The sequence below is a fragment of the Triticum urartu genome, chromosome 1A, assembly GCF_056163025.1.
Source record: "Triticum urartu cultivar PI428250 chromosome 1A, HENAU_Tu73, whole genome shotgun sequence".
In the NCBI taxonomy this organism is placed as follows: Eukaryota; Viridiplantae; Streptophyta; class Magnoliopsida; order Poales; family Poaceae; genus Triticum; species Triticum urartu.
The window spans coordinates 7,356,631-7,500,809 of record NC_141873.1 but is presented as its reverse complement, the minus strand read 5'-3'; the positions used below and the strand labels follow the sequence as shown (position 1 = coordinate 7,500,809).

At 45.6% G+C, this 144,179-nt stretch overlaps 3 protein-coding genes, 1 non-coding gene and 1 pseudogene across 4 annotated transcripts; 4 read left to right on the top strand and 1 right to left on the bottom strand.

The window, feature by feature from the left end:
* Positions 1–37,502: 37,502 nt before the first annotated feature.
* Positions 37,503–39,680, top strand: LOC147988228 (tyrosine-sulfated glycopeptide receptor 1-like). The gene has a single exon (XM_087534299.1). It carries the CDS (start codon positions 37,506–37,508, stop codon positions 39,678–39,680), a length of 2,175 nt encoding a protein of 724 aa, XP_087390425.1. The 5' UTR covers positions 37,503–37,505.
* Positions 39,681–40,619: 939 nt separating this feature from the next.
* On the bottom strand, positions 40,620–104,249 carry LOC125541371 (uncharacterized). Its single transcript, XR_015616041.1, has 4 exons — positions 104,108–104,249; positions 103,495–103,661; positions 103,163–103,240; positions 40,620–40,982 (listed from the first exon to the last, which is right to left on the bottom strand). It is a non-coding gene; the product is annotated as an uncharacterized LOC125541371 (transcript).
* Positions 99,765–102,655, top strand: LOC125541336 (MDIS1-interacting receptor like kinase 2-like; annotated as a pseudogene).
* Positions 104,250–108,194: 3,945 nt separating the features above from the next.
* On the top strand, positions 108,195–114,578 carry LOC147988226 (uncharacterized). Its single transcript, XM_087534296.1, has 7 exons — positions 108,195–109,972; positions 112,492–112,711; positions 112,798–113,193; positions 113,287–113,433; positions 113,528–113,830; positions 113,917–113,997; positions 114,438–114,578. Exons 1-7 carry the CDS (start codon positions 108,195–108,197, stop codon positions 114,576–114,578), a joined length of 3,066 nt encoding a protein of 1,021 aa, XP_087390422.1.
* Positions 110,365–112,208, top strand: LOC147988227 (uncharacterized). The gene is made up of 5 exons (XM_087542610.1): positions 110,365–110,381; positions 110,457–110,771; positions 110,851–110,989; positions 111,069–111,597; positions 112,156–112,208. The coding sequence occupies exons 1-5, from the start codon at positions 110,365–110,367 to the stop codon at positions 112,206–112,208; spliced, it is 1,053 nt and encodes a 350-aa protein (XP_087398736.1).
* Positions 114,579–144,179: the final 29,601 nt, after the last annotated feature.

The window sequence follows — 144,179 nt, the reverse complement described above, 5'->3', positions numbered from 1 at the left end:
TAGCATGTATGGTGGCTAACATACGCAAATGAGAGCGAGAAGAGAAGGCAAAGCACGGTCGATAAAATTATGATCAAGAAGTGATCCTGGACTACCTACGTCAAGCATAACTCCAACAACCGTGTTCACTTCCCGGACTCCGCCGGAAAGAGACCATCACGGTTACACACGCGGTTGATTCATTTTAATTAAGGTCAAGTTTAGGTTTTCTACAACCGGACATTAACAAATTCCCATCTGCCCATAACCGCGGGCACGGCTTTCGAAAGTTCAAATCCCTGCAGGGGTGTCCCAACTTAGCCCATCAAAAGCTCTCACGGGCAACGAAGGAATAGACTTCCACCCGAGACATTCCGATCAGACTCGGTATCCCGGTACAACAAGACATTTCGACAGGGTAAAACTAAACCAGCAACACCGCCCGAATGTGCCGACAAATCCCGATAGGAGCTGCACATATCTCTTTCTCAGGGCACACCGGATTGTCTAAACTTCCGGTAGGCCAGCCCAGAGTTGCCCCTGGTGGCCACCGGCGGCTGACAAGTTGGACCAACACTTAGAGGAGCACTGGCCCGGGGGGGGGGGTAAAATAATGATGACCCTTGGGCGCGCGACCCCCAAGGGAAAAGAAAAGGCTAGGTGGCAAATGGTAAAACCAATGTTGGGCATTGCTGGAAAAGCTTTACTTAAGGCGAACTGTCAAGGGGTTCCCATAATAGCCCAACCGCGTAAGGAACGCAAAATCCGGGAACATAACACCGATATGACGGAAACTAGGGCGGCAAGAGTGGAACAAAACAATAGGCATAAGGCCGAGCCTTCCACCCTTTACCAAGTGTATAGATGCATTAATTAAATAAGATATATTGTGATATCCCAACAAGTAAACAAATGTTACAACAAGGAACGGACTCCATGTTCCAACGAGGAACAAAACTTCAGCCCAGGTTGGAGGAGCGGTGGGCCGGCTCGGCGCTGGATGCAGCCCACGCGCTGGAGCTGGGCTGGGCCTCGCAGGATGCAGGAGGAGGCCCAGGGCGCTGGGCGTCGTCCTCCTCCTCGATCCCGCCTGGATCGAGGGAGGCAGAGGCAGCGGCGGCTCCGTTCACCGGCGGGCAGCGGCAAGGAAGGCGGAGGAGGCCGGCGAGGGCAGGGAACGCGCCGGGAGATGTAGGGACGGCCGGATCCGGTCGCTCCGGACCCATTCCGGCCAGATCCGGGGCCGGGCGACCATGGGGTGGCGCCGGCGCAGCGAGGTGGAGGCAGGGCACTCCGGCGAGGGTGGACGGCGGCGACGCGCTTCGGGAGGCGGCGCGAGGCGACGGGCGAAGAGGCGGACATGGGCGGCGGCTGTGCGGGAAACGGCGGTCCGGCTCGGGCCCGGGGAGGGCCGGATCTGGGCTCCTCCGGGCCCCGACGAAGTGGGGCGCGGGGAGGACATGTGGCGCGCGCGGGTTGGATGCGAGAGGCGGCGGCGATGACGTGGCGGCCTCTCATTGGACGGGCGACGTGGCTGGACGGGGTGGACATGCCCGGCCGGTGGTGGGATGTCTTGTCCGGCGGCGCGAGGAGCGGGGCTAGGGTTCATCCGCGAAATGATCCGGAATTTCGGGGAGGGGTGCTCTTTTATAGGTAGATGGAGCTAGGAGAGTCCAAATGAGGTGCGGTTTTCGGCCACGCGATCGTGATCGAACGCTCTAGATGATGGAGCAGAGTTAGGTGGGTTTTGGGCCAAAATGGAAGGGTGTTGGGCTGCAACACACACGAGGCCTTCTCCGTCCCTCGGTTAACCGTTGGAGTATCAAACGAAGTCCAAATGATACGAAACTTGACAGGCGGTCTACCGGTGGTAAACCAAGGCCGCTTGGCAAGTCTCGGTCCAATCCGGAAATGTTTAATCCCCACACACAAAAGAAAGGTAGAAATGACCACCGGAGGAGAATGGAACGCCGGATTGCAAAACCGACAACGGGGAAAATGCTCGGATGCATGAGACTAACATGTATGCAAATGAAATGCACATGATTACATGATATGCAATGCATGACACGCAAGCAATGACAAGGCAACACCAGCGAATAACTGAACGACACCTGGCACATCGGTCTCGGGGCGTTACATCATCAATCAGAATTTCCTTCTTCCTTGACTTGACCACAATATCATCCACATAGGCATGAACATTATGGCCGATTTGTGTATGAAGACAATTCTGCACACACCGTTGATAAGTTGCCTGGGCACTCTTGAGCCCAAAGGGCATGGACACATAGCAGAAGGCACCAAAGGGGGTTATGAATGGCATCTTCTCCTGGTCCTTAACTGCCATTTTGATCTGATGATAACCAGAATATGCATCCAAAAAACTCAAATGCTCACAACCCGCTGTAGCATCAATAATTTGATCAATACGGGGGAGGGCAAAAGGATCTGCTGGACAAGCTTTGTTGAGATCCGTGTAATCCACACACATACACCATGTGCCGTTCTTCTTAAGGACCAGCACCGGATTAGCTAACCATTCAGGATGGAAAACTTCAATGATAAATCCAGCCGCTAAGAGCCTGGCCACTTCTTCTCCAATAGCTTTTCGTCTTTCTTCATTGAACCGGCGGAGAAACTGCTTCACCGGTTTGTACTTAGGATCAACATTAAGAGTGTGCCCAGCGAGTCCTCTCAGTACACCTGGCATGTCAGAAGGCTTCCACGCAAAGATGTCCCGATTCTCACGGATGAAATGGATGAGCGCGCTTTCCTATTTCGGATCCAAGTTTGTGCGGATGCTGAACTGCTTGGACGAATTGCCAGGTACGAAGTCAACAAGCTTAGTCTCCGCAGCCAATTTAAACTTCAGGGCCGGATCATGCTCTGTAGTTGGCTTCTTCAATGAAGTCATATCTGCCGGATCAACATTATCTTTGTAAAATTTTAACTCTTCTATGGCACAAACCGACTCAGCATAGGCCGCATCACCTTCTTCACACTCCAAAGCGATCTTGCGGCTTCCATGGACGGTTATGGTTCCTTTGTGACCCGGCATCTTGAGCTGCAGATAAACATAACCGGGTCGTGCCATAAATTTAGTATAAGCCGGCCGTCCAAACAGGGCATCATACGGACTTCTGATTTTCACTACTTCAAAGGTCAACGTTTCTGATCTGGAATCGTGATCATCTCCAAAAGCCACCTCCAGAGCTATTTTACCAACTGGATACGCCGATTTACCAGGCACTACACCATGGAACACCGTATTGGACGGTTTAAGATTTTTATCGGTTAACCCCATGCGACAGAAGGTTTCATAGTAAAGGATATTGATATTGCTCCTCCATTCATGAGTACCTTGGTGAACTTATAACCTCCCACCTGAGGTGCCACCACGAATGCCAGATGACCCGGATTGTCAACCCTGGGTGGATGATCCTCTCTACTCCATACAATTGGCTGCTCGGACCAGCGCAAGTAACGGGGCACTGCCGGTTCAACGGAGTTCACGACCCTCTTATGAAGCTTTCGGTCACGCTTGTCTAAACTAGTGGTGAAGACATGATACTGCCCACTATTTAACTTCTTTGGGTTGCTCTAATAACCCGATTGCTGCTGCTGCTGATTGTAGCCACCCTGGCCACCCTGATTACCTTGATTGTTGTGTCCGCCCTGATTACCATTGAAGCCTGAACTGGAATTTCCTCCACCATAACCCGGCCCATGAGATCCGGAGCCTGAACCGCCACCTGGTCCGTGATCATACTGGAAAGCATTAGAATTTTTGAACTCTTGCATGATGTAGTAGTCCTTCCAGAGGTGTGTGGCCGGCATCTCCTTCGTCCCATGTTTTGGGCAGGGCTGGTTCAACAGGTAAGATAAGCGGTCCGGGTTAGGATTAGGTGCTCCGCTGCGATTGGGCGGTTTACCCTTTCGTCGCTGGCCCTTGTCCTGTGTGCTGGTATTAGCCACAAAGTCCACGCTATTATCCGCTTTACGTTTACCGCCGTTTCCATGACCCGCCGGGTTGTAGTGCTGCGCTTTGGCGTTGCCGCTCTTTTTTCCCTTCCCTGCCCTTATCCTCATCAGACTGGGGATCCTTGGTACTATCAGAGTCGGCATACTTCACTAATGCGGCCATGAGGGTCCCCATATCGTTGCAATGGCGCTTTAGCCATCCCAACTTCAACTTTAGAGGTTCAAACCGGCAGTTGCCTTCCAAGGTTAGAACTGCAGTATCGGCATTGATGCGGTCTGACGAATGCAAAATTTTCGAGACCCGGCGCACCCAACGGGTTATCGACTCTCCTTCCTCCTGGACACAGGAAGCTAAGTCTACTATCGACATAGGCTGCTTGCATGTATCCTTAAAATTCTGGATAAACCGGGCCCTCAACTCGGCCCATGAACTGATAGAATTAGCCGGTAGACTTTTTAACCAAGTACGGGCCGTTCCTTCTAGCATCATGGTGAAGTACTTCGCACACGCCGCATCATCCACATCTAGCATCTCCATGGCCATCTCATAGCTTTGAAACCATATTTCTGGAGATAAATCGGCAGTGTAATTCGGCACCTTACGCGGGCCCTTGAAATCCTTGGGCAAGCGCACATTGCGTAACGCTGGGACAAGACACGGCACTCCCAAAGAACTAGAGGTAACTCCTGGCTCTACTGGTGTGGTTGGACGAACCGGAGTAAGCTGACGAGCTTCATACTGCACCGCTAACTCGGCCTCCCGGCGCGCTCGGGCCCGATCCACCACCTCCTGAGCATCGCCAGCGCCACCCGCCGGGTTGTTGCCACGGGGCGCTTCACGGTTCCGTGCGTTGCTTGACACGGCCGGTTCATCCATACGCTTGCTGTAACTCCGGCTTGGACGATGGGTGGAATGAATTCTATCACGGCTGTATGAATACGCTTCCTGTTGAACCAAGGCTGTCCGAAGAAGGTCCTTAACCTGGCGGGTCTCAACCGCCGCCGAAGAATTACCTTCAATTGGGATGGCCTCCAGTCGTGAAGCGGCAGCAACGAGATTGTCCATTGGAGTAGAATAATGACCCGGAGGCTTCGGGATTGGCTGAGAGACAATGTTGTTATGCCGAGGCGGATCCATCAAACGTGGCTGAACCGGCGCTCCCGCTCCAGGTGCCTCAGCCCAGTTTGCTACCGGCGGGTTACTAGTCCCCGCCCCTGGGGTGTTAAGGAGGTTCCTAGCATAGTAAACCAGAGGTAGGCGAGACCGGTGCCTCCTCTTCGGGACTTCATGCGATGCGTTTTGATCCAGCATAAGACGATAAGCCTGTGCGTCCAAAGTAGCCCGCTCCGCGGTCATCCTGACTTCCTCAGCCGCCAAATCGTCCTTGGCCTGGGTGATCTGATCCTTTATCTTTGCAATTTCCACGTTGTGGGCATCCTGATCCGCCGGGTTAGCCTCTGCCATGAGCGTAGCCAACGCATCAAATAGATCAGATAAAACTTGAGCCGGCGGCCGCACAGGGCCTGCTGCCCCGGCTGCCGTCACCGCTGCTGATCCGGAGATCATCGCTGATGCAGTCGAAGAGTGGATCGCCGCCTGTGTACCGGCCATGAATATTCCAACCCGGTTTGGTGGATCAGAGGGCTCCCAAATACTGTCGCCATCAGAACAACCCCCAATCTGGCCATCTTGTAATTGATATAACGACTCGGTCTCTCCGGTCGATGACTCGTCGTCGGAATAAACGACGATCTCACCACCAGATTCCGATCTATCCTCATATTCCCCTCCATGGATGACTCCCACGAAGGCACGCTTCATGGCCGGCTTGACCCGGGCAGATCGTGCACACTGAGCCGTTTCGACGAGGTCAGTGCAGATGTTCGGCTTAGGGCCCGGTTCACCGATCTTGCCGATGAAGATGTGTATGCCACCAAAGGGGACCCGGTACCCGTACTCAATTGAGCAGGCCTCGGGGCCCCATCCTGCATCGTCGATGTAGAGCTTGCCGCGACGACTCTTGGTCATCCGGCCCACGGCGTAACCCTTGAGTCCTTCGAAGTTGCCCTCCAAGAACTTGAAACCATCATGCGAGTGCCCCACGGTGGGCGCCAACTGTCGTGGTTTTGTCACGGCAGATGTCCTCTTGGAAGGACTTAGTCGTGGAGCCATCTCTATGGGTTAACTTGAAGGGGTTAAAGTGGACAAGGGACGCAAGAGAGTTTATACTAGTTTGGCCCCTTCGATGAAGGTAAAAGCCTACGTCTAGTTGTGATGGAATTGATGGGGTTTCGATGACCAGGGAGCGAATATGCTTCGCCTAAGTCTCGAGTTGTTGTCTGTTGTCCTGAACCGCCGTCGGGTCGTCCCCTTATATACATGGGTGACACCCGTCGGTTTACAGAGTTCCGAGACCGGCTCATAAACGTGTCCGGTTCGGTCTCCACTCTTTCTATCTTACAATACAAGTTACATACTAATGCCGGTTCACGGCTACATGCCTTAAACCGGTTCTGGGCCTTGGGCCCTTATATAACATCCTCATCTGCTTTCATGGGCTTCAAGCATACTCAACTACTGATGAAGTTAACCCGGCCTGTCCTGGCCGGTTTACGCCCAGTAGTAATATGCCCAACAGTCAGTGTAGTCCAAATGTTGGTTGGTTTTATCCCGCACTTGTATTCCACAAGTTGAACTTGTCTTCAGCCAGCCACTTGAATTCAACAAGTTGCAGGACATTCCAACAATACTTGGGGTCCAGGATTTGTATTGACCAAAATTCAACACATGGACCTTTATTACTACCATCGGTAGAATTTTCCCACGGTTGTTTGCATTGCCCCACCACTTGAGCTAATCTATACCAGCTGAAAAGCAAGGAGGGAAACATTTAAGAGAATAGCTTAAGACCTAATTGAAGCACTTACAGTTTACATCATCAGACAAACAAGCAATACTATCAAACCAATCAGGGGAGATATGTCAGGACCCCTATTCCAAGTCACATCGATCCAGCCGGTAACACCTCATATCACTTTGTGGCCTCACGCACGGTAATCCCACGGGTGTCGCCTTACCATGGCTCGGGACCGTTTGTGCCTTTTGGCTCACGTATATGATAGTGTCGCTAGCATCCATATGACAGAGAACCCGGGCCGACATGGCTAGTCGTGAACCCAAAGCGGCACTAACCCATGAGGACAGGCATACATGAATCACATCGAGCATGTCGGTCATCAACGTGTGAATCCGGGCTGTAGCACTGGGCTAACAGGACTCCGGTAACCTGGGCTGTAGCAGGCTAGGCAGGACTCCGGATGTCACCGCGTAACATTTCCCCGAAGGGACAGACATAGGAACGAAGTGAAACACATGCCGGCCAGTCAAGTGTTCCAAGCAGTAGTGCTGGGCTAGCAGGACTCCGGTGAACCGGGCTGTAGCGGACTACTATTGCTCAGAAAGCACTAGAGTACATTTCCCCATATGATAGGCTGCCAAGGATAAACAACTAGATTGTCGGATCCCACTCATACCAAGCATTTCAATCATACACACAATATGCCCGATATGAGTAAATACAACATGGCATCACAACAAAACTCTACAACTCAAGTACTTTATTTAGAAGGCTCCAAGGAGCCATACATATCATATCCATACAGGTAGGGGTCACATGACCCGACACTCAAGTCATACAAACATACAAGCACATGCGGAAGCAAACTAGTCTGAGTACAGACACTAGAAAGAAAGAAGGCTTGACGAAGCCTGTCTATCTACATCGACCCTTCAGAAGTCTTGGATCACCACCTGGGTGGCTAGTCACTCGTCAACGTCGAGGTCTACATAGAACCCATTGGAGGGGGCGGTATTGTCGTCTGAAAACATTAATTAAAGCAACATGAGTACGGAGGTACTCAGCAAGTCTTACAACAGAATCCTACTATACATGCACATTCTCAAGAAGGTAGTGGAGTTATTGCAGCAAGCCAGCTTTGACTCATGGCTAAGCTATCCTACGACGGACACAACTTGTAAATCATTTGTCGCACACGAGTCCACTAACACCAAAACAATACTCCACCGTGGATCCTCTCTCGTCAACCTATGAGAGGGCCATCCGCGGTACTCACACTTATCTTGAGGCTTTTAGTAGTATCCATTTACTTGTCTATGAACTGCATAGGCGACCAAGTAGTCCTTTATCGCGGACAAGGCTATTCGAATAGTTTTATACCCTGCAGGGGTGTACTTCGTCACACATGTTTCCACCACTTAGTGTCTGCACACGTCATGTGCTCGGCAGACTTCAAGCGAAAGCCGACGTGGGTGTAGACCATGACCTAACTAACCACACAAGTCTCTAGTCCAGGTTTATCGCCTATTCGTGTTCCATCCGCAAGGAGATCCGGCCGGGTGTCCTCAACGGCCCCAAACGATGTGTGCAGGGTTCCCGAGACACCAAACGGGCGAATCGGTACACCGTGCCACGTGCCTACCGCAACACAGCCCACCCCTATGGTCAGCGCTGCGTGCGGCCCCCAACATACTACAAACACCAGAAACTACTTGCAACTCCTGGACAGAGAACGAGAGGGGTCAATAAGTCGAGCGAGGTCATATTTCAGGGCCCAATGTGTGGTAGTAGCTGATCTTAAATCACACATACAGATCTCAGTTCGTAGGGACGGCCTCAATGAAACAACCCACCATGTACTCCTACATGGCCTCTCATCGATTCGTTTACCAAATCATATTCAACACTTCACTCCCGTTACCGACACAACCTTTCACTCCAGTTCATCATCCCGATGAGCCAGACCTGACACAACTCTAAGCATAGCAAGCATAGCATGGTAGGAAACACAGATATGGCTCAATCAACTCCTAGACATGCTAGTGGGTTTCATCTAGTTACTGTGGCAATGACAGGTCATGCAAAGGAAGTGGGTTCAACTACCGCAACACACAGCAGTTTGAATCGCGTTGTCTTAATGCAGTAAACAAGAGCAGAAGCGAGAACATGGGTTTGTATCGGAATGTTCAATGGGTTGCTTGCCTGATGTAGTGGTAGTAGGGTACTGCCCTTCAGACGGATATTCGGGGTTATCCTCGGAGGCAGAACCTACCACGAAAGACATACCGAACATAATCAACACATGACGATATGCAACAATATGATGCATGCTATGACATGGCAATATCAATGTGTCTTGGCCTAATTCAAGCTAAAACAGAAAGGAATGAGCTTATTTGAACCAAAGATTCAAATGTTAGTTCATTTAACATAGCCATATTAGTGCATTATCTTATCTTGCTGAAACAGCAAGGTTAACTTGTTCTGTCATGCATGAAACAATTACCAATGGAAAGATTGAATTTTTCTGATCAAAATTCATATATAAAACTTTGCATTTGGAGTTACAGATTAATTTCTATGAATTTTTGAAGTTTGAACTATTTTCTGGAATTTCCTGTATAAGAATAATTCCAGTAATTCAATTACTGCGTCAGCATTGCGTCAGGGTGATGTCAGTGGTCAACGGGGACGTCCAGGTCAACCTGGCCAGTGGGTCCCGCGTGTCAGCAGTTAATTAAACTAACTAAATTAGTTAAAACTAATCTGGGTTAGTTAGCAGGGGGGCCCACTTGTCATAGACTCAGGGGAGTCAACTTGGGCCCACCCAGTCAACGTCAACGGGTCAAACCCGCCGGCGTTTAGCCGCCGGCGAGGCCAGACGCGGCGGTGGAAGTGCATTAGTGCGTTCCGGCGACCAAATGGACGGCGGAGACCATCTACAGGTAGCTGGGTGCATGCCGTGGCGTTTGGTGGTGGTGGTTGAGCTCGGGGTGGCCGGGAACGTCACCGACGACGAGCTAGGCGGTCGCCGGAGTCGGGTGAAGACGAACCCGAGGCTGTGGGGCACGGCGAGGTGCGTGGAGTGGGGCGTTGTGCTCCTGGGGTTGTGGTGAGGTTAGTGGGCAACGTGGCGTGGCCGGTGGTTGGCCGGAGACACGTCGGCGACGAGCTCCGCGGCGGCGCGTGCGGGTGAGCTCCGTGTAGTTGCTACGGTGCACGAGAGGGCAAACGGAGAGGATGGGGAGGTAGCTGAGCTCACGGCGGTCACGCAGAGACAGACGGCGCGGTCGGGGACGAGCAGATATGACGGCAACGTCGAAGGGGATCTCCGGCGGTGGTTGACGAAGACGGGGTCGGTGGAGGTGTTGCAGAGCGTGCGAGCGCTCGGGGCTCGGCCTGCTCGATGTAGTCGACGACGGCGGAGCGAACGGACACGGTGGTGCGGCGCATTGACGACGGTGGGCACGACTACGGTGGCGGAATGGCGACGGCTGTGTCGGCCATGGCGGAGGGGAGCGAGGGAGTGAGGCAGGGGGGCGAATGAGGTGTCCACGGGGTCGGGGCGGCGACGTGGAGCCTGACCAGCGTCCAGGCGCGCGAAGCGGCAAGCTGCTGGCGCCGTGGCGAGCTCGCGCTTGCCGGCTTCAGCTCTCTGCCTGCCTGGCGGGGACGAAGCAGCTGGCTGGCATGGGCCAGCACAGCGCTGGGCCGCCAGGTGGGCCGGCTGATGGGCTGCGGCCAGGTAAGTTCTCTCCCTTTCTTTTAATTTCTGTTTTCTATTTTTCTGTAGTTTTGTGGCATTATTTAAGATAGTCAGGCACTTACAAAAATCCTGGAATTAATCATAGGCTTAGTTTAGAATATTTCCAACAGCCTACACTTATTTTCAGAAATTTGAGCATCTAAATTATTTACTAGCATTTAAATGCCCAAATGTAAAGTGAATAAGATTTAATTCAATGACCTTCTGTTGACCTAGAAAATTGTGCACCAATTTTGCCAGAGGTTCTAACCCAAGACAAAGAGGGTGAACATTTTAGAAGGGCATTTCAGGTTCATTGAAAATATTTTTAGTAAACCCTAGTTCATTTCAGAGGGGTTCTGGGGGTTCTGTCTTCCCCAATTCAAGTTTCTGATGAAAATAGACATGATGCAACACTCTAATGCGTGGACTAGCTAGGATGTGACAAGATACCATCGAATAAAAACTCTGCTGCAATGTTAACTCAAAACTCCATTCAGTGCAAGTTGTAGATGGAGAAGAATTCAGAAAGATATGAGTAGGCGTAAGCCGTTGGTACCCCTTCTATCCTTGCTTTTGTTTGCTTTCAAGGTGTAATTATTGTGTCATCTTTCCACAAGCATGACAGAAGAAAATAGAGTAAGAGATGGTGATGCTGAAAAAGAAAACATGCAATCCAGCAGTAGCTGCCAAAGGTAGGGAAAATGGGGCATAGATGGTGACAGATACTGAAGAATATCATCCAGCAGCAGCTTCCACTCACCAGTTGCGTGTTGACTGACTGAGGACCTCGTAACAATGGATGGCACACTCTTTAAATACTCATCAGTGGTGTCCATGGAATCACATCCTCCAAACAATACACCACATGCAAACACTAGGCAGCAAAATGCCATCTTCCTCAACACTATTGTTGCACCTCTACCTACTGTTGGTGATGTGCCTTCTCTTCCAAGAAGCACACGCAGCACGGCATGGAGGGATCTCACTGAGGTCCCAACACATAGCCCTCCTCCACTGGAAAGCTACACTCGCAAGCCCACCTCTACAGATGAGCTCCTGGCAGGAAAACATCAACCCATGCAACTGGACGGGCATCATGTGCGCGCCTGTTCACCATGGACGCCATATGCCGTGGGTGGTGACCAACATCTCCCTGCCAGACGCTGGCATCCGTGGCCAGCTTGGTGAGCTCAATTTCTTGGCCAGCTTGGCATCCGGGTGGTGAGCAAAATATCCAGAGTGTTCACTGATTCTTCTCCCTCCCTTTTCTGCTCCAATAATATATACTTCAGGATGAGTTCATGACTCATTGTAAGTCTATGTGTCTGTCCGGTTGTTTGAAATGTGTGTAATCTTTATGCTTACACTAGATAACACCCCGCACGTTGCTGCGGAATATGAGCATGCCACACTCTACAAATTCATAAGGTGTATTATTAGAGGACAACTAAGAGATGATAAGGAAATGAATTCTATGACTTTAGTAGGATGTTTGTGGGCTACTGCAGCTGCACAATGTATAAGTAACCGTCATGCTTAAATGATAGTTCTATGTTGTTTCAGTTAATCTTGCAAATTCTAGTAAGCTCATTAAACAAATGAAACAATTGTAGTAATGCATTCATTCTTCAAAGTTTCAAAAGAATATCCCAACAATATTTAGATATATGGCTTATGTATAATAATTAACTTCGTGGACCAGAGCTGCTTGGCCATGCAAGTACAATTACAACACGACATGCGGGCAATCTGGCTAACTTTAACTAAATATATAAACAATGAAATCAGATTAAGGATACTTGATATATTTCACAAAGATATATACAGACCCAAATGAAAAAAATACTTCTCTCGCAATGATCAGAAGATGATTGTACAACCAATGGCAAAATTTAAATAAACTGAATGGGACAACAAAATTCCATAATTACAAACCAATTTAACATGCATAATGTACACTTCAACCTTTGTTTGGATCTCACACATTATGTTAATGTGAAGGAGATATAGGGTATGTGTATAGGTTATACAAAAGAGAGATGGCCTTAGTACATGAACGTATGAAGAAGATAACCATAGATTAGCTGGAATAAGACTTAAAAGATTGTTGCCCTCCTTTCATTTTCATCAAACAACTTGTTGATAGACAATGGAAAAAAGTCTGCACAAACGACATGTAAATCAATAATAAAAGTATAGATCAAAGATTCTCACAACAATATCAAATAATGTATGGATCGCGAATTGTGGCGGTACTGAATGTTCAGTCTAAATCTCGGATGGATACTGGTTCACGATCAATCAGAAATTTCATCAATAATCAAATGACCTTCTGACTCAGTAATGTAAAAGGAATAGGGGATTAGGGATCTAAGAGAAACATAGTGGCGAAGGAGAGATGACTGCAGAGCAATGCTATTGTATGCTAGATTTTAAGCAATTATAATGCAGAATAAAGATTCCGAGTAGCAATGGGAGTGGTGGCTACGCGGATTAGGCAAGAGCAATCGTTTTCTTATATTAGAACGTGGAGTACAGTGTGGTGTAGAACTTTGTTTCACCACATGGTGGATTTGGTACCAAGGCCCACCCTTCTTTCTACATAATATATGATACGCACACTATGCGTATTCGAGAAAAAGAGTAGCAATAGGTCATACCTATCAAGAAGAGACACCAGATATTATTACTACGATGCTAGATACATAACTTATAACCCATAAGATAAATAGGGATCATACACTTATTGAACTTATTATGTTCCAAATTGCAAATTATGAATTGCTATATGAACTAATGAACATTTTTTCGAGGGATATGAAATAATGAACTTGTTATCTATTCACACAAAAAAATGAACTTGTTATCACTCACTGCAGCAAAGGTTCAGCATATTCAGTAAGCAATGGAGCATAAAGATTACCCGGAATTATTTTCAAACTACAATCTTCTTCCGTTTTCGTCAGACCGTGCCAACATATATTAAAAAGTCTGCATAAACAAACATCTAAGGAACTACTTTTCCAAAAAACATCTAATGAACTTGTATCATTGACGGCAACAAAGTTTCAAAAAAACATATTGTGTAAACAGTGGAGAATAAAGATCACCAAGATTTATTTTCAAACTGCATTTTGCTTTCCATTTCCATCAGACCTTACCGACATAGACAAAAAACGGTGCATATTCAAACATCAGAAGGAGACGGTATTACCAGCCGCGGCAATATGAGTGGTGTGGCATAGCATACACCCACCCACGCTGGAGGATGATGGGAGCGCAATGAGGTGAGGCTGAGCGGAGACTTTAAAAGGTCGTCCAGCAGTTTCTTGCGGAGAAAATGGTGGCAGGAAGTGGAATGCCATCGCGGAGATTTGGAGATTGACGTCAAACAAACGTCAATTATTCAGGTCGTTCGGTGGCTGTACACGGCAATGGGGAAGATAAACAGTATTAGACGGTTGGAGCAGCTTGATGCATAAGGGCTAAAGAGGTGTGGGCTGCGTATGGTTGTAGTGGTATTTCTTTTATAAGGAACACTCACAAAAAAGTACTGAAGATAATAGAATACATGACCTTCAAATTGCATAACTCGTTGATGTAGTCTGAAGTTGGACGTCCTTGCCCGCACGCCATGATTAACAGAATGATGAACCGAATGACCATGCCAGCTTCTCCCCATTTGCAGAAGGTCAGCTTGCAGCAAAAGGCTACCATCTCCATAACAGAAGGTCACAGTTGGAGTGAGACAAATTCGTTGTTGAATATTCAACGGCTCCGCTACCGATCGAGCACTCCTGAGCAGTGGCTGTCAACCTCCATGCCATGGCTAAGGTTCTTACTGGCTTGGCCACCAGCCAGTTCTTTCCAGACTGAAAAGAAAGATCGCCACCCCGGTGACGACGGAGCTAGCTTCGGCCAGGTGACGACGAAAGGAAAATCAACATCGTTGGTGAGGCGGATCAGAGGCCGTACCTCAATGTGAGAGCAGCGGGAGGCGAGGACACTGGCGGTAGTGACGAAGGAACCCACCGGCAAGGGGATCGAAGCTCCAGAGAATCATGAAACGGCGAAGAGCAGGAGAGCCGTCGGAGGCGCGTAGCCGGATGAGCAGTTAGAGCGGTGGTCGTGCTTGATCCGAAGAGCCGTCGGAGGCGAGCACGCCAGCGGTAGGAGCCGAGGAACACCCTCACGGGGAGATCGCCATCCAGCCGCCGCAAGCTGACTATGGGGAAAAGATATTGATTTCTATTGATGAGGGGGAGAGGAGTCGATCGGTTTAGAGAGAGGTCTCGAGCGTTTTCATTTTTCTGTTTTTATTTTCAGGGAGAGCCGGACTGCAAACAGAGACATGACGTGGCTGCATGAGTGCACAAGGAATAAGACTGATTGGCTGCTTTTGGAAACCGAATAATGATGTGGCATATCGCTGATGTGGATAGTGTGCATGGTGAGAGAATAGGAAGAAGTGGGGAGCAACTTCTTAAGAATGGTAGATTTGTTTAGATGTAATACCCACTTGTGACACTTTCTTTATGCTATTGTCTGCAAGGGTACTTGAATTGGTGTAACTAACAATTCTATATTTATCTACTATTGCTACCATGAACCTGAGGACGAAAGAATCAGAATCCAAAACTGATGTGATATCAGCGGTCACGCTTTATTATGTTAACAGGAACAAATGAATGATAATCAGGTGAAGCAAGGAGCACTAAAAATATTTTTTTATCACGATACTATGTAAAAGGACTTACATATCGTTGTAGGACAACCAAAGGGAATCAAGAAAATTAAAGTATGTGCCATTTGAGATGCTCAACAAAGGCTTCAAAGTTCAAGATCAAAACCATCATATAACAAAGGGAAAAGTAGAGTTTTCATCCCTCACCTCTATTGAAAGTATAGGAATGGTCCCTCAACTTTAAAACCAGCAAACGTTAGTCCCTCAACTTTTAAAACAGGGTAAGCTTAGTCCCTCGTACCGCTTTGGTTGTTTTTTTTCTGACATGGAGTGGTTTTTGATTGGAACTGTGTGGACCAGCCTATTAGTGGACGGAAATAGAATGATATAGGAAATCCAAAACAATAAGCTATGCATCAAGGACAGTCGCTCACGCATGCCACGTCGCCCGACGTACTTTTTCTGCAGTAGTTAGCGATTGGGGAGAAGGAAAAGCGGGACTGGGTTGGTTAGGTCAAGTCGTCTCACTCAATCCAGATGGGCCATGACCTAGCTCGGGTGTTGTAGGGTGGAACCCTAAGTGGAGATCTTTCATGAATTGGAGGGGGAATCCCCAAGAACAAGATGAACACAAGAGAGAAAACAAAAGGAACACTCAAGAACAAGTCCAATCACACATCCACTAGACCAAGAAACACACAAGATCCACAAGGTACATGAACAATCAAAAGGAAAGATACAAGGTAGAGTTCATCTCAAATCCAAAGGAGATGAGGTCTTGGTGATCTAGGTAGATCCTTCTCTCGAGGGGGTCTTGAATCCCTAGGGATCTTCTCCAAAGGAGGTCTTGTACTCCAATGGAGTCTTATCTCTCAAGAGGAATCCCACAAGGGGAGATACATGAGCTAAGCTCTAATGTTTAGATCTATTCTTAGCTAAGTCTAAATGAAGGAGGAAGGGGAGTATATATATATATATATATATATATATATATATATATATATATATATATATATAGGTCCAAGGGATGAAGGTGTAAGTAGGGACGAGATGGGGATACAAGGGCCATGCCCAATAGCCATGCATAGGGGGCCCCATGGGCACGGGGTAAGTGGAGCCCGTGCTCATGGGGTATCCAGAGACCTGACGCATGAGCCCATGCGCACGGGGTCCGTGAGGCCCGTGGGCACGGGGGTCCCGTGTGCACGGTACACGCCCGTGCGCACGGGGTCTTCAGGACCGCCAGCCTGGGAGGCCCGTGGGCACGGGGTCCGAGGGGCCCGTGCGCACGGGGTCGCCTAGGAGCTGCTGCCTTCTTCTTGGCGCTTCCTTCTCCGCTTCCCTCTTGGATTGTGTAGATGTTCTCTTCTTCTTGGACTCCTCCTTGATGAATGTGTAGCTCCGCTCACACCTATGCATGCACACGAGAGAGGGGTCAAGTAGTATACCATCCTCGAAAGGTACAAGTGGACATGTGTAAAGGAGATGATTCACCATTGTATGTATGCAGTAGATGTCGCACACGTGTCACTTGCCAAATGGACTCTTGACATGGTGATATACATAGGATGATCCGCATCACCGGGTCTCTCCCACGACTCCCTTCCCTCTTGTCATCGCCGCCTCCTCTCATCTTCCCTGATGCCCCCGATGACACTGCCACCCTCATCCTTCCTCCTCCCCTCTTCCCACCCTCTCCTTTGTTGTCCCATCTCCATCGCCGACCCCCTTCTCTCTGCCACGACACTGATGAGGCATCCTCGATCCGCCCAACCCTAACGACTCGGCTTCTTCCTGCCACCACCAGGTAATCCTCTATGCTTGGTGCCACTGCCATACTCGCCTCTGCTTATTTATTTATTTTTGATCTGCATTTAAGAGATTGCAGTTGATGATTCCAATCACGTGCATCACCACCATCACCGTGATGAGTTCCAGCGGCTGCTATCAGAGGAACTGGCTGAGGAGACAGACCTCGAGCTTTACAGCATCGTCCACGACCACTATCACCACCGTGATTTCCAGCCAGAGACAACACCCTTGGGTCAGGATTTGTACCTGTTCTTTCAAGAGATTCTGCGTGTCAATGACAGTATGGTCATCCCTTTGCTGCAAATGAGTATTATTCTGTCATCTGCAAGGATGCAATCATATTTGAATCTGACAGATGTAGCAAGTCGTTAGTCCAACACACACTGAAAACATGGACTATGACCCCGTGTGACTTTGTGTATTTAGGCAGGTTGAGAGCATCCTTAATATCCAGATAGGTTTTTTATGGTCACTCAATAACAAATCATATGATTGTAATTCAGTTATATGAAGCTATCAGTTCATTAGTTCTTGATCATACCATTTTTACTCATTGTACGTGCAATGTTTTTTATTGTCCGCTTTTTACTCATTCCAACACCTGTATCTAAAGAACATCAAAGGAGATGATGACACTATCACACAGTATGAGGACATGTTCGCATAGTCAAAGACTTACTGCCCTGGCAATATTAGTTGCCGGTGGAATTGTCTTGTAGATTTTGGTAAGCTTGGAGATTTAACATCTTAGAGTCAACTTTTTTATCCTTTTTAAATGTTGCCTAAATCTCGGTAACTCTGTCTTCTTTAGGTATGCGATCTATATAATGTTAACTGGTTAGAGGCACTTTGTGCAGAATGTGTGATTTCTAGGCGTGCTACGCCCCAACACAACTGCTAATTTTGGGGGATTTGGCAGGCGTGTCTGAGAGCGATGGGGTGCTCGCTGCTTGTTCGTTAGCATGGCATCACTCACTAGTAGAAAAAAGGCATATTGTCCCGGTTCGTAAGGCCCATTTTGTCCCGGTTTTTGAACCGGGACTAAAAGGTCATTACTAATGCCCTAGGCCTTTAGTCCCAGTTCTTATACAAACCGGGATAGATGGGCCTCCACGTGTCCGGTGCAGTGAGCCCGGGCAGGAGGGCCTTTAGTCCCGGTTCGTGGCACCAACCGGGACAAATAGGCATCCACGCGTCAGCAGCTGGCAGGAGCTGAGGTTTTTGTTTTTTTTCTGAAAGGGGGTGGTTTAGGGGGTAATTTAGGGTGTGTAAGCTAGCTAACAAAGAGAAGTGTCATCTCTTATTTCCTTGCTTGGTTTACCAACGCTACTGCTATGCCTAAACATGGCTTAGATTAAAGTGAAGGCAACATGTGGTGCATGTCGAAAGTAATATTAATCCTAACTTGATCAAGTTTGGATTAGTGTACTACTTTCGACATGCACCACATGCTTGTTGCCTTCACTTCAATCCAATCCATGTTCATTTCACCCACTGATATATAATAACTCTTCATGCCCGCATCATGCATCATCGTAATAATAAGTCCTACTAATCATCATCATACAACTTCTACTCGTTATTAATAACAAGTCATATGATCATCATCCTCATAGTCATCGAACCAACCCTACTTAATTGTTCTAGGCACATGATCATCAGTATTAGGTAGGACCTAAATACCCTCTTTAAGGTAAAATTGCATGAAACAATATAGACCCTTACTCTCCATTATGGAGAATGGAGATCATACTGTCTCCAATTCTTGCGCTGCGCTTCCTTTTGCTTCTAAGAACCTCCTTACGACTATCCATACATTTTTTCCATTCTTTGATTTTCATGTCTCCACTTCTCTTAGAAATCCGGTATGGACAGTTGAGATTCGTAGGATGACCTGGCTGTATGTTCAAAACATCAAGGCGACCATGCTCATACATCAGATGAGGCACACAATCATTCGGGATTATCTGTTGAAAAACATAGTAATAACTTCGTAGTTAGCAATGATGTACTAGTTTTAGAAGTATGCAAGAGATGCAAGGATGTCGTAATAGTAAAAAAATCTTACCAGGGTATCTCCATGGAAGTTACTGTTGTTCAACACGTGCACTAGTGGCACGTATTGACCATAATGTAGAGGAGTTTGATTGTAGATATTGTAATTCTCAATATTAGTACAAAATGCGATCAGATGATTTTTGTCCTGATAAGTTAATTCACAGTCATCAGTGAAGTGGGTTTTGTCTACCATCTTCTGCACATTCTTTCAAGAATGAAAATAATCTGGCAATGGAAATAAACCGTCAACTATTTTGAAATAAACAATATAAATTAGTTAATAACTATGTTTGAGAAACTCACATAGCGGTAGAATTGGAGGCGTATCAACAAGGACCCAAATGTCCAGATTGTTTTGCTCGATTTCAGGCTCACCAAGATCCATGGTGACAAGCATATCCTCATGAAAACCATACATCTTGCAAAGTGCTTCCCATTTTTTGCAACCAAAATGGGTTACGCTCTCAAAATTGTACAATTTTACTTCGAAATCCATACCATGATGGGTCCTTAGGTGAATTTTCTTTGTTTCCATACTTTCATGGTCTTCTAAACCCATCCTCTCCAAGACATAGTGTCTTGCATAGCATGGGATAAGCTAGTCGAATTGTAAAAGATGAAAAGTACACGTTGAAATATATAGGTGAAGTCGTGCTTAATTACGAAAAAACACTTGACGTCGTTGCGTACCATTTCAACATCAAAGGTCTCCTCGAGCTTAATGCTGAAGCGTCGATCTTCATCTAGTTCAATGAACCTGTCGCATAGACCTCGCTCATCATGGCACTAGTCGCACTCCCCGGGGAGACTTTCGTCGTCCGAGTACGACATTTCCTATGTTCATAATTCAAATATTAAACTTGTACAATTAAATATATGTACTAAAAAACCTAAATTAGATCATTATTATTCAACATGGGTTGACTATCGGTCTGTCGAGTCTTTTCTTGAAAACACTCATCTCACATGGTGTACATATTCGACCGTCGGTGATGGTAGCTCCTCCTTTCATCCCCGAGTGCATTACACCAAGTTGTCTAGCACACGGAAATGAAGGAGAAGCTACCCCCACGACAACAGTCGGGATTCTTCTTCCTCTCACATATATATACGGTGGAGACTCTCCCTCACTGGTTCCTCTCTGACATTGCGCCCGTCGGTGATGGTAGCTCCTCCTTTTGTTCCCGAGTGCATTACACCAAATTGTCTAGCACATGGGAACGAAGGAGAAGCTACCCCCACGACAACACTCGGGATTCTTCGTACTCTCATATATGGTGGAGACTCGACAGACTTAAAGTCAACCCAAAATATCTTTTAACTATCTTTCTAAAAAAGGACATATCGTCCTCTCATATATATAGGACTCATATTGACATTGAGATTTGGCTGGTCTCACCTCGAGGTCGGAGGGGGGTCGGTGACGGGGACGATGGCGGGGATGATGGAGGGGCTCCTAGATTTCTACAAAAACATAAACCCTATAAGCTATCAACTAATCAAATGCATACGCCTTGCATAGTGCTCTGCAATTTTAGCATTCAAAGTAGGAGTACTTTTCCAATATGAGCATTCAATAAGCAAAATCAAATCGTAAAATAAAGTAGTATTCAAATTAGAATGCATTCAATTATAAGAAAAAGTACATCATCTCGTACATCGTTGAATATTATCACTAATACACCCCGAATACTATCATACATATAGCATCGCTAATACAGCTAGAACTGTAGCGCCCGACGGGTATCGGCACGGGCCGTGGACACCCAAAGAGAAGGAACCATCACAGGATCATAACTCCAGTGAGATCCTTTAAGAACCGGCCAGGTATTGTCGGACCTGCCCTCCAGCGCAACAATGTAGCGACGGACGTGCTCGTCCTCCTCGCTGACACGGTGACGTACCACCTCCACGGTGTCCGGAAGCCTCGGCACCGTCACTGGCCCACGCGACCGCCACCAAACAAGGATCGGGTCAACGACGGGCTGGCTCCTCACCAACCTACGCCCCCCGGAAGGTAGCACCTCCCAATACCAGCCTAGCGGAGCCCAGTCCCGGACATGGCCCCTCTGATCAAGCCGGCCTCTTCACCGAGTCGACGACGAGGATGCGGGATTGGCATTGTCGACGTTGGTGCGGGAATAATTGCTTGAACTAAAAAAGTAAACTAGTTCTATTAATTTTCTTGCTAAAAATAAACTACTTCTGTATATAGTAAAATAAATTAGTTTTCTTAAATAAACTAGTTTAACTACTACTAAGCACTTAATTACTATAAATAAAATAAAGTAGTACTTACTAAAAATAAACTACTTCTATATATAGTAAAATAAAGTAGTTTTATTAAATCAACTAGTTCAACTACTAAGCACTTACTATAAATAAAATAAAGTAGTACTTACTAAAAATAAACTACTTCTATATATAGTAAGATAAATTAGTTTTCTTAAATAAACTAGTTCAACTACTACTAAGCACTTAATTACTATAAATAAAATAAAGTAGTACTTACTAAAAATAAACTACTTCTATATATAGTAAAATAAAGTAGTTTTATTAAATCAACTAGTTCAACTACTAAGCACTTACTATAAATAAAATAAAGTAGTACTTACTAAAAATAAACTACTTCTATATATAGTAAAATAAATTAGTTTTCTTAAATAAACTAGTTCAACTACTACTAAGCACTTAATTACTATAAAAAAAATAAAGTAGTACTTACTAAAAATAAACTACTTCTATATATAGTAAAATAAAGTAGTTTTATTAAATCAACCAGTTCAACTACTAAGCACTTACTATAAATAAAATAAAGTAGTACTTACTAAAAATAAACTACTTCTATATATAGTAAAATAAAGTAGTTTTATTAAATCAACTAGTTCAACTACTAATTAAGCACTTACTATAAATAAAGTAGTTTTATTAAATCAACTAGTTCAACTACTAATTAAGCACTTACTATAAATAAAATAGTGTAACTAGTTCAACTACTAATTAACCACCTCCGCAGTGTCCGGAAGAAGAAAAAAAGAGGAGAAGAAGAAAGGATTAATAGAGGAGAAGATTGAAGAAAAAAAGAAGAAGAAAAAAGAGGAGAAGAAGAAAGGAATAGAGGAGAAGAGAAAATAGAATATTTTCTATTTTTTCTTTTTCTCCTCTATTTCTTTCTTCTTCACCTCTTTTTTCTTCTTCTTTTTTCCACGTCTTATTTATTTATCCTCTTTTTTTCCTCTTCTTCTCCTTCTTCCTCTCCTTCTTTTTCTTCTTCTTCTTCCTTCTTTCCTTCTTCATCTTTTCTTCCTTTTCCTTATTTTACTTTTTCCTCTACACTAACCTAAAATGCACTAACCTAAAATCGATATCTACTACAACCTAAATAAAACATTAATACATATATGAAAAAAACATATATAAACAAAAAATTGCTATGAACATTATATTCATACTACATAGCCACATCCATTAATCATATAGCTACCACATACATATATAAATTTTATATATATATATGAAAAAATGCAATGAACAAAAAAATAATACAAATTATATGAAAAAAATGAATAGCGTCGTGGCGGCGGCGGCTCACATCGGGGGCGGCCGGCGAGGGAGACGGCGGGGGCGGTGGAGGGCGACGGCGGCGGGGGGCGGAGGGCGACGGCGACGGGCGACGGCGTGGGCTCAGGGGCACGGGCGACGACGACGGCGGCGGGGCAGCCTGGCGGTGTCGATGAGCTTGCGGCGTCGTCAGGCAGGGGGCAACTGGCGATGAAAACTGAAAATTTTTCACAAGTGTTTTTTATATAGTCGAAGCATTGGTCCCGGTTCGTGGCACCAACCGGGTCCAATGCTACCCTTTAGTCTCGGTTGGTGCCACCAACCAGGACCAAAGGTCTCTTTTCATCAGCCCAAAGGGCGGGAAGCAGAGCCTTTGGTCCCGGTTGGTGGCACCAACCGGTACTAAAGGGGGTGCATTGGTACCGGTTGGTACCATGAACCGGTACCAATGGGCCCCTTTAGTCTCGGTTGGTGCCACCAACCGGGACCAAAGGCCTTGCACAGCGGCGTGTTACTGGGAGTTTAGTCCCACCTCGCTAGTTGAGAGGGGCGCGCAGTGATTTATAAGCCCCACTGCCGCACCCCTCTCGAACTCGTCTCCATTGCAGGCTTACGTGCCTAATTGTGACTGCTATTCCTGATGGGCCTACTGGGCCTTCTGCGGGCCTGAATCCTAGCCCATGGATGAGTTTCTAGTCGCATTCAAGCTGTCGTGGCCCAGTAGGTAGCAATTTTTTATTTTTCCCCAGTTTTTTTCTTTTCTTTTTTCCTTTATTTATTTTGTTTTGTTTCTACTTACAACAAAATACTTATTTGTTTCATTTTATTTTGTTTCTAATTACTTATTTATTTTATTGCATGATAATTCTTTTTGCTTTATTTATTTTATTTTGTTTCTAATTACTTTGATAATTTTAGTTTCATAAATTTTATTTATGTTATTAAAGTTTATTTTATTTTATTTTGTTTCTACTTATATATTTTATTAAAGTTTATATTATTTTTTTTCTAATTACTTATTTATTTTATTATAATTCTTTTTGATATTTTATGATAATTCATACGGAAACTCGTCTGTTACAAAGGGATTTCATTTTTTGAACTTATTTTAACTCCATAGTTTTTCTGTGTTCAAAATGCACCATTCAAAGCCACATCATCAATTTTCAACCCTTTCTGACTTCATTTGTTATTTTTCATTCATTTATTGATTATTTTGAGCTATAAGACCATGAAATTGAAAAGCATTTCAAATGAACTCTTAAAAGGTTGAAAGTTGGCATGGTATCATCATTTCATCCACATAGCATGTGCAAGAAAGTAGAGAGGGTTACGGCAAAAATTGGATGCACTTCATGTACAAAACGGACAATCTCTTTTGAAGTATCAGGGTTTCATACGGAAACTCGTCTGTTACAAAGGGATTTCATTTTTTCTGAACTTATTTGAAATCCATAGTTTTTCTATGTTCAAAATGCACCATTCAAAGCCACATCATCAATTTTCAACCCTTTCTGACTTCATTTATTATTTTTCATGCATTTATTGATTATTTTGAGCTATACGACCCTGAAATTGAAAAGCATTTCAAATGTATTCTGAAAAGGTTAAAAGTTGGCATGGTATCATCATTTCATGCACATAGCATGTGCAAGAAAGAAGTGAGGGTTACGGCAAAAATTGGATGCACTTCGTGTATAAAACGGACAATCTGTTTCGAAATATCAGGGTTTCATACGTAAACTCGTCTATTACAACAGGCATTTCAAATGAACTACAAAAAGGTTGAAAGTTGGCATTACAACCGGGTCAAATGAACTACAACAGGCATTTCACTTTTTCTTCGCTTGTGTCATTTTCTTATTGTGCCATAACCATGGATAATCTTCATCGTTTATCAGGTTGCTTGGGTCAGCCTTGACTTTGAAGGGACGAATTTCAAGAAACTTTTCATAATCTTCAGACATGTCTGTCTTGCCCTCCACTCCCACGATGTCCCTTTTTCCTGAAAGAACTATGTGGCGCTTTGGCTCATCGTATGCTGTAATTGCTTCCTTATCTTTTCTTTTTCTCGGTTTGGTAGACATGTCCTTCACATAGATAACCTGTGCCACAACATTGGCTAGGAAGAAATGTTCGTCAGTGTACCCAAGATTGTTCAGATCCACTATTGTCATTCCGTACTGTGGGTCTACCTGTACCCCACCTCCTGACAGATTGACCCATTTGCACTTTAACAAAGAGACCTTAAAATCATGTCCGTAGTCAAGTTCCCATATGTCCACCATGTAACCATAATATATATGTGTCCTTTCCCCTCTCGGTTGCTGCATCAAAGCGGACACCACTGTTTTGGATGGTGCTCTTTTGACCTTGGGCGATCGTGTAAAATGTATTCCCATTTATCTCGTATCCTTTGTAAGCCAGTACAGTCGAAGATGGTCCCCAGGACAACGAGTACAGCTCATCACAAACAGTGTTGTCACCTCTGAGACGTGTTTCCAACCAACTGCTGAAAGTCATGATGTGTTCACATGTAATCCAGTCGTCGCACTGCTCCGGGTGTTTGGAGCGCAGACTGTTCTTGTGTTCATCGACATACGGGGTCACCAAGGTAGAGTTCTATAGAACTGTGTAGTGTGCTTGAGACCAAAAATATCCGTCCCTGCATATTATTGAGCCCCCTCCAAGCATGCCTTTTCCAGTCAGTCTCCCCTCATATCGCGATTTAGGGAGACCTATCTTCTTAAGGCCAGGAATGAAGTCTACACAAAACCCAATGACATCCTCTTTTTGATGGCCCATGGAGATGCTTCCTTCTGGCCTAGAGCAGTTACGGACATATTTCTTTAAGACTCCCATGAACCTCTCAAAGGGGTACATATTGTATAGAAATACGGGGCCCAGAATGACAATCTCGTCAACTAGATGAACTAGGACGTGCGTCATGACATTGAAGAAGGATGGTGGGAACACCAGCTCGAAACTGACAAGACATTACGCCACATCACTCCTTAGCCTTGGTATGATTTCTGGATCGATCACCTTCTGAGAGATTGCATTGAGGAATGCAGAGAGCTTCACAATGGCTAATCGGACGTTTTCCGGTAGAAGCCCCCTCAATGCAACCGGAAGTAGTTGCGTCATAATCACGTGGCAGTCATGAGACTTTAGGTTCTGGAACTTTTTCTCTGGCTTATTTATTATTCCCTTTATATTCAATGAGAAGCCAGACAGGACCTTCATACTAAGCAGGCATTCAAAGAAGATTTCCTTCTCTTCTTTGGTAAGAGCGTAGCTGGTAGGACCTTCATACTGCTTTGGAGGCATGTCGTCTTTTTCGTGCAAACGTTGCAGGTCCTCCCGTGCCTCAGCTATATCTTTTGTCTTCCCATACACGCCCAAGAAGCCTAGCAGGTTCACGCAAAGGCTCTTCGTCACGTGCATCACGTCGATCGAAGAGCGGACCTCTAGGTCTTTCGAGTAGGGTAGGTCCTAAAATATAGATTTCTTCTTCCACATGGGTGCGCGTCCCTCAGCGTCATTCGGAACAGCTAGTCCGCCGGGACCCTTTCCAAAGATTACGTGTAAATCATTGACCATAGCATCACCGGTACGCATGACGGGCTTCTTCCGGTGATCTGCCTCGCCTTTGAAATGCTTGCCTTTCTTTCGACATTGATGGTTGGTCGGAAGAAATCGACGATGGCCTAGGTACACATTCTTCCTACATTTGTCTCGGTATATACTTTCGGTGTCAGCTAAACGGTGCGTGTTTGCGTGGTATCCCTTGTTTGTCTGTCCTGAAAGGTTACTGAGAGCGGGACAACCGTTGATGGTTACAAACAGCAACGCGTGCAGGTTAAATTCGTCCTGTCTGTGCTCATCCCACGCACGTACACCGTTTCCATTCCACAGCTGTAAAAGTTCTTCAACTAATGGCCTTAATTAGGTACACATAAATGTCGTTGCCAGGTTTCTTAGGGCCTTGGATGAGAACTGGCATCATAATGAACTTCCACTTCATGCACATCCAAGGAGGAAGGTTATACATACATAGAGTCACGGGCTAGGTGATGTGATTGCTGCTCTGCTCCCCGAAAGGATTAATGCCATCCGCGCTTAAAGCAAACCATACGTTCCTTGGGTCACCTGCAAACGTAGCCCAGTACTTTCTCTCGATTTTTCTCCACTGCGACCCATCAGCAGTTGCTCTCAACTTCATGTCTTTCTTACGGTCCTCACTATGCCATGGCATCAACTTGGCATGCTCTTTGTTTCTGAACAGTCGTTTCAACCGTGGTATTATAGGAGCATACCACATCACCTTCGCAGGAACCCTCTTCCTGCGGGGCTCGCCGTCAACATCACCAGGGTTATCTTGTCTGATCTTATACCGCAATGCACCGCTGATGTCTACTATGCAACCTTCTCCTTGCAGACCTTGTTGGGCCTCCTAGTGCAGAGGTTTGTAGGACAGGAGCAAACTCCCCTCAAGTGGATGACCGAAGGTTTATCAATCCGTGGGAGGTGTAGGATGAAGATGGTCTCTCTCAAATAACCCTGCAACCAAATAACAAAGAGTCTCTTGTGTCCCCAACACACCCAATACAATGGTAAATTTTATAGGTGCACTAGTTCGGCGAAGAGATGGTGATACAAGTGCAATGTGGATGGTAGATATAGGTTTTTGTAATCTGAAAATATAAAAACAGCAAGGTAACAAGCGATAAAAGTGAGCGAAAATGGTATTGCAATGCTAGAAAACAAGGCCTAAGGTTCATACTTTCACTAGTGCAAGTTCTCTCAACAATAATAACATAATCAGATCATATAACTATCCCTCAACATGCAACAAAGAGTCACTCCAAAGTCACTAAGAGCGGAGAACAAACGAAGAGATTATGGTAGGGTACGAAACCACCTCAAAGTTATTCTTTCTAATCGATCTATTCAAGAGTCCGTAGTAAAATAACACGAAGCTATTCTTTCCGTTCGATCTATCATAGAGTTCGTACTAGAATAACACCTTAAGACACAAATCAACCAAAACCCTAATGTCACCTAGATACTCCAATGTCACCTCAAGTATCCGTGGGTATGATTATACGATATGCATCACACAAACTCAGATTCATCTATTCAACCAACACAAAGTACTTCAAAGAGTGCCCCAAAGTTTCTACCGGAGAGTCAAGACAAAAACGTGTGCCAACCCCTATGCATAGGTTCATGGGCGGAACCCGCAAGTTGATCACCAAAACATACATCAAGTGGATCATGTGATATCCCATTGTCACCACAGATAAGCACGGCAAGACATACATCAAGTGTTCTCAAATCTTTAAAGACTCAATCCAATAAGATAACTTCAAAGGGAAAACTCAATCCATTACAAGAGAGTAGAGGGGGAGAAACATCATAAGATCCAACTATAATAGCAAAGCTTGCGATACATCAAGATCGTACCACCGCAAGAACACGAGAGAGAGAGAGATCAAACACATAGCTACTGGTACATACCCTCAGCCCTGAGGGTGAGCTACTCCCTCCTCGTCATGGAGAGCGCCGGGATGATGAAGATGGCCACCGTTGAGGGATCCCCCCTCCGGCAGGGTGCCGGAACAGGGTCCCGATTGGTTTTTCGTGGCTCTGGAGTCTTGCGGCGGCGGAACTCCCGATCTATTCTGCTCCCTGATGTTTTTAGGGTATATGGACATATATAGGCGAAAGAAGTCGGTCAGGGGAGCCATGAGGGGCCTACGAGGGTGGGGGCGCGCCCAACAAGGTAGGGCGCGCCTCCCTGCCTCGTGGCTTCCTCGTTGCTTCCCTGACGTATACTCCAAATCTCCCGGATTGCTTCCGTTCCAAAAATAACTCTCCCGAAGGTTTCATTCCGTTTGGACTCCGTTTGATATTTCTTTTCTTCGAAACACTGAAATAGGCAAGAAAACAACAATTTGGCTGGGCCTCCGGTTAATAGGTTAGTCCCAAAAATAATATAAAAGTGTTTAGTAAAGCCCATAAATATCCAAAACAGATAATATAATAGCATGGAACAATCAAAAATTATAGATACGTTGGAGACGTATCAACCACATGCCGGGCATGCGTTCAAATCCTTGTACGCACCGCGGTACAGGATGCAGTCATTAGGGCATGCATGTATCTTCTGCACCTCCAATCCTAGAGGGCATACGACCTTCTTTGTTGCGTACGTACTGTCGGGCAATTCGTTATCCTTTGGAGGCTTCTTCTTCAATATTTTCAGTAGCTTCTCAAATCCTTTATCAGGCACAGCATTCTCTACCATCCACTGCAGCAATTCCAGTATTGTACCGAGCTTTATATTGCCATCTTCGCAATTGGGGTACAACCCTTTTTGTTATCCTCTAACATGCGATCGAACTTCAGCTTCTCCTTTTGACTTTCGCATTGCATCCTTGCATCGACAATGACCCAGCGCAGATCATCATCATCGGGCACATCGTCTGGTTCCTATTGATCTTCAGCAGCTTCCCCCATTGCAGCATCATCGGGCACATCGTCTGGTTCCTCTTGATCTTTAGCAGCTTCCCCCGTTGCAGCATCACCGTATTCAGGGGGCACATAGTTGTCATCGTCCTCTTCTTCTTTGCCATCTTCCATCATAACCCCTATTTCTCTGTGCCTCGTCCAAACATTATAGTCTGGCATGAAACCCTTGTAAAGCAGGTGGGTGTGAAAGATTTTCCGGTCAGAGTAAGACTTCGTATTCCCACATTTAGGGCATGGACAACACATAAAACCATTCTGCTTGTTTGCCTCAGCCACTTCGAGAAAATCATGCACGCCCTTAATGTACTCGGAGGTGTGTCTGTCACCTTACATCCATTGCCGGTTCATCTGCGTGCATTATATATATTATGTGTGTCAAAAGTAAGAAATCAGACAAGTATCTATGTAAAGTAAGAATTTCTTTCTTTCAGAAAGAAGATAAGAACAAGAGGCTCACCACAGTGGTGCCAGCGACGAGATCGGCGCGGGCGATCGACGGCGGTGAAGACGGGGACGGGGCGTGACGGACCGCTAATATAAACCTAGACAAATCTCGGAAAAAATGGAGCTCGGAGGTCGAGCTTCGAGAGGAGAAAGCTTAACTAGTGTGGCTCGGGCATTTCATCGAACACCTCATGTGCATAGGAGGTGAGCCAGAGCACCCAATGCCCCCCCCCTCGCCGGCCAGCAAAAAACAGAGCACTGTGGAGTGCTCTGCTGCGGCGATGGGGTATATATAGGCAACTCATTTGTCCCGGTTCGTAACTAGAACCGGGACTAAAGCTCCCCCTTCTGTCCCGGTTCGAGCCACGAACCGGGACCAATGGCTGTGGGCCAGGAGCGAGGCCCATTGGTCCCGTTTCGTGCCTAGAACCTGGACAAATGGGTCGAAATGAACCGGGGCCAATGCCCACGAGGCCCCGGCCGGCCCCCTGGGCTCATGAACCAGGACTAATGCACCCCATGGGTCCTGGTTCATGCAGAACCGGGACTAATGGTCTGTCCAGGCCTGAACGCCGCCGCCTAGGGAGCACCCCCCGGCGCCCTCCGCCCCGCGCCGGAGAGCAACCGAGAGGGGAATGGCCGGGGGGCGCTGCCACCAGCGTCGCCCGGGCCAGGCACGGCGGCAAACACCGGTGACGGCAGCGAGGAAGGGCGAGTGAGGGAGAGTTGGCGGAGGAGGAACCGGGGCACGGCCGGTCGCCCGTGGGGGCAACGCGGTCGCAAGAGCCCGAGTCGTTTTAGCTTCCTATTGCTTTTAACTGATTAACTGACTGTTTTCTCGACATGGACTTACAATCTCAAAAATAAGATCTGGTACAAGTGCAGAGTTATGGTCCATCCAATCGCGAAACCACCAGACCCACAGATAAAACCCAGAGCTGCGGGTTTTAACTCCGGAGCAATTCAAGAGCTAGGGGACAAAACCCGGAGTTCCGGACCTTAGCTTCGCCTTGTCCAGAGAGGCTGGCACAGGGAAACTTAAGGTGAATGTTTTTGTGTAGGTTTAAGGTTTGACCTTTGTGGTGGACATGGCATATACTTTAGTGATCTAAACGATACTATATTTCTTTACAGAGGGAGTATATTTTAATGTTGTGATCCACCAACTTGAACGCCACCTCAACCCCTCTTTCTAGTGTGGCTTTTCCTATACTGAAAGAATCCAAAACCTCTGGAAAATTACGATGCAAACCCACCTTTTGCCTTTTTATTTTGGTGGGTGGGGGGGGGGGGGGGGGTCTCTAACCTACATACATTTCCTTTCTTGGGACTATGCATATAGATCACTCGATAATCCCAACTAATAATGTATCATCAACACCAAACTACCATTAGGGCTTAGATGTCCTTTCAGACGGCTGACGGCCTCCCTATCCACATGAGTTTGTGACAAGTTGACCGGTGTAGGGACGACACCAATGTCGAAGTAGTCGGCGACACAACCTGATATATGGTCGGCAAACCAAAATAATTGCTTGTGGAGCGATTGGCGAAGAGAAAAACCGACCATGGGAATAAAGAGACTCGAAGACAGCCAATGAAATTGATCAGCAGATGGACCCTAGCTACGGGTTGCGCTGCCCCAGGTGGAGATAATATAGATCATTCTTTTGGGGCGACATGGCGGGGAAGCTTTGGTGGAGCTAGGTTTAGGATCTTGTAGCTGATATCATGTAAGAATGAATATGGCAGAAGTCGATGTGTATTTTAAGCCCTTGGGCAGTTTATATAGTGTACAAGGCTTGGAGGGAAAGAAGCCTCTTCTAGAGATAAGGTAGTAGATAGATTACAAATCCTATACTACCAAGTGCAAACCAGTCCGAGAGAGAAGGGAGACTCGAAGCTTGCCAAGTCCTCCGAACGTGATCCTAGAACGATAGGTTCAGCGAGAACTCACGCTCCTCGGTCATTCGCATAAGCGAGTTGAACTGTCCATAGGATGCCTCCGCCATGGCCACATGGTCTGAAACCACCACGGCATCAACGACGAAGCTGTGGATCACATTCTCCTGCTTCTGTTCCGGTAGAAAGCGTGCTAGTGGAAGAATGCCGTATTCGCATCCCCTTCCTACAGCGGCGCGATCTTGAATCGCGGACAAGCCATGGTACATTCCACTCCAGCGAGGCGAGCCTCATTGTGTCGTTATGTTTATTTCTCTGGCCAGGGTTAATCAAGTTGAAACTGTTCTATGTATCCCACGGCTTGCACGCTCTATTGGAATGTACATATTTGTTTATTTATGTGAACTCGTGCTCTTTTATGGTGGTATATATAATTCGTCACAACGATACACAGAAATGCTTGTTCGATAAAGAAAACAATAGAGAAATCTTTGTAACAAATTTAGTATTCTGTCCTCATTTTTAGCTTGAGGTCCACCCTGGAGGCCTCTAAATAGTTATGTGTGACATTTTCATTTTCAGGGAGGCGGCCAAGGCAGTGAAGAAAGAACATTTGGCTGGACAAAGGACCAACTCATCTGATTAGAAGCTCGCATGGGCTTGAGGGAGTTCCTGCTGGGTTGCCTTCCGGCTTCTCTTGTCTATTTTCAACGTAATATTTGTTGAGTGGTGTGGAGAGCCTAGAGCTAGTGCCTTTTTTTTTAATTGTGCAACTCACTGGGCAGTGCCTTGCCTTAGAACTGTAACGTGCCGTGACCCATCGTGATCATCACTGCTTGTGCGTGTCCAGAAGATTTATTTCCTTTGTCTAGGATGATGATATTATGGTTGCTTTTGTGTACATGCAGCCGGGGAATGTTGATTGCTAGACCGGGAATTGAAATTTGAAACCCAGCTGTGACTTCCACGAATGTCATTTCAAAGTGAAAATTTGCATGCTCATAAAAAATTTGTTAAAGTTTATCACACAAAAATGTCAGATTTTTTTTGAATTCACTGTTCACCCGAGCTCATTTGAGCTCGGAAGCAGAACGACACTTTGCAGATTTAACATGCTTTCTTTACCATGCCTACAAAATACTGCCTACGTCTCATAATGCAAGACTTTTTTACAAGGTACATTATGGACGGAGGAAAGGGAGTATGAAAAATGTAATTTTTAAATCCTCAGGTTTCTATTTTATTTATTCTATGTGTATATATCAGCGTACATGAAATTTGTACACATCCGAGAGGGCAAATCTTTCGTTCCTGTCGTGTGTGTGACATGATGTCCCTCGTTCGCCAACACGCCTTTTAACTCTTGATCTGGTGTGAAAAGGCGTGCGGCCGGTTGGGCCAGTCTTGGTGTGGTACGATTTGGTGCTCGTGTGAAAAGGCAGGACTTTGGTCGTCTAGGAATAGGATTGTAGACTAAACCCAAGTCTATCTCTCTCTCTCGCGTATTTTCTTCTTTCGAAAATGATCAGATTTATTATAAAAGTTCAATAGAAGTACAGAGCATCTCAAACATAAAAAAAATTACATCGAGATTCTGAAACCATCAAACGACCACTACTGCCGCCAGAACTAGCTGCTGACGTGCTGTTGTCGCCGCTCCCCTGCCGAGCCGGCTTGACCTTATCGATGACAGCCAGAAAATCTTCGTGCACATGCCCTAAGGACCAGCGCCCTGGAGCTGCAGTTGTTGCCGTTGAACTCTTGCATAGATCTGAAACACCTGACATCAAATATCGCTACATGACGAGAAATTACCGTAACCTCACTGTCCCAAAGAGATGGCAGGAATCTATGCTAAAGCCCCGTCAACTACGTCTAGAAGGACGAATTCGAGTAGGATCAAAGCCCGGAAAACAAGCTCGAAGAAGAAACGTCGCCATCTGCCCGTGATTGCAGCGAAAGAGGATCTACAGACTTCTGTTTGAAATATGTTAATTGGTACTACTTACGTTGGACTATTTGGCTCAAGAGAGTTTACGTTGGCATGTACATGCTTCCATTTGCTTTGTCATCCAAGAAAAAAAATAGTATTTCTCAATATTCCGTGTTTGTATTTTTTTTCCTATCACAAAGGTCAGTTACAATCACAAAATTTCATTGATCACTACATGAAATTTTATTAGTATTTTCCGACAAATAGTAGATTTTATTAACTCAAAATGATGCATCAAGTCGATATAAACATAGAGACTACACAATTGATCTCTGCATAGCTAGGATGCAAATAACCAATGCCAACGCGCGCATACATACACCCAAAATAAGCTGGCAAGTAGCAAAGTGATAAAGACCAAAGCTATGCTTAAGGGAGGAAAAAGAAAAAAAATCCCAAAGAGATCAAATACGAGATCCATGGACTACAACTATGGCCATATCCACACCAACCATCTCATGAACTCATAAGGGCAATGGGGTTGTTCAACAGAAACGCCTTCAGAATGGGAGCGGCGTTCAAGCATCTCTGTCACCGGATCCAACCACCAAAGGTCTGTTTCTAGGTTTCCACCTTGCAGAAACCTTCCAAGCATATCCGGGCGATGCCTTCAACAAGGTAACAAAGCAAAAAACATCACCATTGACATGTATAACCAAATTGGGTCAGACCTAGATTTTCACCTTGGAGCTCGTCGAAGCCAATCATATGTTCTCACCACCACTTTTCCGCGATCCCAGCGGCTACATATGTTGGACTAGAAAACCAACCGCCGACACTGCACAACCATGCCATTTGTGTCAATCCGTAGTCCGTAGATTGCCTCCCACTACTCAAGGAACCCACCAAATCTAGAGAGAAGATCCATCATGAAGATATTTCGATGGCGACCAAAATCAGCAGTGAGGCCGTCGTGGCAGGTTGCCGTCATAGCCGCCGGAGATGGAGAAGCCGGATCCATAAAAATCCGGCCCCAACCGGCATCAGTGAGGACGCGGCTACCCCAGCATGGAGCCCCTCAGCTCCAACACACCGTTGTACCGCAGCGGTGGCCGAACCCCCCCCCCCTCCCCACAACGGCCACTACCACGTCATTCCTGATCTGGCGAGGCAAAACCCAACCACGCCGGCGGTTGCGACCACGTCCACACAGCTGGACGTTGATGCCAGACTTCGCCTATCAGGCTGGTCATAGTGGAGAGTAACTTATACTAGTGTCATGCATATGACACTAGTCTAAGTTACTACCTCCATAGTGTAAAGTAACATTGTAGTAGTGTTATAGATTGCTTCAATTATTAGCTCATAAACTCATTTTGCCTCGGGAAACGCTATGTTACAGTAACATATTATGTTACCACAAGCACCTTTTTCCTCATTAAATACTTGCCACATAAGCAAAATTGTCTTGAGATGTGTTAAGTTACTACCTAAGTGACCCCCACTATGGCTAGCCTCATGGGGAAGAGCTGCCAGAAGGAGGCCCAGCCAGGGCAGCGATAGCGTGAGCCAAACACGGGTGGCAAGTTCCAGTCGAGAGAGGAAGGTGGTTGTAGAGCATACGAATGTGCGGGAGAGCTCCCGCCATTGTTGACGACCGTGAGAGGCTTTGGCCTGGCGGCCTAGGCCAACGACGTCGAGGAGGAGAGGAGGCGGAAGGGCTAGAACGACGGCAGCAGTTCTACCACCCGAGTCGCCCAAGGGACGATGTGGGGGCCCCTTCGCCTCGAATTTATTACGAGCGATATTGTATGAATTTGTCATGAAACCGCAAACTGTTATGAAAACCCAATAAAACTTGGACTATGGTCAAATAAAATCTACAATAGAGCGTACCACCTTAGCATGTCATCAGAACTCCGTGTTATGGAACAACTAAGTTAACTTAGAAGCCCAGTACACTAGTAGAAAAAGGGCCATTTGTCCCGGTTCTAAAGGGCCTTTAGTCCCGGTTCTAGAACCAGGACTAAAGGGTCGGTACTAAAGCCCCCCCCCCCCCTTTAGTCCTGGTTCTTATACGAATCGGGACAAAAGGCCCTCCACGTGGCTGCTGTCTGGAGCTCCACCTTTAGTCCCGCTTGGTAACACTAAAGGAAATTTTACGAATTTTTTTTTCTGATTTTCTTTTTGATTTTTTTTCGATTTTCAAATTTCTGAATTATTTTACCTCTTAATCTCTAATCACCCCTCATCACTGCTCAATTTAAGCTCTAATCTCTAATCACTCCTCATCATTCCAAATCATCTAACTTCCGGGCCGGTCACCCATCCTCTCACTACCCCAGCCTGAGCACGCTTAACTTCCGGGTTCTATTCCCCCTCGTTTCCAAGTCTGCACTTGTTGTTTTCCTGACAATAGTAAGATGTCAACCCTATTAACCCTCAGGAGTTTAGCTTCAGCATGAAGTCACATGTTTCACTATTTGAGTTTGAAACTATTATTCTAAAAAACAATAATTATTTAGTAACACTAATATTTCTTGAGTAAGTAGTTTGACCATAGTTTGACCAAAATTCAAAAAAATTGAAATAATTATTTACTAACACTAATATTCTTGAATAATTATGTAGTAACACTAATACTTCTTGAATAAGTAGTTTGACCGGATTTAACCAAAATAAAAAAAAACTGAAATTTGAGCATATCTTTTTTTCCTTTTAGAATTTGAGGATTCTAAAAATTTGCAAACAGGCCGTACGCGGTCAAAATCGGATGCGGATTTTCGTGTTGAACATTTTGATATATTATACTTTTTTTCCGACATCGTATGCAAAAGTTATAGCCGTTTTACTTTTGTATGACACTTTTCTGCAAAACATGTCCAAATTTAAGTTTTTTAATTTTCCTAAATAGTAGAAGCAATATAACTACATCTCGAAGTATTTTATTTTTTGAAGTTTTTATCATTTTCTTTTGTTTTTTTCAAAACTGAAATGGCGATAAGGGGGGTGGGGGGTAGAGTTTGAGAAATGGGCCCTTTAGTCCCGGTTCGTGTCTCAAACCGGGACTAAAGGGCCCATTTGAACCGACTAATGCCTTTAGCCGCTCGAACCGGGACTAATGCTAACATTAGTCCCGATTAGTAATACAACCGGGACTAATGTGAATATTGCGATGTGACCACAGCCCTGTTTTCTACTAGTGGTAAATTATGAGTTTAGATGGTAGGACTAAAAAGGAAAAATGCAGTGTGTGCTGTGATAGGCCCGTTTAGATGCTATTTCCGCGCTATGAATTTGAAAATGGTATTTGTATGACCTTACAAAGCCAATCATCGTGTATTTTGTATCGTGTTTATATCTGTCTCCGACCAGAAGATTTTTACTCACCCAAGAGGGCAGAAAAATCTTTTCATTCCAGTCTAGTGTAGTGTTTTGTGGTTGCTTTGCTAGTGTAGACTCAAGAAATTGGATTGCAGTTAGGTACATGGCATCATGCGTCTACTCTCTTTGTGTGTGGGAAGGACCAAGACTTGAGCGAGGTCTATGGTCTGGTCTTGGCACCAGCAACTTGGACTCAATTGCTTTGTGTTGACTGACTTAAGAGCTCGTAACAGTGCAAGACATAATGGCTAAATTTAGAGTTGCCGTGCGCACAGAGAGAGTATACGAAATAATGGCTAAATATAGGGTTGCCGTGCGCACAGAATTAATCACATCCCCATCAACATTTTAACACACGAATACTTTGCTTGCGGTCTTTTAATATCTTCTACAGGACATCAAAACTAATGTGTAGTGCCTTATTTCATTCTTAAGTTTTATGTGTAGAAATAGAACATATATCGATAAAGAATATTTTCCATATATATATCGAGCTGATGCCGTAGCAGACTACTCGAGTCTTGACTACTGCTACTAGTAGTGGGAGCACTCGATCCGGGCACTATATATATATTCTTGCACAGAAAGCATCAGATCAGAGGCAGCAGCAGGTTGGTGGCCATGGCATTGTCTGGCCTCAATTTCGCCGTACTGCTGCTCTCGCTCTCCATGTTCTCTCACGCCAGCAAACCGTGCGTCGAGCAGGAGAAAGGCTCCCTCCTCCAGTTTCTCGCCGTCCTGACGAGGGACAGCGGCCTTGCCGTGTCATGGCGCAACAACGGCACGGCAGACTGCTGTTCATGGGACGGCGTCACCTGCGACATGGACGGGACGGTCGTCGAGGTCTCGCTGGCCAACAGAGGCCTCGAAGGCCATATCTCGCCGGCTCTTGGTGACCTCACCGGACTGCGGCGCCTCAACCTCTCCCACAACTCGCTGTCCGGTGGCCTGCCACTCGAGCCGCTCGTGTCGGCTGGCAGGGTCGTCGTCGTCGACGTCAGCTTCAACCGCCTCAGCGGAGAGCTAGGCGAGCTGCCAGCAGCAGCATCTTCGGCCACTCACGGCCGGCTGCTGCCGCTGCAGGCGCTGAACGTCTCCAGCAACATGTTCACCGGAGATTTTCCATCGAGCTCATGGAAGCTGACGCCAAATCTGGTGGTGCTCAACGCGAGCAACAACAGCTTTAGCGGGCAGGTGCCGTCTTCTTTCTGCCTTGCATCACCATCCTCCTTTGCTGTGCTTGACATCCAGTACAACAAGTTGAGTGGTGCCATCCCGCCTGCGCTTGGCAATTGCTCCATGCTCAGGGTGCTCAGGGTTGGTCATAACAACCTATCCGGGACTATCCCGGATGAACTCTTCAAATCTACCTCCCTGCTAGAGCGCCTCTCCTTTCGCAACGCTGGGTTACGAGGAAGACTTGATGGTGCACACGTGGCCAAGCTCACTCGCTTGGCTGCTCTAGACCTTGGAGAGAACAATTTCACTGGCAAGGTTCCAGAATCCATAGGCCAGCTCAGGAGATTGGAGGAGCTCCTTTTGGACTACAACCAGATGTCTGGGGAGCTGCCACCGAGTCTGTGCAACTGTACAAGCCTCACAGACATTAACCTCAAGAACAACAAGTTTGGTGGAGAGCTCGGCAGTGTCAACTTTGCCACGCTGCAAAATCTAAAACGATTAGATGTTGCAGCAAACAACTTCACTGGTGTGATTCCGGAAAGCATCTACTTCTGCACAAATTTGATGGCACTGCGAGTGTCTAGAAACAATTTCCATGGTGAGCTCTCTCCTAGGATCCTCAACCTCAAGTCCCTCACCTTCCTATCACTTTATTACAACTCCTTCACAAACATCACAAAGGCATTTCAGATCCTAAAGAGGTCCAATAGTATCAGGGCCTTGTTCGTGGGCAAGAACTTCATGCGTGAAGCCATGCCACAGGACGAAACCATGGATGGTTTTGACAATCTGCAAGCTCTTGGAATAGATCACTGCTCGTTAACTGGTAAGATGCCAACATGGGTGTCAAAACTCAAAAACCTGGAGGTATTACTTCTGAACCACAATCGATTGGAAGGACAACTACCAAGCTGGATCAAGGACCTAAACTGTCTCTTATATCTGAACCTATCAAACAACACCCTTTCTGGGAAGATTCCAACGGAACTATTGGATATGACAATGCTTAAATCAATCAAGCCTGCAGCTCATTTGGATCCAAGTTATTTTGCCCTGCCTATTTATATGACTTTTTGGCATCAATACCGCCAGGCTAGTGCCTTCCCTGAAGTGCTGGACTTGAGCAATAATAACTTCACTGGGAGGATCCCTGGAGACATTGGTCAGTTAGAAGCACTCAATACACTCAATCTAAGCTTCAACAGATTGGATGGAGAAATCCCACATTCTCTCTGTAACCTCACGAACCTGCAGGTTCTTGATTTATCCAGCAATCTTCTTACGGGTGAGATCCCGGCGGCTCTGAAAAATTTGCACTTCCTTTCCAAGTTCAATGTCTCTAACAATGACCTGGAAGGGCCTGTTCCAACAGAAGGGCAATTAAGTACATTTCCAAATTCTAGTTTTGATGGCAACCCAAAGCTCTGTGGCTCTATGCTTTCTCATCAGTGTAATCCTAATTATCCTACAGAAGCAGCTCCGACATCCATTATGATCACAAGGGACTGCAGCGAGAAGATCATTTTCGCCGTCGCCTTTGCTGTGTCCTTTGGACTAGGAGTGCTATACGAGCAGTTAGTTCTCTCCACATTTCACTGCTGCTTTCAGTCGTAATTCGTGCTACCTCGTGTATTTGGAACAGGTTGAGCTGAACCCAGCAAAGTTAAGAAACAGCTAGACAGTGGTTCATACCCATGTCCACCTTGTCAAATAATGTCTTCTCACCTTATATATCAATAGCTTGTTCTCAATGCAAGAGGCCCTACTACTTATGTACTGTATTTATCTTGTTCTCAAGAGGTACTTAGATTACACTAATACCTCGAACTATAACACTATTGTACATGTATTTTGTGTGTTCCATGTCCTACTTTCCCAAATGATCCATTCTTGTGTATGTATTTTGTGTTTCCTTTGACGTTCTTTATTTAACCGTGCGTCAACTGGCCATTTTGTATTTCTCCCTTTTCAATTTTCATAACCATTAATCATCGCTTATGCTAATTTAGAGCTCGAAGAACTTGTATCCAGATCATGGTTTTCACTTTCAGTGAGATTTCGGTGAAATTCACTTAATTTCAGTAAATTCAGTAGACACTGAAATATTACGTTTCAGCTAAAATATTTCAATAATTTCAGTACAACACAGGAATTCAAATATTTTTCAAAATATTTTTTCAAATTTCCAAAAAAAATTGAATTCAAGTGAATATTTCGGTCATTTGGCTGAAATGGAAACTGAAATCACTGAAATTCACTAAACCATGATCCAGATGCAGTCCTTCGCAAAGAAACAAAATGTGTACTTAGGGTTTGTTTGGCACGGCTCCTCATTAGATGCTTCTTTGGAAGAGTCACTTTTTGCAGCTCCGGTTCTTAGCCAAAAACGGCTTTAGCCCCTCTCTATCACGAGAAAACTGATCCTCCTAAAGTGTCCTGTACGCTTCCTCCCTAGAATCCACTGCCAGACCGGAGCCATGCTAAACAAGTCTTTTTTTTTTGGCGTGAAGTCCTCATAACACACAGGGACTAAAATTTTCCTGAGCTGGGGCAACATTGTTCCTATCAAGGACAATAATGTTGGCTAAAATCTCTATCCTCCATTAGGCCAACCTATCTTTGCTTTTGACAGAATAGTCGTTTTAGTCTCTTAACTATTGCTTGAGGCTCATAGTAGTCCCTGAACTTTCAAAATGGCCATTTTAGTTCTCAAACTCTACATTTAAGCTCAATTTCATCATAGAACCATGCTGATTGCGTGTAGAAGCGTGGTGGTACTCAAAGTAGGCGAGGTATAAGATGATGGTGTGATGAAGACCATGTCCAAACGGTGGCGATGCCATGTCTAGGGAGGCCGCGGTAGCCAAGGGAGACCTCGGTTTGCAAGAGTGGCGAAGACGACCGGGTGCGGTGTCACTGTATGATGGTAATCAAGATAAACAAGGGATAAGCAAGATAAACAACAGAGGTAAACAATCACAAACTACAAAGCTTTGGTATAACCGAGGAAATAAGGTAAACCACAAGGTAAATAAGGTAACCAATCACGAGTGATACACCCTATATGACGATAAGCAAGATAAACAATCACAAGTGACAAAAGTATGGTATGAAATAATTGAGGCACACATACACGAAGATGTATCCTGATGTTCACTTTCTTGGGTGGAAGCTAGTGACCATTGGAGAGGTGTCGGCAACACCAAGTACACTCGACGCCACAAAGTCTCACCTTCTCCTTGAACCTCACACAAAAAGTAGGAGTTCAATCACTGGTGGTTGTCCTTGAGTTGATCACCAAACCTTCACAAACACTTCCCGGAGCTTTCCACACCTTAAAAGCTTCCAGAATGGACTCCTACCGCCTAGGAGTCCCCACAACTCCGAGAGAAGAATTTGGCGAAGCACAAGTAGGGGATCACGATTTTGGCTTGGTAGAAAAGTAGATCTAGGGTTGCTTTTTGATTTCACAACGTTTTAGCAAGATTGGTTGGAGGCAAAGGGGGGAAGCAAGCCTTGTCAAGGTCAATAATGGGAGGCAACTCTGATCCCAAGTTGGGGTTGTAGGTAGAAGGGGTGGCTTTTATAGCCGCTCCGCCCCACCCACCAAATTCCAAAAATTATCGACATGGACTTACCAAAAAAGGGTTTTCCCCCGCTTTGTATTCCAAAGCACCAACACCGATCACAGAGCATACGCTGGGGCGAGCAGCACAACAAGCCAAAGAAAAAGAAGAAGAAACAATGCCAACACCGGCAGCTCGACAAAGCGCGGATGGCCCACTACCGCTGCGCCCTCTAAAATCTACCCACCACGATCCTAGGCTCCGATCCTCCGCATACCAAACAACACCTCCAGGAAGGAATGCGACGCCGATGACGCTGCTCGCTGGACGTGTCCTAGGGTTTCCCCCGGCACGCGGAGGGTAGAGGGGAATGAAGACCACCGACACCCTCCAGAGAGGAATGGTGGCACCCGCAGGCGTCACCGCATCGGAGCCGGAAGAACCGGGAAGGATTTCTCCCAACTCCAAACCCCACCGCCCAACCGAATCGGAGCGAACCAGCCAGTTCGCCGCCCACCAGCATGCGCCACCGCGGTCGCAACGCCACCCATGCCGTCTCACTGAGATCACCACCACGAGGCCAAGAGAACGATGAGAGGAGGAGTTGGTCGATGGGAGCAGCGGCGCCGTAGCCGCGCGGGAGGGAACCACCTCCTCCGCCGTCGTGCAGGAGGCTCGTGCCTCCGGCACTGTCGCAGTCGCCGTCTGGACGCATTAGCAGGGCATACCAGGACACCCCTGGCCCGGCCAGGCCCGAATCGGGCCCGCTAAGCCCCACCGGCCATGCTGCAGCAGGGCGGCGCCAGCACCGCCAGCCACCCAACGCCCATCGCCGCTCCCCCGCCTCCTGTAAGACACGCCACCGACCCGCCCCGCCGTCGGCCTGCCCAGACCCAGATGGGGCCCGAAGGGCCCAGATCTGGGCCGAGCAGGCGCCGCCTGGCCTCGCCGCCGCGCCACCAACGGCGACGCCACCGTCCAGCCGATATCCGCATCGCGCCAGAAAGCCCCGCCGCCATGCCGGACCGCCGCCGCCTAGGGAGCACCCCCCGGCGTCCTCCGCCCCGCGCCGGAGAGCAACCGAGAGGGCAATGGCCGGGGGCCACCGCCACCAGCGTCGCCCGGGCCAGGCACGGCGGCAAACGCCGGTGACGGTGGCGAGGAGGGGCGAGTGAGGGAGAGTTGGCGGAGGAGGAACCGGGGCGCGGCCGGTCGCTCGTGGGGGCGACGCGGTCGCGAGAGCCCGAGTCGTTTTAGCTGCCTATTGCTTTTAACTGACTGACTGACTGTTTTCTCGACATGGACTTACAATCTCAAAGATAAGATCTGGTACAAGTGCAGAGTTATGGTCCATCCAATCGCGAAACCACCAGAGCCAAAGATAAAACCCAGAGCTGCGGGGTTTAACTCCGGAGCAATTCAAGAGCTATGGGACAAAACCCGGAGTTCCGGACCTTAGCTTCGCCTTGTCCAGAGAGGCTGGCACAGGGAAACTTAAAGTGAATGTTGTCGTGTAGGTTTATGTTTTGACCTTTGTGGTGGACATGGCATATACTTTAGTGATCTAAACGATACTATATTTCTTTACAGAGGGAGTATATTTTAATGTTGTGATCCACCAACTTGAACGCCACCTCAACCCCTCTTTCTAGTGTGGCTTTTCCTATACTCAAAGAATCCAAAACCTCTGGAAAATTACGATGCAAACCCACCTTTTGCCTTTTTATTTTGGTGGGTGGGGGGGGGGGGGTCTCTAACCTACATACATTTCCTTTCTTGGGACTATGCATATAGATCACTCGATAATCCCAACTAATAATGTATCATCAACACCAAACTACCATTAGGGCTTAGGTGTCCTTTCATACGGCTGACGGCCTCCCTATCCACATGAGTTTGTGACAAGTTGACCGGTGTAGGGACGACAGCAATGTCGAAGTAGTCGGCGGCACAATCTGATATATGGTCGGCAAACCAAAATAATTGCTTGTGGAGCGATTGGCGAAGAGAAAAACCGACCATGGTAATAAAGAGACTCAAAGACAGCCAATGAAATTGATCAGCAGATGGACCCTAGCTACGGGTTGTGCTGCCCTAGGTGGAGATCATACAGATCATTCTTTTGGGGCGACATGGCGGGGAAGCTTTGGTGGAGCTAGGTTTAGGATCTTGTAGCTGATATCATGTAAGAATGAATATGGCAGAAGTCGATGTGTATTTTAAGCCCTTGGGCAGTTTATATAGTGTACAAGGCTTGGAGGGAAAGAAGCCTCTCCTAGAGATAAGGTAGTAGATAAATTACAAATCCTATACTACCAAATGCAAACCAGTGCCAATATACTCTTAACACTCACCACCTCGCGCACCTCCTCAGAGAAGGGAGACTCGAGACATGCCAAGTCCTCCGAGCATGATCCTAGAATGATAGGTTCGGCGAGAACTCACGCTCCTCGGTCATTCGCATAAGCGAGTTGAACTGTCCATAGGATGCATCTGCCATGGGCACATGCTCTGAAACAACCATGGTATCAACGACGAAGCTGTGGATCACATTCTCCAACTTCCGGTCCAGTAGAAAGCATGCTAGTGGAAGAATGTCGTATTCGCATCCCCTTCCTACAGAAGTGCGATCTTGGATCGCCGTGGTACACTCCACTCCAGCAAGGCCAGCCTCATTGTGACATTATGTATATCACTCTGGCCAGAGTTAATCAAGTTGAAACTGTTTTATGTATGCAACTGGCCACTGCTTGCACGCTGTATTTTTACATACATATAGTTTACGGCGGTATAATGCATTGCAACATTATGTTTACAAAGACATGCTTGTTCGATCGATAACAAAAAAGCAATAGAGAAATCTTTAATATGCCGTCCTCACACTACTAGGGAAAAGCCTATACACAGAACTTTAGCAGTAGCGCATGTTAAAAAAGGGCGCTACTGCTAGACAGCAGTATAGCACGCAAGAAATAACCGCGCTGCGGATACACATATAGCAGTAGCGCGTCCCTTTGTAAAAGCGCTACTAGAAAAATTCCCACCACTAAGCCGATCAGCTACACATAGTAGTAGCACTCTTTTAGAAACAGCGCTGCCGCTAATTTTGTTGTAGCAGAGCGTTTATGTGTAAGGCGCTACTTGATAGAGGCAAAGGTGTCCCGATGTTTCAATGAAATGGTGGCTATCGTTTTCTGTGGGAGTCAACCTTGACGATCCGACTACGAACGTGCGAGACGTCGCGCCTTAGCAATCGCTAAACCAACTTCCGAGGGTTATTGACCACGCCGGAGCACGATCAACTTGACCACGAAGGTCTGTTTCCTGCGAGCAAATGAAGAACAAGCAAGAAACTGAGATTGCAATCTGGATATTGCGAATATAAGATAAAAGCTTTATTGATCAAGGTGGGGTTCTGTGACGTCTTGGTCTGGTCGTTGGACACAAATGAAGTACGCGAAGTTGCAGTGGCGAACTTTTAATCTAAACAAAACCCAAAGCCTAAACGATGCCCTAAGGGCTGTATATATGGAGGAGAGAGGGGGAATTTCGTGGCCCTTGGTGGAGGGGTCCGAAACCAACCCTAACTCTTGTTTCCCCACACATACGGACTCTAAAAACAGCCTATACTTAAGTACTTCGAAAATACATGGGCCTGGCCCAATAATAAGGTGACGCAGCACCTAAAATAGCCTCTGGACGAAATTTATGAAGTGGCATCTTGTATATTTCGTCCCATGCTTCATGCACTCATTATGGTGGCTTCAGAGTCCTGGAATCATCACTTGTAACTCCGTTCTTGTTCCCCTTGCGCATGCCATCATCTCCATGCTTGAACTTGCTCCGAGGTTCATCTTTCTTGTCCAAGCTAGGCCCTTCATTTGTAAGCAAAACAAATGTATCGAATTTAGGCAGCATCATATTCTCATGAACATTAGAATCGTTACCAGGAAGCGGAAGTACCTGATAATTCAATTGGCGTGCGCGAGCTCTAGTAATCGGTCCAGTGTGTATAGCAGCAGGGGCTGTGGGTGTAACAATGGTATTGATGTCCTCATCATCCTCCCCTTCTAGAAATGAAGTCGTCCTCGATGAAAGTTCATCGTCCTCACCCAAATAAGGCTTCAAATCTGCAATGTTAAAAGTGGGACTAACCCCAAAATCTGCAGGCAGCTCAAGTTTATATGCATTATCATTTATTTTCTCTAACACCTTAAAAGGACCATCAGCACGTGGCATTAGCTTTGATTTGAGCAAATTAAGAAATCTATCCTTACGCAAATGTAACCAAACAAGATCTCTAGGTGCAAACACAACATGTTTTCTACCCTTATCTCCAGCAAGTTTATATTTAGCATTCATATGCTCAATGTTTTCCTTAGTTAACTCATGCATTTTTAAAATAAATTCAGCACGTTCTTTAGCATCAAAATTAACCTTCTCCGAAGATGGAAGAGGCAACAAATCAATAGGTGCACGAGGTAGGAAACCATACACAATTTCAAAAGGGCACATCTTAGTAGTAGAATGCAATGAACGATTATAAGCAAATTCAATATGAGGCAAACATTATTCCCACATTTTCTTGTTATTCTTCAAAACAGCCCTAAGCATAGTAGACAATGTTCTATTAACTACTTCAGTTTGTCCACCAGTTTGGGGGTGACAAGTAGTACTAAAAGCAGCTTAGTCCCCAACTTAGCCCATAAACATCTCCAGAAGTGGCTAAGAAATTTAGTATCATGATCTGAAACAATAGTATTTGGCACACCATGCAAGCGAATAATTTCACGAAAGAACAAATCAGCAACATTAACAGCATCATCGCTTTTATGACATGGTATAAAGTGTGCCATTTTCGAGAACCTATCCACGACAACAAATATGCTATCCCTCCCCTTCTTTGTTCGAGGTAAACCTAAAACGAAGTCCATAGATATATCCTCCCAAGGAAAACTAGGTACAGGCAAAGGCATATATAAACCATGAGGATTGAGTCGTGACTTAGCTCTTTGACATGTAGTGCAGCGAGCAACAAAACGCTCAACATCCCGTCTCATCTTTGGCCAAAAGAAATGTGTAGTAAGTATATCCTCCGTCTTCTTGACGCCAAAGTGTCCCATTAATCCTCCTCCATGCGCCTCCTGCAACAACAAAAGACGAACGGAGCTAGCTGGAATGCATAGCTTATTAGCACGAAACACAAATCCATCGTTAAGAACGAACTTGTTCCGAGTTCTCCCTTCCTTACAATTCTGCAATACATCTTTAAATTCAGCATCATGAACATATTGATATTTGATGGTCTCCAAACCAAATATTTTAAAGTCAAGTTATGAAAGCATAGTATAACGACGAGACAAGGCATCAGCAATAACATTTTCTTTACCCTTCTTGTGTTTAATGACATAAGGGAAAGTCTCAATGAATTCAACCCATTTAGCATGTCTATGGTTCAGTTTTGCTTGACTTTTAATGTGTTTCAAAGATTCATGATCAGAATGTATAACAAATTCCTTGGGCCATAAAAAATGTTGCCATGTTTCTAAGGTCCGAACAAGAGCATATAAATCTTTATCATAAGTAGAATAGTTCAGACTAGGCCCACTCACTTTTTCAGAAAAGTATGCAACAGGTTTTTCATCTTGTAATAACACACCTCCTAATCCAATTCCACTAGCATCACATTCAAGCTCAAAAGTCTTATTGAAATTAGGAAGTTGGAGTAAAGGAGCATGTGTCAACTTATATTTCAATACCGTGAAGGCTTCTTCCTGTGCGGTACCCCAAACAAAAGGCACATCCTTCTTTGTAAGCTCGTTGAGAGGTGCAGCAATGGTGCTAAAATCTCTCACAAAACGCCGATAGAAACCAGCGAGGCCAAGTAAACTCCTCACTTGTGTGACCGTTTTGGGCTGCGGCAAACTCTCAATAGCTTCAATCTTGGCTTTATCAACTTCAATTCCATGTGGAGTAACAACATAGCCAAGAAAAGATACTCGGTCGGTGCAAAAGGTGCACTTTCCAAGGTTACCAAACAAACGTGCATCACGTAGAGCAATAAAAACAGCACATAAATGTTCCAAATGTTTCTCCAAAGATTTGTTATAAATCAATATGTCATCAAAGTAAACTACCACAAATCGTCCAATGAAAGCACGTAAAACTTCGTTCATTAACCTCATGAAAGTACTAGGTGCATTAGTTAACCCAAAAGGCATGACTAATCACTCATATAATCCAAACTTAGTTTTAAATGCTGTTTTCCATTCATCTCCCAATTTTATACGAATTTGATGGTATCCACTACGCAAATCAACTTTGGAGAATATTGTAGAGCCACTCAATTCATCAAGCATATCATCTAGCCTAGGAATAGGATGACGATAACGAATAGTAATATTCTTAATGCCTCTACAATCAACGCACATACGCGACGTACCATCCTTTTTCGGCACTAAAATGATAGGAACAACACAAGGACTAAGGGATTCGCGTATATAACCTTTGTCGAGCAGTTCTTGTACTTGACGCATAATCTCCTTCGTCTCCTCTGGATTGGTACGGTATGGTGCACGGTTGGGTAATGATGCACCAGGAATTAAGTCAATTTGATGCTCAATCCCTCGAATAGGTGGTAATCCCGGTGGCACGTCTTGTGGAAAGACGTCAGCGAACTCCTGCAAAATGTTAGTGACAGCAGGAGGCAAAGAGGAAGGCACGTCCTCGAATGAAAATAATGCCTCTTTGCACACAAAAGCATAGCAAACAGATTTGCTAAAATCTAGATTATCAATATCAGATTTGGTGGCAAGTAAACATGCACTTTTCAATTTAATTTCAGAAGCAACACTAGATTGTTTATTATTAGTAGGCTGCATTTGTTGCTCAAATTCTTTTGCCACAATCTAATTTTCACTCTTATTTTTCTCCTGTTTTGCTTTATTAGCTCTATTAATATCATCTTTCAAAATGGAATCAGGAGTCATAGAAAGCAGAGTAATATTTTTATCCTTATGAACAAGAGTATACTGATTGTTTCTACCATGGTGTACAGAATTTTTATCAAATTGCCATGGTCTACCAAGTAATAAGGAACATGCTTGCATAGGTACCACATCACAATCAACATAATCAGCATATGTAGAGATACTAAAATGCACACGAACAGTACATGTTACCTTAACCTTGCCGCTGCTGTTGAACCATTGGATGTAGTAAGGATGTGGATGTGGTCTTGTGGTGAGAGATAGCTTCTCCACCATCTCCATGCTAGCCAAGTTATTGCAACTCCCTCCATCTATGATGACGCGAATAGAACGTTCCTTCACAACTCCCTTTATATGGAACAAATTATGCCTCTGATTTTGCTCAGCTTGTGTAACCTGCACACTCAAAACACGTTGAGCAACTAAACATTCATACCTGTCAGCATCTTCAGCAGCCATGTATTGCGTCTCATGATCAGAATCATCTCCACCGTGTTCTTCACGTGTAATAAGAGCCAAAGTCTCCTCATCATAGTCACTAGCGGACTCATACCCACCATCCTCAGTAGCAATCATCTGTCAGGACCCCGATTCCAAGTCACATCGATCTAGCCGGTAACACCTCATATCACTTTGCGGCCTCACGCACGGTATCCCACGGGTGTCGCCGTACCAAGGCCCGGGACCGTTTGCGCCTTTTGGCTCACGTATATGATAGTGTCGCTAGCATCCATATGACAGAGAACCTGGGCCGACATGGCTAGTCGTGAACCCAAAGCGGCACTAACCTATGGGGACAGGCATACATGATTCACATCGAGCGTGTCGGTCAGCAGCGTGTGAATCCAGGCTGTAGCACTGGGCTAACAGGACTCCTGGAACCCGGGCTGTAGCAGGCTAAGCAGGACTCCGGATGTCACCGCGTGACATTTCCCCGAAGGGATAGACATAGGAACGAAGTGAAACACATGCCGGCCAGTCAAGTGTCCTGAGCAGTAGTGCTGGGCTAACAGGACTCCGGTGAACCGGGCTGTAGGGGACTACTATGGCTCATGGAAGCACTAGACTACATTTCCCCATAAGAGAGACTGCCAAGGATAAACAACTAGATTGTCGGACCCCACACATACCAAGCATTTCAATCATACACACAATATGCTCGATATGTGTAAATACAACATGGCATCACAACATAACTCTACAACTCAAGTATTTATTCATTAGGCTCCGAGGAGCGATATATTACAAACATGGGTCTCATGACCCAACAATCATAGCATACAAGTCAAAGCACATGCGGAAGCTTAACATATCTGAGAACAGACATCTACAAATGAAAAAGGCTAAGAAGCCTGACTATCTACCAGATCCTGCCGAGGGCACAAGATCGTAGCTGAGGTATCAAGCTAAACGTCGAAGTCCACGCGGAACTACTAGCGAGACTGAAGTCTCTCTGCAAAACATAAATTAAGCAAACGTGAGTACAAAGGTACTCAGCAAGACTTACATCAGAACTAGCTACATATGCATCGGTATCAACAAAAGGGCGGTGGTGGAGTTTAACTGCAGCAAGCCAGCTTTGACTCGGTGGCTATCTGAACTACGACTGCAAGCAACTCTTTTGAGGTGGCGCACAGGAGTCCACATATTCACCATTCAATACACCACTATGGATCCGCTCTCGTCTCCCTACGAGAAGGCCATCCATAGCACTCACACTTATCTTGCGAGTTTTAGAGTATCCACTTTCACTTGTCTATGAACTGTATAGGCAACCAAGTAGTCCTTTACCGCGGACGCGGCTATTCGAATAGTTTTATACCCTGCAGGGGTGTACTTCGTCATACACGCTTTCACCACTTACCGCCGTTTACACGACATGTACTCGGCAACCTTCAAGCGGAAGCCCAGCGAGGGTGTCGGCCACGGCCTACCTAAACACTTAAGTCTCTAATCCAGGTTTATCGCCTATCCAGGTTCCATCCGCAGGGAGTCCGGCCGAGGTTTCCACATACGGCCCCGAACGATGTGAACAGGGTCCCGAGACGCCAAACGGGCGCCCGGCATACCCGGCCATGGTGTATCTACCCCAACATAGCCCACCCCTAGGGTCAGCGCTATGCACGGCCGCCAACACATAACCTACAAACACCAGAAACTATTTGCAACTCCTGGACAGAGTACTAGGGTGATTAAGAAGCCGAGAGGGTCAATTAAGGATCCCAATGCATGGTAGTAGCTGAATCTTAAATCACACATACAAATCTCAGTTCTTAGGGACGGTCTCAATGAAACAACCCACCATGTAATCCTACATGGCCTCTCATCGATACCTTTACCAAAACATGTTCAACACATTCCTCATATTACCGACATAATCATATCACTCTAGCCCATCACCCAGATGAACCAGACCTGACACAACTCTAAGCATAGCAGGCATAGCAAGGTAGGAATCACATACATGGCTCAATCAACTCCTACACATGCTAGTGGGTTTCATCTAGTTACTGTGGCAATGACAGGTCATGCAGAGGATAAGGGTTCAACTACCGTAGCACACAGCAGTTTGAATCGCGTTGTCTTAATGCAGTAAACAAGAGCAGAGGCGAGAACATGGGTTGTATCGGAATGATCAATGGGTTGCTTGCCTGGCACTTCTAAAGATAATATAACTCTTCATCGGTGTCATCGATCCCATCGTCGGAGCAGCGTCTACCGAGAGGGGACAACCACTGGCAAACACAGAAAGAACACAATCAATGCAATGCTCAATATGATGCATGATCATGACATGTCAATATGCTGTGTTTTCAGCTAATGCAACTAGCAACACATTTAAATGAAGTTGGTTTGAATACAAGATTCAAATTCCAACTCCATATATGATTATTTAAATGCCCTTTATTGGATTTGTCCTAAACAGTGGCCTTAAGTTGTTCTAACATGCATGAAAATGGTACAGATGGATTCCTTGAATTTTTCTGATAATTTTTCATATATAATTTATCTTATTTGGAGTTACGGTTTAATTTCTATGATTTTTAGAAGTTTTGGGTATTTTCTAAAAATAAATAAATCATTTCTGACTTATTTAAAATGCCAGAAGCATATACTGCGTCAGCATGACGTCGGGGTGATGTCAGCAGGTCAAAGGCATCGACCAGGTCAAACCTGGCCAGTGGGACCCACTGGTAAGTGACCCAGTCAACTAACCAAGTTAGTTAGCCCTAACTAACTGGATTGGGCCCACTGGTCAGCGACTAACCTAACTAACCTAAAAAGGATTAGCCCTAACTAACTTAGTTAGCCAGGCAGGGCCCGCATGTCAGTGGCTCATCTAATTAGCTAAGTTAATTAACACTAACTAACCTAACACTAATTAAGTAGGCGCCTGGGCCCACACGTCAAGGGAGGTCAAACCCCGGGCCGATCAGGTCAAACCTGCCGGCGACTCGACGCCGGCGAGGCCAGACACGGCGGCGAGGCTCGGAAATCTTCCTCCGGCAACCAAATCAATGACGAAGCCCATCTACGAGTAGCTGGAGCTCGCGCGCATCGAGTGGTGCAGGCGGTTGGGTGCGGGGAGGCCGGAAACGACGCCGGCGAGCTTGGCAGCGGCGGCCGGAGTTCGGGCGACCACGGGTTCGATGCTGCAGAGAGCTAGCGGGCTAGTTTTTGTGCTCAGAATGCTCTACGGGGCACTATGAACGCGTTGAGCTCGCCGGGGTGACCAAATGGTCACCGGAGCTACGCCGACGACGAGCTCAGGCGGAAATTTGCTACGGCCATCAGTGAAACGACGACTACGGCGAGCGGCAAGCCACAGGGTTAGGGGGGAAACGTGCAGGAGCTCACGGTGGGTCTGCTGGTGCTGCTGGCGAGGCAGGGGAGGCACGGGGCCCGGCGAATCGACGGCGGCATCACTGGCACGCGAGGTCGAGGACGGCGGCGTTGACGGGGAAGGAGGCCATCCGGGCTTGCGTTCTTCTGCTTGGAGGTGCGAAGCGTCGCAGCGGAGTCGATGGGCATGTCGGCAGGGGGTGCGGTGGCCGGTGGCCACGGCTACGGCGATCGGCGGCGACGGCAACGCTCGGGTGTGCTCGGGAGAGGGAGCAGAGGCAAGGGGGAGAGCAGAGAGTGAGGGAGAGGAGCGAGAGGCCACGGGGCGTCTCCGTGCCGTCGCTAGAAGGCCCGGGGAGGAAGCAGGAGGTGGCCAGGCGAGCGCGCGCGCGACAGCGAGCTGCTCCTACTGGCAGGAGGAAGACGACGCGGTGGGGTGGTGGGCTGGGCTCTCTACGGTGCTGGGCCACAGCTGGGCCGACTAGGTGGGCTACACAGTGAGGCCAGGTAAGTCCTTCTCTCTCTCTCTCTCTTTTATTTAGTTTCTGTTTTCTATTTTGTTATTTTGTTCTGGGCTTTATTAAAAATACTTAGGCACACTCAAAAATCTCCAAACTGCTCATGGCCACTGTTTGGAATATATCCAACATGGAACATTTTAGTTTAGGATTATTTGAACATTTAAATTGTTTTATAGTATTTAAATGCCCAAATTCAAATACTATATGATTTAGTTCAAAAATCCAGAATGGCCTAGAAATATGTGCATGACTTTTGGTAGAGGTTTTCACCTTTAACAAAAATCATGAACTTTTCTAAACGGCAATCTGGTCATTGAAAATATATTTTTTATTGAACCTAGTTGAATTCATTTGGTGCTAGGGTTTAGGCAATCCCCATTTCAGGTTTAACTGAAATTTAAACATGATACAACACCAGATGCTAGCACTAGGCATTAATAGAACTAGGGATGTGACAACTCACCCCCACTAAACAAGAATCTCGGCCCGAGATTCAAGACATGAGGTAAGAAGGAAGGGGGGGTCACAAGACTATCGCAGTCTTCTCGATCCAACTGCCCTTCCCGAGGATGTTGATTCATTTCGTCATCTTGATCTTGACGTCTTTGCTTTCGGGATCTTCATCCAGCATGATGATGGCAGAAAGAAATTCTACAGAAATCGATCTCCTCGGAGATCGAGCACTCAAGATCAACTCATGGAGTGAGATATAAAACATCTCTTGAGCTGAGACACGAAACACACAACAGGGGTGATGTAAAGAAGTGGATGATAAAGGTTCAAATTTGGTAGGCAACAATTCCATGCTTAAGTAGGATGATGCATGGTTTCAAAGTAGCGAGGAGATAATTGCCATGATACCATAACGAGACATATTAAGGAAAGTGACTCGCAGAAATATTCCCTTAAGTGGCAAAATGAATTACTTTTGATTCAGAGATCGTTGAAACTCTTCATACCAGCTTAAGGCAATTTACAATTGATCATTTGAGATAGCTTGAAGAGATGGCATACTTGGACTAGGATGGATGATGTGGACTACCTTGTTGAAGACAACGCAATGGATGATTTTTGCTTATCATCGGAAATGGATGGGACCTATGGTAAGTCCACTTTTGAAGATGATCATGAACAACAGCTACTGAGGTGTAAGCTGGGAACAAAATGCAAATGTTAGGAATGATTCTAGTAACTGGGGAGAAGGTTCACCGGCAAAGGTGATTCTACCAATTGGATGGCTATCGAACAATTGAGAGAACGGAGGCACATTCCAGTTAACGACAACATCAGAACCTAGTGCCTGAGCGTGCTCTCAAGAACTTGAGCATTTCCATACTCATCAAGGTCTTACCAACATCCGTGACGAGGATCCTGGGAACACATCTTACTACCATGATGAATATTGATGGATAATGCGGGTGCAAAGGAAGATAACACTTTCTCATATTTCACCTTGGCGAGGCCAAGGGAAAGAAATCTGGATGATTGACCAAGAGATATATAGCACTCCGCTTCTAATGTTCTCCTTGATGTGCTAGTGTATCCCATTTATTGATACGGTTTGGTATCTAGGACATCAAGTAAAGGTCGGACTTCGGAAGCTCATAAATCCATAAGGATTAACTACGGAGGTAAATCCTACGAAATCCTCATGGGAAGGTGGCCAACTTTCTTCAATCGAGATACTACAATAATAGGTCTTCCGGCTGGATGTGGTGGCCACGACATCCACTTTACCGGTTATCCAGAGACCAATATTATAGTTCTTGGAAAATGCTCCAACCATCATATCTGCCTGAGATTCAGATCTGGTTGGTGACAGGATATTCTAGACTCAATGAGTCTAGAAAGGAAAATGAAGGTTTGCAACACAAATCGACGAGACGATGTTGCGAGATTCTCAGGGGAATGAGCTATGGTAGTAAGCTCCAAAACATGAGCCGGTTCTGCTATAAGCATGTGAACACGTTGTCCTAGACAAGCATGATCACCTGGTAGTCTTAAAATGAAACACTACCGAGTTCAGGGGGAACCATCAACGAGGATATCGAAGTCCTTGCGTAGGTCTAACCCTTAAGAAGAAACTTCTTTTCCTTGAACAAATCAATCAGTGGCTTGGTGTGCTAGGGATACGTATAGAATGTAGATGATCAGTCTATCAGACCATAGAATACTTCGCACATGCATGACTGACTTGGGATGATTCCAGAGGAAGCAAAAACAAACTTTCTCGAATTCATGGCGGCAACCTACATCAGATGCACATGAATTAGAGGAAGTCACATCATTCAACCGGACATATGCTTCATGATCGGGACATGAGGGCAATGCCTATAAAGTTTCCAACACTAGCTGGATGTTCAACACAATCATGGAGGAGACAAAATGCCGCTGATGGGCTCAACAGCAACTCATCGGAATTTCCATATCACTGGACTTCCACCACTATGTGAACAATGTGATAGTATTGGTCAGACCAAAGATATAATGGTGTATGCTCGAGGGACAATCGCAAGTAAGACAACAATACGAACATCGTTGGGTCTGATTTGATTTGACGATAGCCCACACTCAAATCAAGGTTTGGCCAAGATAATAGATCCAACAACCGATCACGAGGATCAATTGGTGAAGATATCATCTTTCTTCAACACACGCACAAACACAAAGATATCCCTTAACATGAACTAAGTCAGACAAGCTTCTATCTTCCAACTCTCCAAGTTGTTGTTAAGCTTAACCAACTAGCTCAGGGGTATCCAACACAGATTCTTGGAGAATGGGTGGTTGGAGGAAAACCAACATGATCACGAACTCAACATAGCGGTCAGGTGACAACCAGATAATACTTCCGAGAAGATAATCGGAACATCACGAACCACTGATATGATACTAAGTTCGAGATCAATCTTGCTTTTTAGGGCAAGATGATATGATCGATAGAGCAAGGGTTTGGCAAAATCCTAACTTGTTGATCGAAGAGTGCACCAGGAGATAAGGACTAGGTAGCACAATCTATCTTAGAATGATGATTCAATAACCAACACGCTAAGAAAGAGAATATTGTCCATTAACTACCAAGCAATGGAGTTGCTAGGGGTATTGATTTCACACATCACGACTCACTTGTCGGCATTCCGGTTGCAACAACACGGGACCGAGGAATGAATAATGATAGCGAGAAGTATCACTGCGTCAAAAATTCATAAGAGGTGGTGCAATTCTCATGACATTCTCGACATAAAGATGGTAACACTCCAAGGTAGAACAGAGCAAAAGCTGGATTGGCATTTGATCTGTGGAATACAACTGCTTTGACCCAACCCTAGATATGGATGAGGTACTGGAGTTTGTTTCTCCTAGTCATTCTGAAATAGAACGGCTTGACGAACCACAAGAATACTAGGCATCGATGAACACGAATGCATACATACTCCTCGCTATCAATTGATAGACGAAGATCGTAATATAACGGAAGGGGGACAACTCAAAGGTACATATAACTTCCTGAGTTGTGGATGCATAGATTAGTATGTCGAACGAGTTCAACATATTTCTTCCGGATAACCCATGCAGAAAGGTAGGGTTGGCAGAGACACAATTATGAACGGAGAACTCCTCAGGAGTACTCTAATGGTGATCTTTTGGTTCAAAGAACTTCTGCCTTAATGGTTCATGGTATTTGGAAGAAGGAAATACCATGGATCAAGAGGACTATCGCAAAGGTTACTAATAACCTAAAGGAACTAGCAACACTATCAACATGAGATAAGTAGGGTGAATCTCGGGTTCAAGAACCCATGAATAGAATACATGCCACTACATGGCATCACGGGATGCTTTCGAGAATGGTGGCCAGAATCATCACACCGGAACACAAAACATGGCTATATTACTAGGTGATCCTCTAAGACACCTAGGGTCATAATAATAGCTCCAACATATATGCCGAGGCAATGGAGTACCTCAACTTGACGATTAGTGTGGTTAATCTGGCCCAAAGGAACATCGAGAAAGGAAAGAAGGGATTTGCAAATGCATCAGACTATTTAGAAACTTGGGATGACTCGGACAGCATAACGGCTGTAAATGCTCAAAATGATTTGAGACATCCTGCAAAATGGTGGCATAACCACTCAACAACACAATATCAAGGTTCTGAGATCAACTGTCAACATACGGAAGTAGTAGGAACGGAACTGAAGCTTGAAACTATCAATTCTATAAGTCTATGGATTAGTAGCACGTCATCCTGATAGATAGATGAGAAGGCCTAATTCTTAATCCCCGTAGAAAAGAAGAGGTTGACTCAGATCAGAAGGGCATAGGGTACAGGAGTAAAAGAGCCTTACGTTCCCTTCCACAATCAATTCCCATACATAACTAAAGCATTTCTAGACTCGACTTCGACCAGTTTGGCTTGGTAATCTTACAGGCAGTCAGGCTCTGATACCAACGCTGTCAGGACCCCGATTCCAAGTCACATCGATCTAGCCGGTAACACCTCATATCACTTTGCGGCCTCACGCACGGTATCCCACGGGTGTCGCCTTACCATGGCCCGGGACCGTTTGCGCCTTTTGGCTCACGTATATGATAGTGTCGCTAGCATCCATATGACAGAGAACCCGGGTCGACATGGCTAGTCGTGAACCCAAAGTGGCACTAACCTATGGGGACAGGCATACATGATTCACATCGAGCGTGTCGGTCAGCAGCGTGTGAATCCGGGCTATAGCACTGGGCTAACAGGACTCCGGGAACCCGGGCTGTAGCAGGCTAAGCAGGACTCCGGATGTCACCGCGTGACATTTCCCTGAAGGGACAGACACAGGAACGAAGTGAAACACATGCCGGCCAGTCAAGTGTCCTGAGCAGTAGTGCTGGGCTAACAGGACTCCGGTGAACCGGGCTGTAGCGGACTACTATGGCTCATGGAAGCACTAGACTACATTTCCCCATAAGAGAGACTGCCAAGGATAAACAACTAGATTGTCGGACCCCACACATACCAAGCATTTCAATCATACACACAATATGCTCGATATGTGTAAATACAACATGGCATCACAACATAACTCTACAACTCAAGTATTTATTCATTAGGCTCCGAGGAGCGAGATATTACAAACATGGGTCTCATGACCCAACAATCATAGCATACAAGTCAAAGCACATGCGGAAGCCTAACATGTCTGAGAACAGACATCTACAAATGAAAAAGGCTAAGAAGCCTGACTATCTACCAGATCCTGCCGAGGGCACAAGATCGTAGCTGAGGTATCAAGCTAAACGTCGAAGTCCACGCGGAACTACTAGCGAGACTGAAGTCTCTCTGCAAAACATAAATTAAGCAAACGTGAGTACAAAGGTACTCAGCAAGACTTACATCAGAACTAGCTACAGATGCATCGGTATCAACAAAAGGGGGGTGGTGGAGTTTAACTGCAGCAAGCCAGCTTTGACTCGGTGGCTATCTGAACTACGACTTCAAGCAACTCTTTTGAGGTGGCGCACACGAGTCCACATATTCACCATTCAATACACCACTATGGATCCGCTCTCGTCTCCCTACGAGAAGGCCATCCATAGCACTCACACTTATCTTGCGAGTTTTAGAGTATCCACTTTCACTTGTCTATGAACTGTATAGGCAACCAAGTAGTCCTTTACCGCGGACGCGGCTATTTGAATAGTTTTATACCCTGCAGGGGTGTACTTCGTCATACACGCTTTCACCACTTACCGCCGTTTACACGACATGTACTCGGCAACCTTCAAGCGGAAGCCCGGTGAGGGTGTCGGCCACGGCCTACCTAAACACTTAAGTCTCTAGTCCAGGTTTATCGCCTATCCAGGTTCCATCCGCAGGAGTCCGGTCGAGGTTTCCACATACGCCCCGAACGATGTGAACAGGGTCCCGAGACGCCAAACGGGCGCCCGGCATACCCGGCCACGGTGTATCTACCGCAACATAGCCCACCCCTAGGGTCAGCGCTACGCACGGCCGCCAACACATAACCTACAAACACCAGAAACTATTTGCAACTCCTGGACAGAGTACTAGGGTGATTAAGAAGCCGAGAGGGTCAATTAAGGATCCCAATGCATGGTAGTAGCTGAATCTTAAATCACACATACAGATCTCAGTTCTTAGGGACGGTCTCAATGAAACAACCCACCATGTACTCCTACATGGCCTCTCATCGATACCTTTACCAAAACATGTTCAACACATTCCTCATATTACCGACATAATCATATCACTCTAGCCCATCACCCAGATGAACCAGACCTGACACAACTCTAAGCATAGCAGGCATACCAAGGTAGGAATCACATACATGGCTCAATCAACTCCTACACATGCTAGTGGGCTTCATCTAGTTACTGTGGCAATGACAGGTCATGCAGAGGATAAGGGTTCAACTACCGTAGCACACAGCAGTTTGAATCGTGTTGTCTTAATGCAGTAAACAAGAGAAGAGGCGAGAACATGGGTTGTATCGGAATGATCAATGGGTTGCTTGCCTGGCACTTCTGAAGATAATATAACTCTTCATCGGTGTCATCGATCCCATCGTCGGAGCAGCGTCTACCGAGAGGGGACAACCACCGGCAAACACAGAAAGAACACAATCAATGCAATGCTCAATATGATGCATGATCATGACATGTCAATATGCTGTGTTTTCAGCTAATGCAACTAGCAACACAATTAAATGAAGTTGGTTTGAATACAAGATTCAAATTCCAACTCCATATATGATTATTTAAATGCCCTTTATTGGATTTGTCCTAAACAGTGGCCTTAAGTTGTTCTAACATGCATGAAAATGGTACAGATGGATTCCTTGAATTTTTCTGATAATTTTTCATATACAATTTATCTTATTTGGAGTTACGGTTTAATTTCTATGATTTTTAGAAGTTTTGGGTATTTTCTAAAAATAAATAAATCATTTCTGACTTATTTAAAATCCCAGAAGCATATACTGCGTCAGCATGACGTCGGGGTGATGTCAGCAGGTCAAAGGCGTCGACCAGGTCAAACCTGACCAGTGGGACCCACTGGTCAGTGACCCAGTCAACTAACCAAGTTAGTTAGCCCTAACTAACTGGATTGAGCCCACTGGTCAGTGACTAACCTAACTAACCTAAATAGGATTCACCCTAACTAACTTAGTTAGCCGGGCGGGGCCCGCATGTCAGTGGCTCATCTAATTAGCTAAGTTAATTAATGCAAACTAACCTAACACTAATTAAGCAGGCGCCTGGGACCACATGTTAGGGGAGGTCAAACCCCGGGCCGATTAGGTCAAACCTGCCGGCGACTCGACGCCGGTGAGGCCAGACATGGCGGCGAGGCTCGGAAATCTTCCTCCGGTGAACAAATCAATGACGAAGCCCATCTACGAGTAGCTGGAGCTCGCGCGCATCGAGTGGTGCAGGCGGTTGGGTGTGGGGAGGCCGGAAACGACGCCGGCGAGCTTGGCAGCGGTGGCCGGAGTTCGGGCGACCACGGGTTCGATGTTCCAGAGAGCGAGCGGGCTAGTTTTTGTGCTCGGAATGCTCTACGGGGCACTATGAACGCGTTGAGCTCGCCGGGGTGACCAAATGGTCACCGGAGCTACGCCGACGGCGAGCTCAGGCGGAAATTTGCTACGGCCATCAGTGAAACGACGACTACGGCGAGCGGCAAGCCACAGGGTTAGGGGGGAAACATGCAAGAGCTCACGGTGGGTCTGCTGGTGCTGCTGGCGAGGCAGGGGAGGCACGGGGCCCGGCGAATCGACAGCGGCATCACCGGCACCCGAGGTCGAGGACGGCGGCGTTGACGTGGAAGGAGGCCGTCCGGGCTTGCGTTCTTCTGCCTGGAGGTGCGAAGCATCGCGGCGGAGTCGATGGGCATGTCGGCAGGGGGTGCGGTGGCCGGTGGCCACGGCTACGGCGATCGGCGGTGACGGCAACGCTCGGGTGTGCTCGGGAGAGGGAGCAGAGGCGAGGGGGGAGCAGAGAGTGAGGGAGAGGAGCGAGAGGCCACGGGGCGTCTCCGTGGCGTCGCTAGAAGGCCCGGGGAGGAAGCAGGAGGTGGCCAGGCGAGCGTGCGCGTGACAGCAAGCTGCTCCTACTGGCAGGAGGAAGCCGACGCGGTGGGGTGGTGGGCTGGGCTCTCTACGGTGCTGGGCCACAGCTGGGCCGACTAGGTGGGCTACACAGTGAGGCCAGGTAAGTCCTTCTCTCTCTCTCTTTTATTTAGTTTCTGTTTTCTATTTTGTTATTTTGTTTTGGGCTTTATTAAAAATACTTAGGCCCACTCAAAAATCTCCAAACTGCTCATGGCCACTGTTTGGAATATATCCAACATGGAACATTTTAGTTTAGGATTATTTGAACATTTAAATTGTTTTATAGTATTTAAATGCCCAAATTCAAATACTATATGATTTAGTTCAAAAATCCAGAATGGCCTAGAAATATATGCATGACTTTTGGTAGAGGTTTTCACCTTTAACAAAAATCATGAACTTTTCTAAAGGGCAATCTGATCATTGAAAATATTTTTTTATTGAACCTAGTTGAATTCATTTGGTGCTAGGGTTTAGGCAATCCCCATTTCAGGTTTAACTGAAATTTAAACATGATGCAACACTAGATGCTAGCACTAGGCATTAATAGAGCTAGGGATGTGACATCATCATACGCTGAGATTGGCATTCTCTCACAAAATGTCCTCTTCCCTTACAACGGCGACAAATAATATCACTTGTGTGCCATGTTGATGCCATGGAAGAAGAAGAGCTCTGCGCAGGTCCAGGAGGTGTGCTCTTCGCAGATAGTGGTGGTTGTGCCTGTTTTCTTGTATCACGGCTGGAGGTGGCACCTGATGGAGGTGCTGGTGGAGTGGAAGTAGAGGATGCACATGGTGTCCATGATGAAGATCGACCTGCAGAAAAGTTAGTTCGCGCCAATGCTTGTCGATCCTGCACTTCACGTTCAGCTTTACAAGCAAGATGGAATAAACGAGTGATATTATTATACTCCTTATACTCTAGGATGGTCTGAATCTCTCTATTTAATCCACCCATAAAACGTGCAAGCATAGCTTCATTCTCCTCAACAATACCACATCAAATCATGCCAGTTTGTAATTCCTGATAATATTCTTCTACAGAATTTTTTCCTTGTCTTAAACGCTGCAATTTTTGAAGTAATTCACGTTGATAATATGGTGGAACCCAACGAGTACGCATAGCAGTTTTCAAAGCAGCCCAAGTAGCTGGAATAGGATATAATCTACAATGCTGAGACCACCAAACACATGCAAAACTAGTGAATGCACAAACAGCAGCAGGAACACGTCCCTCCTCGGGATATTGTAAACATGTAAATCGTTGTTCAGTTTCTAACTCCCAAGTAAGATATATATCAGGAACATATCTACCCTCAAATGGTGGAATATTCAATTTTAGTTTAGGGAGATGGTCATGATCTCGTACCTGAGGGTGAGCCCTACCATTGCCATTATTTGCATGTGGATGACCTGGTGGTTGCTGTGCTGGTGGTGGCACATAGTTCTGACTTTGATCAACCTCATCCTCGTAATCGCCGGCAAAATCATCCTCCTCCGCATCAGCAGCAGGAGCCACAGAAGTATCAACAGCAGCACCAACAGTTTGGCCAGGTGCAAGAGGGAGACGGCTCGCTCGGCGGAGGGCTGTTTCACGATGTGTAGGTAGTCGTCGTTGTTGTTGTTGTAGAGGTGCGTTAGGTGCAGCCGGTGGTGGTGGTGGAAGACGCGCGAGCAATTCATTGAACCTGTTATCGAGCTTTGTTTCAAACGTCTTCTCCATGCCATCTATCTTCTCCATGGCATCTTCAAATCTGTTTAGCACATCTTGCACCTGTCCACTCATCATTTGCTGAAATTTATCATGCAACTCCTTATTCGTCATGTTCTCCCAGTCAGTCTCGTCGGCTTGTGATCCTGCCATGGTTAGCAACAATAGAAACACACAAGAATATGATCCTACAGAATACTAACAAGAGGTGGTGGTGGTGTCACAAATCCGTCAAACCAATCTCAAATCCTTACCAGTTCTTACCCAGCAGCAGGCGGTGATCGGCAACCGTCATAGTCAAAACTCTCAAAGCTTGGATAGAGCGATTACCAGGGAGCGTAGATGTATGTGGAACTGGGAAGGCTTATAATATGGTAGCAAACAGGGTCAGCAATAATCAATTCAGAGATGCAAAGTTGAATAAACGCTCAACGACGGTACTGTGCTGGTCCTAGGCTAGACTGTTCTAGAGACGCGAGCCTAGAACACTAACAAAATCACGGTGCTGCACGTAAACAATGGAGGAGCACACTCTAATTTTTTTTTATTTTTTTTCACTTTTTTTGCAAAAAAAATTTTCTCCGCAACAATTTTTTTCGAAAAAGTCTACAAATGGTCTAAAAACTGCCTAGCCAGAATTTTCCAGACTTAGTTTTTTTTAGTTTGGAACTATTTTTTCTTCTGCGGGTAGCACAGAATCTCGGGAGTCCTACTCTGTCACGACTCGGAGTATGGCGTGATCTGGAACTCGAAAACACAGCAACAAATACTGGAGTCGGACTAGGACTGGTGGCGGAGATGAATCTGGTGGAACTCGGACTGTGGTGGTATATCTGGACTTGGATTGGTGGTGGTATATGGCGATGGTATATCTGGACTCGGATTGGTGGTGGTATATGGCGATGGTATATCTGGACTCGGATTGGTGGTGGTATATGGCGATGGTATATGTGGACTCGGATTGGTGGTTGTATATGGCAGCGGCGATGTATATGGTGGGGTGGTGGTATATGGTAATGTTGATGACGATGGTGCGGCGGCGGCGTGACAACCTGTGAACAGAACTCGACACTCTAAAGGACTAGACGCTAAGACCAGCAACTTGACACGACGATGCAACCGCAAATTCAACAAAGCAAATAGAGAAAAGATAATGCAAAGGCTCAGATTGGTTCGGATAGGATGAACTAACCCTAATTTTTTTGGCTTTTTCGTGGACTGTAGGTATGGAGAACAGACTCGATCTAATCTACGAAAAATAGTAAAATCTCACCGAGCAACCTAAAAATCTGATACCACTTGATAGAGGCAAAGGTGTCCCGATGTTTCGATGAGATGGTGGTTATCGTTTTCTGTGGGAGTCGACCTTGACGATCCAACTACGAACGTGCGAGACGTCGCGCCTTAGCAATCGCTAAACCAACTTCCGAGGGTTATTGACCACGCCGGAGCACGATCAACCTGACCACGAGGGTCTGTTTCCTGCGAGCAAACGAAGAACAAGCAAGAAACTGAGATTGCAATCTGCATAGTGCGAATATAAGATGAAAGCTTTATTGATCAAGGTGGGGTTCTGTGACGTCTTGGTCTGGTCGTTGGACACAAACGAAGTACGCGAAGTTGTAGCTATGGCGAACTTTTAATCTAAACAAAACCCAAAGCCTAAACGATGCCCTAAGGGATGTATATATGGAGGAGAGAGGGGGAATTTCGTGGCCCTTGGTGGAGGGGTCCGAAACCAACCCTAACTCTTGTTTCCCCACACATACGGACTCTAAAAACAGCCTATACTTAAGTACTTCGAAAATACATGGGACTGGCCCAATAATAAGGTGACGCAGCACCTAAAATAGCCTCTGGACGAAATTATGAAGTGGCATCTTGTATATTTCATCCCATGCTTCATGCACTCATTATGGTGGCTTCAGAGTCCTGGAATCATCACTTGTAACTCTACTCTTGTTCCCCTTGCGCATGCCATCATCTCCATGCTTGAACTTGCTCCAAGGTTCATCTTTCTTGTCCAAGCTAGGCCCTTCATTTGTAAGCAAAACAAATGTATCCAATTTAGGTTGCATCATATTCTCATGAACATTAGAATCGTTACCAAGAAACGAAAGTACCTGATAATTCAATTGGCATGCGCGAGCTCTAGTAATCGGTCCAATGTGTATACCAGCAGGCGATGTGGGTGTAACAATGGTATTGATGTCCTCATCACTACTGGTAACGAAAATAAAATAAAATGAAAAACAAGTAGAAAAGTAAATGAAAATGAAAGAATAGAAAAAGGAGAAAGTAAAAAATAAAACGTAAATAAAATATAAAGCCATGTATAGCAGTAGTGTGGGACGACAGGTAGCGCCTTATCAGTAGCGCGTCGTCCCGCGCTACTGATAGGCAAAATATCCGCGCTACTGCTAGGGTTTTCCCTAGTAGTGTCATGTCCACCCTGGAGGCCTGTAATTCTTTTTTGAAAAGAAGGCTTACCTCGGGCCTATGCATCAATCGATGCATGCAGCCATATTATTGAAATCAAAACAAGGTCTTAAGTACCATGGAATCTCAAAATCTGAGCAAGAAAGATAAACATAACTGTAAAACGCCACACCCGGCGAGAAAGCGCCACATTCGGCTATAAAAAACAGGCTATGATGCCTGCACACCTAGCCTATTATTAGCTCGCCATCCAAATCGGCTGAAGATAGCCCGTGCAACCATCTCCCATCAGCTGCACCCAGTAACCATAAGCTCCCTGTAGTTCGCATGAGTGAGTAACGACCACATTCGGATCCAGGCTGGAGCTCTGTAGATAACCTGCAAAAAATTAGTGAATTTTGTCCCATTAAAAATCATATCATTTCGAGTGTTCCATATAGCCCATAATAGTGCACATATCCCTATGTGAATATGTTTAGCTGTGTGCATGTCTACTCCATTAAGCCACGTCCCAAATAACGTGTTTATACTCATTGGAGGATTAACGTTAAAAGCTATATGCATGGATCGCCATAATAGTTTTGCATGTGGACATTCAAGAAAAGGTGTTTAATTGTCTCATTTTGATCACAAAAACAACATCTAGATTGACCGACCCAATTCCTTTTCATCAGATTATCTTTGGTCAAGATGACTCCTTTGTGGACAAACCACATAAAGATCTTGATGCGGAGTGGAACTTTAATTTTCCATGTGTGCAAAGACCTCGACAATGGCCCGGAATCAATTACGTCCAAATACATGGATTTGACAGAGAATACTCCATTCGTGGTTAATTTCCAACTAATTGTATCCGCCTGATCTGAAAGTTGACCATCCATCAACCTACATACCAGGTGTAACCAAGCATTCCAATGTTCCCCTACAAGAGATCTCCTAAATTGGATATTAAGTGGCACTGAGTTTAATACCGTGGCGACATAATCTTCCTTACGTTGCACAATATTATATAGAGATGGGTATTGTAAGGCCAGGGGCGTCTCCCCTAGACGAGTGTCCTCCGAGAACCTGGTAGAAGTACCACTACCAATTAGGAACTTCACCCGCTGAAAGAAAGTTACTTTTGTCTTCATTAACCCTTTCCAAAAGGGTGAGTCTGTTGGTCTTGCATTCACCTAGGCCGAAGTCTTAGTATGAAGGTATTTATTCCGCAAGATTTGTACCCACATGCCTTCGGTCTCCGTTGATAATCTGTATAACCATTTGCTAAGCAAACACCTATTCTTTACCTACAAATTCTCAATCCCTAACCTTTTTTGCATGGTAATACGTGTCTCATTTAAATCAGAAAGAACAAAGTACAAGTCACGTAAAGACCGACATGACAAAACTGAAAAGATAGCAGAACATCTCTGAGCTTGACACAAACGCCCGTCACCTGCCTCCGGCACCACCACAGCAGCCACCGAAGGAAATAATGACGAATCACCTCCTCACCCGAGCTCGACGCGGCTCCATCGCTGATATGCAGCTTTGCGGACCTCCAAGGTGGCTCACTAAAAGTGAAGCCCTTACCGTTGAATGAATCAGACCGGGGCAACACCCCGGACACGCCATCAAACTCCAGATCTGGCACCCACCACGACTAAAACACCGAAGGGGGAAACCATATCTGCCATCCACGAACCACGAGCCCAGCACATGCTTCGTCTTCCAGATATCGTTGATGCAGACCACAATCTGCATCCGCTCCTGGACTACCTCCCAAGCTCCGCGCCGACGCTGGAGCAAACGCCGTCGCAACGGCGGAGCCCGAGGACACAGGTCCACCACGAGGATGCCGCCGCCGCCACGCCATCCTTGCTTGAACAGACTGGTTTTCAAATTCATCCCCAACCATAGGACCGATGGCCTCGTTAGGGAAGGATCCAAAGAATCTTTATTCAGCATTGTCATCGTCACCGCCGAAGCAAAGATGATGAACAACCTAAGAACCTAGACTACGAGAGAGTAAAAGCGATCCACACGCGTGGATCCGGTGACCCCCCCTCACCACCGACGACTGAGGTCGCTGGCGGAGGGGAGCCGCCGGAGAGCGGCGTTGGAAGATCGGCCTCCCCTGGTGGCGGCTAGGGTTCCAGCCGCTAGGGACGAGAGGAAACAGGAAAGAGTACGCTTGGCCTCTTGGATGGTGATAACAGCCCCCCGCTCTCGATCCCTAACCTGCCCTGGTCTTTGGGTCTACACATAATATCCCATCTAGCCAGTCTATATTTCTCTTGGCCTCGTCGCTTTGCCAGAAGAAACGGGATCTGTAGAAGTCCAATCTTTTCCGTACCCCTATCGGTACTTCAAAGAAAGATAGGAAGAACATTGGCAAACTCGTCAAATCCGAGTTAATCAACACCAGCCTTCCTCCGTAAGACATGAGCTTGCCCTTCCAGCAGCTCAACTTTTTTTCAAATCTATCTTCTATACATTTCCATTCTTTGTTCATTAACCGTCTATGGTGAATTAGGATCCCTAGATAACTAAAGGGTAGGGATCCCATTTCACAACCAAATAAGCTTTTGTAATTATCCTGTTCTTTTTTAGCTCTCCCAAAGCAGAACAGTTCGCTTTTATTGAAATTGATTTTGAGCCCGGACAATTGCTCGAAAAGGCATAAAATAAGCTTCATATTCCTAGCTTTTGCAAGATTGTGTTCCATGAAAATAATAGTATCATCTGCATATTGTAAGACGGAGACGCCCCCCTCTACAAGATGGGGAAAGAGACCTCCTACTTGGCCACTCTCTTTAGCCCGACTAATAAGTACTGCCAACATATCCTCTACGATATTAAACAACATAGGAGACATGGAGTCTCCCAGTCTTAGTCCCTTACGAGTGTGGAAATAATGACCGGTGTCATCATTGACCTCTATCCCGACACTGCCTTTCTGTATGAATGAATCCACTTGAGACCTCCAGGTTTCATTGAATCCCTCCATACGTAAGGCTTGCTGTAGGAAGGGCCATTTGATCTTATCATACGCTTTTTCAAAATCCACTTTGATGATAACCCAATCGAGTTTCTTCGAGTAGATTTCGTGTAACGTTTCATGTAGGACTACCACCCCTTCAAGGATTTGTCGTCCTGGAATGAAAGCAGTTTGAGTGGGTTGCACAACCGAATGTGCAAACTGCGTCAACCTATTCGTGCCAACCTTTGTAAAGATCTTAAAGCTTACATTGAGAAGACAAATTGGTCTAAACTACTCAATGCAAATGGCTTCCACCTTCTTTGGCAACAAAGTTATTGTTCCAAAATTGAGGTGGAACAAATTTAGGTGGCCTTCAAATAAATCATGGAACATAGGCATGAGATCACTCTTTATGATATGCCAACATCTTTGATAGAATTCAGCCGGGAACCCGTCTGGCCCGGGCGCTTTATTATGTTTCATTTGTGTTATGTCATCGAACACCTCTTTCTTAGTGAACGGGGTAGACAACACCTCATTCTCTTCTAAGTTGAGTTGTAGTATTATGACGCCCCAAGACCGACGCCCTAGATGCCTTCCATGTTTTCGTTGGCGGTGTGTGTTTTATTTGTTTGTTGCATTTCATCATGGCATCATCCGCATTGCATCGGCACTCGTTGCCATCATTATTATTTTTTTAAACTTGCATCCGCCCGTAGTTGTCATGTCCCCTGCCTTCATTGACCGTTCCAAGTCCCATCGGGTTTTCGCTTCCCTCTTGACCGTGACCGCCTAACCCCCTTTGCGTGCGTGTCCGAAACTTTCCCGAACTCGATCCGGGCGGTCGTGACCGTTGGGTCCGGGTCATCCCCAAACATCCCAAAAATATCATCGTTTTATTTAATGGACTCCCTAGCATATTTATTCTCGTCCATAGATTTCGATCGGAAGATCCAAACTTCCCTCCTTGCCATATACATAGTCCACCACTAGTCTAATTTGAGACCAAACCCTAAAACCTAGGGGATCTGTCCCATCCATTCCGTGTCTGCCGCCGCCACCAACTCACCATCTACCTCGGGATCCCTCCCAATTCTGAATCCACCAATCAACAACCCCCTCCATCCACCAGCACCTCCTCTGCTCGATCCCGAGGGGATCACGAGCAGCTCGCCACTGGCTGCAAGTAGCAGCACCACCAGGACCCCGTCGCCCTTTCCCCTCTTCTTCTCCTCCGTCCCTCCTCCTCTGGTTCTCTCCCTCGTCTCTCATGCCTCTCCCTCTCTGTACCAGGAACAACCATGGTTGGCCGCAGCTCCCTCGCCACCGTTTGCACCAGGCCCAGACGGGAGACGGACGGATCCGTCCTCCCACGTCCACCCCCGCGTCCCGCTCGTCCCGGAGCTCCCTTGCTTCGCCAAGTCCAACGCCGTGGGCGCCTCCTCTGCCCGACCCCGTCTCTGTCTCGATTTCGCCATGGTCGTCTGTCCAGGGAGATGAGCCGCGCCGCCTTGTTCACCTGCGCCCTCGGGTCGCCTCTGCGTCGTCCTCACTGCCCGCTGGTGAGCTCCTTGCGCCGCCTCCGGGTGTTGGGGAACGTAGTAATTTCAAAAAAATTCCTACGCACACGCAAGATCATGGTGATGCATAGCAACGAGAGGGGAGAGTGTTGTCCACGTACCCACGCAGACCGACTGCGGAAGCGTTGACACCACGTAGAGGAAGTAGTCGTACGTCTTTACGATCCGACCGATCCAAGCACCGTTACTCCGGCACCTCCGAGTTCTTAGCACACGTACAGCTCGATGACGCTCCCCGGGCTCCGATCCAGCAAAGCTTCGGGGATGAGTTCCGTCAGCACAACGGCGTGGTGACGATGATGATGTTCTACCGACGCAGGGCTTCGCCTAAGCACTACAACGATATGATCGAGGTGGAATATGGTGGCGGGGGGCACCGCACACGGCTAAGGAATGATCACGTGGATCAACTTGTGTGTTCTAGGGTGCCCCCTGCCTCCGTATATAAAGGAGCCAAGGGGAGGGGTGCGGCCGGCCAAGGAGGGCGCGCCAAGGGAGTCCTACTCCCTCTGGGAGTAGGATTCCACCCCCCCCCCCCCAATCCTAGTTGGAATAGGATTCCTTGAGGGGGGAAAGAGAGAGAGGGGGCCGGCCACCTCTCCTTGTCCTAATAGGACTACGGGAGGGGGGAGGCGTGCGGCCCACCTTGGGCTGCCCCTTTCTCCTTTCCACTAAAGCCCACTAAGGCCCATATTGCTCCCGGGTGGGTTCCGGTAACCTCCCGGTACTCCGGTAAAATCCCGATTTCACCCGGAACACTTCCGATATCCAAACATAGGCTTCCAATATATCAATATTTATGTCTCGACCCTTTCGAGACTCCTCGTCATGTCCATGATCACATCCGGGACTCCGAACAATCTTCGGTACATCAAAATGCATAAACTCATAATAACTGTCATCGTAACGTTAAGCGTGCGGACCCTACGGTTCGAGAACAATGTAGACATGACCGAGACACGTCTCCGGTCAATAACCAATAGCGGGACCTGGATGCCCATATTGGCTCCTACATATTCTACGAAGATCTTTATCGGTCAGACTGCATAACAACATACGTTGTTCCCTTTGTCATCGGTATGTTACTTGCCCGAGATTCGATCGTCGGTATCCAATACCTGGTTCAATCTCATTACCGGCAAGTCTCTTTACTCGTTCTGTAATACATCATCCCGCAACTAACTCATTAGTTGTAATGCTTGCAAGGCTTATGTGATGTGCATTACCGAGAGGGCCCAGAGATACCTCTCCGACAATCGGAGTGACAAATCCTAATCTCGAAATACGCCAACCCAACATTTACCTTTGGAGACACCTGTAGAGCTCCTTTATAATCACCCAGTTACATTGTGATGTTTGGTAGCACACAAAGTGTTCCTCCGGTAAATGGGAGTTGCATAATCTCATAGTCATAGGAACATGTATAAGTCATGAAGAAAGCAATAGCAACATACTAAACGATCGGGTGCTAAGCTAATGGAATGGGTCATGTCAATCAGATCATTCATCTAATGATGTGATCCCGTTAATCAAATAACAACTCTTTGTCCATGGTTAGGAAACATAACCATCTTTGATTAACGAGCTAGTCAAGTAGAGGCATACTAGTGACACTCTGTTTGTCTATGTATTCACACATGTATTATGTTTCCGGTTAATACAATATTAGCATGAATAATAAACATTTATCATGAAATAAGGAAATAAATAATAACTTTATTATTGCCTCTAGGGCATATTTCCTTCAGTCTCCCACTTGCACTAGAGTCAATAATCTAGTTCACATCGCTATGTGATCAACACCGATAGTTCACATCTTTATGTGATTGGTTCACATCTCCATGTGACTAACACCCAAAGGGTTTACTAGATTCAATAATCTAGTTCACATCGCTATGTGATTAACACCCAAAGAGTGATCATGTTTTGCTTGTGAGAGAAATTTAGTCAACGGGCCTGCCAAATTCAGATCCGTATGTATTTTGCAAAATTCTATCTCTACAATGCTCTGCACGGAGCTACTCTAGCTAATTTCTCCCACTTTCAATATGTATCCAGATTGAGACTTAGAATCATTTGGATCAGTGTCAAAAACTTGCACCGCCGTAACCTTTTACGACGAACCTTTTTGTCACGTCCATAATCGAGAAACATATCCTTATTTCACTAAGGATAATTCTGACCGCTGTCCAGTGATCTACTCATAGATCACTATTGTACTCCCTTGCCAAATCAGTGCAGGGTATACAATAGATCTGGTATACAGTATGACATACTTTATAGAACCTATGGCCAAGGCATAGGGAATGACTTTCATTCTCTTTCTATCTTCTGTCGTGGTCGGGCTTTGAGTCTTACTCAACTTCACACATTGTAATACAGGCAAGAACTCTTTCTTTGACTACTCCATTTTGAACTACTTCAAAATCTTGTCAAGGTATGTACTCATTGAAAAAACTTATCAAGCGTCTTGATCTATCTTTATAGATCTTGGAGCTCAATATGTAAGCAGCTTCACCGAAGTCTTTCTTTGAAAAACTCCTTTCAAACACTCCTTTATGCTTTACAGAATAATTCTACATAATTTCCGATCAACAATATGTCATTCACATATACTTATCAGAAATGCTGTAGTGCTCCCACTCACTTTCTTGTAAATACAGGCTTCACCGTAAGTCTGTATAAAATTATATGCTTTGATCAACTCATCAAAGCGTATATTCCAACTCCGAGATGCTTGCACCAGTCCACAGATGGATCGCTGGAGCTTGCACATTTTGTTAGCACCTTTCGGATTGACAAAACCTTCTGGTTGCATCATATACAACTCTTCTTTAATAAATCCATTAAGGAATGCAGTTTTGTTTATCCATTTGCCAGATTTTATTAAATGCGGCAATTACTAACATGATTCGGACAGACTCAAGCATAGATACAAGTGAGAAGCTCTCATCGTAGTCAACACCTTGAACTTGTCGAAAACCTTCTGCGACAATTCTAGCTTTGTAGATAGTAACACTACTATCAGCATCCGTCTTCCTCTTGAAGATCCATTTATTCTGAATTGCTTGCCAATCATCAGGCATGTCAACCAAAGTCCAAACTTTGTTCTCATACATGGATCATATCTCAGATTTCATGGCCTCAAACCATTTCGCGGAATCTGGGCTCATCATTGCTTCCTCATAGTTCGTAGGTTCATCATGGTCAAGTAACATGACCTCTAGAACAGGATTACCGTACCACTCTGGTGCGGATCTCACTCTGGTTTACCTACGAGATTCGGTAGTAACTTGATCTGAAGTTACATGATCACCATCATTAGCTTCCTCACTAATTGGTGTAGCAGTCACAAGAACAGATTTTGTGATGAACTACTTTCCAATAAGGGAGAAGGTACAATTACCTTATCAAGTTTTTTTTACTTTCCTCCCACTCACTTCTTTCGAGAGAAACTCCTTCTCTGGAAAGGATCCATTCTTAGCAACGAATATCTTGCCTTCGGATCTGTGATAGAAGGTGTACCCAACAGTTTCCTTAGGGTATCCTATGAAGACATATTTCTCTGATTTGGTTTTGAGCTTATCAGGATGAAACTTTTTCACATAAGCATCACAACCCCAAACTTTAAGACACGACAACTTTGGTTTCTTGCCAAACCACAGTTCATAAGGCGTCGTCTCAACGGATTTTGATGGTGCCCTATTTAACGTGAATGCAGCTGTCTCTAATGCATAACCCCAAAACGATAGTGGTAGATCGGTAAGATACATCATAGATTGCACTATATCCAATAAAGTACGGTTATGACGGTCGGACACACCATTATGCTGTGGTGTTCCAGGTGGCGTGACTAGTGAAACTATTTCACCTTGTTTTAACTGAAGACCAAACTCGTAGCTCAAATATTTTACCTCTGCGATCATATCATAGAAACTTTTATTTTCTTGTCACGATGATTTTCCACTTCACTCTGAAATTCTTTGAACTGTTCAAATGTTTCAGACTTATATTTCATCAAGTAGATATCCCCATATCTGCTCAAATCATCTTGTGAAGGTCAGAAAATAATGATACCTGCTGTAAGCCTTAATATTCATCGGACCACATACATCAGTATGTATGATTTCCAACAATCTGTTGCTTGCTTCATTGTTCCGGAGAACGGCGTTTTTAGTCATCTTGCCCATAAGGCATGGTTCGCAAGCATCAAGTGATTCATAATCAAGTGATTCCAAAATCCCATCAGTATGGAGTTTCTTCATGCGCTTTACACCAATATGACCTAAACGACCGTGCCACAAATAAGTTACACTATCATTATTAACTTTGCATCTTTTGGTTTCAATATTATGATTATGTGTATCACTACAATCGAGATCCAACGAACTATTTTCATTGGGTGTGTAACCATATAAGGTTTTATTCATGTAAACAGAACAACAATTTATTCTCTTACTTAAATGAATAACCGTATTACAATAAACATGATCAAATCATATTCATGCTCAATGCAAACACCAAATAACACTTATTTAGGTTCAACACTAATCCCGAAATTATAGGGAGTGTGCGATGATGATCATATCAAACTTGGAACCACTTCCAACACACATCGTCACTTCACCCTTAACTAGTCTCTGTTCAATCTGCAACTCCCGTTTCGAGCTACTACTCTTAGCAACTGAACTAGCATCAAATACTGAGCGGTTGCTATAAACCCTAGTAAAGTACACATCACTAACATGTATATCAAATATACTTCACTTTGCCATCCTTCTTATCCGCCAATCACTTGGGGTAGTTCTGCTTCCAGTGACCAGTCCCTTTGCAGTAGAAGCACTTAGTCTCAGGCTTAGGATCAGACTTGGGCTTCTTCACTTGAGCAACAACTTGCTTGCCATTCTTCTTGAAGTTCCCCTTCTTCCCTTTGCCCTTTTCTTGAAACTAGTGGTCTTGTCAACCATCAACACTTGATGTTTTTCTTGATTTCTACCTTCGTTGATTTCAGCATCACGAAGAGCTTGGGAGTTGTTTTCGTTATCCCTTGCATATTATAGTTCATCATGAAGTTCTACTAACTTGGTGATGGTGACTAGAGAATTCTGTCAATCAATATCTTATCTGGAAGATTAACCCCCACTTGATTCAAGCGATTGTAGTACCCAGACAATCTGAGCACATGCTCACTAGTTGAGCGATTCTCCTCGATCTTTTAGCTATAGAACTTGTTGGAGACTTCATATCTCTCAACTCGGGTATTTTGCTTGAAATATTAACTTCAACTCCTGGAACATCTCATATGGTCCATGACGTTCAAAACGTCTTTGAAGTCCCGATTCTAAGCCATTAAGCATGGTGCACTAAACTATCAAGTAGTCATCATATTGAGCTAGCCAAACGTTCATAACGTCTGCATCTGCTCCTGCAATAGGTCTGTCACCTAGCGGTGCATCAAGGACATAATTCTTCTGTGCAGCAATGAGGATAAACCTCAGATCACGGATCCAATCCGCATCATTGCTACTAACATCTTTCAACACAATTTTCTCTAGGAACATATCAAAATAAACACAGGGAAGCAACAACGCGAGCTATTGATCTACAACATAATTTGCAAAATACTACCAGGACTAAGTTCATGATAAATTTAAGTTCAATTTAATCATATTACTTAAGAACTCCCACTTAGATAGACATCCCTCTAATCCTCTAAGTGATCACGTGATCCAAATCAACTAAACCATAACCGATCATCACGTGAAATGGATTAGTTTTCAATGGTGAACATCATTATGTTGATCATATCTACTATATGATTCACGCTCGACCTTTCAGTCTCCGTGTTCCGAGGCCATATCTGCATATGCTAGGCTCGTCAAGTTTAACCTGAGTATTCTGCGTGTGCAAAACTGGCTTGCACCCGTTGTAGATGGACGTAGAGCTTATCACACCCGATCATCACGTGGTGTCTGGGCACGACGAACTTTGGCAACGGTGCATACTCAGGGAGAACACTTCTTGATAATTTAGTGAGAGATCATCTTATAATGCTACCGTCAATCAAAGCAAGATAAGATGCATAAAAAGATAAACATCACATGCAATCAATATAAGTGATATGATATGGCCATCATCATCTTGTGCTTGTGATCTCCATCTCCGAAGCACCGTCATGATCACCATCGTCACCGGCGCGACACCTTGATCTCCATCGTAGCATCGTTGTCGTCTCGCCAATCTTATGCTTCCACGACTATCGCTACCGCTTAGTGATAAAGTAAAGCATTACATTGCGATTGCATTGCATACAATAAAGCGACAACCATATGGCTCCTGCCAGTTGCCGATAACTCGGTTACAAAACATAATCATCTCATACAATAAAATTCATCATCATGCCTTGACCATATCACATCACAACATGCCCTGCAAAAACAAGTTAGACGTCCTCTACTTTGTTGTTGCAAGTTTTACGTGGCTGCTACGGGCTTAAGCATGAACCAATCTCACCTACGCATCAAAACCACAATGATAGTTTGTCAAATAGACTCCGTTTTAACCTTCGCAAGGACCGGGCGTAGCCACACTCGGTTCAACTAAAGTTGGAGAGACAGTCGCCCGCAAGCCACCTATGTGCAAAGCACGTCGGGGGAATCGGTCTCGCGTAAGCGTATGCGTAATGTTGGTCCGGGTCGTCTCGTCCAACAATACCGCCGAACCAAAGTATGACATGCTGGTAGGCAGTATGACTTATATCGCCCACAACTCACTTGTGTTCTACTCGTGCATATAACATCAAACCATAAAACCTAGGCTCGGATGCCACTGTTGGGGAACGTAGTAATTTCAAAAAAATTCCTACGCACACGCAAGATCATGGTGATGCATAGCAACGAGAGGGGAGAGTGTTGTCCACGTACCCACGCAGACCGACTGCGGAAGCGTTGACACCACATAGAGGAAGTAGTCGTACGTCTTTCCGATCCGACCGATCCAAGCACCGTTACTCCGGCACCTCCGAGTTCTTAGCACACGTATAGCTCGATGACGCTCCCCGGGCTCCGATCCAGCAAAGCTTCGGGGATGAGTTCCGTCAGCACAACGGTGTGGTGACGATGATGATGTTCTACCGACGCAGGGCTTCGCCTAAGCACTACAACGATATGATCGAGGTGGAATATGGTGGCAGGGGGCACCGCACACGGCTAAGGAACGATCACGTGGATCAACTTGTGTGTTCTAGGGTGCCCCCTGCCTCTGTATATAAAGGAGCCAAGGGGAGGGGTGCGGCCGGCCAAGGAGGGCACGCCAAGGGAGTCCTACTCCCTCTGGGAGTAGGATTCCCCCCCCCCAATCCTAGTTGGAATAGGATTCCTTGAGGGGGGAATGAGAGAGAGGGGGCTGGCCACCTATCCTTGTCCTAATAGGACTAGGGGAGGGGGGAGGAGCACGGCCCACCTTGGGCTGCCCCTTTCTCCTTTCCACTAAAGCCCACTAAGGCCCATATTGCTCCCAGGGGGGTTCCGGTAACCTCCCGGTACTCCGGTAAAATCCTGATTTCACCCGGAACACTTTTGATATCCAAACATAGGCTTCCAATATATCAATCTTTATGTCTCGACCATTTCAAGACTCCTAGTCATGTCCATGATCACATCCGGGACTCCGAACAATCTTCGGTACATCAAAATGCATAAACTCATAATAACTTTCATCGTAACGTTAAGCGTGCGGACCCTATGGTTCGAGAACAATGTAGACATGACCGAGACACGTCTCCGGTCAATAACCAATAGCGGGACCTGGATGCCCATATTGGCTCCTACATATTCTACGAAGATCTTTATCGGTCAGACCGCATAACAACATACGTTGTTCCCTTTGTCATCGGTATGTTACTTGCCCGAGATTCGATCGTCGGTATCGAATACCTAGTTCAATCTCGTTACCGGCAAGTCTCTTTACTCGTTCTGTAATACATCATCCCGCAACTAACTCATTAGTTGCAATGCTTGCAAGGCTTATGTGATGTGCATTACCGAGAGGGCCCAGAGATACCTCTCCGACAATCGGAGTGACAAATCCTGATCTCGAAATACGCCAACCCAACATTTACCTTTGGAGACACCTGTAGAGCTCCTTTATAATCACCCAGTTACGTTGTGACGTTTGGTAGCACACAAAGTGTTCCTCCGGTAAACGGGAGTTGCATATTCTCATAGTCATAGGAACATGTATAAGTCATGAAGAAAGCAATAGCAACATACTAAACGATCGGGTGCTAAGCTAATGGAATGGGTCATGTCAATCAGATCATTCATCTAATGATGTGATCCCGTTAATCAAATAAAAACTCTTTGTCCATGGTTAGGAAACATAACCATCTTTGATTAACGAGCTAGTCAAGTAGAGGCATACTAGTGACACTCTGTTTGTCTATGTATTCACACATGTATTATGTTTCCGGTTAATACAATTCTAGCATGAATAATAAACATTTATCATAAAATAAGGAAATAAATAATAACTTTATTATTGCCTCTAGGGCATATTTCCTTCACCGGGCCCTTTCTTTTCCACGCATCGCGCCGCTGCTGACTTCTCCACCTCGCCGTCGTTTTGCTGCAGGAGCCGAGGCCGTCGCCTCCTCAGTTCGTCGCGCCGCCTCCAGGCCCTTCCTGGCCGGATCCAGCCATCGCGCTGTGATACGTCCATTTTGCATCATGCTTTTATATCGATATTTATTGCATTATGGGCTATTATTACACGTTATGTCACAATACTTATGCCTATTCTCTCTTATTTTACAAGGTTTACATAAGGAGGGAGAATGCCGGCAGCTGGAATTCTCGGCTAGAAAAGGAGCAAATATTAGAGACCTATTCTGCACAACTCCAAAAGTCATGAAACTCCATGAAAGTTATTTTTGGAAATAATAAAAAATATTGAGCGGAAGAAGTACGCCAGAGGGGGACCAACCTGGCCACGAGGGTGGGGGGCGCGCCCTACCCCCAGGGCGCGCCCCCTACCTCGTGGGCCCCCTGTTGGCTCTCCGGTGGCCATCTTCTGCTATATGAGGTCTTTCGTTGAGGAAAAAAATCATAAGCAACCTTTCGGGACGAGACTCCGCCGCCACGTGGCGGAACCTTGGCGGAACCAATCTAGGGCTCCGGCAGAGCTGTTCTGCCGGGGACACTTCCCTCCGGGAGGGGGAAATCATCATCATCGTCATCACCAATGCTCCTCTCATCAGGAGAGGGCAATCTCCATCAACATCTTCACCAGCACCATCTCCTCTCAAAACCCTAGTTCATCTCTTGTATCCAATTCTTGTCTCCAAGTCTGAGATTGGCATTAGTAGGTTGCTAGTAGTGTTGATTACTACTTGTAGTTGATGCTAGTTGGTTTACTTTGTGGAAGATCATATGTTCAGATCCTTTATGCATATTAATACCCCTCTGATTATGAACATGAATATGCTTTGTGAGTAGTTACGTTTGTTCCTGAGGACATGGGAGAAGTCTTGCTATTAGTAGTCATGTGAATTTGGTATTCGTTCGATATTTTGATGAGATGTATGTTGTCTAGCCTCTAGTGGTGTTCTGTGAACGTCGACTACATAACACTTCACCATTATTTGGGCCTAGAGGAAGGCATTGGGAAGTAATAAGTAGATGATGGGTTGCTAGAGTGACCGAAGCTTAAACCCTAGTTTATGTGTTGCTTCGTAAGGGACTCATTTGGATCCATATGTTTCATGCTATGGTTAGGTTTACCTTAATACTTTTGTTGTAGTTGCGGATGCTTGCAATAGAGGTTAATCATAAGTGGGATGTTTGTTCAAGTAAGAACAGCACCCAAGCACCGGTCCGCCCACATATCAAATTATCAAAGTACCGAACGCGAACCATATGAACGTGATGAAAACTAGCTTGACGATAATTCACATGTGTCCTCGGGGGCGCTTTTCTCTATATAAGAGTTTTTCAAGCTTGTCCTTTGCTACAAAAAGGATTGGGCCACCTTGCTGCACTTTATTTACTTTTGTTACTTATTGCTCGTTACAAATTATCCTATCACAAAACTATCTGTTACCACTTATTTCAGTACTTGCAGAGAATACCTTGTTGAAAACCGCTTATCATTTCCTGCTGCTCCTCGTTGGGTTCATGAAGAAATATGCCCTAGAGGCAATAATAAAGTTATTATTTTATTTCCTTATATCATGATAAATGTTTATTATTCATGCTAGAATTATATTAACCGGAAACATAATACTTGTGTGAATACATAGAAAAACTAAACGTCACTAGTATGCCTCTACTTGACTAGCTCGTTAATCAAAGATGGTTATGTTTCCTAACCATAGACATGTGTTGTCATTCGATTAACGGGATTACATCATTAGGAGAATGATGTGATTGACATGACCCATTCCATTAGCTTAGCACCCGATCATTTGGTATGTTGCTATTGCTTTCTTCATGACTTATACATGTTCCTATGACTATGAGATTATGCAACTCCCGTTTGCCGGAGGAACACTTTGTGTGCTACCAAACGTCACAACGTAACCGGGTGATTATAAAGGAGCTCTACAGGTGTCTCCAAAGGTAAATGTTGGGTTGGCGTATTTCGAGATTAGGATTTGTCACTCCGATTGTTGGAGAGGTATCTCTGGGCCCTCTCGGTAATGCACATCACATAAGCCTTGCAAACGTTGCAACTAATGAGTTAGTTGCGAGATGATGTATTATGGAACGAGTAAAGAGACTTGCTGGTAACGATATTGAACTAGGTATTGAGATACCGACGATCGAATCTCGGGCAAGTAACATACCGATGACAAAGGGAACAACATATGTTGTTATGCGGTTTGACCGATAAAGATCTTCGTAGAATATGTAGGAGCCAATATGAGCATCCAGGTTCTGCTATTGGTTATTGACCGGAGACGTGTCTCGGTCATGTCTACATTGTTCTCGAACCCGTAGGGTCCGCACGCTTAACGTTACGATGACAGTTTCATTATGAGTTTATATATTTTGATGTACCAAAGTTTGTTCGGAGTCCCGGATGTGATGCCGGACATGATGAGGAGTCTCGAAATGGTCGAGACATAAAGATTGATATATTGGATGGCTATATTCGGACACCGGAAGTGTTCCGGAGAAGTTTTGGATAAAACCAGAATACCGGCGGGGTTACCGGAACACCCCCCCCCCCCCCGGGGGGGGGGGGTTAATGGGCCTCATGGGCCCAAAGTGGAGAAGAGGAGGGCCGGCCAGGGCAGGCCGCGCGCCCCCTCCCCCTCTAGTCCGAATTGGACAAGGAGGGGGGGCGGCGCCCCCCCTTTCCTTCCTCTCCTCTCTCCCTTCCTTCCCCTCTCCTAGTTGGACAAGGAAAAGGAGGGAGTCCTACTCCCGGTAGGAGTAGGACTCCTCCCTGGCGCGCCTCTTCCTGGCCAGCCGCCCCTCCCCCTTGCTCCTTTATATACGGGGGCAGGGGGGCACCTCTAGACACACAAGTTGATCTTCATGATCGTTCTCTTAGCCGTGTGTGGTGCCCCCTCCACCATCACTACAAGAAATATGTCAACTTGTGACCACCACTATTGGTCACTGAAAGGTCAAAAATTTCCATTTGCGACCTTTTTGTGACCAAAAACAGATGGTCAAAAGCTGGCGGTCGTAAACTGACTATAGCGACCTTTCTTCTAGAATGGTCGAAGACGTTTATGACCAAAATACGTCTACTGTGGCGTTTTGGTCACTAGCAACCTCCCCAGGACACGTAGGCATCCAGCGTGGCAATCTGACGTGGCACAAGATTCAGCCCGGTCCAATTGGGTGTTTTACATGGGCTGAGCCCATTAATTCAGCCTTTTTGTACCCTAAGCTTCGTTCAGTGATTTTGGGCCTCATCCTTTCTGCGGTCCATTTCTTTTTGGGTCTCATCTATTTTTCTTTTTGACCTCGGCCTTTTTTTTGTCAATTTCCTTAATTTTCAGCCTTTCATGTGAATATTATTTGGTAAATGCCAAATACTACTAGGTTCCACTTCTCAGGTTCTAATTAACAATGGCCCAAGTTTCAACTTCCACAATTTGAAACAATTATGTCAATGAGAATAGTAAACTGATGAAAATTATCAAAGCACATGCCAATTAGCCAAAATACTACAAATATACTCTCTGGTTGTCCTAGGTTAGAGCTCTTGTAATAGCATAATCTTTACATCGTTCATTTCACCAAGATACTATCATACTACAAATATACTTCTGACTTCTTCACTTCCAGCCTAGAGCTCTTGTAAATGTTTGTAGAGGCTGAACGAAGCAGCATGACCTTGTGGAGCAACAGAGCATCATCATCATCCCAGGTTGGATCAGCTCAGCAGAGCATCCCCGGTCATCGCCATGACTTGAGAAGCAACATCTCAGGTTGATAACCAGATCCTGCAGCGAGCAGCAACAGCTGATCCAGCATTCCTGCAATAGCAAAAGCAGATCCGATCAGCAACAGTACAACATATAGTATCGTCAACATTAACTACTCCAAATCAACAACAACTACATCATATCAGATCAACTACTACAGGAGATCAGACAGCAACTACAGAATATCCAGGAGTTAAAGATTTAGCATGTAGTGAACATGGAATCTTTCACATACACAACAACTCTAAAAATAGATCAACTACTACAGCAAATCAGATCAACTACTACAGCAGATCAGACAGCAACTACAGAATATCAGATCAACTACTACAGCAGATCAGATAGCAACTACAGAATATCCAGGAGTTAAAGATTTAGCATGTAGTGAACATGGAATCTTTCACATACATAACAACTCTAAAAATAGAAAATGCATGCAATTCCGAGGACCAACAGCACATAAACAACGACCTCCCCCATGAGCATCTCAGTATCACTTCCATCATAGACTCCAAACAGAAAGCAACATGTACAACGGTGAGCATGTAAATCAGGACACACACCTGTACTGCTGTACAACATCTAGCCACCATGGCAGAGGCCATGCTACATGTGTGCCTTCCTTGTGAGTGGGACTGCATCGATACAATTGTACAGTGGAAAAGGAATTAGAACTAAACAACAATTATTAGTATAACAGAAGGCAGAGACTGTACTGTGCTCTGTGCAATTTTATCAGCAAAAGCTGAAGTTATAGAACAAAATTTAACAGTATAAACAGGTAGAGACCATGCAAGTTCATCAGTACAAGCTAGATATATAAACAACATTTAACTGTATAAACAAAAGGCAAAGACTGTACTGCACTAGCGTATCACTATAAACTGAATCTATAAACAAAATTTAATAGTACAAATGAAATGTAGACTCTACTGAGTGTAGTACTATTGTGATAATTTATTAGTATAAACTGAACTTTTGTTCAGTGATGCATCATGTGCTTCTATGCTTGTTCTAGCCGAGGAGAACCTGTGTAATTGACTACTGGCGTGTACTAGCAAGTGAGCTATATACTAGCTACCTAGCATGATTATGTGCATCGTGTAATTGACTATTTGTGCTTCAGTGCCGCAGTGAGCAGTGAGCTATGTATAGACATGAACTCTAGTATCCGGCAGATCAGAATAGGAAGGACAGAACATGAACAACCTTCCATGACGTCATGTACTAAACCTACAACATTCTGATTGTCCCATTGGAAACAAAAATTCCAATGGATTAAGCCACATTTGTACTAAACCTACCATATATTCCCATCTAATTTATTCCAATGGATTATGCCACATTAGTACTGAACCTACAATATTCTAATTACCTGCAACAAATCTGTAGCATACATGACATCAAAGGGATGCAAACTAGATAATTTAGTAGTCTTCTACAACACAGAACAGTAGGCACTCTAACTTGCAACACCAAATCAGTAGCTAGATGACCACCAACAACACAAACCAGCTCGAACAAATCAACAGTCAGTCAGTCAGTTAGGTGTAAGCTGCCCATGTGTACAGAAACAAGAACATATGGATAAATATGCATTAGCAGCAACAGAAATTGACCCTAGCTAATCCGGTTGTAGCTCATCCATGGCAGGGAACCACATCACATGTCAGTCAAGGGAAATATTAGAACAGATGAGTAGTACAAGCTATCAATGATTTTCCACTTTAGAACAGGGCACATGCATCAATTTTTATAGTCAGGAACAAAGAAGATAATGATTTTCCACTTTAGTACAGTTATGGTTATCTCAAAGAATTTGTGCCTCATAAACATGCATAGAATTTCTATCTCAAAGAAGTATACATATTTATCTTGTTTAATTAGGCCAGCAGCACAAAACAACCATGCAGAAATGTCAGGGCAACACAGCAGCAAGGTATCATGCATACCAACATAGTTAGACTGCAGATATGTTAGACCAAAAGATGTGAGCGACGGTAGACTACACCAACACTAACTAGGTGACAGAATTACTTCAGACTGTAGCTCAGGAATTCGTTATCCACGCTAATATAAAATTCACTCAAATGGAGCCTTGGAAACACCCTTTCCCAAGTAGTGAGATCCATATATCGGCCCTCAGTTCCAAAGCTTCATAAAGACCTACAGAAGAGGGATGATTCAGACAAGATTAGTTCAACAAAAATAATACAATAACATTCAGTAAATAATGATATAAACAAGAGTTTGTGCGTTCACTAGTCAGGAACTCAGGAACCAAACCAAATTTTAAGGTTGAAAAGGAGAGAGCGACGATAATAACAAAATGCATGACAAGCAGGCAGCGTCCGACAGTTCCTCGAAGCTGCAAATTTAGCAGACTAGAAAACACAAGAAATGTATGGTTGGTTTGCCTAATCAAACTAGTAGAATCCACTATTGACACATGAAGCACGGAGCGGAGGCGTACGAGGCTAAACATAATGATAGAGCTACGGAACTTGCTATTACAACAAGATAATACACAGGTGCCTGGATGTATCCAAAGAATCGTGCAGGTCTTTAAAGTCTGCACATTCTAGTAAGAGAAGTGACAAAATTGATGGGAGAAGTGTATACTTTAAGGCAAACTGATTGTTTCTATTCCGCTCACTGAATCGTAACTTCGCCTGAAATCATAACTTGCATATTCCCAGATACCAAGCATTCGAGCCTACCCCAGATTTGCATGCTCAACTGCCTAGAATATAGATGATGGGAAAATGTGGCAAGCAATCAATCCTATTTCTGCATTGAGATCCCAAACCAAATGCTGGGGTCACCGATTCATAGGCAAGAGAACGAATCATATGCAGAAGAAAACTTGAGCGACTGAAACCATACGCTGTTGGCATTTGCCGTTCTTCGATACAGCGTGCTCCCATGGAATTCCCAGACTGGCCGAGGGGCAGCTGTAATCCGCATCCTACCAACCTACCAGCCCACCCACCCAAAATACCTCGAATCTAGCATGTCAGAAACCTACGGGCCCGGCGACGGCCGAATCACCAGATCGAAAACAAGCCATTGCTGCGTACGCCGGCCCTACCAGATCTAATCGAACCGGACCACAACGTACAAATCGGGGAGATGGACGGGGGATGGGCGCGTGCGGCGTACCTCGACGATGGGTTCGCCGTGGCTGTCGAATATCTGGCGGGACTTCACGGACTGGATCGTCCCAGCCATGGCCGGGGCCGAAGCTTGGAGAAGAAGAAGCCGTGGTAGCTACCACCTGAGTAGTACAGGCATCCTCATCGTCGGTGAGGATCCATCTTTGCCTTCATGGGTGCCTGCAGAGAGAGAGATTCAGATAGAGAAATCATGAGAAATAGAGAGTAGGGGAAGAGAGAGAGGCGGCCAGATCCGGCGAACGAAGCGGGCGACGCGAGCTTGGGCTGGCCGGTCATGGCGGCGCGCTGGCCGGTCGAGGCGGAGGAGGGGGCCGGGGCGAGGGAGGAGGGCTAGCAGGGAGAGCAACAGGGGGCAGAGGTTGTGTGCACGCGGGCAGCAGAGAGGCTCGCCGGCGGAGGGGATGGGGTAAACTCAAGACCCTCGCGGGAGAGGGTGGAGCAGCTTCGCTTGGGGGTGGGGGTCGAGCTCCGCCGGAGCGAGGTGGCCGACGCGCTTAGGAATGGAGATGGAGGCCGGGGGCTCTGACTTGGATTGGATCTGGGAGGGAGAAGGCGGCAGCGGCGATTGGGAGAAGGGGGCTAGGGTTTCGTGGGTGGACGGGGGTGAGAGGGATACGGGGTGATTCGGGAGGGGGAGAGAGCGACGGGAGGGAGGGGGGTGTGGGCTGTCGTTGGATCCGGGCGCATCCGACGGTGCTTAATCCATGTTCCGCGTGAGCTGATTTTATACCAATCAGAACACAGTATCCCCTTTGATGATGTTAAGACCATTTAAATTGGTTGTAATCGATTGAAAACAAGATTTTGAATCATGTCTGCTATTTGACGACCTAAGAAATTTAAAAAAATATAAAAATAAAAAAACCTTCGCATTGTGTCACCAAGTGTGACCTACTCCCTCCGTCCCATAATATAAGAACGTTTTTAACACTAGTGTAGTGTCAAAAACGTTCTTATATTATGGGACGGAGGGAGTACTTTTCAGTAAAAATAACAAACTTTGAATAATGTTGATATCATTAAAAAAAGTGTTCTAAGATATGATTTTTTTGTAAGAGAATCATTTTTCAAGTGTCCAAAATGATGTTTTTTATAAATAACTTAGCAAATATATGTTGCAAATTTGGAGCACATCAATTTTATAATTCACAATCATAGCACATGTGGAGCACATCAAATACTTTTTCAAGCTTATGTTATTGTGTTTTTTCTATTTGTGTCTCTTATTTTTTGCACAAGGGTGCATTTTGGAATGGCATAGTTTGTTCAAATGATGTCATATTGTGCACAAGGGCGATTCATGGAATTCCAAACATTGTTGCCTAAGGGAGTTTTCATTTTCTTTGCACGGAAAATTCATTTTCCATTTTCCGAGTGCCCGAAATGAGTTCTTTTTGTGAAGGACCTACCATATATTTGTTGAAAAATTGGACCAAATCATTTTTTGAAAATACTAGGCCATATTTGATTCACAATAGACAAAATGGTTGGGTGTCAAAAGTTTTGATCCACCTCTGGTGAAAAAGACAAATTCCCGCCGATTCAGCAGGAAGCGGGTCAAATTTGAACTGGAGCTGCCTCATAGTTTGCTCTTTATTTTTTCAAAAAATCATTTCTAGGTACATAAGTATCTATTTAATCAGAGAAACATCAAAAGTTTTGCAAAATTCAACCACTAGCTAGGAACGGTCAAGCCCGTCGTTTGACCGCATTTTGAAACGGGCATAAAAAATTCAAAAAAATCAAAAAATTAGGAAACATTCGCATTGTGTCATTATATGTGACCAAGTTTCCAGGAAAAATAATAAACTTGTAATACGGCAATTATTTTAAAAAAGTGTTCTCAGAAATGAGCTATCACGCGTGAAGATTCAGGGTTTTCAAGCCAAATGATCAATCTTATGGCCACATTCATGGCATAGTTTGTTCAAATAATCTCATATTGTGCACAAGGGTGCATCTTGGAATTCCAAACATTGTTGCCTAAGGGAGTTTTCATTTTCTTTGCATGGAAAAACATTTTCCATTTTTCGAGTGCCCGAAATGAGTTCTTTTTGTGAAGGACCTACCATATATTTGTTGCAAAACTGGACCAAATCATTTTTCGAAAATACTAGGCCATATTTTATTCACAATTGACAAAATGGTTGGGTGTCAAAAGTTTTGATCCACCTCTGGTGAAAAAGACAAATTCCCGCCGATTCAATAAGAAGTGGGTCAAATTTGAACTGGAGCTGCCTCATAGTTTGCTTTTTATTTTTTCAAAAAATCATTTCTAGGTACATAAGTATCTATTTAATTAGAGAAACACCAAAAAAATTCCAAGATTCAACCACTAGCTAGGAACGGTCATTCCCGCTGTTTTGACCGCATTTTGAAACGGGCATAAAAAATTCAAAATAATCAAAAAATTGGGAAACGTTCGCATTGTATCATTATATGTGGCCAAGTTACCAGGAAAAATAACAAACTTGCAATACGGCAATTATTTTAAAAAAGTGTTCTCAGAAATGAGCTATCATGCGTGAAGATTCATGGCTTTCAAGCCAAATGATCAATCTTATGGCCACATTCTTGGCATAGTTTGTTCAAATGATCTCATATTGTGCACAAGGGTGCATCTTAGAATTCCAAACAATGTTGCCTAAGGAAGTTTTCATTTTCTTTGCACGGAAAATACATTTTTCATTTTCCGAGTGCCTGAAATGAGTTTTTTTTGTGAAGGACCTACCATATATTTGTTGCAAAATTGGAACTAATCAATTTTATAAAATACTAGGACATATTTAATGCACAATTGACAAAATCGTTGTGTGTCAAAAATTTTGATCCACCTCTGGTGAAAAAGACAAATTCCCATCGATTCAGCTGGAAGCGGGTCAAATTTGAACTGCAGCTGCGTCATAGTTTGCTCTTTATTTTTTTCAAAAATAATTTCTATGTAAATAAGTATCTATTTAATAAGAAATACATGGTTTGATGGAGAGACATCGAGGTTTGGACGGTGGCCGAGGGCCCCAACTCTAGAGCGCGTAAGCTCGCATGCCCGCCGCGTGGTCACCGCGTGACCGTGGCGTTGCCATGTGTTCTGGGTGGCCTAGGCATGTCTAGTGGGTAGGGCACTCCCCAGGTAGGTGCTAGGAAGAAAATCACAACATAAGATTCTCACGAGGAGACCGATCGATGCTCAAACATGAATAAGCAGCCAAGTGTTTAATTAGTGGTACGGGAAATGTACATGGCTAATGGGCGTGAGTTTTGGCTGAGGATGATCAGTTACTAAGAAGACCGTCTTCACAAATTTTCAGCTCAAAAGGAGGAGCCTAGGTGGTACTTGCTTTGCAAACCACCACACTGGACATAAATACGAATGTTGAAGCTCGGCTCAAAATAATGAATGGATTGAGCTGGCATTTGGTGGAGGATGGTTATTTGGGCATAGGAAAGCACTGTAGAAAATGGATACTATTTGGACATGCCAAAGTGGTACTTCCTTCACAAACTGTTACTCTGAACAGAATAGGAAAATGAATATTTTTTAATTATTTTTGAACTAGGCAAGGAAGCTTTTTACATATTTGACGAAGATATGACCCAAAGAATTTATGAGATTTTTTTGGTAATTTTGGGAATGACAGAAATATAGGTTGCTTCACAACCTAGGGCAAAAACTGCCACATGGACATGACACATAGGCAAAACTGATGAGATGGCGCCTAGTCATCGCAACCCACCACAATTTACAAGGCTATGACCATCTATATTGATCGTTAACAACTAGAAATAAGGCAGCGGACTAGCGTTGTTTGATTTATGACCATTTTGTGTAAGGAAATTATGACCTTTCTGACCAAAATGGTCGCAATAGTTTAGGGTTTGGAGCCCCCCAGACAGCTTTTGACCAATTGGTCTAAAATGGTCATAAATTTATGACCAATTCTTCGAGGGTCACTGACAGAAGGTCATAAGTTGACATATTTCTTGTAGTGTTGCATACTCCTCGATAATATTGTAGCGGTGCTTAGGCGAAGCCCTGTGACGGTAGAACATCAAGATCGTCACCACGCCGTCGTGCTGACGGAACTCTTCCCCGACACTTTGCTGGATCGGAGTCCGGGGGTCGTCATCGAGCTGAACGTGTGCTAGAACTCGGAGGTACCATAGTTTCGGTGCTTGATCGGTCGAGCCGCGAAGACGTACGACTACATCAACCGCGTTGTCATAACGCTTCCGCTTTCGGTCTATAAGGGTACGTGGACAACACTCTCCCCTCTCGTTGCTATGCATCACCATGATCTTGCGTGTGCGTAGGAATTTTTTTGAAATTACTACGTTCCCCAATAGTGGCATCCGAGCCTAGGTTTTATGTGTTGATGTTATATGCACGAGTAGAACACAAGTGAGTTGTGGGCGATATAAGTCATACTGCTTACCAGCATGTCATACTTTGGTTTGGCGGTATTGTTGGATGAAGCGGCCCAGACCGACATTACGCGTACGCTTACGCGAGACTGGTTCTACCGACGTGCTTTGCACACAGGTGGCTGGCGGGTGTCAGTTTCTCCAACTTTAGTTGAACCGAGTGTTGCTACGCCCGGTCCTTGCGAAGGTTAAAACAGCACCAACTTGACAAACTATCGTTGTGGTTTTGATGCGTAGGTAAGATTGGTTCTTGCTTAAGCCCGTAGCAGCCACGTAAAACTTGCTACAAACAAAGTAGAGGACGTCTAACTTGTTTTTGCAGGGTATATTGTGATGTGATATGGTCAAGACATGATGCTAAATTTTATTGTATGAGATGATCATGTTTTGTAACCGAGTTATCGGCAACTGGCAGGAGCCATATGGTTGTCGCTTTATTGTATGCAATGCAATCGCCCTGTAATGCTTTACTTTATCACTAAGCGGTGGCGATAGTTGTAGAAGCATAAGATTGGCGAGACGACAACGATGCTACGATGGAGATCAAGGTGTCGCGCCGGAGACGATGGTGATCATGACGGTGCTTCGAAGATGGAGATCACAAGCACAAGATGATGATGGCCATATCATATCACTTATATTGATTGCATGTGATGTTTATCTTTTATGCATCTTATCTTGCTTTGATTGACGGTAGCATTATAAGATGATCCCTCACTAAATTATCATAGTAAAAGTGTTCTCCCTGAGTACGCACCGTTGCGAAAGTTCTTCGTGCTGAGACACCACGTGATGATCGGGTGTGATAGGCTCTACGTTCAAATACAACGGGTGCAAAATAGTTGCACACGCAGAATACTCGGGTTTAACTTGACGAGCCTAGCATATAACAGATATGGCCTCCGAATACGGAGACCGGAAGGTCGAGCGTGAATCATATAGTAGATATGATCAACATAGTGATGTTCACCATTGAAACTACTCCATCTCACATGATGATCGAACATGGTATAGTTGATTTGGATCACGTGATCACTTAGAGGATTAGAGGGATGTCTATCTAAGTGGGAGTTCTTTAGTAATATGATTAAATGAACTTAAATTTATCATGAACTTAGTACCTGATAGTATCTTGCTTGTTTATGTTTGATTGTAGATAGATGGCCCGTGCTGTTGTTCCGTTGAATTTTAATGCGTTCCTTGAGAAAGCAAAGTTGAAAGATGATGGTAGCAATTACACGGACTGGGTCCGTAACTTGAGGATTATCCTCATTGCTGCACAGAAGAATTACGTCCTGGAAGCACCGCTGGGTGCCAGGCCTGCTGTTGATCCAACTGACGACGTTAAGAACGTCTGGCAGAGCAAAGCTGATGACTACTCGATAGTTCAATGTGTCATGCTTTACGGCTTAGAATCGGGTCTTCAACGACGTTTTGAACGTCATGGAGCATATGAGATGTTCCAGGAGTTGAAGTTAATATTTCAAGCAAATGCCCGGATTGAGAGATATGAAGTCTCCAATAAGTTCTATAGCTGCACGATGGAGGAGAATAGTTCTGTCAATGAGCATATACTCAAAATGTCTGGGTATAATAATCACTTGATTCAATTGGGAGTTAATCTTCCAGATGATTGCGTCATTGACAGAATTCTCCAATCACTTCCACCTAGCTACAAGAGCTTCGTGATGAACTATAATATGCAAGGGATGGATAAGACAATTCCCGAGCTCTTCACAATGCTGAAAGCTGTGGAGGTAGAAATCAAGAAGGAGCATCAAGTGTTGATGGTCAACAAGACCACTAGTTTCAAGAAATATGGCAAAGGGAAGAAGAAGGGGAACTTCAAGAAGAACAGCAAGCAAGTTGCTGCTCAGGAGAAGAAACCCAAATCTGGACCTAAGCCTGAAACTGAGTGCTTCTACTGCAAGCAGACTGGTCACTGGAAGCGGAACTGCCCCAAGTATTTGGCGGATAAGAAGGATGGCAAGGTGAACAAAGGTATATGTGATATACATGTTATTGATGTGTACCTTACTAATGCTCGCAGTAGCACCTGGGTATTTGATACTGGTTCTGTTGCTAATATTTGCAACTCGAAACAGGGACTACGGATTAAGCGAAGATTGGCTAAGGACGAAGTGACGATGCGCGTGGGAAATGGTTCCAAAGTTGATGTGATCGCAGTCGGCACGCTACCTCTACATCTACCTTCGGGATTAGTATTAGACCTAAATAATTGTTATTTGGTGCCAGCGTTGAGCATGAACATTATATCTGGATCTTGTTTGATGCGAGACGGTTATTCATTTAAATCAGAGAATAATGGTTGTTCTATTTATATGAGTAATATCTTTTATGGTCATGCACCCTTGAAGAGTGGTCTATTCTTATTAAATCTCGATAGTAGTGACACACATATTCATAATGTTGAAGCCAAAAGATGCAGAGTTGATAATGATAGTGCAACTTATTTGTGGCACTGCCGTTTGGGTCATATCGGTGTAAAGCGCATGAAGAAACTCCATACTAATGGGCTTTTGGAACCACTTGATTATGAATCACTTGGTACTTGCGAAACGTGCCTTATGGGCAAGATGACCAAAACACCGTTCTCCGGTACTATGGAGAGAGCAACAGATTTGTTGGAAATCATACATACAGATGTATGCGGTCCGATGAATGTTGAGGCTCGTGGCGGATATCGTTATTTTCTCACCTTCACAGATGACTTAAGCAGATATGGGTATATCTACTAAATGAAACATAAGTCTGAGACATTTGAAAAGTTCAAAGAATTTCAGAGTGAAGTTGAAAATCATCGTAACAAGAAAATAAAGTTTCTACGATCTGATCGTGGAGGAGAATATTTGAGTTATGAGTTTGGTGTACATTTGAAACAATGTGGAATAGTTTCGCAACTCACGCCACCCGGAACACCACAGCGTAATGGTGTGCCCGAACATCGTAATCATACTTTACTAGATATGGTGCGATCTATGATGTCTCTTACTGATTTACCGCTATCGTTTTGGGGTTATGCTTTAGAGACGGCCGCATTCACGTTAAATAGGGCACCATCAAAATTCGTTGAGACGACGCCTTATGAACTATGGTTTGGCAAGAAACCAAAGTTGTCGTTTCTTAAAGTTTGGGGCTGCGATGCTTATGTGAAAAAGTTTCAACCTGATAAGCTTGAACCCAAATCGGAGAAATGTGTCTTCATAGGATATCCAAAGGAAACTATTGGATACACCTTCTATCACAGATCCGAAGGCAAGACTTTTGTTGCTAAATTCGGAAACTTTCTATAGAAGGAGTTTCTCTCAAAAGAAGTGAGTGGGAGGAAAGTAGAACTTGATGAGGTGTCACAGAAACCGGTTTCTATGACACCTACACCCAATTAGTGAGGAAGCTAATGACGATGATCATGAAACTTCAGAACAAGTTACTACTGAACCTCGTAGATCAAACAGAGTAAGATCCGCACCAGAGTGGTACGGTAATCCTGTTCTGGAAGTCATGCTACTAGATCATGATGAACCTACGAACTATGAGAAGCGATGGTGAGCCCAGATTCCGCAAAATGGCTTGAAGCCATGAAATCTGAGATGAGATCCATGTATGAGAACAAAGTGTGGACTTTGGTTGACTTGCCCAATGATCGGCAAGCAATTGAGAATAAATGGATCTTCAAGAAGAAGACTGACGCTGACGGTAATGTTACTGTCTACAAAGCTCGACTTGTCGCAAAAGGTTTTCGACAAGTTCAAGGGATTGACTACGATGAGACCTTCTCACCCGTAGCGATGCTTAAGTCTGTCCGAATCATGTTAGCAATTGCCGCATTTTATGATTATGAAATTTGGCAGATGGATGTCAAAACTGCATTCCTGAATGGATTTCTTGAAGAAGAGTTGTATATGATGTAGCCGGAAGGTTTTGTCGATCCAAAAGGAGCTAACAAAGTGTGCAAGCTCCAACGATCCATTTATGGACTGGTGCAAGCCTCTCGGAATTGGAACAAACGCTTTGATAGTGTGATCAAAGCATTTGGGTTTGTATAGACTTTTGGAGAAGTCTGTATTTACAAGAAAGTGAGTGGGAGCTCTGTAGCATTTCTGATATTATATGTGGATGACATATTACTAATCGGAAATGATATAGAATTTCTGGGTAGCATAAAGGGATACTTGAATAAGAGTTTTTCAATGAAAGACCTCGGTGAAGCTGCTTACATATTGGGCATTAAGATCTATAGAGATAGATCAAGACGCTTAATTGGACTTTCACAAAGCACATACCTTGACAAAGTTTTGAAAAAGTTCAAAATGGATCAAGCAAAGAAAGGATTCTTGCCTGTGTTACAAGGTGTGAAATTGAGTAAGACTCAATGCCCGACCAGTGCAGAAGATAGAGAGAAAATGAAAGATGTTCCCTATGCTTCAGCCATAGGCTCTATCATGTATGCAATGCTGTGTACCAGACCTGATGTGTGTCTTGCTATAAGTCTAGCAGGGAGGTACCAAAGTAATTCAGGAGTGGATCACTGGACAGCGGTCAAGTTCAGAGAACAGCGCGCTTTACTGATAAGAGAAGCGCATACCAATTCAACCTCAAAAATCTATCAAATTCAACTCAGCTAGTGCAGTGAGTGACTGACATGCTAATAACCGTACAGAGAGGCAGAGAGCACCTCCCTTTATTCCAAAAACAAGTCTTCTTCTACCTTGCTTAGTGCCTTATCAGATGTTTGATTCGCCAGTTCGATGGATGATGGGAGGTCGACAAGTGGATTTGACACCCTTTTGATCGCTACAGAAAGCGCCAGTAACCCACTTGAGCCTTGAATTCCACAAAAGCTGCAGCCACTGACTTCCAGCAAGACCTGCGGTCCAGGATTTGCATTGACCACAATTCAACACGGAAACCTTTATTTCCAAAATCGAAGGAATTCCAGTCACAAGTCCTTGAGCTACTACCACTCGCCATTTTCCAAAACAGGTTGTCATGATCGGGCAGACTTATGCCCGCAGGAGGCCCACTGGGCAGGTTTAGCTAGGGCCTTAATCCGCAAGTTATCTATTTTAATTTTTCATCGTGATTATATATATAAGTTGTAAAACTCTATGACAATCAAGCAATAAGAATAAATCTATTGCCCGGCTCCCAGACGAGCCGGACCCTAACCCTAGCCACCTCCTGCTCTTGCGCCGCCGCCTCCTCCCTCGCGCACGACGGCGCCTGGCCGCCGGCGGCCGCGAGCCTCGCCACGTCCAACCCCCTCCTTCCCCTACAACCTACGCCCTAGACCCGGTAGGGTCCTAACTCCTACCAATTTGGTATCAGATAGCTTGGGTCCGATCATGTCTGCTCCACCACCCACCCCGCCGCTGCCCACCACCACCGCATCCCCCTCCCTCTCAACTACGTCGATCGACCTCTCCACTGCGCCGCTGGCGCTTCCCACTACGCCGCTCGGCTCCACCACGGGGGCCTCCACCGACCAGTCGTTGCCCCGGCGGAGATCACCGGGGTCCTTAATGACCTCGTCATCGCCATCCAGGGCATCCGCCTCTGCCTGGCCGGGCCTTACGGGCAGCCGCCGCCCTTGCCGCCGGCCGCTGCAACCGGGCCAGCCGCCCTGCCCTGGTATGCGGCCACCACGGCGCCGATCGGGCCTCTACACCACCACTGGCCAGGTTAGCCGCCGCCCGCCGTCGCCCCCCACTGGCCGGCCCCGGCGATCGCCATGCCCCCGACACCACCCGGGTCGGGGCAGCCGCAGCCCCAGCTGCCGGTCCCACTGCCTCCCGCTGCCGCGCCTCAATGGCCACAGTGGCTGGTCGCGGCCCTCGCTGCACCTCCCACGCCACCCGGGTTCGTGTCGCCGCAGCCGCAGCTGCCGGCCCCGCCATCGCCCAGCAAGGAGCCCGGGTCACCACGCAGGGAGGCGTACCGATCCACCAAGTGCGCCTCCCGCCGTTGCCGTCCCCAATACCGGCCTGGCTGACCGGATCATCGCCGCCACCCGTCTACACATCAGCTGGAGCCCCGCCAGCACCCACTCTGCAGTTCGGCGATCCCTCCGGCTCAGTGGGGCACTCCACGGGCCGCAGCCATGCTGACCGGGTGCCCCAATCCTCGCTGCTTCGCACCTCCGAGCCAGTCGGCCACGGCGCTCAGACTCAGACACCGCCGCGGTTTGCCAAACTTGATTTCGCCACCTATGATGGCACGGAGGACCCCCTCAATTGGCTCAACCAGTGCGAGCAGTTCTTTCGCGGGTAGTGCACCCTCGCCTCGGAGCGTACCTGACTCGCCCCCTACCACCTCTGCGGTGCGGCACAGACCTGGTACTACGCCCTTGAGTAGGACGAGGGCAGCATGCCCCCTTGGGAGCACTTCCGCGAGCTCCCCCTCCTTCGTTTTGGGCCACCAATCCGCGGGAGCCGCCAGGCAGAACTCGGCCGCCTTCCCTTCACCTCCACGGTTTAGGACTTCGCCGACCGTTTCCAGGCCCCAGGCCATACAGCCGACAGGCCCAGCTCGAGGAGGCCGCTAACAGGATACGTGTTTACATTAAATGGTGGAGCTGTCAATTGGTGCAGTTCTAAACAAAGCGTTGTGGCGGGATCTACATGTGAAGCGGAGTACATAGCTGCTTTGGAAGCAGCAAACGAAGGAGTCTGGATGAAGGAGTTCATATCTGATCTAGGTGTCATACCTAGTGCATCGGGTCCAATGAAAATCTTTTGTGACAATACTGGTGCAATTGCCTTGGCAAAGGAATTCAGATTTCACAAGAGAACCAAGCACATCAAGAGACGCTTCAATTCCATCCGGGATCTAGTCCAGGTGGGAGACATAGAGATTTGCAAGATACATACGGATCTGAATGTAGCAAACCCGTTGACTAAGCCTCTTCCACGAGCAAAACATGATCAGCACCAGAGCTCCATGGGTGTTAGAATCATTACTGTGTAATCTAGATTATTGACTCTAGTGCAAGTGGGATACTGAAGGAAATATGCCCTAGAGGCAATAATAAAGTTATTATTTTATTTCCTTATATCATGATAAATGTTTATTATTCATGCTAGAATTGTATTAACCGGAAACATAATACTTGTGTGAATACATAGACAAACTAAACGTCACTAGTATGCCTCTACTTGACTAGCTCGTTAATCGAAGATGGTTATGTTTCCTAACCATAGACATGTGTTGTCATTTGATTAACGGGATCACATCATTAGGAGAATGATGTGATTGACATGACCCATTCCATTAGCTTAGCACCCGATCGTTTAGTATGTTGCTATTGCTTTCTTCATGACTTATACATGTTCCTATGACTATGAGATTATGCAACTCCCGTTTGCCGGAGGAACATTTTGTGTGCTACCAAACGTCACAACATAACTGGGTGATTATAAAGGAGCTCTATAGGTGTCTCCAAAGGTACATGTTGGGTTGGCGTATTTCAAGATTAGGATTTGTCACTCCGATTGTTGGAGAGGTATCTCTGGGCCCTCTCGGTAATGCACATCACATAAGCCTTGCAAGCATTGCAACTAATGAGTTAGTTGCGAGATGATGTATTACGGAATGAGTAAAGAGACTTACCGGTAACGAGATTGAACTAGGTATTGAGATACCGACGATCGAATCTCGGGCAAGTAACATACCGATGACAAAGGGAACAACGTATGTTGTTATGCGGTCTGACCGATAAAGATCTTCGTAGAATATGTAGGAGCCAATATGAGCATCCAGGTTCCGGTATTGGTTATTGACCGGAGACGTGTCTCGGTCATGTCTACATTGTTCTCGAACCCGTAGGGTCCGCACGCTTAACGTTACGATGACAGTTTCATTATGAGTTTATATATTTTGATGTACCGAAGTTTGTTCGGAGTCCCGGATGTGATCCCGGACATGACGAGGAGTCTCGAAATGGTCGAGACATAAAGATTGATATATTGGACGGCTATATTCGGACAACGGAAGTGTTCCGGAGAAGTTTCGGATAAAACCGGAATACCGGGGGGTTACCGGAACCCCCCGGGGGTTAATGGGCCTCATGGGCCCAAAGTGGAGAAGAGGAGGGGCGGCCAGGGCAGGCCGCGCGCCCCCTCCCCTTCTAGTCCGAATTGGACAAGGAGGGGGGCGGCGCCCCCCCTTTCCTTCCTCTCCTCTCTCCCTTCCTTCCCCCTCTCCTAGTTGGACAAGGAAAAGGAGGGAGTCCTACTCCCGGTAGGAGTAGGACTCCTCCCTGGCGCGCCTCCTCCTGGCCGGCCGCCCCTCCCCCTTGCTCCTTTATATACGGGGGCAGGGGGCACCTCTAGACACACAAGTTGATCTTCGTGATCGTTCTCTTAGCCGTGTGCGGTGCCCCCCTCCACCATACTCCTTGATAATATTGTAGCGGTGCTTAGGCAAAGCCCTGCGACGGTAGAACATCAAGATCGTCACCACGCCGTCGGGCTGACGGAATTCTTCCCCGACACTTTGCTGGATCGGAGTCCGGGGGTCTTCATCGAGCTGAACGTGTGCTAGAACTCGGAGGTGCCGTAGTTTCGGTGCTTGATTGATCGGGTCGCGAAGACGTACGACTACATCAACCGTGTTGTCATAACGCTTCCGCTTTCGGTCTACAAGGGTACGTGGACAACACTCTCCCCTCTCGTTGCTATGCATCACCATGATCTTGCGTATGCGTAGGAAATTTTTTGAAATTACTACGTTCCCCAACAGTTCGACACTCTTACTTATCAAAAGTACTACGATAGATCCCCTATACTTGTGGGTCATCACGCTGCCGCTCCTCGCCCACAGCTTCGCCCGGCTGCCGCCATCTTCTTCCCGAAGGTCCGCTGACGCCGCAAGTCCCGTTGCCGCCTGCTTCCTCTCGTCAGAGACGAAAGAGCGCTCGCCCGCGTGCGTTGACCGCGCCCGCGTGGACCAGGCCTCGATCACCTCCATCCCAGCAGCCCGCGTCCTGCGCCAGTAGACCAACCCAGCACCGACCAGGCCAAGAGCCCATGGTGAGGCACTCACATCCTGCGCCCAGTCCACCCAGCAGATTCGGCCCGTTACGTTTTTTTTTCATTTCTGGATGAATTTTCCTATTTATCCCAGGTTTTAATGTTTACAGAAAAGTCCCTATAGATCATGCATATAATAAATCCACAACCATGCATCTTATTAAAATGTTTTAAATATGAAAAATGTTTAGAATTCTGTCTAGTTTCATAATATCCAACTCTCATCCATGTTAAAAATGTTTAAAATGCGTTTTGATTTAATTTGCTCAAATGCCATGCTAAGACGATTTATTTCATAGCTAATGAACCGTAGCTCCGAATTAAATAAATTATATATGTAACTTACTTAGAAAAATGCATAGATTAACATGTTGCACTTCATTTTCCTGTTTAACAACATTAAAATATGATTTAGGGCAGAACAGTAGCTAATTCAAAATATGCACATGGGGATTTTCCAGATTTGTTGTTTGTTGTGCCAAAGGGATATGCTAGTGTCCGAACAAGAGCTAATAGGCATCTAGTAGGCAGAGATGGAGACACTGAAGAATAGTCATCCAGCAGAAGCTTCCACTCAAATGATGTGGGTTCACTGAGGACCTCATAACACTATTTACATATCAATAGTTGCAGTGTGTATTGAATCACATCCCCTACCACACACAACATGCAAACACTAGGCAGCAAAATGAAACATTTGTGATCCCCTTCTCTTGCAAGAAGCACATGCAGCACGCCATGGAGGGATCTCGCTGAGGTCTCAACACATGGCCCTCCTCCACTGGAAGGCTACACTTGCAATTCCATCGCTACAGATGAGCTCCTGGCAGGAAAACACCAGCCCATGCAACTAGACGGGCGTCATGTGCACAGCTATCCACCATGGCCGTCGCATGCCCTGGGTGGTGACCGACATCTTTCTGCCGGATGATGGCATCCATGGAAAGCTTGGTGAGCTCAACTTCTCGGCTCTTCCGTTCCTCACATATATCAACCTTAGTAACAACAGTCTACATGGTGCACTACCCGCTAGTGTCAGCTCCCTGTCAGAACTTTCGGTACTTGACCTTACCCACAACCAGCTCACTGGGAAAATTCCTTATGAGATTGGTGATCTGCAAAGTCTTAGGCTGCTTTATCTCGCATTTAACAGCCTCACAGGAAATATCCCTGCATCTCTAGGTAACCTAACAATGTTAACTGAACTTGTCATTCACCAAAACATAGTATCAGGACCAATTCCTGAGGAGATTGGAAGGCTTGTCAACCTACAACTTCTACAGCTAAGCAACAGCTCCTTAGGCGGCATGATACCAAAAACCCTTGGAAATCTGACCCAACTAGATACTTTGAACCTGTATAATAATGAACTTTCAGGGCCTATACCCCAAGAACTAGGTAGGTTAGTCCATTTGCAAAGTCTTGCGCTTGGTTCAAATTATTTTTCAGTTCCAGATCCAATCTCCATAACCAATCTCACTAGATGAACATGCTTGATCTCTCTGACAATCAAATAACAGGTTCGATACCCCCGGAACTTAGCAAGCTCACTATGCTAAATGCGCTTTATCTCTATGAAAATCAAATCACAGGTTCAATACCCCCAGAACTTAGCAACCTCACTATGCTAAATACACTTTATCTCTATGGAAATCAAATCACAGGTCCAATACCTTTAGTATTGGGCATCTTACTGAATCTCCAAGACCTAGAATTGAGCAACAACCAAATATATGGCTCTATTCCCGACTTCTTAGGAAATATTACCAAGCTAGTACACCTATCCCTCTTTGAAAATCAGATAACCGGTTCCATCCCCCAGGAAATTGGCAATATGATAAACCTCGAATATTCAGGCTTGCATCTGAACCAAATTTCAGGATCAATACCAAAAACTTTTGGGAAGTTGCAAAGCATCCGAAAACTGTAAATCTTTATTAACAAATTATCAGGCCATCTCCCTCACGAATTTGGAAATCTCACCAGCCTTGTTGAACTTGGGGTGTCTTACAACTCACTTTCAGGACCTTTACCCGAAAATATTTGTTCAGGTGGCAGACTTTAAGAACTCGTTGTATCTTATAATAGGTTCAATGGCCCCATTCCAAAGAGTTTAAAGACATGTATGAGTCTGGTTAAAATTAACCTTGAGAGGAACCACCTAAAAGGAGATATATCTCAGAATTTTGGTGTGTACCCACAACTCGTACAAATGCGCTTGGCATCAAATAGACTCTCGGCGCACATCTCACCAAATCTAGGTGCAAGTACTCAACTATTGATACTACATCTAGCACAAAATATGATCAGCAACAATAATCTCAGTGGTGTGTTGCCGCAACAACTTGGGAAGTTGAAGATGCTAGAATTTCTGAATTTATCACATAATCAGTTTGGTGGCAGCATTCCATCCTCCTTCGCAAGCATGTTGAGCCTTTCAACACTCGATGTGTCATACAATGACTTGGAAGGACCAGTACCAACAACACGGCTACTCCAAAATGCTTCAACAAGTTGGTTTCTTCACAATAAAGGTCTGTGTGGTAACCTCTCTAGCCTACCACCTTGTTATTCAACTCCAGTAGCTGGTCACCATAAACGGAAGATACTTGGTTTACTTTTGCCAATTCTTCTTGTGGTGGGTTTCAGCATTGTTGTTGCAATTGTTGTCATAATAATGCTTAATCATAACAAGAGAAAACCTCAAGAAAATGTTACTTCTCAAGGAAGGGACCTATTCTCTGTTTGGAATTTTGATGGAAGATTAGCATTTGACGACATTGTAAGGGCAACAGAGGACTTCGACGATAAGTACATCGTTGGAACAGGAGGATACGGCAAAGTCTATAAGGCACAACTCCAAGACGGGCAGCTAGTTGCTGTAAAGAAGCTTTATCAGACTGAAGAAGAGTTGGATGACGAAAGAAGGTTTCGCAGTGAAATGGAAATCTTATCACAGATCCGACAACGAAGTATTGTCAAAATGTATGGATTCTGCTCCCATCCAGCATATAAATTTCTTGTCTATGACTACATTCAGCAGGGGAAGCCTCCACATGACATTGGAAAATGAGGAACTAATAAAGGAACTGGATTGGCACAAGATAATTGCTCTTGCAAATGATGTGGCTCAAGCAATATCTTATTTGCACCACGAATGCAGTCCACCTATAATCCATCGAGATATCACGAGCAATAACATCTTACTTGATAAAACCTTCAAGGCTTTTGTCTCAGATTTCGGCACAGCAAGGATTCTTAAGCCTGATTCATCAAACTGGAGTGCACTTGCAGGAACGTATGGCTACATAGCTCCTGGTATGTACTAGTACTACTATAACCTTTCTTCTCACGTCAGAAGGACTCATCTGACGGAATTCTAATGTTTTTATTTTGTGCAGAATTGTCATACACATATGTTGTGACAGGGAAATGCGACGTCTATAGCTTTGGAGTGGTTATGCTAGAGCTAGTGATGAGGAAGCATCCAAGGGATCTATTAGATGGTACTTTGTCAAACGGAGAACAAGTCATATTGGTGAAAGATATTCTAGACCAACGACTGACAACACCAACAACAGAAGAGAATAGGTTATCTCTGCTCATCAAGCTGGCCTTTTCTTGCTTGGAATCTTCTCCACAAGCAAGGCCAAGCATGCGGGAGGCATACCAAATGCTCATCGAGCAACCCTCCTCTAGTTCATGTTCCGTGCATTTCAGCGCACTTACATTACAACAAGTAAGGATGAGTTGATGACTCGTTGTATGTCTATGTATTTGTAGCCACTCTCCTGATATAGTAAAAGATCACCATCATGTGGCCGTGGTTTTTTCCCGCAAGGGTTTTCCACGTAAAGATCGGTGTCCCGTGTTCTTGATATTTTTGTTTGCTCGCTTGCTGATTTCCGACAATGCACAAATATAATTTGTTTTGTGGGGTGCTTGTAAAATGTATGCAGTGTCTATGTTATATTTGTTTAGACATAATACCCACATACGACACGTTGTTTTGGCTGTTCTCTACATTCTACAAGGGTACTTGATATGGTGTATTAATATTTCTACATTTATCTACTAACTGGCGTGATATCAGCGGTCATGCTTTATTGTTCTCTAGGAATCAAGGTAAAATACCTTGGACCAAGCAGGAAAAATCACAAATCAAGTGGTCGATGCGTAAACAGGAACAAATGAATGTAAACACGCAGAGCTAGGTGAGTAAAAAAGGAAAATTACCACAGTCCTATGTAAAAGGACTTACAGAGGATTGTAGGGCAGGAGTATGAAGTTCTGGTCCTTGTGATGGAGCATTGTATCCAGGAGTATGTAATCCTTGTCCCTAGGATGGAACAACAAATAATTTACTACTACACTTAAATTCAAGCATTAGTTGGCGAAATTGACATGGAACAAAGATACAACCTTCTTTTCTTCATGCCTAATACAAGCTAAACAAAGGATGAGATGAGATGAAAAGCCCCAGGTGACAGTCAATGGTGAGAGCTAAGCTAGTGCAATCATAGACATGAAGAGTGCAATCAGAGACATACTAAGAACAAGATGTACAATCGTATAGAGAATAGCTCCATTTACCATTGTTCAACGACTTGCAGTGGTATGAAAGATACAATGAATTTGTCCATGCACAAACAAAGCGCCAACCATGTACATCAAGATCAAACCTACACCATAGCTTGTTTTTGTTAGTTTCAGATACGAATTGACGTGTGTGGCACTGCAGGCAGTCCTAGTTGATCCTCCTGCACAAGCAGAGGAAAGCAAGCACAACAAATTAGTCTACTGGTTGAGACACAAGAATAGACGTTCACTGAAACTGAAATGAAGCAGAGTATGTGCTGTGGTATGATAGGACCGAGACAACAGTAATTGTTCCAAAAGCTCAGGGTCAAATCCATCATATAGAACATGTTTGGCATTAAAGTGATTTGCATGTCCTCCCATGAGTTGTTTTTTCTGGTAATATCAAGCTAGGATAAGCTCAGTTGTTCACACCAACAATATATGTACTTGCCATGAAAGTGAACCCGAAATACACAATTTATAGGTTAGGAAATACTTCCGTAATGATCGAAGGTACCTAGCCTGTCATTTCGATCATGTGACGAGATAAAGAAACCCTTTTACAACTTCACTCACTGTGATTGCACGGGAAATGTCACAGAAACTAGTCAGGTAGTTGACATACCTGCTGCCTTGCCGGGACATGACCACTTGGTGTAGCACGTAAGTTAAGCTCAGAATAAAGATCTGCCTCCTCGATTCGAAGTCCATGTCGGCTTTGAAAGCTTGATGCATTTTAGCAGGGGAAAAAATCAAATGTGTATGAAAGAACGTCAACTAGATTCAGGATTCAGCTATACCTTGTGGGACAACCTTTTAGATGGTCACTTGTCAACGTTAATGATGGCAGCATGGACTGGCGAGCGACCGCGAAGATAGGAGAAGAAGACGGCCCTGTGGCGCGTTGTGGGCATTTCATCGAACAGGTGGAGTGCGGGAGCTGATCTTTATGGCCACGGTTGCCTCTCTCCTCGGTACCCTCTCGTCCTCGATGTAGAATAGCGGACGTGGTCGGTAGCGTTGCCGACGAGCGGACACCGTAGTCCCTCGCCGGCGGTGAAGAAGCTCGACGAGGCCGGCGCAACTTGGCATCGGTGGCCCGCAGGCCGGAGGAGGGAGAAGCAGGAACCGCTTGCCTCAAGGAGAGCCAAGTAGTGGGCCGGTCCATTACAGGCCTTTTCCGTTTTCCTTTCTTTGTTTTTCTTTTTTTTTTCCAGTGTGAGGCCTTTTTTTTTGTTTATGATTATGTTCCAAAAATGCACTACAATGAGATGAATATAATTATATATATTACTACTTAATACAATTTTAGAAAATGTTTACCATGTAATCTAAAAATGTTTGGCAAATATCAAGTTTTTGTTCTCGCGGTTTAAAAAAAATATGTGTACATTTTAGAAAAATATTAACGCATTTAAAACATGTCCATGCATTGTATATTTTATGGCGGCTGCTACAAATCAACCGACTGATTCCCACAAGAAATCAGTTAGGTCTGTAGCCGTCCGATTCGTCATGTAGCCGTCCGATCACGCACAGGAAGCCCCCGTCGTATCCTTGTCCCTCCGCCGCAGCGGCCCATGTATCGCAACAACACCGGCCGCCGTCGGGGCGTGCTGCGTCGCCGCACCATGGCACCTCACCCATCTGACCAGTGACCAGCATCTTCGGCGAGTGTTGCATCCCAAAATCAGCCGCAGCACTGTCGACCGCCGACGGACCACATAGCAGCAGCGTCACAATTGTTGCATAGCAGTGCCGCCGTGCCGGCAAAGATGCATTGTAGCACCGGCCGCCGCCGACAAATCCCCGCGTCAGAGCGCCGGCAGCACCGTCGAACGTTGCATCGCAGCAACGGCAACCGCCGACGAGCCGCCATATCAGCGAAGCGTCGCGAGGTGCTGCATAGCAGCGCCGGCAACCGACGACGGCCGCCATGTCACAGCACCGACAACAGCGTTGAACGTGGCTGCGTTCACGAGTGCTGCATAGCAGCCGCCGGCGACATCGACGAGTGCCGCATCGCAACACCGGTGCCAAGGAGCTTTGCGTCGCCGCACTGGCGGCACCGTTCGGCGTCGAGTCGCAGCACCAGCAGCTCCGAATCAAACGACGAGGGCTGCAACGCAGCCACCGGCAGTTGTCGACGATCGCCGCGACGCAGCGCGGCAGCACCTGCGTGTGCTCTGAAGCAGCAGCGGGGTGGTGCTTGGGCAGCCATGGCGGACGGCGCACCGGTGTGTGGTCTCGCGCAGCAGTGGGGTGGAGCTTATGGGGTATGTTTAAAAAATTATGTTCATGACAGTTTGAAGAAAAATTCATCATATATTGGAAAAATGTTCACATGTATATAGAAAGTGTACAACGCGTATTACAAAAGGTATTCATGGTGTCTTTAAAAGCAATTCTTAAGGTGTATCTGAACAATATTTCACATGTATTCATAAAATGTTCAATGTGTATTCGAAAAATACTCAACGTGTGTTTGAAACAATATTGAACATATATTCAAAAAATATGTTCAAACACGTATTTGAAAAAATGTTCATCATGCATTTAAAATATGCTCAGCGTGCATACAAAAATTGTACAACGTGTATTAAACAAGTCCATGTATTTGAAAAAACCCCAAAAAAAATCTTGAAAACATAGAAAGGATAAAAGGAAAAACCACGTGGAACGTTCCCAAACCCGGTGGAAGGTTGAATGAACCGGTGTAGAAACTTCGCAAAACCACTCGTGTACGTGTTAATTAATTGGACCGGCCATCCTACCACTCATCTACTGCGTTCGGTCTGAAGGTAACTCATGTCCAACTGGGAACTTCCTGTAATTTGGTGCCCATGACGGATCTCACAATTACCACACTTGATGTGGGACGAACGAGCACTTGACGCCTCACTATTGATATGCTTCACCATTGCCCAAGGAAAAATGATGTGGGTCGGGCAATAGCCCCGGCACCGGTCCCAACCCGTTGTCTCTTGCCACCCACAATTGACGTTTTCCCTGAAAGAAAACACGACCGATGTTGCTAAATTGCCACCTCACCACCCCTGTCCGAGCCGTTGTCTCCGTATCGTCCACCTCTCTACTTCCACCGCCGCAATTATAATATTTAGTACTCCCTTCACTCCAAACTAATTGGATCGGAGAGAGTACAATTTTTCTCTCTTTCAGAACAGAGTTCTACCACCAATTAAGGCACAAATAAATTTCATTGACCAATACTCATTTGAAGAAAGATGATAATCGCTGATCCAAGTCTATGGAAAAAGAAGAAGGAAAGCTATAAGAAAGATCACCAGAATCGTGATTAAGCCTGTGAGCCAACATATATTCCCGTCGGCCCCGCGTAGACTCCCAGGAAAATGTCATTTTACTGTGGGCCAGACACTGACCGACAGGTTTTTTCACCATATTCCTGTAGGTTCTGAGCAGGCGCACAGGAAAAGTATATCCCTGTGCGTCGCGGCCCACAGGAATCGCATTCGGCCATTCGCGCCCGCGGGCTGCCGCTTCGCGCCATCGGGTTTTTATTGCGCGCGCATTTTTCCGGAGAGGCCCACCCTTTTGTCTATTTTCCTGTGTGTTTGGGCTCACAGAGTTAGGCCCAATACAAAAGGAGAGGGCAAACACGTACAGCCTCCATCCCCAATTCAGTCGTAGTCTCCAGAATCCTCTCGATCCCCAATCCAATCCTGCGCTTCACCGCCGCCGCCACCATCGTCCGGTCCACAGCCGGAGCCGCTGCCACACCATCCTCCGGTTCACCGCCGCCGCCGCCACACCATCCGCAGGTCCACCGCCGTGGCAGCAGCTACACCATCCTCCCATCTACCGTCGCGGCTGCCTCCCCTCCCTGCGGAAGGCCGTCCTTCCGCCTGCATCTTCCTCACCACTTGCGTAGTGCCAGTCTCTGCCTCGCCACCCGCCGGAGCACCAGCATCTGCCCCCCACCAAGCTCCCGTACTTGTCCCCCCATTCAGATTTACACGTCTTCACCTCCGGCTGCCTGTACTCCTCTACTCGCTGCCTCACAAGTCCCCATTCTCCATATCTCTGGTAATATATTACCTTCTTTTCCTAGATCTACGATTTGTTTGCTCTATTTCTTGTGTAGCGTACAAGCTTCGTTGGAACTAATTTAGGCACATCTGATTAGTATACGGTTGATTTGGATAAGTTCAAACACCAATTTTTATGGGTTCCAACGCAAAACTAGTTGTACATGACCATGTACAGTTCTTTGGTGTGCAAGTTGATTTGGACAGATTAGTTTTGGTTGTTCTTAGACGTAAGTTGGAGCTTCTGTAGAAACATCAGTGAACAGCTAGCATGTAGCTTATGTACATGACCATCTAACTGATTCATTTTTTCTAGGTTGTAGCTTCCGTGACACCTACCTGCTATTTATTTATTTATTTAAAGTGAATTTAAGATCTATAAATCCTAGAATAATCTTATCTTTTCATATTCCAGAAATCAGTGAACAGCTAGGGGAGTTGGCTGGCCACCCTTTTTGACGCCGTAATTTCCCAGCTTGAACAAGTATATTGGTAAGTTATAGCTTTGAGCTCTTAAATTTATGTCTGAAACAATTGTCTTTTTGTGAATTGCTATTTGTGCTGCTGCCCTTTAGTATGCTATTATTTTTCTGAAATAGCCCCATTTCTGTGAATTTTATTTCAGTATGAGTTCTTGGTTAAATAATGGAGAACCGTGATTGGATGTATAGTGGATGGGTGTTTGGTCAAGTCCCTTCTAATATATGGCTTGAAGAAACTGCACGATTTATAGACCGGGCCTTCTCTTCCGTAGCTGAAGGTGGTAAAATTAAGTGTCCATGCGCCAAATGTCGGAATTATTTTCCGCAAGAAAGGCACATTGTAGAGAAACACTTGTATAAACATGGGTATAAGCCAAATTACAAAACCTGGACAGAACATGGTGAGAGTTTTGTAGCTGCTGCTGATGGATCTGTCCCTTTAGTACATCAAGAGGGCTGTAATGAAACTGATCGAATGGACAATATGTTGGTTGACTTAGGTGGTAGCCATCTTCCACCGGTTACTGAGGAGCCAACCTCCTCTGCCAAGGCTTTTTATAGGATGGTCAGTAGTGCCGATGAATTGGTACATGAGAACATAAAACACTCACGTCTTTCTGCTGTAGCTCGTTTGCTGGCTATGAAATCACAATACAACATGTCCATTGCACATTTTGATGATACCTTAAAAATAATCCATGAACTTTTGCCTCCTGAATCTAATTTGTCCGAAGACTTCTACCAATCCAAGAAACTCTTAGAAGGTCTTGGGATGCCATATGTCAAAATAGATGTGTGCAAAAATAATTGCATGTTGTATTACAAAGATAACAAACATAAAGAGAAGTGTGACTTTTGTGGCACATCTCGTTACGAGGAAGGCCAAAAGAAAATCCCACGTAAAGTTTTGCGGTACCTCCCTCTAAAAGATAGATTGCAAAGGTTGTATGCCAATGAGGAGACCGCAAAGCTTATGCGTTCTCACACTCCTTCCGGGTCTGATAAGATGGTCCACCCATGTGATGGTGAGTCTTGGCAAGATTTTGATAAGGATTTTCCAGAATTTTCATGTGATCCGAGAAGTGTGCGACTTGTCATAGCTACAGATGGTTTTACACCATATAGTTTGGTTGCTGCTCCGTACACGTGCTGGCCAGTGTTTGTAGCTCCGTTAAACCTCCCCCCTGGTTTTCTCTTAAAGCCAGAGTTTATATTTCTTAGTCTTGTGATACCTGGTCCTGAACATCCTGGAAAGAATTTGGGCATTCTAATGCAACCATTAGCAGATGAGCTTATGCAACTGTGGCTGGGGGTTAATACATGGGATGCCTCTGTGAAGAGAAACTTTTTAATGAAAGCAGCTTTTCTATGGTCAGTCCATGATTTCCCTGCTTTTGGTATGTTTGCTGGGTGGAGCACTCATGGGAAGCTAGCTTGCCCAGAATGCTTGAGTGATTCAAAATCATTTAGACTTTCGCATGGGCGTAAGGCTTGCTGGTTTGATTGCCATAGGCGCTTTCTACCTCCTGACCATGAGTTCAGAACCCAAGCCAATTCATTTAGAAAGGATACAATAGTGCTTGAGGGGCCACCAAGGCGTTTGACAGGGGAGGAAGTGCGAGCTCACATGGTTGCAAATGTATATGACACAGATAACTATAATAAATTGCACAACTGGACCCACATAAGCTGCTTTTGGGATCTTCCATACTTTGATAAACTGAAGCTTAGGCACAACATCGATGTGATGCACAATGAGAAAAATGTAGCAGAAGCTATATGGAACACATGCTTTGACATTCCTAATAAAACTAAAGATAATGTGAAGGCAAGAAAAGATCTAGAAGAAATATGCCATCGCCCTAAGCAGCATTTGCATTTGAAGGACAATGGGAAGTGGTTCAAGCCAAGGGCACCATTTGTCATTGAGAAAGATGATAGGTTAACCATTCTTAAATGGTTTAAAGAGCTGAAATTTACCGATGGATATGCAGCGGGTTTTAAAAGAGGAGTTAGCTTCCAGCAAAGGAAGATTTTTGGGCTTAAAAGTCATGATTACCATATCTTCATGGAACGGCTGCTACCAGTTGCATTTCGTGGCTTCATTCCGGAGAATATATGGTTATGTTTGGCCGAGCTAAGCTTTTTCTATAGGCAGCTATGTGCAAAAGAACTTAGCAAAGATGTTGTGAGCTCCCTAGAAAAGAATGCTGCGGTGCTTGTATGCAAACTGGAGAAGATATTCCCTCCTGGTTTCTTTAATTCAATGCAACATCTAATTGTACATCTTCCCTATCAAGCTCGACTAGGAGGCCCTGTCTTAACCCCGATGGATGTATAACTATGAGAGGTAAATCCAGAACTTGTAGTCCACTATAAGGTGGTGTGTTGGCTCTTAGGCTAACTTCTTGACTTGCCCTCGCAGATGCATAGGTAAACTTAAGACAAAAGTGCGCAATAAGGCTCGAGTTGAGGGCTCCATTGTTGAGGCTTATCTCGTTGAGGAGTCAACTAATTTCCTGTCTTTGTATTTTAATCCTAAAGTACGGTCAGTTAGAAACAAGGCACCTCGGTATGATGATGGGGCCTCTACATTTGAATCTGCATGTGACCTTGAGATATTTAAATGCCCTGGCCGATGCATGAGCCCTCAAGGATACCGTGAGCTCAATAACGACGAATACAAGGCTGCTTTCTTGTACATATTGACAAACATGCCTGAAATGGATGATCTTTTCAAGTACGTCTTAAAATCTCAATAACTACTGTGAACAATAATATGTTTTCAACTGTTCATAACTCTAAATAACTTCGTGTAGGGAGTTTGATAATGAGCAGTGGAAGAGCCCTCGAGTTGTTCCAACACCGAAACAACTCCGTGAGTTAAGACTGAATGGCTGGAAATCAGGACCTACTAGATGTCATGGACCTAATTTTTTTGACTGGTTTAAAACTAAAGTATTGTCCCTAAAACACTTAAATTTGTGCCCAATATTCAATTAGCTCCAAAACTGACATAAGTAATTATATCTTGCAGTGCATGAAGTCACCTAGCATTCACAATGCTTTACGCCAAATGTCTTATGGTTTTCGCACAAGAGTTGTTACTTATGGCTGTTATGATGTGAATGGGTATAGGTTTCGGTCAGAGAAGTATGAGAGGAAGAAATCTGAATTAACTACAGTCAATAGTGGGGTTTGTGTTACTTCACTTGATGAAGATGACAACCAATTCGATTATTATGGTGTAATTGAAGATATAATTAAAATAACTTGGGAAGGTAGAATGAAACTGGAGCTAGTCTTATTTGATTGCCGCTGGTTTGATCCAACTTCAGCTGGGGTAAGGAGAACTGAAAATTTGGGATTGGTAGAGATAAATCAGACCTCCAAACTCTCAAATTTTGATCCATTTGTTATGGCTGGTCAAGTTAGTCAAGTATACTACTTGTCTTACCCATGTAAGACTAGAAGAGATCTATTGGACTGGTCGGTGGTATTTCGAGTTCCTCCACGGGGCTATGTTCCTCCAATGGCCAGCAACAACCTTCCACAAGAACCACACGGTGTCTTATTCTATCAAGAGGATGGGTTGGAAGGCACTTTTACTATTGATATAGGACTTGGCTTAGAAAACATGGACTCATTTGCATCGGATGAGATTACTGATCCAAAAGAGATAGAACATTTGGAGAAGCTATCTGCTGCTATCCAAGAAGATGAAGATGAAGAAGGGGAGGAAGAAGATGAAGAGGATGAAGAAGATGAAGATGAAGAGGAAGAGGAGGAAGAATATGACGAAGATGAAGAACTTCAATCCCCAACCTATGATCCAAATGATTTCTAATGTTGTGCTGGTTTAGTTTTAGTGTTCTATGGTAGTTTGTGTTATTTTGTATACTAAAAGCAATCGAACGTTGTATTTTAATTCCTGTGTTGGAAGCAACTGAAACTTGATATTATTTATATTGAATATTTCTGAAAGTTTCTTTCTTTCTTGCAAATATGTGTTATTTGACATGTAGCCCACATGGTTTTCCTCTCATTCTGTTCAAATTTGTATTCTAATTCTAGTAGGTTCCCTCTGTAATAGATTTGTCTAACATCTGAATTTGTCTTTATAGGAGATGACTGGACTTCGTCATGTCCGTGCCAGGAGCGGATCAGGCAACAATAACTCACAAAGGACAATTTCTGGCAGCACTAACTCTACCAACCTTTTGTCCCAAAAGAGTAATGTGAACTCATCTCACCCTTCATCTGAGAAGCGTAGAGGAAGACGCATGAGAGCTACTGTTGAATTAAGAGTGCCTCCACGTGGTCGCAAAGTTGGCCTTCAACCTAAAGGTGAAAGGTATCGAAAATGATGTATTGTTGCACATGTGTTTCCTGTTTTTCTAGAACTTGTCAATTAATATAGTTAAAAAAAACTTTCAATTAATAACATTTAGTGCATGTAGGCAATTTAAGTATGTACCCTATCATCCCAAGAACTACAAGTACACTACACAACTTGGAGTTCTTCTCAAACGTGAATACCCAGGAAAAATAGAAGAAAAAAATGATGATGGTGTCATCACTAATACGCGCCCGGCTTTGGAGTGGTACGATTACTATCATGATTCGACCCTAGATTTTCAGCAGCGGACAGCCGCAGATCGTGTGAAGGAAGAGTTTTGGGTAAGTATATTTTTTTGGAGTAATTGCAATTATACATATCTTTGTATTGTTGTAAAAATCTGATCTGGAAATTTTTGAACATGTAGAACTTGTTTGAGCTGCATGTGGATGACGAGGAAGATGATAGTGCCCGAATCCGAATTGAGGAAGAGGCAAACCGGATTATTGACACCTATGCAAGGAAAAAGGTGAAAGACATGTTGTACCAACTGCGTGTGGATGTTGTGAAGCTTTACTATGAGAATCAAGGAGAGAAGCTTGATGACTCGATGGCTTGTGCAAGAGAACTTGAATATGAGCAATACCTCCAGAGTAGGATACCATGGTGCAAGGAAGTTGCATGGCCTGGACTATGTCGTTATTGGACATCAAAGGGATACAAGACCAACAGGGGGAGGGGACGAGAAGCTCGCTTGAAATCTGAGGATATTGCTCAAAACAGAGGAGGCTCACGACCTTTTGCGGAGGCACAACAATATTTGGTATGTCGTGCTTGTTGTATGATTTGCTTCATACTTAGTTTTTCTGTTACATGACAATGCCATGACTTTTCTTGAGTTTCTACGGTCTTGTAGGAAGAGACTCTTGGACCCGAGAAGGCGATGACGCTGAATACATATACTGCAATGAAATGTGGAATGAAGAATGTGAGTAGCAGCGGCAACAATGGTGCAATCATTAGCAATGGTGCAATCATGAGCCAGAAGGCACAAAAACGCATTGTATGTCATTGTTTCTACTGCCATACTGCTTATAGATTTTGAGGATGTTAATTTACTAGCATGTTGTGAACAAACTATAATTTTTCATTGTTAGGATGACTATACTACATTGGTCAAAGAGAAGTATCCAGATAATTGGGAGGGAAGAGAGTTGGACGGTGAGCTGTTGTATGAAGCATCAGGTGGCATTCCTCATGGTCGTGTGTCAATAGGCGATGGGGTTGTTAAGAAAGAAGATATTAAATCAGCAGCTAGGAAAAGGAATGCCAGTGCACCAATTTCGCTCACACTTCAAGAGAAGGAACAACTCAGGCGTGCTAATGAAGAAAATGCAGAACTCAGGCGTGCTAAGGAGATGCTACAGCAGAAAGTAGATATGCATGGGCAGCTCATAACTGTATGTACAAATTAACGCCCAAATTCTAAACCAATGGATCTCAACTTCTCAATTATCAACTCGAGTAACATTTCTTCCTTTTGCAGGCACTTTTCAAGGAGATAGGAAAAGAGTTGCCAGCGCATATACTACATATACTAAGCCATGGAGCTGTTTTGCAACCAGAAGTAAGTGTATGAGAAACTTGAAGTTATCTATATCATATGGATGAATGTGTGATGTCCACTACTCAACTTGAATTTGTGCATTCCTTCTGACCTGTCTACGCTGATGTAGCTGCAATATCAACATTATGTTGCATATGAGATTTTTTTTCATGTTTTATATCAAGATATTTGGCTGTTTGCATCTGTGAGCTTGTCTACTCTCATAAGATTCTTTAGCTGTTATGCCCAATTTTTTTTTCATGTTTTATATCAAGATATTTGGAACTTCAAAGTAGCCTGGACATGTAAATGAAAAGAAAATCCATTCTTGGTGCCAAGCATTAATCAATAAATGGAAATTATTTTGTTCTGTTGTCTCCACTTATTATCCAACAAAGTATTGTGTTTTTATTGTTCTAAATCAGATTAAATAACAATTTGGTTACTTGGGCTTGATTCAGGGGACAAATAACTCGTCTCAAGCCGGCTCACAAGCGGTTGATGGCAACAATGATGTCATGGAGTCGAGAGAGGAGAACGACACCACTGGGAATGTCGGTGATCAGATCGTTGACGCAGCAGCCAACCATGGCGGAAACTGATTGCTCAAACAACATGATAACATCAGACTGTAGGTGGTCTTCATACGCTCTTTTGTGGACTTGTGTATTCAATATGGTTTAGGAATGAGAACTAACATCTGGTGGTAGTTGCAAGCCGGCGTATTTTGCTAGTATTGTTGTAGTTGGAAGGTCCTTTTGTGGATGGTACCATTGTAGCCTTGTAGTGTACTTTGTTGATCTATATGTATGGAACTAATGATGATATATGAAGTCTGATGTTGTCATATAAATCTATTCTCACATGGTCTCTGTGAAATAATGTAACATCTGTAGCATCTGGGTTAAGCACATTGCTTTTCCGGCAGGAATATGAAAAAAAACATCATGATGCAACAGTGACGGCCAACGGCTGACAGGAATGCACGAACGTTGCAGCTTTCCTAGCACAAATTCCTGTCGGCTGAACCTACAGGTATAAGTTGGTAGGAATGCCTCCTAGTACAAATTTCCTGGCGGCCTTTCCTAACAGGTGGTTGACAGGAATATGTATTTTCCGGGAGGCATAAATCTGACAGAGCATTTCTTTCGTGTGAGCCAACCGTCAGGAATAACCGACAGCAATAATATTCCTGTGGGCCGACCGGCAGGCATATTGTTTCATTCCTGGCAGGCTATGGCTGTCGGTTGTTCCTGTCGGTTGGCCGACAGGAATTATATTCCTGACGGCCAGTTTTATTTTCCTGACGGCTGTTGGCCCACACGCTTAGTCGCGTTTCTGGTAGTGAGAAAATATGTAAGTGAGTCTAGTTATTGCACATCTAGATGTGCTCTAGTGTTATTGCACATCTAAGTGAGTGAATCAAGCATAAAAAGGAAAAGAAAAAGAAAAAAAATATTCACACGAATCTCAACGTAAAATCAATAACATAAGACTTAGATGTGCAATACTTATGGCACATCTAAATGTGCTTTAACAAAACTGTTTAAGAAATGGTTAACTTGTTGAAATTGACTCCGGACTGTGCTACATGCTTTTCCATCTGTAGGTCTCGGTTTCGATAACCCAAGTCGACGCTGAGATCAAGCCGGCCACACTGTCAATTACGCTCTGTATGATGGCTTCTTCGCTAGCTCTGCTTACCTTGAGGTTTTCCATTGCCCAGCTGCTACTGCCTATGTTCTCAAATATGTCTCTATAGAGATTCCAACAAGGGATTACATACAAAGCAAAATAGGTAGATTTATATCCTAAAATATGTCTATATATATTTGTATGTTGTATTTCATTTGAAACTTCTAAAAGACTTATATTTAGGAATGAAAGAGTAAAAGTTATTCTTACAATGTGAGAACACAAAGCAAGATCATGCATGCATGGTTCATGATGAAGACCCAAAGTAGAGAGTGGTGAATGAGTACTGTAGTACTCCCTCCCTTCCAAAATAAATGACTCAACTTTGTACTAACTTTAGTACTTCCTCTGTAAACTAATATAAGAGCGTTTAGATCATTAAAATAGTGATCTAAAAGCTCTTATATTAGTTTACAGAGGAATACAAAGTTAATACAAAGTTGGGTCATCTATTTTGGAACGGAGGGAGTAGTTCTCTTGGATGTTAATTGCATCTCAAGTATCTATCAATTCGGCGGTACATTTTATTTTATTTTTTTAGAAAAGGAGGATGTACCCTCTGTTTCTGTATCTGGACGATGCATGCAGTCATATTATTAATTATTCATAAAGATCATACAAGGCGATACATCAATAAGCATGAAGCCACCATCTTGGCAACACCGCTGCTACTCCTATCCCCTTGATGAAGGCGTGCCGAATGTTCGGGCTTAATAACAAACAGACATGGCACCAAAGCCTAACATATAAAGCCGGGTGTTCGATCCAAGCCACTACCTGGATTGGGTCTCACACCGGTCTGACACACTCCCAGTGAGCACCGCACGCTGCAAGGGCCGTCACCTCCATCATCCCTCAGTCCATCCTCAGAGCAGAACTGAAGCACCGACCTTGCCAGGCCTCTGTGCCATCAACACCACCATGACGCTAGACAGCTTCCTCCTCCTGCGTGAGTCCATCTCCGCACATCAGCCGCCGAGTCTCCACAGCGCCACGCCGCCGAGATCCGCCACCATCAATGTGTAAGATGAAGCACCGCTCCATCAAAGAGATCGTCCTCTGGTCCCTCAAGCCCGTGTGCACCTTCAAAAATGACTAGTATTCTGAATGGTACATCCAGGTCCTCCACCAACGAACCTGAATGGTCCATGGTCCTCCGCGCGCTCCTGGGAGAGTACTTCGGCAACTGCATCGACGCCGTGAGCACGGACGCCGATTCGCCGGCCCGCGTGTCAGAGCTGCTGGAGCGCGGGCACGGGTGGGCGGCTGCGGCGGTGGGGCGCGCGGTGGCGGCGCACACGGACGGGGCCATCAGGGCGCGCGTGGCGGCATTGACAGCGAGGCCGTTGGTGTACACGCTGCGGTGGTACGATCCGCGCGGGGCCATGGTGGGGAGCTCGCCGCGGTTTGACATGTACGGGTGCGACTTCAGGTAGGGGAGGCCAGCGGCGGTGCGGAGCGGCAAGGCGAACAAGATGGACAGGCGGGCGTCGCTGTACCCCGGGCGCGAGGGCAGAGGCAGCATGGACACCGAGGTGACGCTGACGCCGGAGCACATGGTGGCGTTGGAGGAGGACGAGGAGTTCTGGGTCGCCATGACGCCGGAGAAGAAAGCTTGATCCTTTGGAGGAGCAGTGCAATAAAGAGTCGTGATTTCATTCTCATTCTGTGATGATTTGATTGATCGACACGGCCCACAGTGTGTTAGTTCGGTGCTACTACATTTGTTCCATCTGACACTCTCAAAGCTTCTCTTGCCATCTGCTCAATCAGCCTTGTGCCCCACTGCATTATTCTTTATTTTTTTCAGAGTACGCTGATAGCGTGTCATAATTTTATAGAAGAGAGTAGAAAATTTTACAAGAGTCCAACATTGATCATTGAGTGCTAAATGCACGGGCTCGTTACGGGGGATAACGTGCTCTTTCTTCTATTTCAACTCCCCCCCCCCCCCCCCCCCCCCTCTTGATTTTCAGGTGGGTGGGGCCCTTCCTTTCCCTTAATCCAATCAACACCTGACAAATGCTAAATACTCAGTACAACCCCCGTATTAGTCCACGAATGTAGCATTGTTGTTGAGGCACCCACACACACTCTAACCAAAAGATCTAATTTAACTCCTCGCAAAACAATCTAGACCGCCTACACCCATACCCATACGGGCAAGTTTCCAATCATTCACCTCATCTAAGATTTGGAGAGCTAAGAGCATCTCCAGCCGTTCGCCCCCCTCTAAGGGCTAGAAAAAGCGCCGCTTGAAGGTAAACCGGCGATATTTTCAGCATGGGGGACGATCGGCTTCCCAGCTGCAGCATCCAAGTCGGCCCCGGACGCTCTTTTTAAAAAAATTAAAAACATAGTTGGGCAAATTTTGGCAAACACGACATACATTCGGCGATATTTAGGCGGTTCACAGTTTTTTTTTACATATAGGAACATAATAATAAGTCTACTAAAAAGAAGGAAAAAAACGGCCGCGCCTACAGGCCGAAGAACTTGCTGAACACGCCGAAGTCACCGCCGTCGTCGTCCTCCTTCTCCTCCATCACGTGGCCGTCCCTGCTGGAATCCTGGCCGGGGTCCCCCTGGCGGACTGGTTTGGCCGGCGGCGGCGCCTCGTCGTCCTTGTAGTCAAGAACGACGACGCCTCCCTCGTCGCGGCCACGGCGCCGAGCAGCGATCTCCTCCAGGGCACGGCGCTGGCGCTCCATCTCCATCCGCGCCCAGTCCTCCCGCGCCCACTTCATGCCGGCCTTGTCGTCATGCTCGCGCTTCACGGGGCCGAGCCCCGGCTCCGTCTTCGGCCTGACAAGGCGGGAGGCAGGACCCGAGGAAGCGCCGCCGCCCTCGTTGATGACGACGCCGCGGTTGTGCCGGTCGAGCGGCGTTTCCACGGGCTCGACCTTGACGCTGAAGAGCGCCGGCGACCCAGAGAAGCGGGAGGAAGAGGAGGACGACCCGCCCAGCATCCTCCTCGGCAGCCATGGACCGCGACTCCGGCGGGGGACCTGGGCGGCCGGGTATCTCAGCGGCGGATCGTTGCCGCCCTCAAGGTACTCGAGGATGGCGTGGAGCGTGCTGCCGGCGGCACCCCACCACAGGCGGCGGCCGTCGTTGTTGTTGCGCCCTTCACCACTCGCGCGTTGTTGATGGAGGCCAGCCGCTTGGCCTGCCGGCGTTCGAAGTGCGCCGGCCACGCCTCGTGGTTGCCGGCATCGTACTCCGGGAGGGATCGCTCCTCCTCCGACAGAGAAGCCCGCACACGGTCGATCTCGGCCTGGAAGTAGTCGGGGTGCTCGACGTCGGGCAACGGGGGGGCGGGGACGTCCCTGGCGCTGAGCCTCTACCGCCCCGGCACGCGCATGTCGGGAGGCGTCGGGTAGCTCGCTTCGTGGAGGATATGGGCTTCCCACTCGTGCAGAGAGCGGTGGCTGAAGCCATTGGCTTCCGCCCCATCGCCAGGGAACCTTTCACTCATCGTCTATGCGTGCACAGGGAGAGAGGGAAAGAGAGTTCGACGGTGGCGGTTATGTGTGCACGGGGAGAGAGGGGGGGCTGCGGGCGGGGTGCGTCCGCTGGCAAGGGAGGGGCGGCTTATATAGCGGTCGGGGGGAGGCGTTGTGTGGACGCGTGGCGGGAGAGGGCGCGTCGCCTCACCGCGCCGCCCGTGAGGAATCAATGGAAGGCTGATCGGCGGCAGCCTTGGCATTGATTCCTCGTAGGAAACCGAGGCGATGAGGACGACGAGGCGCGGGGATCGCTGACTGGGCAGGCCCGCCATTTTTTCGTGCCAAAAATGATTGCCCCGGCGCCGCTAGGCGCCCCCAGCGCGTCGGGTTCTGATTGGGTCCGCCGGCGCCAGTTTTGCCCCTAACCGGCAAAAATTGTGTTTCTGGGGATGCGACTGGGCCGTTTTTTCAGCGCCGGCACTAAAAAATGGCCTTGAGGGGCCTATTAGGGGTGCTGCCGGAGGATGCTCTAAGTCTATGGGTCCCTTGAGGCATGTCGAGAAATCTAGCATTTCTCTTTTTTTAAAGCGCCCACACCGTCCCAATGGTTAGGGCGTTAAAACCACGCGTATTCTGTCTCATGAAAACCTTCCTAGAACGAGTCCATCAGTCTGTGAAAGTGTTGTTCCGGAGTGATAGATGGATTCATGCATGGTTCCTCGGTCCATGAGGCCTTGTACAATGAAAGATGCTTAGAGAGATGCTTAGAAAAATAAACCGGTTTTTTCTTAAGCACCTGTGTCTATTTTTATAAGAGAGACGTTTAGTTAAGCGTCTATCCAGTATAAATAAGCACCGGTGCTTAAGAAAAGTCTGGTTTATTTCTCTAAGCACCTTCCTAAACACCTCTCATTGTACAAGGCCTGACATAGCCCCACATGTGGCAGCTATGGTCAGCAGAAGGGTTGTCGACACACAAACCGTACCGTACGTCAAGATCTGATCGATGAACAATGGACTATGGACATCAGCCAAGGCGGCTCATTCATGGCCCTGCTTCAGATCATGCATCTTTGCCACGCCATTGACACGGTGCACAGAGATGCCGAGGCACGCGACATCTTTACTCGGCCTGCCTCGGTCAAGGGAATCTACACTGCCAAGTCTACGTACCAATGTATGTGCCACAGTTTGACCACCCCTCCGTGTGGTACACTTGCTTACAAGAGGAAGACAACGTTGACCACGTCGTGAAATGATGTGTATATGTGAGGGAGGGATGGCATAGGTGTTTCGATCTGCTGCAGCTTAATGTGGGCTGCCCGACCCCGACTAACACTTCATTATTTTTCTCACCTCACATGTGAAAGGCAGTTTGTCTTTGATGGTCTAAAAAAGATTGTTAATGTATAATTGTAAACGACATGAAGGAATAGTTTAGGAAACCGGACCGGATGGTGGATGGGGCTCTTTCTCCCCTCTTATTCTTTAATACATGACTAGTAGACTGCCCGTGCGTTGCTACGGGTTTTTGAAATATTTTGCTAGTGTTATATAAAGTTAATGCATGTTAAATTTCTCATGTAGAGACAATATAGCACGAACACAATTGCATAATAATTGAAGTCCACTTCACTTACAATAATTGATAACAAAAGTCAAATTGATGATGTATACATATAGAGCAATGATCCAATTAAAAATCCATTACAAATTATTAAGATCTACTACTTGATGCGCTTAAGAAATTCTCGCCCAATGGAAAAGATTCTTTAGCTTCATTCGCACCATGTTTTAGAAAGTATAATAAAAACTGCTTCCTCAATTCATACTCATCCCACACAAGCAAAAAAATGTAGTTAGCACGAGTACTTCACATCCAAGGTCTTCAAACATTTAACAGACAATAAGCATCACACAAAGTGGCTTAACCGGTTCTTTACTGTTCCACCAGAGCATAAAATGAAAACCAAAATAGCGAGGCACATCCCCGCAATTTCCAAAATTAATATTATATTATATATATTGATGACAAAAATAAATGTTTGTATTCCGAATTTTTCACCCGCCTATGCTCATTGGAATACCATACAGATATAAACGTTGTTGTTCAAATATATCAGAATCCCAATCGGCTTGCTTTATTTCGAGTGCTTCTGTATGTATTGTACGGGCTACAATATGTATAAATAAATCAAACAAATGATTAAGTTCAGCCGTGTTTGCTTTTATCTCGAGTGCTTCTTTATGTATGATACGAGCTATAGTGCACATAAATAAATAAATAAACGATTACGGCCATTTCCCAGGTTGAAATTCATTTCTCTTACATCCGGGCGTGTTTGAGCATCAAACAAGCCCCTAACAGGCTATCCAAAATCCAACCATCTGGACAGTCCATCCACCCCCAAATCCAGCCCATGGGGGAGACATATGGTTGTCCGCACTATCTGTCATGTTATCTTAAAAAGGCGGTCCAAAGTCCCAACAAAAAATTCCACCCCATGACGCACCCTTGCCTTTTCCTGCAGGACCCTCCCTTCCTGCTTGATTTCTTGCTGTAGTAGGACATTTCTCACTAGAGCACTCTCCTTCAAAGGAAGATGACGCCCGCATCACCATCGCAATGACACATCTCTCCTTCGCACCGTACTTGCCCACGGACTGCTAATAAAGAGTCCACCACCAGCCGCCCTACTCTCTGCCCCTAATCCTCCCTCCCCGTGCTCACGCCGATCCCACCGCCAGCAAGGGGGGCGAGCCATGCGCCGCCCATGACACCCCCGAGCCAAGAAGGAGGATCCGATGTCTCCTGATCCATTGCCATGTTGTAACACAGAAATGAATGTCGTGTATTACGATGAAACAAAAATATGATATAGCTGTTGGCATGCAACTGATACACCACCGTGTCCATTATTAACTCTTGAAACAACCCCCCAATGCATATACTCTTTCATCCTAACAAAAAAATGTATGACTTAATGAAAAAATACGAACCGCTCACTCATGCAATTTGCTGCAGTGCCATCTCTAATTAAATGCACTTTGCCATATTTTCTAAGGTATGGAAATTATTCCGCTCAGACAGCCATAACTGAACATATCAACCCAAATAACCATCACCCACTCTTAAACCTCACTTTTATAATAAAATCCACTAACTCGTGTTCAAATTGAACCAGTAATCGACGACGCCTTGGCAGGCCATCAACAAAGGACAAGGGCAGAAATGGCCTTCCTATCTTAGTGCTAGTACCACCTGCTTATATACTGGATCCGCCCTTCATGCCGGGCTCTACCACAATGGCGGCACATAAAATATATCAGAATAATGTACCACCATTTATGTTCTTCAAGCATGGCGGTGTGAGCTTTTCAGTGGATCCAGACACGGTGATAAGGATACTAACAGCTTAATAGACAGGAAGGAACATAACCTCCAAGAGAGTGAGTAGACAATTCAACCTTTGTAACACACACATTTATTGAGACACCTCCTCTAAGTTGAATGACTCCTTATCCACCTTCACCCTGTAGGAAGGCTCTTCTTCTAGTAAAGTGGGCAGAGATCATGCGGCATGAAAAATTGGAAAACACACATTTGACAGTTCTAATTGCATTCACCAATCTTATCTGACTCTCATGTGGATCTGTGATTGCATTCACCTTATCTTCGACTCTAATGTGGTCTATGTTTTCGGTTTCACTTCCCTTGAGACAGACTCCACCTGTAGCTTACACATTATTCTCTGCTATAAGGTCCACTTTCTATTTAAGGATTTTTTAATAGGAATTTAAATCATCAGCACTTAGAGCTTTGGCATCACAAGATTCATATGGATTTCATTCCTATCAGTTTTGAAAATATAAATCAACAAGGTCAATGATATCACAGTAAAAGAAATGTGTTTGTCTATCCACACTTCATTGCACCCATATTGAAGGATACAACTGAACTGAAAAAAATAGTCGTGTGAGGCATAGGCTATCACTAATTAATTACATGCAAACAAAATTGCATATAATATAATCTTGTTTCAGTGAATCCATATGGACATTTTTTTGTTAGGAAAACACAACTCATAAGATGTAAAAAAGGTTGCTATAGGGAAAGCGTAGAGAATTGGACATTAAGCAATGCAGCATCCTGGTATGCCTTGCCTTTTTTTAGAATGACATACCTTGCCTTCATCCATTTCTTATATTGGAATGCCTTGCCTTTGTCCGTTCCCATAATGCTTATCGAGATGGATGTGCCTACGCCCAGTTATTGTTATTGCATTACATCTTCACACCTCTAAAAATGCACATTTATCCAGTACAAAGGAACAACAAAGAAATTGTAAAACTATTTGCTCTTGCGTCAGTGTAGCTCTGCCACAAGATCAGATGACCTAGATGCAGTGGAGCACATGGTCGGATGAGCTGGACACAGTGGAGCTCGGTGACCAGCACCCAGGAGCTGGACTGCACAATTTCTGTTCATGAGTAATAAAAGTAATTACCCTTCCGACAAAAAATTTGGAAAATGTACAACCTTATCAGTTCAACAAGATTTCAGGTGCTAATCAAATCAGATACACACAACAAACGAAACACACTTTTCCTTACTGTTGAGCATTTTGTTACAAATTCTTCAATTGAAACGCTAAGCAAGGTTGACTTTTACTCAATGTAAATCCTAAACAAGAACTTACATTTTCTTATAACCATCAGAATATCGAAGAACAATTGGTTGAAGGAATATATATCCAAAAATTAAAACAGAATCTAAGTTAATGGGTTCGAAACAGGAGGTACACCCAAAAGTAAGTGTAAATGGCCTTCACTTCAAAAACAGGAGGTACATCCAAAAGTAAGTGTAAATGGCTTTCAAACAAGTGCTTGCAAACACAAACATTCATAAAAAAAATCTTTTTTAGGAAAAACATATTTAATCTACTAAATACGTGCAACGGTGCAAGGGGAACTTACTTTTTTCTTTTATTCTAAGGCCCATATTTGCTTCAAATAAGATTCGTTCGGCAAAATTATCAGTGTACTATTTGGAATAGTCAATTTTATATATGAACAAACATCTATGAGAAGGTCTGCAGAGGCTTCAAACAAACTTGCTGGATGTCTCACCTCCAAACAAACTTGATGGATGTCTCACCTCGAAACATACTTGGCTGATGTCCCACCTGTAACGTAGCTACATCTGTGCGCAGCCAAAGTAGGAACATTACGCAAAAGTATGAACATCAGCCAAAAACTTGATGCGTTCTAGCGGACAGAACATTGCCTATTTTGAATGCTCGGATGATAGCTGAACCGCCTTAATGTATTCTAGTTCAGACCATAGAATACAATTAGTGTTCTACACTTCTACTTCAGACCATAGCATAGATGTCACTTCTACTGCTCCCACGAAATGGCACGAGATGATTGTGCCATTTCTCATTACTGGAATATAAGCTGACTAACTGCTATTGAGTAAGATATATGTAGCACGTAGCAAACACCCTACAATGTACATTCCTTCTTTATATCATCACACTACAAAAATATCAGTGCACAACAAATAGAAATCTATGTAAAATTGGATGGCATCCACAACTATTCTTGTAACTTAACAATAAAGTATGTGACATATCATGTTATATATTTTCTTCAAGCCCACAGAACATGTTGTATATTGTCCAAAATATTCTGTAGGGATATTTCCTATCTGAAAAGTGCTGAAAAACATATTTGTTCTGTTGAAATAACTACTAATGATATGAATCAAGAGGTCGTCAAAATTATGAATGAACGTCTCCGAAAATAAAATTTCATCGGATAGTACATCAGAAAATATTGCTTTCAAATATATATTGTGTTCTAGCTAGCATATGAATCTTCATGTTCATTAGGAGGTCACAAATCAGGGGTGAAAAATATGTTGGATGAGAAAGGATGGTGCACGTTTTTTAAAAGCTAAAAACATGTCTCACCATGTGTTGGATGCTTCAATGCAGTGCGGAACTTGCACGGGAGAAGAACATTACCGGCGGCTAGCCTCGATCTCGCTCGGCCATGTAGGACAAGTCTGAGCCATGAACCACGTAAAGAATCAAGATGATGACGTTTCGGCCCAAACCAAAAAACAGAGTGGGGGCAAAAGACTCATGGAGAAGATGTTGATACAACAGAAGTACAGAACCTCCATCCACGACTCCCTTTTCTCGCTGCTCTTCTCCAGCCTCCTGCACAACAATACGGAGAACAAACACCAGTCAAGACTAACAAACATGGTATATCAGAGTCGTGGACATTGGAGGGGAGGCGGCTAAAGGTATGCACGACTCGAACACGGATCTCCTGAAGCACGGGCGTGGGAGCGACAGGGCGGCGCCGCGATCCACGCTGTTGGAGCCTGGCATAGAGAGCGTGTCGGGCACCATGAGGAGCAGCAGTGCCACTGACGCCATTAGCAATGCCACCAGGATCGCCATGGACGGCTTTCCCCGCCTCCCGCCCCGCCCCGTCATCCTGTTTGCCATGTAGTTTATGAGCTAAAACTGAGCATTTACTAAACTGAGGTAAAAAGCATCGAGCATCATCAGCTATAAAACAAACTACATTTTCCTAATAATTAAGATGGCACAGGCATGAAATACCCATTGAACCAGTCATGAGAAATCTGAACCTTCGTCGGGTTGCCGTTGTGTAAATAGGAGGCATTTTGTCTATGTAACCTTGAGAGCACAACACGAGCATGAGAAATCCGAACCTTCCTCAAGTTTCCTTTGTGTAAACAGGAAAATTGAAATCCTTTGCCACACATCTGAACCTTCAGAGAAGCAGCTATCAGGGTTACATAGAGGCAACAAAAACTACTCTCAAAATTTCATTGATAGGCACAGATATTGGTCCTGAGAACAAAATAGACAGTCATGTTATTATTTGACAAAAGAATCTGGCATATTTACCTCAGTTTAATTAAGCTTCCAACAGAGACTAACAAATTATGTAGCCATCATTCCAAAAGCTTCGCCAGCATCAAAAGTTGGAGCACCCTGCTGAAAGGGATAAGGTAATCTTATCATGTCATTGTAGTAGAAGAAACAGAGACGTTCATATTACTAAATAGCAAGGTTGGTGCAAATGGAATAAGCACAGCAATGAAAAACTGCAGCAGTGGTCGCGAATACCTAGCGCGGCAGTCGCCTAAGTACGGTGGCTTGCCATCTGGGCAGCCATTCTAAGGATGAAGGCGTTGGGCACAAACTTAAAAATGACTCCATGATAAGATAACATAAACCTGTTGCCTGAGGATGAAGCTATCTTACTTGGATTGCCCTAGCTTCAAGTATCCCTGCAATGCAAGCTCACATAAAACACTCGAAATCTTTTGGTCAAAATCCTAGTTCACAAGTGCTCTGCATATAAAATAAGTGCTACAAAATTTACACAGTGATGTGAGGTTGGGTTGGATGAAGTCAACTGTTTTGGGTAATCCACCTACTAAACAGATTCGGTCTTTCCAAATCCTCTATCAAAAACTGCATAATTTTGACTTGGACTCCAAACATAATGTGGAGATCAATCGCAAAAAAAGGAGAGATACGTCCCATGCTTTCTATAGACTATCTCTTTGCACTATTTTGATGTACGGTTTAAAAGTAGCAGTCCAATTTAGTTTCACAGTCCAAAAATAAATCTTTATGTGATTCTGTGTACAGTAACCTTGTATGCAGACTTAGACCATGTTACTGTTTGAATTAAACTATGCATTCAACATGAAAGTTGTAGATATCTTTAGTGGTGAGTAGAGCTAAAAGTGCATGGACATACTCACTAAATATTAAAGAGACCAATTAGGCTAGTTTTCCCTAGGTTCTGAAACAGCTGCACGCACTCTAACCTTCTGCAGGTTTGGCTCTTGTGCAGATTACATTTAGCTTTTATACTTAAGAAATATTAACAAATCAATATGTTAACCAATATCACCGTCAAATCATCAGTGCCCTGCTTGAAGCTCCTATTGCAGTAGAAAAGGTCTACTGGAAACTGCTACTGAAGGAAATATGCCCTAGAGGCAATAATAAAGTTATTATTTATTTCCTTATTTCATGATAAATGTTTATTATTCATGCTAGAATTGTATTAACCGGAAACATAATACATGTGTGAATACATAGACAAACAGAGTGTCACTAGTATGCCTCTACTTGACTAGCTCGTTAATCAAAGATGGTTATGTTTCCTAACCATAGACAAAGAGTTGTTATTTGATTAACGAGGTCACATCATTAGTTGAATGATCTGATTGACATGACCCATTCCATTAGCTTAACACCCGATCGTTTAGTATGTTGCTATTGCTTTCTTCATAACTTATACATGTTCCTATGACTATGAGATTATGCAACTCCCGTTTGCCGGAGGAACACTTTGGGTGCTACCAAACGTCACAACGTAACTGGGTGATTATAAAGGAGCATTACAGGTGTCTCCAAAGGTAGATGTTGGGTTGGCGTATTTCGAGATTAGGATTTGTCACTCCGATTGTCGGAGAGGTATCTCTGGGTCCTCTCGGTAATGCACATCACATAAGCCTTGCAAGCATTGCAACTAATGAGTTAGTTGCAAGATGATGTATTACGGAACGAGTAAAGAGACTTGCCGGTAACGAGATTGAACTAGGTATTGGATACCGACGATCGAATCTCGGGCAAGTAACATACCGATGACAAAGGGAACAACGTATGTTGTTATGCGGTCTGACCGATAAAGATCTTCGTAGAATATGTAGGAGCCAATATGGGCATCCAGGTCCCGCTATTGGTTATTGACCGGAGACGTGTCTCGGTCATGTCTACATTGTTCTCGAACCGTAGGGGTCCGCACGCTTAAGGTTTCGATGATAGTTATATTATGAGTTTATGAGTTTTGATGTACCGAAGGAGTTCGGAGTCCCAGATGAGATCGGGGACATGACGAGGAGTCTCGAAATGGTCAAGACGTAAAGATCAATATATTGGACGACTATATTCGGACATCGGAAAGGTTCCGAGTGATTCGGGTATTTTTCGGAGTACCGGGTAGTTACGGGAGAAGTAATGGGCCTTGATGGGCTTTAGTGGGAAGAGGAAAAAGGCTGCTGCGCCCCCCCTCCCCTCTAGTCCGAATTGGACTAGGGAAAAGGGGGCCGGCCACCTTTCCTACTCCTCCACTTCCTTCTCCCTTCCTCCCCTCTTGATGGACTCCTACTAGGACTTGGAGTCCTAGTAGGACTCCCATCCTGGCCGCACCAATAGCCTTGGCCGGCCTCCTCCTCCTCCATCCTTTATATACGGAGGCAGGGGGCACCCCATAGACACAATTGATCATTGAGATCGTTCCTTAGCCGTGTGCGGTGCCCCCTGCCACCATATTCCACCTCGATCATATCGTTGTAGTGCTTAGGCGAAGCCCTGCGTCGGTAGTACATCAAGATCGTCACCACGCCGTCGTGCTGACGGAACTCTTCCTCGACGCTTTGCTGGATCGGAGCCCGGGGATCGTCATCGAGCTGTACGTGTGCTAAGAACTCGAAGGTGCCGGAGTAACGGTGCTTGGATCGGTCGGATCGGGAAGACGTACGACTACTTTCTCTACGTTGTGTGATCGCTTCCGCAGTCGGTCTGCGTTGGTACGTAGACAACACTCTCCCCTCTCGTTGCTGTGCATCACCATGATCTTGCGTGTGCGTAGGAAAATTTTGAAATTACTACGTTCCCCAACAGTGGCATCCGAGCCTGGTTTTATGGTTTGATGTTATTTGCACGAGTAGAACACAAGTGAGTTGTGGGCGATATAAGTCATACTGCCTACCAGCATGTCATACTTTGGTTCGGCGGTATTGTTGGATGAAGCGGCCCGGACCGACATTACGCGTACGCTTACGCGAGACCGGTTTCCCCGACGTGCTTTGCACAAAGGTGACTTGCGGGTGACTGTTTCTCCAACTTTAGTTGAACCGAGTGTGACTACGCCCAGTCCTTGCGAAGGTTAAAACGAAGTCTATTTGACAAACTATCGTTGTGGTTTTGATGCGTAGGTGAGATTGGTTCTTGCTTAAGCCCGTAGCAGCCACATAAAACTTGCAACAACAAAGTAGAGGACGTCTAACTTGTTTTTGCAGGGCATGTTGTGATGTGATATGGTCAAAACGTGATGAGATATAAGTTGTTGTATGAGATGATCATGTTTTGTTAAAGTTATCGGCAACTGGCAAAAGCCTTATGGTTGTCTCTTTATTGCATAAGATGCAAGCACCAAATAACTGCTTTACTTTATTGCTATGCGATAGCAATAGTTGCAAGAGCAATAGTTGGCGAGACGACCATGTGACGACACATTGATATAGATCAAGATGATGGAGATCATGTTGGAAATATGCCCTAGAGGAAATAATAAAAGTATTATTATTATATTTCTTTGTTCATGATAATTGTCTTTATTCATGCTATAACTGTATTATCCGGAAATCGTAATACACGTGTGAATACATAGACCATAATATGTCCCTAGTAAGCCTCTAGATGACTAGCTCGTTGATCAACAGATAGTCATGGTTTCCTGGCTATGGACATTGGATGTCATTGATAACGGGATCACATAATTAGGAGAATGATGTGATGGACAAGACCCAATCCTAAGCATAGCACAAAGATCGTGTAGTTCGTTTGCTAGAGCTTTTCCAATGTCAAGTATCTTTTCCTTTGACCATGAGATCGTGTAACTCCCGGATACCGTAGGAGTGCTTTGGGTGTATCAAACGTCACAACGTAACTGGGTGACTATAAAGGTGCATTACAGGTATCTCCGAAAGTGTCTGTTGGGTTGACACGGATCGAGACTGGGATTTGTCACTCCGGATAACAGAGAGGTATCACTGGGCCCACTCGGTAATGCATCATCATTATGAGCTCAAGGTGACCAAGTGGTTGATCACGGGATCATGCATTACGGTACGAGTAAAGTGACTTGCCGGTAACGAGATTGAACAAGGTATTGGGATACCGACGATCGAGTCTCGGGCAAGTAACATACCGATTGACAAAGGGAATTGTATACGGGGTTGATTAATCCTCGACATCGTGGTTCATCCGATGAGATCATCGTGGAGCATGTGGGAGCCATCATGGGTATCCAGATCCCGCTGTTGGTTATTGACCGGAGAGTCGTCTCGGTCATGTCTGCTTGTCTCCCGAACCCGTAGGGTCTACACACTTAAGGTTCGGTGACGCTAGGGTTATGAAGATATGTATATGCAGTAATCCGAATGTTGTTCGGAGTCCCGGATGAGATCCCGGACGTCACGAGGAGTTCCGGAATGGTCCGGAGGTAAAGAATTATATATAGGAAGTGCTGTTTCGGCCATCGGGACAAGTTTCGGGGTTATCGGTATTGTACCGGGACCACCGGAGGGGTCCCGGGGGCCCATCGGGTGGGGCCACCTGTCCCGGGGGGGGCACATGGGCTGTAGGGGGTGCGCCTTGGCCTACATGGGCCAAGGGAACCAGCCCTACTTGGCCCATGCGCCTAGGGTTTCCATGTGGAGGAGTCCAAGTGGTGGAAGGCACCCCTGAGTGCCTTGGGGGGGAGGGAAACCTCCCCTGGCCGCCGCACCAAGGAGATTGGATCTCCTGGGCTGGCGCACCACCCCCCCTTGGTCCTCCTATATATAGTTGAGGAGAGGAGGGATTTCATATCTCAGCCTTTGGTGCTTCCTCTCTCCCCGTTACGTCTCTCTCTCGTAGTATAGGCGAAGCCCTGCTACTGTGACGCCCTGCATCCACCACCACGCCGTCGTGTTGCTGGATCTTCATCAACCTCTCTTCCCCCCTTGCTGGATCAAGAAAGGAGGAGACGTCATCCGTTCTGTACGTGTGTTGAACGCGGAGGCACCGTCCGTTCGGTGCTAAGATCATCGGTGATTTGAATCACGTCGTGTTCGACTACATCATCCCCGTTCTTTGAACGCTTCCGCTCGTGATCTACAAGGTACGTAGATGCATCTAATCACTCGTTGCTAGATGAACTCCTAGATGGATCTTGGTGAAACCGTAGGAAAAATTTTGTTTTCTGCAACGTTCCCTAACAGATCATGGTGTCATGCCGGTGACGATAGAAATCATGACGGTACTTCGGAGATGGAGATCACAAGCACAAGATGATGATGGCCATATCATATCACTTATATTGATTGCATGTGATGTTTATCTTTTTATGTATCTTATTTTGCTTAGTATGACGGTAGCATTTTAAGATGATCTCTCACTAATTATCAAGAAGTGTTTTCCCTGAGTATGCACCGTTGCCAAAGTTCGTCGTGCCCAGACACCACGTGATGATCGGGTGTGATAAGCTCTACGTCCATCTACAACGGGTGCAAGCCAGTTTTGCACACGCAGAATACTCAGGTTAAACTTGACGAGCCTAGCATATGCAGATATGGCCTCGGAACACGGAGACCGAAAGGTCGAGCGTGAATCATATAGTAGATATGATCAACATAGTGATGTTCACCAATGAAACTACTCCATCTCACGTGATGATCGGACATGGTTTAGTTGATTTGGATCACGTGATCACTTAGAGGATTAGAGGGATGTCTATCTAAGTGGGAGTTCTTAAGTAATATGATTAAATTGAACTTAAATTTATCATGAACTTAGTCCTGGTAGTATTTTGCAAATTATGTTGTAGATCAATAGCTTGCGTTGTTGCTTTCATATGTTTATTTTGATATGTTCCTAGAGAAAATTGTATTGAAATATGTTAGTAGCAATGATGTGGATTGGATCTGTGATCTGAGGTTTATCCTCATTGCTGCACAGAAGAATTATGTCCTTGATGCACCGCTAGGTGACGGACCTATTGCAGGAGCAGATACAGACGTTATGAACGTTTGGCTAGCTCAATATAATGACTACTTGATAGTTTAAGTGCACCATGCTTAACGGCTTAGAATCGAGACTTCAAAGACGTTTTGAACGTCATGGACCATATAAGATGTTCCAGGAGTTGAAGTTAATATTTCAAGCAAATACCCGAGTTGAGAGATATGAAATCTCCAACAAGTTCTATAGCTGAAAGATGGAGGAGAATCGCTCAACTAGTGAGCATGTGCTCAGATTGTCTAGGTACTACAATCGCTTGAATCAAGTGGGAGTTTATCTTCCAGATAAGATAGTGATTGACAGAATTCTCTAGTCACCATCACCAAGTTAGTAGAACTTCGTGATGAACTATAATATGCAAGGGATAACGGAAACAACTCCCAAGCTCTTCGTGATGCTGAAATCAACGAAGGTAGAAATCAAGAAAAACATCAAGTGTTGATGGTTGACAAGACCACTAGTTTCAAGAAAAGGGCAAAGGGAAGAAGGGGAACTTCAAGAAGAACGGCAAGCAAGTTGCTGCTCAAGTGAAGAAGCCCAAGTCTGATCCTAAGTCTGAGACTAAGTGCTTGTACTGCAAAGGGACTGGTCACTGGAAGCGGAACTACCCCAAGTGATTGGCGGATAAGAAGGATGGCAAAGTGAACATAAGTATATTTGATATACATGTTATTGATGTGTACTTTACTAGTGTTTATAGCAAACCCTCAGTATTTGATACTAGTTCAGTTGCTAATATTAGTAACTCGAAACGGGAGTTGCAGAATGAACAGAGACTAGTTAAGGGTGAAGTAACGATGTGTGTTGGAAGTGGTTCCAAGATTGATATGATCATCATCGCACACTCCCTATACTTTCGGGATTAGTGTTGAACCTAAATAAGTGTTATTTGGTGTTTTGCGTTGAGCATGAATATGATTTGATCATGTTTATTGTAATACGGTTATTCATTTAAGTAAAAGAATAAATTGTTGTTCTGTTTTATGAATAAAACCTTATATGGTTACACACCCAATGAAAATAGTTCATTGGATCTCGATCTTAGTGATACACATATTCATAATATGTGAAGTTAATAATGATAGTGCAACTTATTTGTGGCACTGCCGTTTAGGTCATATTGGTGTAAAGCGCATGAAGAAACTCCATACTGATGGGATTTTGGAATCACTTGATTATGAATCACTTGATGCTTGCGAACCATGCCTTATGGGCAAGATGACTAAAAACGCCGTTCTCCGGAACAATGAAGCAAGCAACAGATTTGTTGGAAATCATACATACTGATGTATGTGGTCCGATGAATATTAAGGCTTACAGCAGGTATCATTATTTTCTGACCTTCACAAGATGATTTGAGCAGATATGGGGATATCTACTTGATGAAACATAAGTCTGAAACACTTGAACAGTTCAAAGAATTTCAGAGTGAAGTGGAAAATCATCGTGACAAGAAAGTAAAAGTTTCTATGATATGATCGCAGAGGTAAAATATTTGAGTTACGAGTTTGGTCTTCACTTAAAACAATGTGAAATAGTTTTACTACTCACGCCACCTGGAACACTACAGCATAATGGTTTGTCCGAACGTCATAACCGTACTTTATTGGATATAGTGCAATCTATGATGTTTCTTATCGATCTACCACTATCGTTTTGGGGTTATGCATTAGAGACAGCTGCATTCACGTTAAATAGGGCATCATCAAAATCCGTTGAGACGACGCCTTATGAACTATGGTTTGGCAAGAAACCAAAGTTGTCGTTTCTTAAAGTTTGGGGTTGTGATGCTTATATGAAAAAGTTTCATCCTAATAAGCTCAAACCCAAATCGGAGAAATATGTCTTCATAGGATACCCAAAGGAAACTGTTGGGTACACCTTCTATCACAGATCCTAAGGCAAGACATTCGTTGCTTATAATGGATCCTTTCTAGAGAAGGAGTTTCTCTCGAAAGAAGTGAGTGGGAGGAAAGTAGAAAACTTGATAAGGTAATTGTACCTTCTCCCTTATTGGAAAATAGTTCATCACAAAAATCTGTTCTTGTGACTACTACACCAATTAGTGAGGAAGCTAATGATGATGATCATGTAACTTCAGATCAAGTTACTACCGAATCTCGTAGGTAAACCAGAGTGAGATCCGCACCAGAGTGGTACGGTAATCCTGTTCTGGAGGTCATGTTACTTGACCATGACGAACCTACGAACTATGAGGAAGCGATGATGAGCCCAGATTCCGCGAAATGGCTTGAGGCCATGAAATCTGAGATATGATCCATGTATGAGAACAAAGTTTGGACTTTGGTTGACTTGCCCGATGATCGGCGAGCAATTGAGAATAAATGGATCTTCAAGAGGAAGACGGACGCTGATAGTAGTGTTACTATCTACAAAGTTAGAATTGTCGCAAGAGGTTTTCGACAAGTTCAAGGTGTTGACTACGATGAGAGCTTCTCACTCGTATCTATGCTTGAGTCTGTCTGAATCATGTTAGTAATTGCCGCATTTTATGAAATCTGGCAAACGGATAAACAAAACTGCATTCCTTAATGGATTTATTAAAGAAGAGTTGTATATGATGCAACCAGAAGGTTTTGTCAATCCGAAAGGTGCTAACAAAATGTACAAGCTCCAGCGATCCATCTGTGGACTGGTGTAAGCATCTCGGAGTTGGAATATACGCTTTGATGAATTGATCAAAGCATATAGTTTTATACAGACTTGCGGTGAAGCCTGTATTTACAAGAAAGTGAGTGGGAGCACTACAACATTTCTGATAAGTATATGTGAATGACATATTGTTGATCGGAAATAATGTAGAATTATTCTGTAAAGCATAAAGGAGTATTTGAAAGGAGTTTTTTCAAAGAAAGACTTCGGTGAAGCTGCTTACATATTGAGTATCAAGATCTATAGAGATAGATCAAGACACTTGATAAGTTTTTTCAATGAGTACATACCTTGACAAGATTTTGAAGTAGTTCAAAATGGAACAGTCAAAGAAAAGGTTTCTTGCCCGTGTTACAAGGTGTGAAGTTGAGTAAGACTCAAAGCCCGACCACGGCAGAAGATAGAAAGAGAATGAAAGTCATTCCCTATGCCTTAGCCATAGGTTCTATAAAGTATGCCATGCTGTGTACCAGATCTATTGTATACCCTACACTGTGTTAAGCAAGGGAGTAAAATAGTGATCTAAGAGTAGATCACTGGACAGCGGTCAAAATTATCCTTAGTGGAATAAGGATATGTTTCTCGATTATGGAAGTGGAAAAAAAAGGGTTCGTCGTAAAGGGTTACGCCGATGCAAGTTTTGACACTAATCTAGATGACTCTAAGTCTCGGTCTAGATACATATTGAAAGTGGGAGCAATTAGCTAGAGTAGCTCCACTCAGGGCATTGTTGACATAGAAATTTGCAAAATACATGCGGATCTGAATGTGGCAGACCCGTTGACTAAGATTCTCTCACAAGCAAAACATGATCACACCTTAGTACTCCTTGGGTGCTAATCACATAGCGATGTGAACTAGATTACTGAATCTAGTAAACCCTTTGGGTGTTGGTCACATGGCGATGTGAACTATGGGTGTTAATCACATGATGATGTGAACTATCGATGTTAATCACATGGTGATGTGATCTAGATTATTGACTCTAGTGCAAGTGGGAGACTGAAGGAAATATGCCCTAGAGGCAATAATAAAGTTATTATTTATTTCCTTATTTCATGATAAATGTTTATTATTCATGCTAGAATTGTATTAACCGGAAACATAATACATGTGTGAATACATAGACAAACAGAGTGTCACTAGTATGCCTCTACTTGACTAGCTCGTTAATCAAAGATGGTTATGTTTCCTAACCATAGACAAAGAGTTGTTATTTGATTAACGAGGTCACATCATTAGTTGAATGATCTGATTGACATGACCCATTCCATTAGCTTAGCACCCGATCGTTTAGTATGTTGCTATTGCTTTCTTCATAACTTATACATGTTCCTATGACTATGAGATTATGCAACTCCCGTTTGCCGGAGGAACACTTTGGGTGCTACCAAACGTCACAACGTAACTGGGTGATTATAAAGGAGCATTACAGGTGTCTCCAAAGGTAGATGTTGGGTTGGCGTATTTCGAGATTAGGATTTGTCACTCCGATTGTCGGAGAGGTATCTCTGGGCCCTCTCGGTAATGCACATCACATAAGCCTTGCAAGCATTGCAACTAATGAGTTAGTTGCAAGATGATGTATTACGGAACGAGTAAAGAGACTTCCCGGTAACGAGATTGAACTAGGTATTGGATAGCGACGATTGAATCTCGGGCAAGTAACATACCGATGACAAAGGGAACAACGTATGTTGTTATGCGGTCTGACCGATAAACATCTTCGTAGAATATGTAGGAGCCAATATGGGCATCCAGGTCCCGCTATTGGTTATTGACCGGAGACGTGTCTCGGTCATGTCTACATTGTTCTCGAATCGTAGGGTCCGCACGCTTAAGGTTTCGATGACAGTTATATTATGAGTTTATGAGTTTTGATGTACCGAAGGAGTTCGGAGTCCCAGATGAGATCGGGGACATGACGAGGAGTCTCGAAATGGTCGAGACGTAAAGATCGATATATTGGACGACTATATTCGGACATCGGAAAGGTTCCGAGTGATTCGGGTATTTTTCGGAGTACCGGGTAGTTACGGGAGAAGTAATGGGCCTTGATGGGCTTTAGTGGGAAGAGGAAAAAGCCTGCTGCGCCCCCCCTCCCCTCTAGTCCGAATTGGACTAGGGAAAAGGGGGCCGGCCACCTTTCCTACTCCTCCACTTCCTTCTCCCTTCCTCCCCTCTTAATGGACTCCTACTAGGACTTGGAGTCCTAGTAGGACTCCCATCCTGGCCGCACCAATAGCCTTGGCCGGCCTCCTCCTCCTCCATCCTTTATATACGGAGGCAGGGGGCACCCCATAGACACAATTGATCATTGAGATCGTTCCTTAGCCGTGTGCGGTGCCCCCTGCCACCATATTCCACCTCGATCATATCGTTGTAGTGCTTAGGCGAAGCCCTGCGTCGGTAGTACATCAAGATCGTCACCACGCCGTCGTGCTGACGGAACTCTTCCTCGACGCTTTGCTGGATCGGAGCCCGGGGACCGTCATCGAGCTGTACGTGTGCTAAGAACTCGGAGGTGCCGGAGTAACGGTGCTTGGATCGGTCGGATCGGGAAGACGTACGACTACTTCCTCTACGTTGTGTGATCGCTTCCGCAGTCGGTCTGCGTTGGTACGTAGACAACACTCTCCCCTCTCGTTGCTGTGCATCACCATGATCTTGCGTGTGCGTAGGAAAATTTTGAAATTACTACGTTCCCCAACAGCTACTATCTTTGCTGATTTGAGGACACAACAAGTTCTATTGGACACAACAAGTTACACTGGAAACTGCTACTATCTTTGCTGATTTGATTATCAACAGGATTTCGTGATCATCATCTCGCTGATCAGACCAATACTATGCTAATGCTCTGCTAAATTCACCACTGGCTAAAAGGAGAAAATACAGCTTTTTTAATCTAACAAACATGAAAATTCTCATAAGCATATACGTGTAACTATGACAAGATAGCATTATTTTTTGTGGCAAAATTGGACCAAGTATTACCTTCAATCGGCCAGAAGAGGAACATTTGAATCTCCTTGAAATTTTACAATGGACAACCTGCAGCAAACTGACAGGGTGAGGGTAATTGGGAGAGAGATGCAGAGCTGGGGCTCGGCCAGAGGAGGTTAGTCTCCATCGGAATGGAAAGAGCGCAGTAAGCAAATCAGGAGGGTTTGGGATGAAGAAAACTCACCCCTTTGCGGTCGGTCGGATGGGGCGGAGCTCGCGCTTGCTGAAGACGCGATCCCCGGCGGCGGCGGCGGCAAGGAGGAGGCGGAGATGGCCGGCTCCAGAGGGCCGAACGGGATGTGCAGCTCGCTCCACCCTAGGAGGAAGGATACCTTCCTGGATCCATCCATCCATGCTTGCAGCTTAGACGACGACCGTGGGTGGATCTGCAGCCATGGTGGCTGGGGGAGAAGACCGCGGGTGCGGGCGCCGTCGCTTGGGAATGGAGGTGGAGGAGGAGGCATCGGCGACGGCGGCATAGGGCATGGATCGGCCGCGGCACATGGATGGATCGGCCGCGGAGGGGGCGTAGGGCTGGATCGGGCGTGCGAAGGTCTGGTTGGCGGCGGAGACCGATCTGCTATGGGAACGAGGGATTGATCCTAGGGTTTTTTGGCACCGGTTTATTTCGCTGGAGGGTATCGAATAAGCAGAGGTGGGAGGATGACGAAAATAAAACGAACGTGGAAGGATGACGAAAATAAACCAGCGAAAATAAACACATGGACTATTTACCAACTGCTCCATTAGGAGTAGAGATACACACACTTTGTGTGTATCGTAAAAAAAACCCGGACCTGTCATCGAACTGGTGAGCCTGTCAATTCAGGTTTTCATTGGTCGGATCGCCGGTTCATCATTCTATTCGCTGGTTTTTACCATAAAATAATGTATACTCCCTCCGTCCGAAAATACTTGTCATCGAAAAGGATAAAAAGAGATGTATCTAGAACTAAAATACGTCTAGATATATCCACTTTTGTTCATTTTGATAATAAGTATTTCCGGATGAAGGGAGTATTAAGTAACTATATATGGTAATATATTACTGAAAATGGTCGAATAGAAGCATTTCCTTGTACTTGACAACAAATGTGCCCAGCCAAGGTGGTTATTGGGCCAAGCGTTGCTTCGAACTACCACGTAACTACCCTAAACCCTAAACTCTCTGTTCTCCCTAGTTAGATTTTAGATTGTTTTTTTCCCGGTTCAACTTCTGGATTATTTTTGGTTTATTCCACAAAATCGGCCGTTTTCATCGGTCTGGTTGCAGGACAGTCTCCGGAGCTTAAAGAACCATCGGATGTCTCCGGTTCTAGTTTTTTCTGGTCTAACCACTGGTCCGTTCCGGTTTTCACACTATGCCTGAAGGTCGCTAGCTAAGGGTATCTCCAGCCGTTGGCCCCTCAGGGGGCGTCTAAAAGCGCCGCCTGGGGGTGAGCCGGCGCAAAAAATGGCCCTGGGGCGAGTCGGCCCCCGGGGCCGCCCCCAGGCGCGTATTAAAAAACAAAAAAAAAAGAACGTTCGGCGAAGTTATGATAAAAACTAGTTAAATTTCGGCCAAACATTACAAATTTCAGCGAAATTCGTCCAAACATTACATTAACCTAATCTAAAAAAAGAAAGGGGGAAGTCGTCGCCGCCGTCGCCGCCATTGTCGTCGTCGGCCTTCTCCTCCTTGACGCGGGCACCCCTGCTGGACCCCTGCCCGGCGTCGCCATGGTGAACAGGCGGCGGCGCGTCGTCGTCGCTGCTGTCGCATAGGACGACGACCCCGCCTTCCTCGCGGCCGCGCCGGCGCTCCTCGAAGCGGCGTAGGGCGGCGCGCTGGCGCTCCTTCTCCTTCTCGCGGCGCGCCTTCTCCATCACAATGGAGTCCTGGCGCGCCCATTCGAGGGCGGCATCGTCGTCATCGGTGAACTCGGCCTTCACCGGCGCCAGCGGCTCCGTCTTCACCGGCGCCAGCCCCGGCTCCGTCTTCGGCTTGACGAAGCGCGGAGGAGCCCCCGACGAGGGGGCGTGCCGGCCGCCCTCGTTGATGACGATGGCGGTGCTGCGAGTGCGCCGGCCGAGCGGCGTCTCCGTCGCGGGCTCGGCCTTGACGCCGAGCAGCGCCGGAGAGCCGAAGGAGTGGGAAGAAGATCGCGACGACGAGGAGGAAGAAGAGGATGCGCTGAACCTTCTTGGAGCCCATGGCCCGGCGCGGCAGTGCTGCGCCGGGGCGGCCGCCCTCGCCGGGGGGTACGCCAACGGCGGGTTGTTGCCGCCCTCGAGGTGCGTGAGCACGCCCTCGAGTGTGCTGCCGGGGACGCCCCACCAGAGGTAGCGTCCCTCGCTGTTCTGCCGGCTGCCGCCGACCATCGGCGCGCCGTTGGTGGACGCCAACCGCTGCTATTGGCGGCGCTCGAAGTACGCCGCCCAGGCGGTGTGGTTGTCGGCGGCGTACTGGGGGAGGGAGAGCTCGACGTCGGTGAGGAACGCGCGCACGATGTCGACCTCCTCGGCGAAGTACCTTGGGTCCACCGCGGGGTCGGGCACCGGGGGAATGGGCACTCCCCCGGCGCTGAGTCTCCACCCCGTCGGCCCGGCGCGCATGTACGGCGGCGCCGGATGTTCGCCTGGAACAGGAGCCACGACTCCTGTTTGCGCAGCGAACGGCGGCCGAAGCCGTTGGCCGCCGCCGTATCTCCGGGGAAGCGCTCTGCCATGGCGAAGGCGGGGCTGGGCGGGCTCGGAAGAGGTAGAGGGAGGGGCTGGGCGGCGGCGCTCGGGGAGAGGTAGGGAGAGGAAGGGCTGGACGGCGGCGAGGGGCGGGGCTGGTGTGGGCGCAGGTGAGCGGAGGCCGCCGGCTTTTATAGCCGCGCCGCGCCCGTGTGTACGCGTGCGAGGGAGTGGAGGCGTCGGCGCGCCATCCCGTGAACGCACCGCCCGTGAGGAATCAATGGCAAGGCTGACCGGCGGCAGCCTTGCCATTGATTCCCCGCGGGAACCGAGGCCGTTGGGGGAAGACGAGGCGCCGACTCGCTGACGCGGCTGGCCCGCATCTTTTTCGTGACAAAACAGCTCGCCCCGGCGCCCCCGGGCGCCCCCCCAGCGCGCCGGGTTCGGCCTGGGTCCGCCGGCGCTGTTTTCAGCCCAAGCCGGCGAAAATCGGGCTCCTGGGAGCGCGACTGGGCCGTTTTTTCGGCGCCGGCGCGAAAAGATCGCCTGGGGAGGCCTTCCTGGGGGCGCGGCTGGAGATGCCCTAAGGGCGCTGGCGCGACGGCGTCCGGGTTGTTTGATCGTTGCATGCAGATCGAGTGGTTCGTGGGGCGCCAGTTGGCATGGACCAGGACAAGAGGAGAGGAGCAGGGCCGGCTCTGGGGGTAGGCCACCTTGGCCTGGGCCAAGGGCCCCGGTCTGGGGGGGGCATCATCAGATACATATAAGACTATACATCTATTTTGCTGGAAAAAAAATGAATTAGTACAGGCCCAGCCCAACTACGGGAGAGGAAAAGGCATGACGCCTGGCATACTACATCGACTAGAAGAACGCCCGTGCGTTGCAACGGGGCCACATTAACTTTAAGAGTTCAATATTAATCATGTTAATAATACATTTAATATTCTCATACATATCAAGTGACACTGGCGACCTTTTTTGTCAATTTAGCAACGGGCTCAGTTGCAACAGGCTCTTTATACATATCAGACAACTCGCTACTACTTAAACTACAACTATGGCTACCAATATTTTTTTGTCAATTTAGCTCAGCAATAGTGCCTGGCTTAATAGACTGCTTTGCATTCACCCCCTTAGAAGACAGAAAGAACCAATTCAACATGTCAGAAGCTTAACAGAAATTTCATTTGTATGGCATGAACATATAGTAGGAACACCAACACATAGATCACCAGAGAGCAGAGCACAACATGCACACACTCGGGCCATCTATATCATACACACACAGCAACGCACACACGCATCACGCTGGCATACACATACAGAAAAGCAGGCACACACGCATCATGCGCATTGGCCGGTGCGACGCACGCAGAGCAAGTACGTACGCATGGAGAGCAAGCTAGCAAGCACGCACGCGTCCAACCCCGCCGCTGCATGCGCTGGCAGAAGGTGAGGCAGCAAGGGAGACTGCACATTGAAGTTGTCCATGGAAGGCTGGAGGTGCTGGGCCGGCGACGGCGGTGTCGGGACGGCGCTTGATTCGTTCCCGGTGGCGTGGAGCTTGGGGCGGCAACGCGGCGATAGCTAGTGCTCGGGGATGGGGGTTTGGGGCGGGGGCAGTCGACCCGATGGCTGGCGAAGTTAACGGGCTCAAGCGGCTGGAAATTCGGCGGGTGGCGGCTGTTGGGGAACGTTGAAGAGAACAAAAAAAATTTAATACGGTTTCACCAAGATCCATCTATGAGTTCATCTAGCAACGAGTGATCGGATGCATCTACATACCTTTGTAGATCGCGAGCGGAAGCGTTCAAAGAACGGGGATGAGGGAGTCATACTCGACATGATCCAAATCACCGGAGATCCTAGCGCCGAACGGACGGCACCTCCGCGTTCAACACATGTACGGTCAGCGTGACGTCTCCTTCTTCTTGATCCAGCAAGGGGGAAGGAGAGGTTGAGGAAGATGGCTCCAGCAGCAGCACGACGGCGTGGTGGTGTTGGAGCTGCAGTACTCCGGCAGGGCTTCGCCAAGCTCTATGGAGGAGGAGGATGTGTTGGAGAGGGAGAGGGAGGCACCAAAGGCAAAGGTAAGAGGTCCTCCATCCCCCACTATATATAGGGGGGCCTAGGGGGGCGCCGGCCCTAGGAGATGCAATCTCCTAGGGGGCGGCGGCCAAGGGGTGGGGGGCTTGCCCCCCAAGCAAGGGGGCGCCCCCCTTTTAGGGTTTCCCCACCCTAGGCGCATGGGCCCTAGGAGAAGTGGCGCCCCAGCCCATTTTGGGCTGGATCCCTTCCCACTTCAGCCCATGGGGCCCTCCGGGATAGGTGGCCCCATCCGGTGGACCCCCGGGACCCTTCCGGTGGTCCCGGTACAATACCGGTGACCCCGAAACTTGTCCCGATGGCCGAAATAGCACTTCCTATATATAATTCTTTACATCCGGACCATTCCGGAACTCCTCGTGACGTCCGGGATCTCATCCGGGACTCCGAACAACATTCGGGTTACTGCATATACATATCCCTACAACCCTAGCGTCACCGAACCTTAAGTGTGTAGACCCTACGGGTTCGGGAGACATGTAGACATGACCGAGATTGCTCTCCGGTCAATAACCAACAGCGGGATCTGGATACCCATGTTGGCTCCCACATGCTCCTCGATGATCTCATCGGATGAACCACGATGTCGAGGATTCAAGCAACCCCGTATACAATTCCCTTTGTCAATCGGTATGCTACTTGCCCGAGATTCGATCGTCGGTATCCCAATATCTTGTTCAATCTCGTTACCGGCAAGTCACTTTACTTGTACCGTAATGCATGATCCCGTGACCAGACACTTGGTCACTTTGAGCTCATAATGATGATGCATTACCGAGTGGGCCCAGTGATACCTCTCCGTCATACGGAGTGACAAATCCCAGTCTTGATCCATGTCAACCCAACAGACACTTTCGGAGATACCCGTAGTATACCTTTATAGTCACCCAGTTACGTTGTGACGTTTGGTACACCCAAAGCACTCCTACGGTATCCGGGAGTTACACGATCTCATGGTCTAAGGAAAGGATACTTGACATTGGAAAAACTGTAGCAAACGAACTATACGATCTTATGCTATGTTTAGGATTGGGTCTTGTCCATCACATCATTCTCCTAACGATTGGGTTTTCATACATGGATCCTATCTCGGATTTCATGGCTTCTAGCCATTTGTCGGAATCCGGGCCCGCCATCACTTCTTCATAGTTCGAAGGTTCACCGTTGTCTAACAACATGATTTCCAAGACAGGGTTGCCGTACCACTCTGGTGCGGAACGTGTCCTTGTGGACCTACGAAGTTCAGTATCAACTTGATCTGAAGTTTCATGATCATCATCATTAACTTCCTCTCTAGTCGGTGCAGGCACCTCAGGAACATTTTCTTGAGTTGCGCCATTTTCCGGTTCAAGAGGTAATACTTCATCAAGTTCTACTTTCCTCCCACTTACTTCTTTCGAGAGAAACTCTTTCTCTAGAAAGGATCCATTCTTGGCAACAAAGATCTTGCCTTCGGATGTGAAGTAGAAGGTATACCCAATAGTTTCTTTAGGGTATCCTATGAAGACGCATTTTTCCGACTTGGGTTCGAGCTTTTCAGGTTGAAGTTTCTTGACATAAGCATCGCATCCCCAAACTTTTAGAAACGACAGCTTAGGTTTCTACCCAAACCATAATTCATACGGTGTCGTCTCAACGGATTTCGACGGAGCCCTATTTAAAGTGAATGCGGTAGTCTCTAAAGCATAGCCCC

Coding starts and splice junctions, on each gene's coding strand:
- LOC147988228 (XM_087534299.1), top strand. CDS start 37,506: ATGGCATTGTCTGGCCTCAATTTCGCCGTACTGCTGCTCTCGCTCTCC.
- LOC147988226 (XM_087534296.1), top strand. CDS start 108,195: ATGGAGAACCGTGATTGGATGTATAGTGGATGGGTGTTTGGTCAAGTC. Junction 112,712..112,797: donor GTGTGAAGGAAGAGTTTTGG/GTAAGTATATTT, acceptor TTGAACATGTAG/AACTTGTTTGAGCTGCATGT. Junction 113,831..113,916: donor TGCATGGGCAGCTCATAACT/GTATGTACAAAT, acceptor TTCCTTTTGCAG/GCACTTTTCAAGGAGATAGG.
- LOC147988227 (XM_087542610.1), top strand. Junction 110,990..111,068: donor TTGACTGGTTTAAAACTAAA/GTATTGTCCCTA, acceptor TATATCTTGCAG/TGCATGAAGTCACCTAGCAT. Junction 111,598..112,155: donor CCTTCCACAAGAACCACACG/GTGTCTTATTCT, acceptor TTGTCTTTATAG/GAGATGACTGGACTTCGTCA.